Here is a 144,179-nt window from a genome sequence, read left to right as displayed (position 1 = left end):
TCACTTCACCAACCTTTTCCACCACCTCATACGGTCCTTGCCACTTGGCCAAGAACTTGCTTTCCACGGTAGGAATCAGAACGAGGACTCTGTCACCAGGATTGAATTGCCACACTCTGGCTGAGCGGTTGTAGACCCTGGCCTGCGCCTTTTGCGCCTGGAGGAGTTTTCTTACGATTGGGCATCACCTACGCAATCCTCTCCTGCATCAGAGCGACGTGCTCGATGATGCTCCTGTGGGGCATGACTTCGGCTTCCCAGGTTTCCTTTGCTACATCCAGGAGACCCCGCGTATGTCGGCCATACAGAGGTCGAATGGCGAGAACCCCGTAGAAGCATGTGAAACCTCTCGGTTGGAGAACAACAGATACGGTAGGAGACAGTCCCAGTTTCTACCGTCCTTTTCTATGGCCTTCCTGAGAATACTCTTCAGAGTTTTATTATACCTTTCCACAAGGCCATCTGTCTGAGGATTGTATACTGAAGTCCTCAGTTGGGAGATTTCCAGGACCTTGCACAATTCCATCACATTACTCACCTTACTCATAAAGGGTGTTCCCTGGTCGGTCAGGATCTCCCTTGGCAACTCTGTCCGGGAGAAAACATGGACTAACTCACGTGTTATACTGTTGGCGGAGGAGTTTCTCAGCGGCATCACTTCAGGATAGCATGTGGCATAGTCTAAGATGACCAATATATTTTGATGCCCAACAGCAGATTTAACCAGGGGACCGATAAAGTCCATAGCAATTCTCTCAAACGGCACTTCAATAATGGGCAGTGGCAAGAGGGGACTTTAAAGTGAGAGGTGGGGGCGGTTAACTGGCACGTAGGGCAGGACCTGCAATACTTTAATATTTCCCGGTGACACCCAGGCCAATAAAACCTCTGCACAATCCGTTCCTGCGTCTTTTCCATTCCGAGATGTCCCCCCAAGATATGTGAATGAGCCATGTCCAACACCTTCTGTCTATTGGGCCCTGGCACCAATAACTGTTCCACAAGCTCCTCCCTCACTTTCGTTGACACGGTACAACTACCCACTCATCATAAAGTAGGTAAAACCCCATTTATGACCGTGACATTATTAAAGGTTTCCTTCAGTATTAGGTCCCTATGTTGAGCAGACCCAAAATTCTCGCTGGTCACCCCTAACTCCGGAATGTCAGACTCAGGGGACACTACCTCCTCATCCCCCACCAGGACACAAAAGGGAAACCCATCTGACTCTGGGTGTGGTGATACGTCATCAGGTTTAACTGGTTTCTTATCCTAGCAAGCGAACCCGGAACCCTTCTCCCACAGATCCCAAAATAAACAAAAGTCCCAACCTATAATAATAGGGTGCAACAAATGGCCGACCTCGTGGGCCTCACTATCGTGGGCCATTTCAATGTCCACTCTGGCCATGGGGTAGTCCCCTAGCATCACCATGAATGCACCGTATGCCAAACTTTTTCCCCGTGATCAGCTGAAAAGGAAAGGTGGCCCTCACAAGGGTCACAAGACTCCCGGAGTCTAGAACTGCTGTTACCTGCCGCCCATTCACCTTCACGGGACATGCTTGTGGCCCCTCACTGAGTGGACAGTTCACACTGCATGCCGGATATGCATAATATGAGCAGCGGCGTCCTATGCTGCAGTCAATATGCTCGGGGGTCAGGGGACAATGGGTGGCTATATGGCCTGGGCCGTGGCACCACCAGGAAATAACCTCACCCGTAGGGACTTTGGGCATTACCTCCCCGCCCCTTTGGACCTTGGATGCTCCACCCCCTTTTGGGTCTCCACCCTGTGTTGAGACCCCCAGTATGGGGTGGGCTGCCTTCCCAACGGACCCCCAACACCCTAGAAAAATATTTAGATTTGAGAGTCCACAGTGGTGGATACCTTTTAATGGCTAACTGAAAATATGTGTCACGCAAGGTGTGGGAAAGACTTATTGCAACACAAAGGGAAGAGGGAAAGGGAGCCCAGACTCTAGGGAAAGGGGGGGGTGGAGACCTCCTAGGCTGATCTAATATCTCCCTGTCTCCACTAACGTCCCTGTATTGGCTCTTTACCTATCGCCGCACGCGAACCTCGCCCCCTCTCTTTCCCTGGTGTTAGGCCCTGGCTAAGGAAGGGAGGGGGATGAGTGCTAGTCGATCCCCACTGACCACTAAAGACAACGAGGGGGAACAAACAAGGGAGGTAGCTTAGCTTTTAATCGACTTCAGAGAGCTCCAGAGGGGATAAAGTAATGCACTTGCTCCGAGCCTTCACAAAGGGTAATGTGAGTATCGCCGGCACATCCCTCTGACAGGTATTTATACACCCAGGCCAGGATGTTAATTAGCCAGAGGAAGGTAGCCGCTGGGTCCGAGAGAGACAGCCTCTAAGAAGGTGTCTGCAATGCCAAACGTAGAGATCTCCTGCAACCAACTGCAGGGCGACTGTCTGTCACTTCTGACACACCAATGACAATATGGTAAGAAACTACAAGCTTTCGAAACTACTCAGGTTTCTTCATCAGGCATAGAACAACACAAAATCTGAAAAGTCACATATTTATACACAGCAAGACAGCGCATGCGCGCCCTGAACCCCGCACCTTAGTAACCCGCCGGCGGCGCGACTACCCCTGCGCGTGCGCGGGAGCCAGGACACATCACCAAGGCACCCGCGCACGCGCGCGGCAGACACAGATGCCCTAGGGAGCACTGGCCGCGCGGACAGGGCTGTGCACGCGCACTGCACCACTGATATATAATCAACATCAGAGAGCCAGAACAACATAAATACTGGAGACACCACATCTGTGCATATTCAAAAAAAGGTAATATTCAGATAAAAACGTATCCTCTTGTACAGATGAGTGTCTAAAATGAATCCATACTGGTGAGATGAATGCATAGATGCCAGAGTCTCCCAAAAGGAAGGTTTCTTTAATTATTTGTTGGCTCCAAAACATCAAGGTAGACACAAAGTCACTGTTAGACAAAATATATCATAGTATCATAAGTTATACACATAAAATAACAATATAGAACATAGAAAAGCACAAAAGTTTGGCAAAGAGGTCTATGTCCAGACGACCCCACATCTGCACTATTTGGTTGAAGATGGACTGATCTAGCTCCCACTCTCCTTGCCTTAGTTGATTGCGGCTTAGAAAGTCCGCTTTGATGGTTTCTTTTCTTCTTATGCGAAGAGCAGTCAAAGACAGGAGATGACTTTCTGCAAGTTGGAATAAGCGATATGTCACCTCCATTAAGGGTCTGGATCGGGTTCCCCCTGGTGGTTTATGTAGGCCACCTGATTGTTGGAGAGGATTCTGACATGACCAACTCAACTGCAAGTTATTCCTTCAAGTTTTAGGAAAAAACTCTCCGTCCCCTGTCCAAATTCACTGGATTACAACGTCTTCTAGATGAGCCCCCAGCCGCTGGGATTCGCATCCGTGGTGACCACCCATGTGACTTTATTCACCCAGGGAACCCCCCTGGACAGATTAGTGACATCCAGCCACCAAAGGAGGGACTGTATTGACGTCGGGGATAGTGTCATCCTTCCTTCCAGGTGTCTTTTAAAGGGAATCTGTCACCCCCCTGGGCGATATCAGACCTCTACTATTGCCATACAGGTGATAGAAAAGTAAATCTATACTTACCTGTATGGCCCATGGCAGAGGTCTTATTGCAGAGAAATCTGGTTTTATAAAGTCTGTTTTCCAGAGGCTTGATGTCCGGGGGACGCCAAGCAAACCCCTCCTATCTGCTTGCTATTCCCCTAAATCGCCGCCTCTGTGCTAAATTACCATATTCCCCCCCTTCCCTGTGACGAGCCCTGCTCTGCCTCCCCTCCTGCGCATGCGCAAAGCTCCACTCCCATGGAGCGCGCTTTGTTTCCCTCCGGCCCCGTTTGGCTGCGTACTGCGCCACAGCTTTATATTACGCGACGGTGAGTCACTGAGACTTCCGCTCCGCTGGCAGTATGTATGCGCGGGAGGGGAGGCAGAGCAGGGCACGTCACAGGGCCCTGTGATATGCAGGGGTGGGGGGGGGATATGGTAATTTAGCACAGAGGCGGCGATTTACGGGAATAGTAAGCAGATAGAAGGGGTTTGCTTGGCGACCCTCGGACGCTAAGCCTCTGGAAAACAGACTTTATAAAACCAGATTTCTCTGCAATCAAACCTCTACTATGGGCCATACAGGTAAGTATAGATTTACTTTTCTATACCCTGTATGGCCATAGTAGAGGTCTGATATCGCCCAGCGGGGTGACAGATCCCTTTTAAGGGAAATGTAATTTCTTAACAAATCCCACTGCAAGGATCTAGAATGGAATTGGGCCCACAGGACTGCCGGAATACACGAAGTTAGAGAGCCTAGAAGGGACATAGCGCTTCTATTTTCTACAGCAGTAATGCTATTCAAATTTCATATATTTTATGTTTGCATACTTAGCGTTACAGTGTGCTGCTTTGTTTGTTAGTTGTATATGGAGGTAGCTGCTCCTAGTAAGCACCTGTTCACACCTATTTCTTGTTTTGGAAGTGCCGGACAGTTTTTTCTGTTTCTATGTATAAGCTTTGACTGCGCACTCCGCCTCTATGCCACAGGCGAATTTAATTACAGCAGGATCTTATTCTCCCACACACAAGCAGACATAGTCACTTAGAGAGGAGTTCACATTGATAGGGTCCTGGTATTTTTGAGAAACGCCTTAACGTGGCTACCAGGTACACATGAATTGGCCAATTTATGCGTAAAGATTTCTCATTTATTTCTATTTTCTACAGCAGTAATGCTAGTCAAATTTCATATATTTCATATTAGCATACTTAGCGTCACAGTGTGCTGCTTTGTTTGTTAGTTGATTAACCCCTTTACAGCCCATGACTTAAGAGCCTGACCCGTATTAGTACATCATCGCAATCGCGTGCGCACACAGGCTGTGCGGGCGCCATCGCCGCCGGGTGTCAGCTGATTGTCACAGCTGACACCCGGTACTATGTGCAGGGAGCGGTCCCGCGCCGCTCCCGGCACATTAACCGAAGTCGATCGCAGCATTGCGGAGGCAAGTGGAGGTGAGCGGTATACTCACCTCCTCTTCCGGCCTCCAGCGCTGTCTGCCGCAGCTTCCCGGGTGTTGCCATGACGACCCGATGTCGTCATGACAATATCCGGGTCACCAGGCAGCAGGAACATTGTTTGGTCATGTGCAGTGCACGACCAAACAATCTTCTCACTGTGCAGCGCTGACTGCTTGCATGGCACAGGGATGGTGCTCTATCCCTATGCTATGCAGGCGATCAGAATAAAAAAGTGAAAGTCCCACAGTGGGACAAAGTAAAAAAGTGTAAAAACTCTCAGAAAGTGAAAAAAAAAATAAAAAAATAAAATTGTAAAAATATTTTCAAAAAAATAAAAAAAATAATCCACCAAAAATAAAAATATAATGTACCCATCAATAAATATTATTATGAAAAAAAAGCAAACAAACAATAAAAGTACACATATTTGGTATCGCCGCGTCCGGAACGACCTGACCTATAAAACTGTCCCACTAGTTAACCCCTTCAGTGAACACGGTAAAAAAAATAAATAAAAAAACGAAGCAAAAAACAATGCTTTATCATCATACTGCCAAACAAAAAATGGAATAACACGCAATCAAAAAGACGAATATAAATAAAAATAGTACCGCTGAAAACGTCATCTTGTCCCGCAAAAAACAAGCCGCCATACAGCTCCATCATCCGAAAAATCAAAAAGTTATAGCTCTCAGAATAAAGCGATGCAAAAAAATAATTTATTCTATAAAATATCTTTTATTGCGCCAAAACATAGAAAACGATATAAATGTGGTACCGCTGTAAACGTACTGACCCAAAGAATAAAGCTGCCTTATCAATTTTACCACACGCGGAACAGAATAAAAAAAAACAAAAAAAAAACTATTCCTGAATTGGTGGTTTTTGTTTATTCTGCCACCCAAAAATCGGAACAGAAAGCGATCAAAAAATGTCACGTGCCTGAAAATGGCACCAATAAAAACGTCAACTTGTCCCGCAAAAAACAAGCCGTCACATGACTCTGTAGGCCAAAATACGGAAAAATTATAGCTCTCAAAATATGGCGATGCAAAAACTAGATTTTACAAAAAATGCGTCTTTTAGTGTGTGACAGCTGTCAGTCATAAAAACCCCATATGATTCTGGTATCGCTGTAATCGCACCGACCCGAAGAATAAAGTCGTCTAATCACTTATACCGCACGAGGAACGGCGTGAAAAATAAACTCTCGGGTTAGAGTTGGGCTAGGGTTAGGGCTGGGGTTGGGGTTAAGGTTGTGATGGGGTTGGGATTTTTTTCAAAAGTAAGAAAAAAAGATGACGATATGGTGACTAGTGTTGAGTGCAAGTGCTCGCTACTTGAGTTTGCATCGGGTGCTCTGGTATGCATTGAGTACGTGGGTATTTGAGTGACATGCTCGAGTCTCCGCCCCATATGCTTCGCGGCCAAAAAAACTTTGCGGGGACTGCCTGCCATGCACGAGTGATTCCCGCATGCTTTTTTTTGGGTGTCTAATAACCTTGAAACATGCGGGGCAGGGACTCGAGCATGTCACTCGAGCACACGCAGTACATGGTGCATACCTGAGTACCCGATGCAAACTCAAGTAGCGAGCACTTGCGCTCAAGACTAATGACAACTTATTCAATATGATGACCTAATGTTATCAAATTCTGTGTCGTACCTCTGGGTTCAAAATGTTCACTATACCCCTTGATAAAATCCTTGAGGGGTCTAGTTTCCAAAATGGGGTCACTTGTGGGGGGTTTCCACTGTTTAGGCACACAGGGGCTCTCCAAACGCGACATGGTGTCCGCTAACAAATTGAATGGAAAATCGGCTCAAATTGTTAGCGGACACCATGTTGCGTTTGGAGAGCCCCTGTGTACCTAAACATTGGAGCTCCCCCACAACTGACCCCATTTTGGAAACTATAGCCCCAAGGAACCTATCTAGATGCATAGTGAGCACTTGGAACCCCCAGGTGCTCCACAAATTAATCCGTAAAAATAAAAGTGTTTTTTTTTCCACTTTTTCATTTTTACGAATCAATTTGTGAAGCACCTGGGGGTTCCAAGTGCTCACTATGCATCTAACTAGACCCCCAAAGGCACCTATCTAGATGCATAGTGAGCACTTGGAACCCCCAGGTGCTTCACAAATTGATTAGTAAAAATGAAAAAGTGGAAAAAAAATACTTTTTCATTTTTACGGATTATTTTGTGAAGCACCTGGGGGTTTAAAATGCTCACCACCCATCTAGATAAGCTCCCAGGGGGGTCTAGTTTCCAAAATTGGGTCACTTGTGGGGGGTTTCCACTGTTTAGGCACATCAGGGGCTCTCCAAACGCAACATGGCGTCCGCTAATTATTCAAGCAAATTTTACAATCAAAAATTCAAATGGCGCTCCTTCCCTTCCGAGCCCTGCCGTGCGCCCAAACAGTGGTTTTTCCCCACATATGGGGTATCTGCGTGCCCAGGGGAAATTGCACAACAAATTTTGGGGTCCATTTTTTCCTGCTACCCCTGCGAAAATAAAAAAAATTGGGTCTAAAGTAACATTTTTGTGAAAAAAGTTAAATGTTCATTTTTTTCTTCCACATTCCAAAAATTCCTGTGAAGCACCTGAAGGGTTAATAAAGTTCTTGAATGTGGTTTTGAGCACATTGAGGGGTGCAGTTTTTAGAATGGTGTCACTTTTGGGTATTTTCTGTTATAAAGACCTCTCAAAGTGACTTCAAATGTGATGTGGTCCCTAGAAAAATGGTTTTGTAAATTTTGTTGGAAAAATGAGAAATCGCTGGTCAACTTTTAACCCTTATAGCTCCATAACAAAAAAAAATTTTGGTTCCACAATTGTGCTGATGTAAATTAGACATGTGGGAAATGTTATTTATTAACTCTTTTGTGTGACATCTCTCTGATTTAAGGGCATAAAAATTCAAATTTTGAAAATTGCTAAATTTTTAAAATTTTCGCCAAATTTCTGTTTTTTTCACAAATAAACGCAAGTGATATCGAAGAAATTTTACCACAATAATGAAGTACAATATGTCACGAAAAAAAATCTCAGAATCAGGGGGATCCGTTGAAGCGTTCCAGAGTAATTAGCTCATAAAGTGACAGTGGTCAGAATTGTAAAAATTGGCCTGGTCATTAACGTGCAAACCACCTTGGGATGTAAATGGGTTAAAGAAAATCCCATGGGCATAATTAGTTAATCGAAGTGAGACCCTTATAGATCATTAGTGCATATAATATATAACTACATACTCCAACAGAGAAATATATGTCAAACAGGAGAAACAAAGGAGTATCTCTTTTTTTTATAAAAATATACACATTTTTATTAGAGAAAATAGATTAAAAATCACATAGAAATCACATTGAAATCACATAAAAATAGACATGATAGACAGAAATGGTAATAAACATTCCGGGTACAAGCCACAGTGACCAAAAGTTTGACTGTCACATTAATAGTAAATCTAGGATAAGGAGCAGAGGTAACATAAATAGAAATTTATATGAAGAGTTTTTTTATAGTATAGAAATTATGCCCAAAGTAATCCTAAGATCTTCATGAATAAGTAACCTTATCCATTATTAGGAAACAAATCTGTCCCAGCCCGGAGTGCAAAAGGCTGAAAAATGCTGCGCCCCAGCGCACGTTTCGCGTGACACCCACACGCTTTCTCAAGGGGAAGTGAGGAGAAAGATTACCTGCAGGACCTTCATACCATGTGACCATGTCACATGGTTTCCCACTCACCAATAGGAGCAGCCGTCTGGCGCATGCGTCAATCGCCGCACCCGCGGCACGCCCACCCTGGCCGTCAAGCCAATCACAGCAGGCCCGGAGTCCGAAGGACACCCGCGCCCGCCGGAACCGACATAAAGACGCCGGGGAGCAGCGCACACACGGGGGAGGAGAAAAGAGGCACGCGCACACTGCTTCCACAGTGAGTGCATAACAAAACAGATATAACAATTTGCTTTAAAGTGCGATTATCCAAAGGATCAGTACAAGACATTATCAAACCCTGAAGTATGGGTAATCATGAGAAAAAAGAGGGGGAAGGGAAAACAAGAAGGAGAGGAGAATTAAGGAGCTACATTAAACATCAAAAAGGTATATTGGCAATATAAATACATCTCTTTAAGTAAAAGGCACATATAATTGCTAGTTCAACATGCATAATGTATAGACAGCAGTATATATAAACTGATGCAAATGCTGCCGATGTCCATCCCGACTCATCATCCTCAAATCCTCCATGCAATATCCTCATGTATACATGTGTAGGTCCATAATTCACCAAAACATGCAACCAATACCGTATAAGGGTTGATCAAAAAATAGGGTGTGGAGCAAAAAAGGAACTGCAGGTAAATCAACAGAAAAGAATCATAAATGTCAAAAATGAAAAAAATCATGAACAAACATAAGGTGTTAAAATATACATTAAAAACAAACAAAATAATGACAAATAGCGCACAAAATGTACAACCCAGTGATAATGATGGCAAGTGTGTCAATTTACAAAAAGGACGAAAAACTGAGTGACTCATTAAGGCCAGATGGTGCCAACGTCCCCAAAGTGACAATCCATCTGGTCTCACATTGTGCCACGCGTTTGCCTATATCTCCTCCCCGTATACCAGTATGGATGAGATCAATTCCTCTCACCCGGAAGGATTTGGGGCTACAGTCATGGTGCATCTTGAAATGTCGGGGAATTGTTTTTAATTCTGACATGTCGGACACTGACCTGGCCGCAGCAATGTCCCTCACGTGTTCCCTCACCAGCATTCTTAATTCACGGGACGTAAGTCCAATATAAATTTTAGAACATCCACAAGTTGCGTAATAAATTACGTTCATGCTAGTGCATGTGATATGATGTTTTATTTCAAAATGGCGGAGTCCATCTGCGGAAGAGAATGAGGAACTACGGATGACATTGCTGCAGGCCAGGCAGCGGCCACATGGAAGGAATCCCCAAATAGGACCTCTGCTCCCGAACAAATTTGCCACAGGAGGTGTATAATGGCTTTTGACAAGTAAATCTTTTAGATTTCTACAACGTCTTGGTGTCATCAGGGGTGCGGTGGGAAGGCTCGACTGAAGAGCAGGCTCTGTTTTGAGAATGGGCCAATGTTTTTCTAATATAGCTCTCATATTATGCCATTCATGATTGTATGTCGAAATAAAACGAGTTTGTTAGTTGTATATGGAGGTAGCTGCTCCTAGTAAGCACCTGTTCACACCTATTTCTTGTTTTGGAAGTGCCGGCCAGTTTTTTCTATCACCTTGGTGAAGACACGAAGAGCAATAGCGATGGCAAATGGGAGGGCTCTAAACTGGAAGTGTCTGACTACCCCCCCCAATAGTGCTGGTGTTCTACATGTATGGGCACATGTTAGTAAGCATCCTTCAGATTTAAAACTGCCATGAAGCAATCTGGGAAGAGTAATTTTATTGACGATTTTACAGATTCCAGTTTGGATGGAAGGATTCTCAGGAATTTATTAAGGCGCTTGAAATTTATTATCGTCCTAAAGGAGCCATCTGTTTTTTTTTTCTAACGCAGGAACTTCTAACAGGACTTCTAACTGGTCTTCTGTACCAGCTCTGAGATTTCGGCCTTTAGGGCGCGTTGCTCTGCTGACGAAAACTGAGAGAGAGTTACCACGAACTTTCCTTGATTGATTGGAACTCCATTTTTAGACTGGATTTTATCAGGCCGATAATCCAACTGTTTCCTGATATTTTTTTTCCAAGCAGGAAAGAAAGATGAAAGTCCCCCCCCCCCCCACTGGGCTGGAATTCATTGGCCTGGCTTTTTGGAATCCTAGAAGGAGGTCCGAACATGAAGCCTCTACTTTTCCTTCTCTGGTCTTCCCATTTGTCTTGTTCTCCGGAAGGTTCCTTCAGGCGAACCTTCTTTTCAGATCAGACAAAAGAAACGACGAGTGGTAAATCAGTGGCGAGTGGTAATCAGCAGCTATTGCCAAAAGGGCACCACAGGTTGGCACACATACATGATTAATGATCTAGTACATAAGAATACATAAAATAGGGCTATCCATTAAATAGGGCAGTTGGTTCAATTGAGGAAATTTATACTAATAAATAAGTATAAGTATACTAACATACATGAATAAAGTGCTAAGTGCAATGGATAGCCCTATTTTATGTATTCTTATGTACTACATCATTAATCATGTATGTGTGCCAAGCTGTGGTGCCCTTTTGGCAATAGACACTGATTACCACTCGCCACTTTAGATTTTATTGTATATGTTATTTTTAATATTATCAATAAAATATATTTTTATAATTTATCATTAGTTCTTGGCACGTCTTTTCTTTTGTCTGATTTCTAATTCAATATGACATTGAACTTATATTGTAGTCCTAACTTTAGATGTCTATGTTATAGCCCCACGTTTTTTATGATGTTGGTTTAAATTTAGTGGCATCACTCCAGGGATCAATATCTCTTGCTAAACCTTTTCAGGAAGGATTGTTGATAGGCTGGAATGGACAAATTAGGAAATTCCTTTTTAGTGTTGCAAGCCTTTTCCAAAAGTTCATCCAAAGCTGGGCCAAACAGGTATTCCCCCCACACGGAATGGCACACAGCTTTGTTCTAGCCTGGATATCTCCTGGCCAACATTTTAACCATAAGGCCCCACGAGCCGTGTTTGAAGGAGCTGCTGATCTTGCCGCTAAACGAACTGAATCCGCCGAAGCGTCCTATAAAAAAGCTGCCGCCCCTCGCATAAGTGGGTCAGTGGCCAAAATATTGTCTCTTGATGTTTGGTCTTTCAACTAGGTTTCCAGACAATCCAACCAAATCATTAAATATCGGGCTGTACATGTAGCAGCCACTGACGGCTTTAGGGCTCTGGCCGACGTCTCCCATGTACCTCTAAGGAAGGTGTCCGCTTTTTTATCGAGGGGGTCCTTTAAATTTCCTATATCCTCAAAGGGGAGTGGGGTTCGTCTAGAAGCTTTTGCTATGGCAACATCAAGTTTTGGGGCTTTGTTCCAGGTTGATGAGGAAAGCTCATCAAAGGGATATCTCCACTTAAACGATGGGGGAAGGGAGCCTCTCTTTTTTGGTCTTCTCTATTCCCTCTGAATAGAGGGCGCGAGCTGTAGTAAGAAGGTTTGCTGTGTCTGTCAGCATAGTGTCCAGAGGCTGGAGGCACTACCAGGAGATAGGCCAGTACACTAGGAGATGTGGAGGGGGCCGTAGGAGGGCAACAACCCAGCAGCAGGACCGCTACCTCCGCCTTTGTGCAAGGAGGAACAGGAGGAGCACTGCCAGAGCCCTGCAAAATGACCTCTAGCAGGCCACAAATGTGCATGTGTACTGTATGCACAAACGGTTAGAAACCGACTCCATGAGGGTGATATGAGGGCCCGATGTCTACAGATGGGGGTTGTGCTCACAGCCCAACACCGTGCAGGACGCTTGGCATTTGCCACAGAACAACAGGATTGGGAAAAGTCGCCACTGGCGCCCTGTGCTCTTCACAGATGAAAGCAGGTTCACACTGAGCACATGTGACAGACGTGACAGAGTCTGGAGACGCCGTGGAGAGCGATCTGCTGCCTGCAACATCCTTCAGCATGACTGGTTTGGCAGTGGGTCAGTAATGGTGTGGGGTGGCACTTCTTTGGAGGGCCGCACAGCCCTCCATGTGCTCGCCAGAGGTAGCCTGACTGCCATTAGGTACCGAGGTGAGATCCTCAGACCCCTTGTGAGACCATATTCTGGTGCGGTTGGCCCTGGGTTCCTCTTAATGCAGGACAATGCCAGACCTCATGTGGCTGGAGTGTGTCAGCAGTTCCTGCAAGATGAAGGCATTGAAGCTATGGACTGGCCCGCCCGTTCCCCAGACCTGAATCCGATTGAGCACATCTGGGACATCATGTTTCGCTCCATCCACCACAGACTGTCCAGCAGTTGGTGGATGCTTCAGTCCAGGTCTGGGAGGAGATCCCACCCGCAACCTCATAGTGGAGCCTGCCCAGGCGTTGTAGGGAGGTCATACAGGCACATGGAGGCCATACACACTACTGAGCCTCATTTTGACTTGTTTTAAGGACATTACATCAAAGTTGGATCAGTGTGTTTTTCCACTTTAATTTTGGGGGTGACTCCAAATCCAGGCCTCCATTGGTTAATAAATTTGATTTCCATTGATGATTTTTGTGTGATTTTGTTGTCAGCACATTCAACTTTGTACAGAACAAAGTATTCAATGAGAATATTTCATTCACTCAGATCTAGGATGTGTTATTTGAATGTTCCCTTTATTTTTTTAAGCAGTGTATATACAGGTATATCTTGTGCATAGCATTGGTAAATTATGGTGCAACCTGGCTTCTTAATAATTATGGATACTGGATATTGATGCACTATGTATTCCTTCTATTTTAGTCGTTCTTATATTTGTGTGTGCACTTTTGTTTCAGTGCCACCTAGAACCATGGACTTTGAATAAAGGTTTTTTAGTCTAACACATTGTTGGTTAGTTCTTTATTTCAGTGTGTATGACCAGTGTGTTCGGTTTCTTTCTTTTGGTTTCTCCTGTAGCCTATCCAGCGTCGGACTGGATTACATTGGGCCCACCAGAGAAAATTATTCTTGGGGCCCACTATGTAGCTACATAGAAATAAATACAAGACCACCAATTGTGGAAAAGGTGCATCAGTAGTAAACACAGCAATATCGGCACAATATCTGTGTCGATATTACTGCTATTAATTTGCTGTGGGATTTCCATTGTAGAAATTAAGCAGCAAATACATTGTGAATGTGCCCTCTAATAGTGGTGGGGGCCCTAAATCACTGATGTATGACATTGTAGTGATATTAAAAGAGCTTTCCCTCACATCACCCATGCACTTTTTACGGAAATCTCTCTGCCGTATTTAAAGCCATAACTTTTTATGAAGGGCCTCATTTAGTTAGTAGTAGAGAAAAAAAACTTTTAATCAGACAAGGGTGATACAGGGAGAGGAGGCTCAGTCAGGGGTGATACAGGGAGAGGGGGATCAGTGATGGGTGATACAGGGAGAGGGGGTTCAGTCGGGGGTGATGGACGGAGAGGGGGTTCAGTCAGGGGTGATACAGGGAGAGGGGGCTCAGTCAGGGGTGATACAGGGTGAGGAGGATCAGTAAGGGGTGATACAGGGAGAGGGGGTTCACTTAGGAGTGATACAAGGAGAGGGGGCCCAGTCAGGGGAGATACAGGGAGAGTGGGCACAGTCAGGGGTGATAGAGGGAGAGGGGGCTCAGTCAGGGGTGATAGAGTCAGGGGTGATGAAGGGAGAAGGGGAGCAGTCATGGGTGATACAGGGAGAGGGAGCTCAGTCAGTGGTGATACAGGGAGAGGGGGATCAGTCAGGGGTGATAGAGGGAGAGGGAGATCAGTCAGGGGTGATAGAGAGAGAGGAGGATCAGTCAGGGGTGATACAGGGAGAGAGGGCTCAGTTAGCAGTGATAGAGGGAGAGGGGGCTCAGTCAGGGGTGATACAGGGAGAGGGGACTCAGTCAGGGGTGATACAGGGAGAGGGGGTTCAGTGAGGGGTGATACAGGGAGAGGGGGTTCAGTGAGGGGTGATACAGGGAGAGGGGGCTCAGTAAGGGGTGATACAGGGAGAGGGGGTTCAGTGAGGGGTGATACAGGGAGAGGGGGTTCAGTGAGGGGTGATACAGGGAGAGGGGGCTTAGTCAGGGGTGATACAGGGAGAGGGGGCTCAGTCAGGGGTGATACAGGGAGAGGGGGCTCAGTGATAGGTGATACAGGCAGTGGGGACTCAGTCAGGGGTGATACAGGGAGAGGGGGCTCAGTCAGGAGTGATATAGGGAGAGGGGGCTCAGTGATAAAGGGAGTGGGGGCACAGTCACGGGTGATATGGGGGGAAGAGGGTGCTATCAGGGGTGATGTAAGGGGATGGGGATAAGTCAGGGGTGATATAGGATGATGGGGTGCAGTTAGGGGTGACGCAGGGAGGGGGTGCAGTCAGGGGTGATATGTGGGGAAGAGGGTGCAGTCAGGGGTGATACAGGGAGAGAGGGCTCAGTCAGGGGTGATATAGGGGGGAAGAAGGAGCTATCAGTGGTGATGTAAGGGTATGGGGATCAGTCAGGGGTGATATAGGGTGAGGGGGTGCAGTTAGGGGTGATGCAGTGAGGGGGCTCAGTCAGGGGTGATAAGAGGGATGAGGGAATAGGGCCCTCATTCATTCCTAATTAACTTAGCCTCCTAACCCTCTATCACCCCGGACTAAAGGTCCCCCATTGCACTTACTATAAGGCTGGCAGGGGTGCCTCCTGCAATCACTGCAGCTGTAGCAGGGAGTCGTCTATCTCACTCTGCTGCTCACACTGTGGGGGAGGGGAGCAGGCACTGTGTGAATCACAGGCTGTGCTGTACAGCCAGGGAGGACACACACAAAGTTAACACTGATTAGCTGCGCTGTGGCCAATCAGTGTTAGCCTTATCAAGAGCTGCACTGCTCTCTGCTTGTTCAAGGCAGGGAAGAGTGGTGACATAAGAAGCTATCAGGGTGCATTAACAGTCTGTTACTTACAACTAGAAGTGTTGAGTGATGCGCATGGTGCTCTCCCGCCCGAGTTGTGTAACTCTGGAAGCAAGGAGCCGAGAGGAGTATGACATCCTGCTCGCAGCTCCTCCCAGAGTAACCCGGGAGTAACCCGGGAGAGCACAGCGCACATCACTGAACACTGAACCCAGGCTCCCGTGCTGCAGACTGCGGTGCACTAGTTGTGAGTAACAGAGTGCTGTTGTGCCCTGACAGCATCTTATGTCACCGCTCTTCCTAGTTACAACCGGCGAGAGCGGTCAGTACGCGCATCGGTGGCACATGTGACGTATGTTCACTGTGCCAGCAGATGTCAGTGCCTGGGCCCGCCGGAGGGCCAGTACGACACTGAGCCTATCCCAGCCTTGTGCAGGTGTACAATTTTGTCCCTGGTGTCCTTAGACAGCTCTCTGGTCATGGCCATGGTGGAGAGGTTGGAGTGTGATTGTGTGTCTTTTATACAGGTAACGAGTTCAAACAGGTGCAATTAATAGAGATAATGAGTGCAGAGTAGGAGTTGTTCTTTAAGAAGCCCTAACAGGTCTGTGAGAGCCAGAATTCTTGCTGGTTGGTAGGTGATCAAATACTTATTTCATGCAATAAAATGCAATTTAATTATGTAAAAATCACACAATGTAATTTTTTGGTGTTTATTTTTAGATTCTGTCTCTCACAGTTGAAGTGTACCTACGATAAACATTACAGACCTCTCCATTCTTTGTAGGAGGGAAAACTTGCAAAATCGGCCGTGTATCACATACTTATTTTCTCCACTGTAGTAGCCTGTATATAGCAGTAGCTCTATATATACAGTTATATGAAAAAGTTTGGGCACCCCTATTAATCTTAAGCTTAATGTTTTATAAAAATCGGTGTTTTTGCAACAGCTATTTCAGCTTGATATATGTAATAACTGTTGGACACAGTAATGTTTCTGCCTTGAAATGAGGTTTATTGTACTAACAGAAAATGTGCAATCTGCATTCAAACAAAATTTGACAGGTGCATAAGTATGGGCACCTCACCAGAAAAGTGACATTAATATTTAGTAGATCCTCCTTTTGCAAAAATAACAGCCTCTAGTCGCTTCCTCTAGCTTTTAATGATTTCCTGGATCCTGGATGAAGGTATTTTTGACCATTCCTCTTTACAAAACAATTCCAGTTCAGTTAAGTTTGATGGTCGCCGAGCATGGACAGCCCTCTTCAAATGATCCCACAGATGTTCAATGATATTCAGGTCTGGGGACTGGGATGGCCATTCCAGAACATTGTAATTGTTACTCTGCATGAATGCCTGAGTAGATTTGGAGAGGTGTTTTGGATCATTGTCTTGCTGAAAGATCCACCCCCTGCGTAACTTCAACTTTGTCACTGATCCTTGAACATTATTGTCAAGAATCTGCTGATACTGAGTGGAATCCATGCGTCCCTCAACTTTAACAAGATTCCCGGTGCCGGCATTGGCCACATAGCCCCAAAGCATGATGGAACCTCCACCAAATTTTACTGTGGGTAGCAAGTGTTTTTCTTGGAATGCTGTGTTTTTTTGCCGCCATGCATAACGCCTTTTTGTATGACCAAACAACTCAATCTTGGTTTCATCAGTCCACAGGACCTTCTTCCAAAAAGAAATTGGCTTCTCCAAATGTGCTTTTACATACCTCAGCCAACTCTGTTTGTGGCGAGCTTGCAGAAACGGCTTCTTTCGCATCACTCTCCCATACAGCTTCTCCTTGTGCAAAGTGCGTTGTATAGTTGAAAGATGCACAATGACACCATCTGCAGCAAGTTGATGCTGCAGCTCTCTGGAGGTGGTCTGAGGATTGTCCTTGACTGATCTCACCATTCATCTTCTCTGCCTTTCTGATATTTTTCTTGGCCTGCCACTTCTGGCCTTAACAAGAACTGTCCCCGTGTTCTTCCATTTCCTTACTATGTTCCTCACAGTGGAAACTAACAGGTTAAATCTCTGAGACAGCTTTTTGTATCCTTCCCCTGAACAACTATGTTGAATAATCTTTATTTTCAGATCATTTGACAGTTGTTTTGAGGAGCCCATGATGCCACTCTTCAGAGGAGATTCAAACAGGAGAACAACTTGCAAGTGGCCACTTTAAGTAGCTTTTCTCATGATTGCATACACCTGGCTATGAAATTCAAAGCTCAATGAGGTTACAAAACCCCAAAAAAGTGCTTTAGTAAGTCAGTAAAAAGTAGGTAGGAGTATTTAAAACAAGAAAATGATAAGGGTGCCCATACTTATGCACCTGTCAAATTTTGTTTGAATGCAGATTGCACATTTTATGTTAGAACAATAAACCTCATTTCAAGGCAGAAACATTACTGTGTCCAACAGTTATTACATATATCAAACTGAAATAGCTGTTGCAAAAACACCATTTTTTAGAAAACATTAAGCTTAAGATTAATAGGGATGCCCAAACGTTTTCATATAACTGTAAACATTTCTGACATGCAAAAACAAAAACCCAAAATATTAGTGATCAATATAGCCACCTTTCTTTATGATAACACTCAACAGCCTTCCATCCATAGATTCTGTCAGTTGCTTGATCTGTTTTCGATCAACATTGCGTGTAGCAGCCATCACAGCTTCCCAGACACTGTTCCGAGAGGTGTACTGTTTTCCTTCCCTGTAGACCTCACATTTTATGATGGACCACAAGTTCTCTATGGGGTTCAGATCAGGTGAACAAGGGGACCATGTCATTATTTTTTTATTCTTTTAGACCTTCACTGGGCAGCCACGCTGTGGAGTAGTTGGATGCATGTGATGGAGCATTGTCCTGCATGAAAATCATGTTTTTCTTGAACGATACCGACTTCTTCCTGTACCACTGCTTGAAGAAGTTGTCTTCCAGAAACTGGCAATAGGTCTGGGAGTTGAGCTTCACTCCATCCTCAACCCAAAAAGGTTCCACAAGTTCATCTTTGATGATACCAGCCCATACCAGTACCCCACCTCCACCTTGTTGGCGTCTGAGTCGGAGTGGAGCTCTCTGCCCTTTACTGATCCAGCCTCTGGCCCATCCATCTGGCCCATCAAGAGTCACTCTCATTTCATCAGTCCATAAAACCTTTGAAGAATCAGTCTTAAGATATTTCTTGGCACATTCTTGACGTTTTATCTTATGTTTCTTGTTCAAAGGTGGTCGTTTTTCAGCCTTCCTTACCTTGGCCATGTCCCTGAGTATCGCACACCTTGTGCTTTTTGATACTCCAGTAACGTTGCAGCTCTGAAACATGGCAAAACTGGTGGCGAATGGCATCTTGGCAGCTTCACGCTTGATTTTCCTCAATTCGTGGGCAGTTATTGTGCGCCTTTTTTGGCCAACACGCTTCTTGCGACCCTGTTGGCTATTTGCCATGAAATGCTTGATTGTTCGGTGATCACGCTTCAAAAGTTTGGAAATTTCAAGACTGCTGCATCCCTCTGCAAGACATCTCACAATTTTGGACTTTTCAGAGCCCGTCAAATCTCTCTTCTGACCCATTTTGCCAAAGGAAAGGAAGTTGCCTATTAATTAAGCACACCTTATATAGGGTGTTGATGTCATTAGTCAACACCCCTCCTCATTACAGAGAAGCACATCACCAGATTTACTTAATTGGTAGTTGGCTCTCAAGCCTATGCAGCTTGGAGTAGGACAACATGTATAAAAAGTATCATGTGATCAAAATACTCATTTGCCTAATAATTCTGCACACGGTGTATAGCAGCAGCCTATATATATCAGTAGTCTGTTTAAAGCAGTAGCTCTGTGTATAGACAGTATGTTAGTATAGAGCAGTAGTTTGTATATAGTAGTAGCTCAGTATAGAGCAGTATGTTAGTATATAGCTGTAGTCTGTGTATAGCAGTAGCTCTGTATATAGCAGTAGTCAGTATATAGCAGTAGCTTTGTATTTAGACAACACGTTAATATATAGCAGTAGCTCTGTATATAGCAGTAGCTCTGTATATAGACAGCATGTTAGTATATACAGTGGGTACGGAAAGTATTCAGACCCCTTTAAATTTTTCACTCTTTGTTTCAGTGCAGCCATTTGGTAAATTCTAAAAAGTTAATTTTTTTTTCTCACTAAAGTACACTCGGCAGCCCATTTTGACTGAAAAAAACAGAAATGTAGAAATTTTTGCCAATTTATTAAAAAAGAAAAACTGAAATATCACATGGTCATAAGTATTCAGACCTTTTGCTCACTCATATTTAAGTCACATGCTGTCCATTTCCTTGTGATCCTCCCTGAGATGGTTCTACTCCTTCATTGGAGTCCAGCTGTGTTTAATTAAACTGATAGGACTTGATTTGGAAAGACACACACCTGTCTATATAAGACCTCACAGCTCACAGTGCATGTCAAACCAAATGAGAATCATGAGCTCAAAGGAACTGCCCAAGGAGCTCAGAGACAGAATTGTGGCAAGGCACAGATCTGGCCAAGGTTACAAAAGAATTTCTGCATTACTCAAGGTTCCTAAGAGCACAGTGGCCTACATAATCCTTAAATGGAAGAAGTTTGGGACCACCAGAAGTCTTCCTAGACCTGGCCGTGCAACCAAACTGAGCAATCGTGGGAGAAGAGCCTTGGTGAGAGAGGTAAAGAAGAACACCAAGATCACTGTGGCTGAGCTCCAGAGATGCAGTAGGGAGATGAGAGAAATTTCCACAAAGTCAACTATCACTTAAGCCATCCACCAGTCGAGCCTTTATGGCAGAGTGGCCCGACGGAAGCCTCTCCTCAGTGCAAGACATATGAAAGCCCGCATAGAGTTTGCTCAAAAACACATAAAGGACTCCCAGACTATGAGAAATAAGATTCTCTGGTCTGATGAGACAAACATAGAACTTTTTGGTGATAATTCTAAGCGGTATGTGTGGACAAAACCAGGCACTGCTCATCATCTGCCCAATACAATCCCAACAATGAAACATGGTGGTGGCAGCATCATGCTATGGGGTGTTTTTCAGCTGCAGGGACAGGATGACTGGTTGCAATTGAAGGAAACATGAATGCGGTCAAGTACAGAGATATCCTGGATGAAAACCTCTTCCAGAGTGCTCTGGACCTCAGACTTGGCCGAAGGTTCACCTTCCAACAAGACAATGAACCTAAGCACACAGCTAAAATAACAAAGGAGTGACTTCAGAACAACTCTGTGACCATTCTTGACTGGCCCAGCCAGAGCCCTGACCTAAACCCAATTGGGCATCTCTGGAGACCTGAAAATGGCTCTCCACCAACGTTCACCATCCAACATGACGGAACTGGAGAGGATCTGCAAGGAAGAATGGCAGAGGATCCCCAAATCCAGGTGTGAAAAACTTGTTGCATCATTTCCAAGAAGACTCATGGCTGTGCTAGCTCGAAAGGGTGCTTCTACTCAATACTGAGCAAAGGGCCTGAATACTTATGACCATGTGATATTTCAGTTTTTCTTTTTTAATAAATTTGCAAAAATGTCTACATTTTTGTTTCTTTTCAGTCAAGATGGGGTGCAGAGTGTACTTTAATGAGAAAAAAAATGTACGTTTTAGAATTTACCAAATGGCTGCAATGAAACAAAGAGTGAAAAATTTAAAGAGGTCTGAATACTTTCCGTACTCACTGTAGCAGTAGCTCTGTATATAGCACTAGCTCTGTATACAGACAGCATGCTAGTATATAGCAGTAGCTCTGTATATAGACAGTATGTTAGTATATAGCAGTAGTCAGTATATACAGTGCCTACAAGTAGTATTCAACCCCCTGCAGATTTAGCTGGTTGACACATGCGGAATTAACTTGGCATTGTGACATTTGTACTGTAGATCAGCCTGGAAGTGGGAAATGCACTGCAGCAAATTTTGTTTTTGTTTTTTTTTTTGTTTTTTTTTAAAAACGTTAAAAGTTAATTCAGAGTGTCATTTATTATTCAACCCCTCAAACCTCAAGAATTCTGTTTGGTCCCCCTAAAGTATTAAGAAGTAGTTCAGGCACCAAGAATAATGAGCTTCACATGTGTGGATTAAAGATCTCTTTTGCCAGCCTTTTCTGACTATTTAAGACCCTCCCCAAACTTGTGAACAGCACTCAGACATGGTCAACATGGGAATGACAAAGGAGCATTCCAAGGCCATCAGAGACAAGATCGTGAAGGGTCACAAGGCTGGCAAGGGGTACAAAACCCTTTCCAAGGAGTTGGGCCTACCTGTCTCCACTGTTGGGAGCATCATCCGTAAGTAGAAGGCTTATGGAACTACTGTTAGCCTTCCACGGCCTGGACAGCCTTTGAAAGTGTCCTCCCGTGCCGAGGCCAGGCTTGTCCGAAGAGTCAAGGCTAACCCAAGGACAACAAGGAAGGAGCTCCGGGAAGATCTCATGGCAGTGGGGACATTGGTTTCAGTCAATACCATAAGTAACATACTCCACCGCAATGGTCTCCGTTCCAGACGAGCCCGTAAGGTACCTTTACTTTCAAAGCGTCATGTCACGGCTCGTCTACAGTTTGCTCATGATCACTTGGAGGACTCTGAGACAGACTGGTTCAAGGTTCTATGGTCTGATGAGACCAAGATCGAGATCTTGGGTGCCAACCACACACGTGACGTTTGGAGACTGGATGGCACTGCATACGACCCCAAGAATACCATCCCTACAGTCAAGCATGGTGGTGGCAGCATCATGCTGTGGGGCTGTTTCTCAGCCAAGGGGCCTGGCCATCTGCTCCGCATCCATGGGAAGATGGATAGCACGGCCTACCTGGAGATTTTGGCCAAGAACCTCCGCTCCTCCATCAAGGATCTTAAGATGGGTCGTAATTTCATCTTCCAACAAGACAACGACCCAAAGCACACAGCCAAGAAAACCAAGGCCTGGTTCAAGAGGGAAAAAGTCAAGGTGTTGGAGTGGCCTAGTCAGTCTCCTGACCTTAACCCAATTGAAAACTTGTGGAAGGAACTCAAGAATAAAGTCCACATGAGACACCCAAAGAACCTAGATAACTTGGAGAAGATCTGCATGGAGGAGTGGGCCAAGATAACTCCACAGACCTGTGCCGGCCTGATCAGGTCTTATAAAAGACGATTATTAGCTGTAATTGCAAACAAGGGTTATTCCACAAAATATTAAACATAGGGGTTGAATAATAATTGACCCACACTTTTATGTTTAAAATTTAATAAAATTCAACTGAGCAACATAACTTTTTGGTTTGTAAGATTGATGCTTCTGTTCATAAAACCTACTCTCGTTTGCAGTTTGAAGGCTCTAACTTATTTGCATCTTATCAAACCAGCTAAATCTGCAGGGGGTTGAATACTACTTGTAGGCACTGTACAGTAGACAGTATGTTAGTGTAGCGCCCCGAGGGTTCGGCCGCTACAGGGGTATTGCACCTCAGCCCAGAGGTGTGATATTCCACTCCCAGGTAAGGATGGAGTGTGAACCAGGGCTCAGTTAGCTGCATACAGCACACACACCCCATTTCCGAGGGACAGCTCAACGGTGCTCCCACTAGACAGAAGTGCAGGCACGACCGACTATGTCCCTGCCTGGAGTGGGGAGGGGGGTGGAACACCCAGTGCTGTAGGGGAAGATAGGGGTTGGTTCCTGAGCGTAGGTAGGAGCCCATTGGTTGCTGGTCACATGGGCTCATGGTCAGAGGGAGGTATAAAAGGTGGGCACGATCTTAGTTCTGGGAGTAGAAGAAGTGAAGTCCAGTCAGAGAAGACAGGGAGCAGAGGCTCTGTAGGATCTCTGCTCAGAGGCAGGCCTAGAGAAAAGGCCGGAGTCTGAGAGGAGAAAGAGAAGTGGGCCTGGAGAAGAGGCCAAAGGAAGGAGGAGAAGAAGGAACAGGAAAGAAGGAGAAGAGAGAGAGAAACAGAGGGGCTCAGGAACAAGAAGGTGGAAGGGACCCTAAGAACCCACGAGAATCCAGGGTGAAGGGTCAGGCAGATTAAGGGTACCGGATCCCAAGTTGGTGGAGGAGAAACTACCCTCAGCCAAAGACCGGTCGTCGTGATCATCTGTTGGTGCGACACCTCATCAAACCTGCTAGGAAGGCGCCATATAGGACAGCGGAGGACGGGGCCCACGTTTAACCGCACAAGTCCGCGGCAGCTGGACAAAAGTGGGTCACTGGTGAGGCAGGCCAGAGAAAGGATTAAAGGGGGTCCTGTGCCATGCTCCTGAACTGCCTGGGAGTTGACCGAGCCCCACACCTGGTGGACGCAGCACGGCTCGGGCGGTCACTGCTGACAGAAGTGACCTGGAACAAATGAACTGTGAGTAAAGACCCTGGACTGTAACTTGTTGTCTGTGTGCTCCTTCGTGCCTCCAGCACTACCGGTACTGGGACTCTCACCACCATCACTCCCACCATCCACTACACTGCCCTGGGGCCGCACTCTTCCCGTGGGGAGTCACACCATTCCAGCTGCATTCATCATCAGCCCCAGCGGACTGCCTTGCAGTGGCGGTTCCTAATAACCGCAATCAACGGGTGGCGTAGTCGGACATTATCTGAAGCACGTAGCAGACTACCATTGGTCTGACCACCCTGAGCCGCGGGACCGGGCCGCCACTACTACCCCCATCGTTCCCCTATCGCCCGGATCCGCGTGCCCCACGGCCCAGGGGGCGAGTCAGCTTTGGCGTAGTCGGCAGGATTTCGTGCCCGCTAACCACGGGTACTGCGTGCCTGAAAAGAGACTGTTTCGGTGTACTAAAGATGGCTCCCGCCCTAGAAGAACGAGCGCCATAATGTGTGCGCCAAAAGACCACAGGAGGCCGCCTCCCATGGTGGGCCGGGTCCCAGAATGGCGCCAAAGAGGAAGCCCGCCCCCAACAACCATGAGCACGGCTGTGGAAATGTCCGTCAACGTGGGGGGGCTGCCCCTGAGAGTGATTGTCAGCAGAATGCCCCAGGACCACCCCCCATGGGGGCGGAAAGAGAAGAAAACTGCGGGGCAGGGGGTGGTCTGGATCAGTCCAGACAGACCGCACCCGGGAATGGACGCCCTCAGCAGCACCAGCCTCCTGGCCCGAAGCCTGCTGCAGGCCGAACCGCTCTGCAGCCTAGCAGAAGTCCTAGTGCAGCTCCCCAGAGACCCGGAGCGTGCGCAAGCTGCACTGGAGGACCTGGAGCGGAGGATGGTCCCGGCGCAGAGGGTGCACTCACTGAGTGGAGAGAGGAACTGGCCCGGCAGGCCGAGACCCACCAGCGACAGGCCTCAACCGCACCCCGGAGTTTGCCTGCCTCTGAGGACGGCGCAGGAGGAGAGAGGACCGGAGGCGACGCCACGGAGGGAGCCACGAGGACTGAGGCAAGTGAAGGGGATGTCACCACCCCAAGCCCTGCACCCGCAAGCCTGCCCCAGCCTCCCATCGCAGCACCAGAAGCCCCACTCACCGCACCTGTTGCCGCGCCGCCACTGCTCCCAGCTAGGCCTCAAGCGGCGAGCGCCGCCGCCACGCCCTGCCCGGCGCCACGCCCCTTGACCCCGGGCGCCGTAAAGCAAGAAGCATCATCGGCCCGGTCGCAAGGCCTGGATGAACCGGGCGCCATTGCTAAGCCTGCGCCCCTGTCCCGGATGGGACTGCCACCTAGCGCAGCCAAAAGACCCCCGGCCTGGTCGCAAGGCCGAGTGCCCCCGGGCGCTGCTCCCAGATCAGGTCCCCCCACTATACCATCGCTGGGCGTGGACCTATTGGCACATCATACCGGTCCGGATGGACTGCCGCTGGAGTGGCCGGCGGAAGTGACCGGCAATCAGCCATGGAAGGCCCAGCCCCCGCGCGAGCCTCTGATACCGGCTCCGGAACCCGTAGAGGTCACCCTACCCCCACTGGAGGACGTCCAATTTGCGTGGGACCCCACCAGCGAGAACTTGATGGGGTTCTCTCAAGAGACCCGGGCAGACGCGGTCCGTCGTCTGGAGGCCTGTCATCAGCAACTGGCGACCTTTGAGCGGGAGCGACGAGAGAGACGCGTCAGAGAGGAACGGCTCCAGGCCCAGAGTGCTGAACAAAAACGCAAGGCCCGCCAAGACCCCCAAGCAGCCCGTGGTCCCCGAATCACCGGGACCATAGTCAAATTCCACATGGAGAACGGCTGAGGATTCATCAGGGGCCCAGAAACCGCAGGCGACGTCTTTGTGACCCGCAGGGACGTTGAGAGTCATCTACGTGAGGGACATCGTGGCCGTGACTTGTACCCTGGTGATGTGGTCGCCTTTACCCGCCACGTAGGTGCAAAAGGACCATACGCCCTACATGTTCATCGGCTCACTGAGGAGGAGCTACAATACCGCGGTTATGAGGAGAGCCAAGAGGACCCGGACGGGTCTGAAGAACCATATGAGGAGGAAGAAGGAGCATATGGAGGACACCGCTACTAGTAAGTAGCAAAGTACCTGTGTACATAGTTACCCGTCAGGGTACAGAGAACTGATTACTGTTAAGAGACTGTTACCTGTGTGTCCCTCATCCCCTATCAGGCTGAGGACTGTGAGCAGCCATTCCCTTCCCAAAACTGGCCGAGGACTGAGAGCGGCCAATCCCCTGTAAATAGTTGCGCTTCCTAAAGCGCCCCCTACTGGTTTTATAAAAAAAAAGACTACCACGTCTACCTCGGGATAGAGACTCCCTCACGTTTACAAGTTTGCTAAAGTTTTTGCACTTAAGAAGAATGAACACCTGGTCGCAAGTTGCACCGCGGCCATAATACAAGAATGTGTTTTGCTTAAAAAAAATATTTTATGTGAAGAGTTTAATATGCTGCTAGAAAATGTTTTACATAATCTTGAAACCGTTTTATATGACAAAGTGAGAAAAGAGTTCCAGTAGTGTTAAAAAAATGTTTTATAATGCCTAGTGAAGAAAAAGTATGTCCCATAAAGGGAATTGAACTGTGTCGTCCGTTTCTAAATGTAAAAAGTTATTGAAAAAAGTTTTTGCATGTCCTGTAATCAACTGTTTTGCTCTTTTCCAGCCCGAGGACGTGCTGTGGTTTACCAGTGGGGAATGTAGCGCCCCGAGGGTTCGGCCGCTACAGGGGTATTGCACCTCAGCCCAGAGGTGTGATATTCCACTCCCAGGTAAGGATGGAGTGTGGACCAGGGCTCAGTTAGCTGCATACAGCACACACACCCCATTTCCGAGGGACAGCTCAACGGTGCTCCCACTAGATAGAAGTGCAGGCACGACCGACTATGTCCATGCCTGGAGTGGGGAGGGGGGGGTGGAACACCCAGTGCTGTAGGGGCAGATAGGGGTTGGTTCCTGAGCGTAGGTAGGAGCCCATTGGTTGCTGGTCACATGGGCTCATGGTGAGAGGGAGGTATAAAAGGTGGGCACGATCTTAGTTCTGGGAGTAGAAGAAGTGAAGTCCAGTCAGAGAAGACAGGGAGCAGAGGCTCTGTAGGATATCTGCTCAGAGGCAGGCCTAGAGAAAAGGCCAGAGTCTGAGAGGAGAAAGAGAAGTGGGCCTGGAGAAGAGGCCAAAGGAAGGAGGAGAAGAAGGAACAGGAAAGAAGGAGAAGAGAGAGAGAAACAGAGGGGCTCAGGAACAAGAAGGTGGAAGGGACCCTAAGAACCCACGAGAATCCAGGGTGAAGGGTCAGGCAGATTAAGGGTACCGGATCCCAAGTTGGTGGAGGAGAAACTACCCTCAGCCAAAGACCGGTCGTCGTGATCATCTATTGGTGTGACACCTCATCAAACCTGCTAGGAAGGCGCCATATAGGACAGCGGAGGACGGGGCCCACGTTTAACCGCACAAGTCCGCGGCAGCTGGACAAAAGTGGGTCACTGGTGAGGCAGGCCAGAGAAAGGATTAAAGGGGGTCCTGTGCCATGCTCCTGAACTGCCTGGGAGTTGATCGAGCCCCACACCTGGTGGACGCAGCACGGCTCGGGCGGTCACTGCTGACAGAAGTGACCCGGAACAAATGAACTGTGAGTAAAGACCCTGGACTGTAACTTGTTGTCTGTGTGCTCCTTCGCGCCTCCAGCACTACCGGTACTGGGACTCTCACCACCATCACTCCCACCATCCACTACACTGCCCTGGGGCCGCACTCTTCCCGTGGGGAGTCACACCATTCCAGCTGCATTCATCATCAGCCCCAGCGGACTGCCTTGCAGTGGCGGTTCCTAATAACCGCAATCCATGGGTGGCGTAGTCGGACATTATCTGAAGCACGTAGCAGACTACCATTGGTCTGACCACCCTGAGCCGCGGGACCGGGCCGCCACTACTACCCCCATCGTTCCCCTATCGCCCGGATCCGCGTGCCCCACGGCCCAGGGGGCGAGTCATTAGTATATAGCTGCATTCGGTATATAGCAGTAGCTCTGTATATAGCAGTATGTTAGTATATACAGTACAGACCAAAAGTTTGGACACACCTTCTCATTTAAAGATTTTTCTGCATTTTCATGACTATGAAAATTGTACATTCACACTGAAGGCATCAAAACTATGAATTAACACATGTGGAATTATATACTTAACAAAAAAGTGTGAATCAACTGAAAATATGTCTTATATTCTAGGTTCTTCAAAGTAGCCACCTTTTGCTTCGATGACTGCTTTGCACACTCTTGGCATTCTCTTGATGAGCTTCAAGAGGTAGTCACCGGAAATGGTCTTCCAACAATCTTGAAGGAGTTCCCAGAGATGCTTAGCACTTGTTGGCCCTTTTGCCTTCACTCTGCGGTCCAGCTCACCCCAAACCATCTCGATTGGGTTCAGGTCTGGTGACTGTGGAGGCCAGATCATCTGGCGTAGCACCCCATCACTCTCCTTCTTGGTCAAATAGCCCTTACATAGCCTGGAGGTGTGTTTGGGGTCATTGTCCTGTTGAAAAATAAATGATGGTCCAACTAAACACAAACCGGATGGAATAGCATGCCCCTGGAAGATGCTGTAGTAGCCATGCTGGTTCAGTATGCCTTCAATTTTGAATAAATCCCCAACAGTGTCACCAGCAAAGCACCCCCACACCATCACACCTCCTTCTCCATGCTTCACGGTGGGAACCAGGCATGTAGAGTCCATCCGTTCACCTTTTCTGCGTCACACAAAGACACGGTGGTTGGAATCAAAGATCTCAAATTTGGACTCATCAGACCAAAGCACAGATTTCCACTGGTCTAATGTCCATTCCTTGTGTTCTTTAGCCCAAACAAGTCTCTTCTACTTGTTGCTTGTCATTAGCAGTGGTTTCCTAGCAGCTATTTTACCATGAAGGCCTGCTGCACAAAGTTTCCTCTTAACAGTTGTTGAAGAGATGTGTCTGCTGCTAAAACTCTGTGTGGCATTGACCTGGTCTCTAATCTGAGCTGCTGTTAACCTGCGATTTCTGAGGCTGGTGACTCGGATAAACTTATCCTCAGAAGCAGAGGTGATTCTTGGTCTTCCTTTCCTGGGGCGGTCCTCATGTGAGCCAGTTTCTTTGTAGCGTTTGATGGTTTTTGCAACTGCACTTGGGGACACTTTCAAAGTTTTCCCAATTTTTCAGACTGACTGACCTTCATTTCTTAAAGTAATGATGGCCACTCGTTTTTCTTTACTTAGCTGCTTTTTTCTTGCCATAATATAAATTCTAACAGTCTATTCAGTAGGACTATCAGCTGTGTATCCACCAGACTTCTGCACAACACAACTGATGGTCCCAACCCCATTTATAAGGCAAGAAATCCCACTTATTAAACCTGACAGGGCACACCTGTGAAGTGAAAACATTTCTGGTGACTACCTCTTGAAGTTCATCAAGAGAATGCCAAGAGTGTGCAAAGCAGTCATCAAAGCAAAAGATGGCTACTTTGAAGAACCTAGAATATAAGACATATTTTCAGTTGTTTCACACTTTTTTGTTAAGTATATAATTTCACATGTGTTAATTCATAGTTTTGATGCCTTCAGTGTGAATGTACAATTTTCATAGTCATGAAAATACAGAAAAATCTTTAAATGAGGTGTGTCCAAACTTTTGGACTGTACTGTAGCTGTAGTCTGTTTATAGCAGTAGTTCTGTATATAGCAGTAGTCAGTATATATATAACAGCAGTCAATATATAGTAGTAGTCTGTATATAGACAGTATGTTAGTATATACAGTTGAAACCAGACGTTTACATACACTATATAAGAAGACAGATATGCATGTTTTTCTCAATATCTGACATGAAATCACAATAAACCTTTCCTGTTTTAGATCAACTAGGATTACCATAATTTTTAAAATTTGACAAATGTCTACATAATCAGAGAGAGAGAATGTGTTAAGGCATTTTTATTACTTATTGCAAAGTCAAAAGTTTACATACACTAAGGTTACTATGCTTTTAAACAATTCTGGACTTCCCATATGATGATGTCATGTGTTTGGAAGCTTCTGAAAGTTTTTTTGGCAACATCTGAGTTCATTAGAGACAAACCTTTGGATGTATTTTAATGCATACCTGAAACACACTGCTTATTTGTGTCGCATCATGGGAAAGTCTAAAGAAATCAGCCAATATATCAGGAAGCGAATTGTGGACTTGCACAAGTCTGGCTCATCCTTGGGTACAAATTCAAGATACCTGAAGGTGCCTTGTTCATGTGTACAAACAATTATATGCAAGTACAAACAAGATGGGAATGTCCAGCCATCATACCGCTCAGGAAGGAGACGGGTTCTGTGTCCCAGAGATGAACGTGCTTTGGTCCGACATGTGCATATCAACCCAAGGACAAAGGCAAAAAACCTTGTGAAGATGATGGCGGAAGCTGGTAAGATTGTATCAATAACCACAGTGAAACGAGTACTGTATCAACATGGGCTGAAAGGCCACTCTGCCAGGAAGATTACATTACTTCAAAAGAAACATAAAAAAGCCAGATTAATGTTTGCAAATGCACACAGGAACAAAGACCTTAATTTTTGGAGACATGTCCTGTGGTCTGATGAAAACTAAAATTTTAATTTTTGTGCATAATGACCATTGTTACGTTTGGAGAAAAAAGGGAGAAGCTTGGAAGCCTAAAAACACCATCCCAACTGTGAAACACGGGGATGGCAGCATCATGTTGTGGGGTTGTTTTGCTGCAGGAGGGACTGGTGCACTTCACAAAATAGATGGCATCATGAGAAAAGAAGATAATAGGGCAATACTGAAGCAACATCTCAAGATATCAGCCAGGAAGTTAAAGCTTGGGCGGAAATGGGTCTTCCAAATGGACAATGACCCGAAGCATACTGCCAAAATGGTAAAGTGGCTTAAGGATAATAAAGTCAATGTTTTGGAGTGGCCAGTACAAAGCCCTGATCTCAATCCTATTGAAAATTTATTGACAAAGCTGAAAAGGCAGGTGTGAGAAAGGCGACCTACAAACCTGGATCAGTTACACCAGTTTTGTCAGGAGGAATGGACCCAAATTCCGACCAACTATTGTGAGACGCTTGTGGAAGGATATCCCCAATATTTGACCCAAGTCATTCAGTTTAAGGACAATGATACCAAATACTAATGAAATGTATGTAAAATTTTGACTTTGTAGAAAGTAATAAAAATGCCTTAAAACATTCTCTCTCTCTCATTATTCTGGCATTTGGCAAATGTGAAAAATTATGGTAATCCTAATTGACCTAAAACGGGAAAGGTTTATTCTGATTTCATGCCAGATATTGGGAAAAACATGCATATGTGTCTTTTTATATAGTGTATGTAAACTTCTGGTTTCAAATGTAGCAGTAGTCAGTATATATATAACAGTGGCTCTGTATATAGCAGTAGCTCTGCATATAGACAGTATATAGCAGTATGTTAGTATATAGCAGTAGTTCTGTATATAGCAGTAGTTCTGTATATAGCAGTAGTCAGTATATAGCAGTATGTTAGTATATAGCAGTAGTTCTGTATATAGCAGTAGTCTGTATATAGCAGTAGCTCTGTATATAGCAGTAGTCAGTATATAGCAGTATGTTAGTATATGGCACTAGCTCTGTATATAGACAGTATAGAGCAGTAGTTCTGTATACAGCAGTAGTTCTGTATATAGATAGTATATAGCAGTAGCTCTGTATATAGACAGTATATTGCAGTAGTCAGTATATATAACAGTAGCTCTGTATAGACAGTATATAGCAGTAGCTCTGTATATAGACAGTATATAGTAGTAGCTCTGTATATAGACAGTATATAGCAGTAGCTCTGTATAGACAGTATATAGCAGTAGCTCTGTATATAGACAGTATATAGCAGTAGCTCTGTATATAGACAGTATATAACAGTAGTTCTGTATATAGACAGTATATAGCAGTAGCTCTGTATATAGACAGTATATAGCAGTAGTTCTGTATATAGACAGTATATAGCAGTATGTTAGTATATACCAGTAGTTCTGTATATAGACAGTATACAGCAGTATGTTAGTATATAGCAGTAGTTCTATATATAGACACCATCAGACTAAGCTTTTGCCTAAAGTCCCCCCAGCCCCTCCTCACACCTACTCAATCCTCCACCTCCAAAACCAGCTTATCCACCATTACAGAAGATCAACATTCCTCTTTACTCTCCAAATCACAGGTCACCACCTGTGAACTTGACCCAATCCCGTCCCACCTCATCCCCAGCCTTATCACTATCTGCATCTGACGCGCCCCCTGGGCCACGCGTGTGTGGGGATACCCGGAACCGGACCCGTTGCGGATGCTGGGGGTTGTAGTCCTCGTGTGGCGGGGACCCGGTCCCGTGGCTCAGGGTGGTCAAACTAAATGGCAGTCTATATACTGAATGTCCGACTACGCCACCCGTGGATTGCGGTCAGAGTGAACCGCCGCTGCAGGGTAGACCGCTGAGGGTGGTGTTGTGTGTGCAGCCAGAAATAGTATAACTCCCCATGGGAGGAGTATAGCCTCAGGGCAGCAAGTGTGGATGTTGGGGGTGATGGTGCATGGGATCAGCAGTAATGACAGAGTCCTGTAGTGCAGTCCAGAGTATTTACTCACAGTTCTTTATCCACGTTACTACAGCTGGTCATAACGTCCCTCGTCGCACTGTGTTCACCAGGTGAGGGGCTCGGCTTACTCCCAGACAACTTTGGAACGTTTCACAGGACCCCCTTTGTGCGTCCTTTCTCTGGCCTGTCATACCCCGCCAGTGACCTCGCTTCTGTCCAGCTGCCTCGGGCCTTCTCTTGGTAAACTTGGCGCCAGTTTCCCTGACCCTATATGGTGCCTCCCTAGCGGGTGTAGCGAGGGGCTGCGCCACGTGAAATGTCACAGCCTCCGGTTTCTAGCTGAGGGTAGTTACCCGCCTCCACTAGTTTCGGGGACCGGTCTCCCCCTTTGGCCTGACCCTTCTACGCAGGTAGATTCGGGCGTGCGGTGGCGACTCGCCGGTCCACACCCTTGGGGTCCCTTCGTTCCTTGTTCCTGGAGCCTCCTCCGCTCCTCTTCCTTCCTTCTGCTTCCTCCAGGCCCCAGCCTCTCTCTTAGGCCTGCCTGCGGAGCAGAGCCCATGCAGAGCCTCTGCTCCCATCTCCAGCTCCCTCTTCTTCTCTCACTGAACTGACTCCTGATCTAAGATGGTGCCCACTTTTTATACCTCCCCCTAGGTGCACCCCCTCCTATGCACTACAGGGTCCCCCCTTCCTCGGTGTTCCCTCCCCCCACTCCAGCCAGGGACAGGGACTGTCGTGCTCTACTTGGAGCATATCGGTCGCCTTGCCCCCCCGGAAATGTGGTGTAATGCATACAGGTATCAGGGTCCTGATCCACACTCCATCCTTACCAGGAAGTGAGATACCGCACATCTGGATGAGATGCAATACCTCTGTAGCAACCGAGCCCTCGGGGTGCTACACATCCCCACCCTAACCCACCTCTTCAACCTGTCACTAACAACTGGTGTCTTCCCCTCATGCTTCAAACATGCCTTGATTACATCCATCCTCAAAAAGCCCTCCCTTGACCCATCCTCTCTGACAAGCTACCGCCCCATATGCCTCAAAACTACTGGAACATCATGTCCACTTTGAACTGTACTCCCGCCTCTCCTCCTGCTCTCTCTTTGACTGCCTCCAATCTGGCTTCCAGCTGCACCATTCTACTGAAACTGCCCTGACTAAAGTCACCAACGACCTACTAGCCGCCAAATCCAAGCGACACTACTATGTCCTCCTCTTCCCAGACCTGTCATCTGCCTTTGACACAGTGGACCATTCCCTCTTACTACAGACTCTCTCATCTCTCGGCATCACAGACTTTTCCCTATCTTGGATCTCTTCATACCAAACAGACAGGACATTCAGTGTCTCCCACTCACACACCACCTCCTCATCTCGCCCCCTATCTGTCGGTGTCCCCCAAGGTTCAGTTCTCGGACCCCTGCTCTTCTCCATCTACATCTTTGGCCTGGGACAGCTCATAGAGTCTCACAACTTTCAGTATCACCTCTATGCTGATGACACACCGATCTACCTCTCTGGACCTGATCTCACCCCTCCTTACTAACCAAAATCCCACAATGTCTGTCCGCTATCTCATCCTTCTTCTCTAACAGATTTCTTAACTTAACATGGATAAAACAGAATTAATCATCTCTCCACCTTCCAATTCATCCCCCCCATCTGACCTATCTATCAACGTCAATGGCTGTTCACTCTACCCAGTCCCGCAAGCTTGCTGCCTTGGGGTAACCTGGACTCTGATCTCTCCTTCAAACCACATATCCAAGCCCTTTCCACCTCCCGCCGACTCCAGCTCAAAAATATTTCCCGGATCCGCACATTCCTCAACCATGAATCTGCAAAAACACTAATGCACACCCTCATCATCTCCCGCCTCGACTACTGCAACCTCCTGCTCTGTGGCCTCCCTTCCAACATTCTTGCACCCCTCCAATCTATCATAAACTCTGCTGCCCGACTAATTCACCTGTCCCCCCCGCTATTCCCCGGCCTCTCCTCTCTGTCAATCCCTTCACTGGCTCCCCATTACCCAGAGACTCCAGTTCAAAACCCTAACCACGGCATACAAAGCCATCCACAACCTGTCTCCTCCATATATCTGTGACCTAGTCACCTGGTACATACCTACACGAATCTTCCGATCCTCACAAGATATCCTTCTCTACTCCCCTCTTATCTCCTCTTCCCACAATCACATACAAGATTTCTCCCGTGCATCCCCCCTACTCTGGAACTCTGTACCCCAACATATCAGACTCGCCTACCTTAGAAACCTTCAAAAGGAACCTGGAGACCCCACCTCTTCCGACAAGACTACAACCTGCAGTAACCATCGCTTCACCATACTGCTGCACAACCAGCTCTACCCTCACCTACTGTATTCTCACCCATCCCTTGTAGATTGTGAGCCCTCACGGGCAGGGTCGTCTCTCCTCCTGCACCAGACGGTGACTTGTATTGTTCAAGATTATTGTAATTGTTTTTGTATGTATACTCCTTTTCACATGTAAGGCGCCATGGAATAAATGGAGCTATAATAATAAATAATACTAATAGACAGTATATAGCAGTAGTTCTGTATATAGACAGTATATAGCAGTAGTTCTGTATATAGACAGTATATAGCAGTAGTTCTGTATACAGACAGTATATAGCAGTAGCTCTGTATATAGACAGTATATAGCAGTAGTTCTGTATATAGACAGTATATATCAGCAGTTCTTTATATAGACAGTATATAGCAGTAGCTCTGTATATAGACAGTATGTAGCAGTAGTACTGTATATAGACAGTATATAACAGTAGTTCCTGTATATAGACAGTATAACAGTAATCAGTATATATAGCAGTAGCTCTGTATATAGACAGCATATAGCAGTAGTACTGTATATAGACAGTATATAGCAGTAGTTCTGTATATAGACAGTATATAACAGTAGTTCTGTATATAGACAGTATATATCAGTAGTTCTGTATATAGACAGTATACAGCAGTAGTTCTGTATATAGACAGTATATAGCAGTAGTTCTGTATATAGACAGTATATATCAGTAGTTCTGTATATAGACAGTATATAGCAGTAGTTCTTTATATAGATAGTATATAGCAGTAGCTCTGTATATAGACAGTATATAGCAGTAGTTCTGTATACAGACAGTATATAGCAGTAGTTCTGTATATAGACAGTATATAGCAGTAATCAGTATATATAGCAGTAGTTCTGTATATAGACAGTATATAGCAGTAGTTCAGTATATAGACAGTATATAGCAGTAGTCAGTATATATAGCAGTTTGCTCTGTATATAGACAGTATATAGCAGTAGTTCTGTACATAGACAGTATATAACAGTAGCTCTGAATAGACAGTATATAGCAGTAGTCAGTATATATAGCAGTAGCTCTGTATATAGATAGTATATAGCAGTAGTTCTGTATATAGGCAGTATATAGCAGTAGTTCTGTACATAGACAGTATATAGCAGTAGTTCTTTATATAGACAGTATGTAGCAGTAGTTCTGTATATAGACAGTATATAGCAGTAGTTCTTTATATAGACAGTATATAGCAGTAGTTCTTTATATAGACAGCATATAGCAGTAGTTCTGTATATAGACAGTATATAACAGTAGTTCTTTATATAGACAGTATATAGCAGTAGTTCTTTATATAGACACTATATACCAGTAGTTCTGTATATATAGCAGTAGCTCTGTATATAGACAGTATATAGCAGTAGTTCTTTATATAGACAGTATATAGCAGTAGTTCTTTATATAGACAGTATATACCAGTAGTTCTGTATATAGACAGTATATAGCAGTAGTTCTTTATATAGACAGTATATAATAGTAGTTCTGTATATAGCAGTAGTACTGTATATAGACAGTATATAGCAGTAGTTCTGTATATATAGCAGTAGCTCTGTATATAGATAGTATATAGCAGTAGCTCTGTATATAGACAGTATATAGCAGTAGTTCTTTATATAGACAGTATATAGCAGTAGTTCTTTATATAGACAGTATATACCAGTAGTTCTGTATATAGACAGTATATAGCAGTAGCTCTGTATATAGACAGTATATAGCAGTAGTTCTTTATATAGACAGTATATAATAGTAGTTCTGTATATAGCAGTAGTACTGTATATAGACAGTATTTAACAGTAGTTCTGTATATATAGCAGTAGCTCTGTATATAGACAGTATATAGCAGTAGCTCTGTGTATAGACAGTATATAGCAGTAGCTCTGTGTATAGACAGTATATAATAGTAGTTCTGTATATAGCAGTAGTTCTTTATATAGACAGTATATAATAGTAGTTCTGTATATAGCAGTAGTTCTGTACATAGACAGTATATAGCAGTAGTTCTTTATATAGACAGTATATAGCAGTAGTTCTTTATATAGATAGTATATAGCAGTAGTTCTGTATATAGACAGTATATAGCAGTAGCTCTGTATATAGACAGTATATAGCAGTAGCTCTGTATATAGACAGTATATAGCAGTAGTTCTTTATATAGACAGTATATAATAGTAGTTCTGTATATAGCAGTAGTTCTGTATATAGACAGTATATAGCAGTAGTTCTGTATATAGACAGTATATAGCAGTAGATCTGTATACAGACAGTATATAATAGTAGTTCTGTATATATAGCAGTAGCTCTGTATATAGATAGTATATAGCAGTAGCTCTGTATATAGACAGTATATAGCAGTAGTTCTGTATATAGACAGTATATAGTAGTAGTTCTGTATATAGACAGTATATAACAGTAGTTCTGTATATATAGCAGTAGCTCTGTATATAGATAGTATATAGCAGTAGCTCTGTATATAGACAGTATATAGCAGTAGTTCTGTATATAGACAGTATATAGCAGTAGTTCTTTATATAGACAGTATATAATAGTAGTTCTGTATATAGCAGTAGTTCTGTATATAGACAGTATATAGCAGTAGTTCTGTATATAGACAGTATATAGCAGTAGATCTGTATACAGACAGTATATAATAGTAGTTCTGTATATAGCAGTAGTTCTGTATATAGACAGTATATAGCAGTAGTTCTGTATATAGATAGTATATAGCAGTAGCTCTGTATATAGACAGTATATAGCAGTAGTTCTTTATATAGACAGTATATAGCAGTAGTTCTATATATATATATACAGTATTTAACAGTAGTTCTGTATATATAGCAGTAGCTCTGTATATAGACAGTATATAGCAGTAGCTCTGTGTATAGACAGTATATAGCAGTAGCTCTGTGTATAGACAGTATATAATAGTAGTTCTGTATATAGCAGTAGTTCTTTATATAGACAGTATATAATAGTAGTTCTGTATATAGCAGTAGTTCTGTACATAGACAGTATATAGCAGTAGTTCTTTATATAGACAGTATATAGCAGTAGTTCTTTATATAGATAGTATATAGCAGTAGTTCTGTATATAGACAGTATATAACAGTAGTTCTGTATATATAGCAGTAGCTCTGTATATAGATAGTATATAGCAGTAGCTCTGTATATAGACAGTATATAGCAGTAGTTCTGTATATAGACAGTATATAGCAGTAGTTCTTTATATAGACAGTATATAATAGTAGTTCTGTATATAGCAGCAGTTCTGTATATAGACAGTATATAGCAGTAGCTCTGTATATATACAGTATATAGCAGTAGTTCTGTATATAGACAGTATATAACAGTAGCTCTGTATATAGACAGTATATAGGAGTAGTCAGTAGCTATAGCAGTAGCTCTGTATATAGACAGTATATAGCAGTAGTTCTTTATATAGACCAGGGGTCTCAAACACGCGGCCCCTCCCGCTGCTTCTTGCAGCCCGCAGGCACATAGACCCCGTAACGATTGCGGCTCTCTCCAGCAGCCGCCGACATCAGCGCTGTAGTGCAATGTATTGCCGCGCAGACAGACACCGGCTCTCTGCACAGCAATACCAGTGCCAGCCGCCGGCCTATCAGAGGCCAGCAGCTGACATCTGCGTCCCAGCGCAGCGGCGTATGACGTCACTGCCATGCGCAGATGTCAGCTGCTGGCCTCTGATAGGCCGGCGGCTGGCACTGGTATTGCTGTGCAGAGAGCCGGTGTCTGTCTGCGCGGCAATACATTGCACTACAGCGCTGATGTCGGCGGCTGCTGGAGAGAGCCGCAATCGTTACGGGGTCTATGTGCCTGCGGGCCACAGGTGCAGAAAGGACGCCGAGGGAACGGAGGACAGGTGAGAATCTTTTTTTTTTCTCTGTCATGTGAAATACAGCGCTCAGTATGGGGGTGAGGGGCACTGTGCGCAGAATGGGGGAACGGGGATCCTGAGCGCAGTATGGGGGGGACGGGGACCCTGAGCACAGTATGGGGGGAAGGGGACCCTGAGCGCAGTATAGGGGGACGGGGACCCTGAGCGCAGTATGGGGGGAACGGGGACCCTGTGCGCAGTATGGGGGGGACGGGGACCCTGAGCACAGTATGGGGGGAAGGGGACCCTGAGCGCAGTATAGGGGGACGGGGACCCTGAGCGCAGTATGGGGGGAACGGGGATCCTGAGCGCAGTATGGGGGGGACGGGGACCCTGAGCACAGTATGGGGGGAAGGGGACCCTGAGCGCAGTATAGGGGGATGGGGACCCTGAGCGCAGTATGGGGGGAACGGGGACCCTGTGCGCAGTATGGGGACAAGGGGACCCTGTGCGCAGTATGGGGGGACGGGGACCCTGTGCGCAGTATGGGGGGGACCCTGTGCGCAGTATGGCGGGGGGGTGGACCCTGTATGGGGGACAAGTCTGCAACATGGGGACCATGTCTTCAATATGGGTGACTATGTCTGCAATATGGGGGAACTGGATGGGGGACCATGTCTGCAATATGGGGGATCTGGATGGGGGGACCATGTCTGCAATATGGGGGACCTGGATGGGGGATCATGTCTGCAATATGGGGGAGCTGGATGGGGGACCATGTCAGCAATATGGGGGACCTGGATGGGGGACCATGTCTGCAATATGGGGGACCTGGATGGGAGACCATGTCTGCAATATGGGGGACCTGGATGGGGGACCATGTCTGCAATATGGGGGACCTGGATGAGGGATCATGTCTGCAATATGGGGGACCAGGATGGGAGACCATGTCTGCAATATGGGGGACCAGGATGGGAGACCATGTCTGCAATATGGGGACCATGTCTGCAATATGGAGGAACTGGATGGGAGACCATGTCTGCAATATGGGGACCATGTCTGCAATATGGGGGACCTGGATGGGAGACCATGTCTGCAACATGGGGACTATGTCTGCAATATGGGGACCGTGTCTGCAATATGGGGGACCTGGATGGGAGGCCATGTCTGCAATATGAGGGACCTGGATGGGAGACCATCTCTGCAATATGGGGGACCTGGATTGGAGACCATGTCTGCAATATGGGGGACCTGGATGGGAGACCATGTCTGCAATATGGGGGACTTGGATGGGAGACCATGTCTGCAATATGGGGAGCCTGGATGGGAGACCATGACTGCAATATGGAGAGCCTGGATGGGAGACCATGTCTGCAATATGGGGGACCTGGATGGGAGACCATGTCTACAATATGGGGGACCTGGATGGGAGACCATGTCTGAAATATGGGGGACCTGGATGGGAGACCATGTCTGCAATATGGGGACCTGGATGGGAGACCATGTCTGCAATATGCAAATCTGGATGGGAGACCATGTCTGCAAGATGAGGACCAGTTCAAAAGGTGTATAGAAAATAAAATGGTATCACTAAAAATGTCACTGTGTCATGCAAATAATGCGGCCCCCCAAATTAAATGTTTTTCTGTGTGCGGCCCATATGCCCAGCTGAGCTTGAGTCCCCTGATATAGACAGTATACAGCGGGAGTTCTGTATATAAACGGTATATAGCAATAGCTCTGTATATAGACAGTATATAGCAGTAGTCAGTATATATAGCAGTAGCTCTGTATATAGATAGTATATAGCAGTAGTTCTGTATATAGACAGTATATAGCAGTAGTTCTTTATATAGACAGTATATAGCAGCAGTTCTTTATATAGACAGTATATAGCAGTAGTTCTGTATATAGACAGTATATAGCAGTAGTTCTGTATACAGACAGTATATAGCAGTAGTTCTGTGTATAGACAGTATATAGCAGTAGTTCTTTATATAGACAGTATATAGCAGTAGTTCTGTATATAGACAGTATATAGCAGTAGTTCTTTATATAGACAGTATATAGCAGTAGTTCTTTATATAGACAGTATATAGCAGTAGTTCTGTATATAGACAGTATATAGCAGTAGTTCTGTATAAAGACAGTATATAACAGTACTTCTGTATATATAGCAGTAGCTCTGTATATATACAGTATATAGCAGTAGTTCTGTACATAGACAGTATATAACAGTAGCTCTGTATATAGACAGTATATAGGAGTAGTCAGTAGCTATAGCAGTAGCTCTGTATATAGACAGTATATAGCAGCAGTTCTTTATATAGACCAGGGGTCTCAAACACGCGGCCCCTCCCGCTGCTTCTTGCAGCCCGCAGGCACATAGACCCCGTAACGATCGCGGCTCTCTCCAGCAGCCGCCGACATCAGCGCTGTAGTTCAGTGTATTGCCGCGCAGACAGACACCGGCTCTCTGCACAGCAATACCAGTGCCAGCCGCCGGCCTATCAGAGGCCAGCAGCTGACATCTGCATCCCAGCGCAGCGGCGTATGACGTCACTGCCATGCGCAGATGTCAGCTGCTGGCCTCTGATAGGCCGGCGGCTGGCACTGGTATTGCTGTGCAGAGAGCCGGTGTCTGTCTGCGCGGCAATACATTGCACTACAGCGCTGATGTCGGCGGCTGCTGGAGAGAGCCGCAATCATTACGGGGTCTATGTGCCTGCGGGCCACAGGTGCAGAAAGGACGCCGAGGGAACGGAGGACAGGTGAGAATCTTTTTTTTTTTCTCTGTCATGTGAAATACAGCGCTCAGTATGGGGGTGAGGGGCACTGTGCGCAGAATGGGGGAACGGGGATCCTGAGCGCAGTATGGGGGGGACGGGGACCCTGAGCACAGTATGGGGGGAAGGGGACCCTGAGCGCAGTATAGGGGGACGGGGACCCTGAGCGCAGTATGGGGGGAACGGGGACCCTGTGCGCAGTATGGGGACACGGGGACCCTGTGCGCAGTATGGGGGGACGGGGACCCTGTGCGCAGTATGGGGGGACGGGGACCCTGTGCGCAGTATGGGGGGGACCCTGTGCGCAGTATGGGTGGGGGTGGACCCGGTGCGCAGTATGGGGGAGGGACCCGGTGTGCAGTATGGGGGGGGGCCTGTATGGGGGACATGACTGCAACATGGGGACCATGTCTTCAATATGGGTGACTATGTCTGCAATATGGGGGACCTGGATGGGGGACCATGTCTGCAATATGGGGGATCTGGATGGGGGGACCATGTCTGCAATATGGGGGACCTGGATGGGGGATCATGTCTGCAATATGGGGGAGCTGGATGGGGGACCATGTCAGCAATATGGGGGACCTGGATGGGGGACCATGTCTGCAATATGGGGCACCTGGATGGGGGACCATGTCTGCAATATGGGGGACCTGGATGAGGGATCATGTCTGCAATATGGGGGACCAGGATGGGAGACCATGTCTGCAATATGGGGGACCAGGATGGGAGACAATGTCTGCAATATGGGGACCATGTCTGCAATATGGGGGACCTGGATGGGAGACCATGTCTGCAACATGGGGACTATGTCTGCAATATGGGGACCGTGTCTGCAATATGGGGGACCTGGATGGGAGGCCATGTCTGCAATATGAGGGACCTGGATGGGAGACCATGTCTGCAATATGGGGGACCTGGATGGGGGACCATGTCTGTAATATGAGGACCAGTTCAAAAGGTGTATAGAAAATAAAATGGTATCACTAAAAATGTCACTGTGTCATGCAAATAATGCGGCCCCCCAAATTAAATGTTTTTCTGTGTGCGGCCCATATGCCCAGCTGAGCTTGAGACCCCTGATATAGACAGTATACAGCGGGAGTTCTGTATATAAACGGTATATAGCAATAGCTCTGTATATAGACAGTATATAGCAATAGTCAGTATATATAGCAGTAGTTCTTTATATAGACAGTATATATCAGTAGTTCTTTATATAGACAGTATATAGCAGTAGTTCTGTGTATAGACAGTATATAGCAGTAGTTCTTTATACAGACAGTATATAGCAGTAGTTCTGTGTATAGACAGTATATAGCAGTAGTTCTTTATATAGACAGTATATAGCAGTAGTTCTGTATATAGACAGTATATAGCAGTAGTTCGGTATACAGACAGTATACAGCAGTAATTCTGTATACAGACAGTATATAGCAGTAGTTCTGTATACAGACAGTATATAGCAGTAGTTCTTTATATAGACAGTATATAGCAGTAGTTTTGTATACAGACAGTACATAGCAGTAGTTCTGTATATAGACAGTATATAGCAGTAGTTCTGTATATAGACAGTAAATAGCAGTAGATCTGTATACATACAGTATATAATCGTAGTTCTGTATATAGACCGTATATAGCAGTAGCTCTGTATATAGACAGTATATAGCAGTAGTTCTGTATATAGACAGTATATAGCAGTAGTTCTGTATATAGACAGTATATAGCAGTAGTTCTGTATATAGACAGTATATAGCAGTACTTCTGTATATAGACAGTACATAGCAGTAGTTCTGTATACAGACAGTATATAGCAGTAGTCAGTATATATAGCAGTAGTTCTGTGTATAGACAGTATATAGCAGTAGTTCTGTGTATAGACAGTATATATAGCAGCAGTTCTTTATATAGACAGTATATAGCAGTAGTTCTGTATATAGACAGTATATAGCAGTAGTTCTGTATACAGACAGTATATAGCAGTAGTTCTGTGTATAGACAGTATATAGCAGTAGTTCTTTATACAGACAGTATATAGCAGTAGTTCTGTGTATAGACAGTATACAGCAGTAGTTCTTTATATAGACAGTATATAGCAGTAGTTCTGTATATAGACAGTATATAGCAGTTGTTCGGTATACAGACAGTATACAGCAGTAATTCTGTATACAGACAGTATATAGCAGTAGTTCTGTATACAGACAGTATATAGCAGTAGTTCTGTATACAAACAGTATATAGCAGTAGTTCTTTATATAGACAGTATATAGCAGTAGTTTTGTATACAGACAGTACATAGCAGTAGTTCTGTATATAGACAGTATATAGCAGTAGTTCTGTATATAGACAGTATATAGCAGTAGATCTGTATACATACAGTATATAATCGTAGTTCTGTATATAGACCGTATATAGCAGTAGCTCTGCATATAGACAGTATATAGCAGTAGTTCTGTATATAGACAGTATATAGCAGTAGTTCTGTATATAGACAGTATATAGCAGTAGTTCTGTACATAGACAGTATATAGCAGCAGTTCTGTGTATAGACAGTATATAGCAGTACTTCTGTATATAGACAGTACATAGCAGTAGTTCTGTATACAGACAGTATATAGCAGTAGTCAGTATATATAGCAGTAGTTCTGTGTATAGACAGTATATAGCAGTAGTTCTATGTATAGACAGTATATATAGCAGTAGTTCTGTATATAGACCGTATATAGCAGTAGCTCTGTATATAGACAGTATATAGCAGTAGTTCTGTATATAGACAGTACATAGCAGTAGTTCTGTATATAGACAGTATATAACAGTAGTTCTGTATATAGACAGTATATACCAGTAGACAGTATATATAGCAGTAGTTCTGTATATAGATAGTATATAGCAGTAGTTCTGTATATAGACAGTATATAGCAGTAGCTGTGTATATAGAGTATATAGCAGTAGTTCTGTATATAGACAGTATATAACAGTAGTTCTGTATATAGACAGTATATAGCAGTAGCTCTGTATATAGACAGTATATATCAGTAATCAGTATATATAGCAGTAGTTCTGTATATAGACAGTATATAACAGTAGTTCTGTATATAGACAGTATATAGCAGTAGCTCTGTATATAGAGTATATAGCAGTAGTTCTATATATAGATAGTATATAGCAGTAGCTCTGTATATACAGTATATAGCAGTAATCAGTATATATAGCAGTAGTTCTGTATATAGACAGTATATAACAGTAGTTCTGTATATAGACCGTATATAGCAGTAGCTCTGTATATAGAGTATATAGCAGTAGTTCTGTATATAGACAGTATATAGCAGTAGCTTAGTATATAGACAGCACACTGTGTTCCAAATTATTATGCAAATAATATTTTCTCAGATTTTCCCAAATTACCTATATGAATTGCAGTCATTGTCATTTTCCAGTCAAATAACTATTAGAGTACAATTGAAAGGTTTTTGTACAAACTGCCTATGATAACAGTATATTTTTTAAAAAATAAAAAACTCAAAATGCATGTTCCAAATTAGTATGCACAGCAGCGTTTTCAACCTTTTCATTTTAATAAAGAACAAAAAAATGGTCATTTTTGAAATTATAAGCATTAGCAGGTTATTACAAACTGAAATCAAACAGTTTTCAACTCAAAACTTTATTCTAGGTGATGTTACATTTGCACATAGGACTCCTTGTTTGAAAGGCGCTTCTGAACTCTCTCGTCCATTGAATTTGTCAGGTTTTGGATGGTTTCTGCTTTGTTTTGCATGAGGACAGAATACCCTCCCAGAGCTGTTGCTTAGATGTGAACTGCCTCCCGCCATCATAGACACTCCTTTTGATGATGCTCCAGAGGTTCTCAATGGGGTTGAGGTCAGGGGAGCATGGGGGCCACACCATAAGTTTGTCCCCTTTTATGCCCATAGCAGCCAGAGATGCAGATGTGTTATGTGCAGCATGAGACGGGGCATTATCATGCATGACAATGATCTTGCTGCGGAATGCACGGTTCTTCTTCTTGAACCATGGCAGGAAGTGCTGTTTGAGAAACTCAACATACATTATGGAGTTCATCTTTACCCCTTCAGGGATCCTAAAAGGGCCGACAATCTCTCTCCCCATGATTCCAGCCCAAAACATTACTCCACCTCCTCCTTGTTAGCGCCGTAGCCGTGTTTGCATGGGGTGTCCATCAACCAGCCATCCTCCACTCCATCCATCTGGACCATCGAGATCATTTCATGCATGATAATGCCCCGTCTCATGCTGCACATAACACATCTGCATCTCTGGCTGCTATGGGCATAAAAGGGGACAAACTTATGGTGTGGCACCCATGCTCCCCTGACCTCAACCCCATTGAGAACCTATGGAACATCATCAAAAGGAGTGTCTATGATGGCGGGAGGCAGTTCACATCTAAGCAACAGCTCTGGGAGGGTATTCTGTCCTCATGCAAAACAATTAAAGCAGAAACCATCCAAAACCTGACAAATTCAATGGACGAGAGAGTTCAGAAGCTTCTTTTGAACAAGGGGTCCTATGTGAAAATGTAACATCACCTAGAAGAAAGTTTTGAGTTGAAAACTGTTTGATTTCAGTTTGTAATAACCTGCTAATGCTTATAATTTCAAAAATGACCATTTTTTTGTTCTTTATTAAAATGAAAAGGTTGAAAACTCTGCTGTGCATAATAATTTGGAACACGCAGTTTGAGTTTTTTATTTTTTTAAAAATATACTGTTATCATAGGCAGTTTGTACAAAAACCTTTCAATTGTACTCTAATAGTTATTTGACTGGAAAATTACAATGACTGCAATTCATATAGGTAATTTGGGAAAATCTGAGAAAATATTATTTGCATAATAATTTGGAACACAGTGTATATAGCGGTAATCAGTATATATAGCAGTAGTTCTGTACATAGACAGTATATACCAGTAGTCAGTATATATAGCAGTAACTCTGTATATAGACAGTATATAGCAGTAGTTCTGTATATAGACAGTATATAGCAGTAGTTCTGTATATAGACAGTATATAGCAGTTCTTTATATAGCTAGAATATAGCAGGTCAGTATATATAGCAGTAGCTCTGTATATAGACAGTACACAGCAGGGGTCCTCAAACTACGGCCCGCGGGCCGCATGTGGCCCGCGGAGGACTTTTATCCGGCCCGCCGGGCTGTGGGCAGAGGAGAGCGGTGTCAGCGCCCGCCCTTCCCCCCGCTTTCTCAGAGCCCCGGCAGCCCGATACTTACCTCTCCCCGAGCCTCCGCAGATCCGCTGTCTTCCTGGTCTGCGCTCCCTGTGACGTCTCAGGTCAGAGGGCGCGGTGACGTCTTTACACCGCGCCCTCCCGAGTGCCGTCACAGGGAGCGCAGAGAGGGACAACGCCTGAGACGCTGGAGTCCGGACCTGAGCAGCGGCAGCAGGCAAGGAGGGAGGTGAGTATTGGATTTTTTTTTTTTAATGTATGGAGGCATGGGACATAATATTAGGGGTGACATCCTGCATGTGGCATTATATGGGGGGGGGTGACATCCTGAATGGGGCATTATATGGGGGGGGTGACATCCTGAATGGGGCATTATATGGGGGGGGTGACATCCTGAATGGGGCATTATATGGGGGGGTGACATCATGAATGGGGCATTATATGGGGGGGGGTGACATCCTGAATGGGGCATTATATGGGGGGGGTGACATCCTGAATGGGGCATTATATGAGGGGGTGACATGCTGCATGGGGCATTATATGGGGGGTGACATCCAGCATGGGGCATTATATGGGGAGGGGGTGACATCCAGCATGGGGCATTATATGGGGGGTGTGACATCCTGAATGGGGCATTATATAGGGGGTTGACATGCTGCATGGGGCATTATATGGGGGGTGACATCCAGCATGGGGCATTATATGGGAGGGGTGACGTGCTGCATGGGGCATTATAAAGACAGGGGAGTGATATCCTGCATGTGTCATTATATGGGGGGGGTGTGACATCCTGAATGGGGCATTATATGGGGGGGGTGACATCCTGAATGGGGCATTATAAAGACAGGGGAGTGATATCTTGCACGGGGCATTATATGGTGGGAGAAAGGGAAATCCTGCATGGGGCATAATAAGGGGGGAACAGCCTGCATAGGGCATTATAAGGGGGAAACAGCCTGCCTATTGAGGACCTATGCTGCCTATTGGGGACATTTACTTGCCTATTGGGGACATTTACCTGCCTATTGGGGACCTATGCTGCCTATTTGGGACATTTACCTGCCTATTGGGGACCTATGCTGCCTATTGGGAACATTTACCTGCCTATTGGGGACCTATGCTGCCTATTTGGGACATTTACCTGCCTATTGGGGACATTTACCTGCCTATTGGGGACCTATGCTGCCTATTGGGTACATTTACCTGCCTATTGGAGACCTATGCTGCCTATTGGGGATATTTACCTGCCTATTGGGGACATTTACCTGCCTATTGGGGATATTTACCAGCCTATTGAGGACCTATGCTGCCTATTGGGGATATTTACCTGCCTATTGGGGACATTTACCTGCCTATTGGGGACATTTACCTGCCTATTGAGGACCTATGCTGGCTATTGGGTACAGTTACCTACCTATTGAAATACCGGTTGATTTAACTTTACTAGTTCTTCATTTTAAATATTGTATTTGTTCCTGTATTGTTTTTTGTACTACAAAATAAGATATGTGCAGTGTGCATAGTAATTTGTTCATAGTTTTTTAAAAAACTATATTCCGGCCCTCCAATGGTCTGAGGGACCGTGAACTGGCCCCCTGTTTAAAAAGTTTGAGGACCCCTGGTATACAGCAGTAGCTCTGTATATAGATAGTATATAACAGTAGTTCTGTATATAGACAGTATATAGCTGTAGCTCTGTATAAACAGTATATAGCAGTAGTTCTTTATATAGATAGTATATAGCAGTAGCTCTGTATATAGACAGTACATAGCAGTAGCTTTGTATATAGACAGTATATAACAGTAGTTCTGTATATAGACAGTATATAGCAGTAGCTCTGTATATAGACAGTACATACCAGTAGTTCTGTGTATAGACAGTATATAGCAGTAGTTCTGTATATGGACAGTATATAGCAGTAGCTCTGTATATAGACAGTATATAGCAGTAGCTCTGTGTATAGACAGTATATAGCAGTAGCTCTGTATATAGACAGTATATAGCAGTAGCTCTGTATATAGACAGTACATAGCAGTAGTTCTGTGTATAGACAGTATATAGCAGTAGCTCTGTATTAAGACAGTATATAGCAGTAGTTCTGTGTATAGACAGTATATAGCAGTAGTTCTGTATATAGACAGTATATAGCAGCAGTTCTGTATATAGACAGTATATAGCAGTAGTTCTGTATATAGACAGTATATAGCAGTAGCTCTGTGTATAGACAGTATATAGCAGTAGTTCTTTCTATAGACAGTATATAGCAGTAGTTCTGTATATAGACAGTATATAACAGTAGCTCTGTATATAGACAGTATATAGGAGTAGTCAGTAGCTATAGCAGTAGCTCTGTATATAGACAGTATATAGCAGCAGTTCTTTATATAGACCAGGGGTCTCAAACACGCGGCCCCTCCCGCTGCTTCTTGCAGCCCGCAGGCACATAGACCCCGTAACGATCGCGGCTCTCTCCAGCAGCCGCCGACATCAGCGCTGTAGTGCAGTGTATTGCCGCGCAGACAGACACCGGCTCTCTGCACAGCAATACCAGTGCCAGCCGCCGGCCTATCAGAGGCCAGCAGCTGACATCTGCGTCCCAGCGCAGCGGCGTATGACGTCACTGCCATGCGCAGATGTCAGCTGCTGGCCTCTGATAGGCCGGCGGCTGGCACTGGTATTGCTGTGCAGAGAGCCGGTGTCTGTCTGCGCGGCAATACATTGCACTACAGCGCTGATGTCGGCGGCTGCTGGAGAGAGCCGCAATCGTTACGGGGTCTATATGCCTGCGGGCCACAGGTGCAGAAAGGACGCCGAGGGAACGGAGGACAGGTGAGAATCTTTTTTTTTTTCTCTGTCATGTGAAATACAGCGCTCAGTATGGGGGTGAGGGGCACTGTGCGCAGAATGGGGGAATGGGGATCCTGAGCGCAGTATGGGGGGGGATGGGGACCCTGAGCACAGTATGGGGGGAAGGGGACCCTGAGCGCAGTATAGGGGGACGGGGACCCTGAGCGCAGTATGGGGGGGAACGGGGACCCTGTGCGCAGTATGGGGACACGGGGACCCTGTGCGCAGTATGGGGGGACGGGGACCCTGAGCACAGTATGGGGGGAAGGGGACCCTGAGCGCAGTATAGGGGGACGGGGACCCTGAGCGCAGTATGGGGGGAACGGGGACCCTGTGCACAGTATGGGGACAAGGGGACCCTGTGCGCAGTATGGGGGGACGGGGACCCTGTGCGCAGTATGGGGGGGACCCTGTGCGCAGTATGGAGGGGGGGTGGACCCTGTGCGCAGTATGGAGGGGGGGTGGACCCTGTGCGCAGTATGGGGGAGGGACCCGGTGTGCAGTATGGGGGGGGGGCCTGTATGGGGGACATGTCTGCAACATGGGGACTATGTCTTCAATATGGGTGACTATGTCTGCAATATGGGGGACCTGGATGGGGGACCATGTCTGCAATATGGGGGATCTGGATGGGGGGACCATGTCTGCAATATGGGGGACCTGGATGGGGGATCATGTCTGCAATATGGGGGAGCTGGATGGGGGACCATGTCAGCAATATGGGGGACCTGGATGGGGGACCATGTCTGCAATATGGGGGACCTGGATGGGGGACCATGTCTGCAATATGGGGGACCTGGATGGGAGACCATGTCTGCAATATGGGGGACCTGGATGGGGGACCATGTCTGCAATATGGGGGACCTGGATGAGGGATCATGTCTGCAATATGGGGGACCAGGATGGGAGACCATGTCTTCAATATGAGGGACCAGGATGGGAGACCATGTCTGCAATATGGGGACCATGTCTGCAATATGGAGGAACTGGATGGGAGACCATGTCTGCAATATGGGGACCATGTCTGCAATATGGGGGACCTGGATGGGAGACCATGTCTGCAACATGGGGACTATGTCTGCAATATGGGGACCGTGTCTGCAATATGGGGGACCTGGATGGGAGGCCATGTCTGCAATATGAGGGACCTGGATGGGAGACCATCTCTGCAATATGGGGGACCTGGATGGGAGACCATGTCTGCAATATGGGGGACCTGGATGGGAGACCATGTCTGCAATATGGGGGACCTGGATGGGAGACCATGTCTGCAATATGGGGGACTTGGATGGGAGACCATGTCTGCAATATGGGGAGCCTGGATGGGAGACCATGTCTGCAATATGGAGAGCCTGGATGGGAGACCATGTCTGCAATATGGGGGACCTGGATGGGAGACCATGTCTACAATATGGGGGACCTGGATGGGAGACCATGTCTGCAATATGGGGGACCTGGATGGGAGACCATGTCTGCAATATGGGGGACCTGGATGGGAGACCATGTCTGCAATATGGGGGACCTGGAAGGGAGACCATGTCTGCAATATGGGGACCTGGATGGGAGACCATGTCTGCAATATGCAAATCTGGATGGGAGACCATGTCTGCAAGATGAGGACCAGTTCAAAAGGTGTATAGAAAATAAAATGGTATCACTAAAAATGTCACTGTGTCATGCAAATAATGCGGCCCCCCAAATTAAATGTTTTTCTGTGTGCGGCCCATATGCCCAGCTGAGCTTGAGACCCCTGATATAGACAGTATACAGCGGGAGTTCTGTATATAAACGGTATATAGCAATAGCTCTGTATATAGACAGTATATAGCAGTAGTCAGTATATATAGTAGTAGCTCTGTATATAGATAGTATATAGCAGTAGTTCTGTATATAGACAGTATATAGCAGTAGTTCTTTATATAGACAGCATATAGCAGCAGTTCTTTATATAGACAGTATATAGCAGTAGTTCTGTATATAGACAGTATATAGCAGTAGTTCTGTATACAGACAGTATATAGCAGTAGTTCTGTGTATAGACAGTATATAGCAGTAGTTCTTTATATAGACAGTATATAGCAGTAGTTCTGTATATAGACAGTATATAGCAGTAGTTCTTTATATAGACAGTATATAGCAGTAGTTCTGTATATAGACAGTATATAGCAGTAGTTCTGTATAAAGACAGTATATAACAGTACTTCTGTATATATAGCAGTAGCTCTGTATACATACAGTATATAGCAGTAGTTCTGTACATAGACAGTATATAACAGTAGCTCTGTATATAGACAGTATATAGGAGTAGTCAGTAGCTATAGCAGTAGCTCTGTATATAGACAGTATATAGCAGCAGTTCTGTATATAGACCAGGGGTCTCAAACACGCGGCCCCTCCCGCTGCTTCTTGCAGCCCGCAGGCACATAGACCCCGTAACGATCGCGGCTCTCTCCAGCAGCCGCCGACATCAGCGCTGTAGTGCAGTGTATTGCCGAGCAGAGACCGGCTCTCTGCACAGCAATACCAGTGCCAGCCGCCGGCCTATCAGAGGCCAGCAGCTGACATCTGCGTCCCAGCGCAGCGGCGTATGACGTCACTGCCATGCGCAGATGTCAGCTGCTGGCCTCTGATAGGCCGGCGGCTAGCACTGGTATTGCTGTGCAGAGAGCCGGTGTCTGTCTACGCGGCAATACATTGCACTACAGCGCTGATGTCGGCGGCTGCTGGAGAGAGCCGCAATCGTTACGGGGTCTATGTGCCTGCGGGCCACAGGTGCAGAAAGGACGCCGAGGGAACGGAGGACAGGTGAGAATCTTTTTTTTTTTCTCTGTCATGTGAAATACAGCGCTCAGTGTGGGGGTGAGGGGCACTGTGCGCAGAATGGGGGAACGGGGATCCTGAGCGCAGTATGGGGGGGACGGGGACCCTGAGCACAGTATGGGGGGAAGGGGACCCTGAGCGCAGTATAGGGGGACGGGGACCCTGAGCGCAGTATGGGGGGAACGGGGACCCTGTGCGCAGTATGGGGAGACGGGGACCCTGTGCGCAGTATGGGGGGACGGGGACCCTGTGCGCAGTATGGGGGGGACCCTGTGCGCAGTATGGGGGGGGGGTGGACCCGGTGCGCAGTATGGGGGAGCGACACGGTGTGCAGTATGGGGGGGGGGGGCCTGTATGGGGGACATGTCTGCAACATGGGGACCATGTCTTCAATATGGGTGACTATGTCTGCAATATGGGGGACCTGGATGGGGGACCATGTCTGCAATATGGAGGATCTGGATGGGGGGACCATGTTTGCAATATGGGGGACCTGGATGGGGGATCATGTCTGCAATATGGGGGAGCTGGATGGGGGACCATGTCTGCAATATGGGGGACCTGGATGGGAGACCATGTCTGCAATATGGGGCACCTGGATGAGGGATCATGTCTGCAATATGGGGGACCAGGATGGGAGTCCATGTCTGCAATATGGGGGACCAGGATGGGACACCATGTCTGCAATATGGGGGACCAGGATGGGAGACCATGTCTGCAATATGGGGACCATGTCTGCAATATGGAGGAACTGGATGGGAGACCATGTCTGCAATATGGGGACCATGTCTGCAACATGGGGGACCTGGATGGGAGACCATGTCTGCAACATGGGGACTATGTCTGCAATATGGGGACCGTGTCTGCAATATGGGGGACCTGGATGGGAGGCCATGTCTGCAATATGAGGGACCTGGATGGGAGACCATGTCTGCAATATGGGGGACCTGGATGGGGGACCATGTCTGCAATATGGGGGACCTGGATGGGGGACCATGTCTGCAATATGGGGGACCTGGATGAGGGATCATGTCTGCAATATGGGGGACCAGGATGGGAGACCATGTCTGCAATATGGGGGACCAGGATGGGAGACCATGTCTGCAATATGGGGACCATGTCTGCAATATGGAGGAACTGGATGGGAGACCATGTCTGCAATATGGGGACCATGTCTGTAATATGGGGGACCTGGATGGGAGACCATGTCTGCAATATGGGGACTATGTCTGCAATATGGGGACCGTGTCTGCAATATGGGGGACCTGGATGGGAGGCCATGTCTGCAATATGAGGGACCTGGATGGGAGACCATCTCTGCAATATGGGGGACCTGGATGGGAGACCATGTCTGCAATATGGGGGACCTGGATGGGAGACCTGGATGGGAGACCATGTCTGCAATATGGGGGACTTGGATGGGAGACCATGTCTGCAATATGGGGAGCCTGGATGGGAGACCATGTCTGCAATATGGGGGACCTGGATGGGAGACCATGTCTGAAATATGGGGGACCTGGATGGGAGACCATGTCTGCAATATGAAGGACCTGGATTGGAGACCATGTCTGCAATATGCAAATCTGGATGGGAGACCATGTCTGCAATATGCAAATCTGGATGGGAGACCATGTCTGCAAGATGAGGACCAGTTCAAAAGGTGTATAGAAAATAAAATGGTATCACTAAAAATGTCACTGTGTCATGCAAATAATGCGGCCCCCCAAATTAAATGTTTTTCTGTGTGCGGCCCATATGCCCAGCTGAGCTTGAGACCCCTGATATAGACAGTATACAGCGGGAGTTCTGTATATAAACGGTATATAGCAATAGCTCTGTATATAGACAGTATATAGCAGTAGTCAGTATATATAGCAGTAGCTCTGTATATAGATAGTATATAGCAGTAGTTCTGTATATAGACAGTATATAGCAGTAGTTCTTTATATAGACAGTATATAGCAGCCGTTCTTTATATAGACAGTATATAGCAGTAGTTCTGTATATAGACAGTATATAGCAGTAGTTCTGTATACAGACAGTATATAGCAGTAGTTCTGTGTATAGACAGTATATAGCAGTAATTCTTTATATAGACAGTATATAGCAGTAGTTCTGTATATAGACAGTATATAGCAGTAGTTCGGTATACAGACAGTATACAGCAGTAATTCTGTATACAGACAGTATATAGCAGTAGTTCTGTATACAGACAGTATATAGCAGTAGTTCTTTATATAGACAGTATATAGCAGTAGTTCTGTATACAGACAGTACATAGCAGTAGTTCTGTATATAGACAGTATATAGCAGTAGTTCTGTATATAGACAGTATATAGCAGTAGATCTGTATACATACAGTATATAATCGTAGTTCTGTATATAGACCGTATATAGTAGTAGCTCTGTATATAGACAGTATATAGCAGTAGTTCTGTATATAGACAGTATATAGCAGTACTTCTGTATATAGACAGTACATAGCAGTAGTTCTGTATACAGACAGTATATAGCAGTAGTCAGTATATATAGCAGTAGTCTGTGTATAGACAGTATATAGCAGTAGTTCTGTGTATAGACAGTATATATAGCAGTAGTTCTGTATATAGACCGTATATAGCAGTAGCTCTGTATATAGACAGTATATAGCAGTAGTTCTGTATATAGACAGTACATAGCAGTAGTTCTGTATATAGACAGTATATAACAGTAGTTCTGTATATAGACAGTATATAACAGTAGACAGTATATATAGCAGTAGTTCTGTATATAGATAGTATATAGCAGTAGTTCTGTATATAGACAGTATATAGCAGTAGCTGTGTATATAGAGTATATAGCAGTAGTTCTGTATATAGACAGTATATAACAGTAGTTCTGTATATAGACAGTATATAGCAGTAGCTCTGTATATAGACAGTATATAGCAGTAATCAGTATATATAGCAGTAGTTCTGTATATAGACAGTATATAACAGTAGTTCTGTATATAGACAGTATATAGCAGTAGCTCTGTATATAGAGTATATAGCAGTAGTTCTGTATATAGACAGTATATAGCAGTAGCTCTGTATATACAGTATATAGCAGTAATCAGTATATATAGCAGTAGTTCTGTATATAGACAGTATATAACAGTGGTTCTGTATATAGACCGTATATAGCAGTAGCTCTGTATATAGAGTATATAGCAGTAGTTCTGTATATAGACAGTATATAGCAGTAGCTTAGTATATAGACAGTATATAGCAGTAGTTCTTTATATAGACAGTATATAGCAGTAGTTCTGTATATAGACAGTATATAGCAGTAGTTCTGTATAAAGACAGTATATAACAGTACTTCTGTATATATAGCAGTAGCTCTGTATATATACAGTATATAGCAGTAGTTCTGTACATAGACAGTATATAACAGTAGCTCTGTATATAGACAGTATATAGGAGTAGTCAGTAGCTATAGCAGTAGCTCTGTATATAGACAGTATATAGCAGCAGTTCTGTATATAGACCAGGGGTCTCAAACACGCGGCCCCTCCCGCTGCTTCTTGCAGCCCGCAGGCACATAGACCCCGTAACGATCGCGGCTCTCTCCAGCAGCCGCCGACATCAGCGCTGTAGTGCAGTGTATTGCCGCGCAGAGACCGGCTCTCTGCACAGCAATACCAGTGCCAGCCGCCGGCCTATCAGAGGCCAGCAGCTGACATCTGCGTCCCAGCGCAGCGGCGTATGACGTCACTGCCATGCGCAGATGTCAGCTGCTGGCCTCTGATAGGCCGGCGGCTAGCACTGGTATTGCTGTGCAGAGAGCCGGTGTCTGTCTACGCGGCAATACATTGCACTACAGCGCTGATGTCGGCGGCTGCTGGAGAGAGCCGCAATCGTTACGGCGTCTATGTGCCTGCGGGCCACAGGTGCAGAAAGGACGCCGAGGGAACGGAGGACAGGTGAGAATCTTTTTTTTTTTCTCTGTCATGTGAAATACAGCGCTCAGTGTGGGGGTGAGGGGCACTGTGCGCAGAATGGGGGAACGGGGATCCTGAGCGCAGTATGGGGGGGACGGGGACCCTGAGCACAGTATGGGGGGAAGGGGACCCTGAGCGCAGTATAGGGGGACGGGGACCCTGAGCGCAGTATGGGGGGAACGGGGACCCTGTGCGCAGTATGGGGAGACGGGGACCCTGTGCGCAGTATGGGGGGACGGGGACCCTGTGCGCAGTATGGGGGGGACCCTGTGCGCAGTATGGGGGGGGGTGGACCCGGTGCGCAGTATGGGGGAGCGACACGGTGTGCAGTATGGGGGGGGGGGGCCTGTATGGGGGACATGTCTGCAACATGGGGACCATGTCTTCAATATGGGTGACTATGTCTGCAATATGGGGGACCTGGATGGGGGACCATGTCTGCAATATGGAGGATCTGGATGGGGGGACCATGTCTGCAATATGGGGGACCTGGATGGGGGATCATGTCTGCAATATGGGGGAGCTGGATGGGGGACCATGTCTGCAATATGGGGGACCTGGATGGGAGACCATGTCTGCAATATGGGGCACCTGGATGAGGGATCATGTCTGCAATATGGGGGACCAGGATGGGAGTCCATGTCTGCAATATGGGGGACCAGGATGGGACACCATGTCTGCAATATGGGGGACCAGGATGGGAGACCATGTCTGCAATATGGGGACCATGTCTGCAATATGGAGGAACTGGATGGGAGACCATGTCTGCAATATGGGGACCATGTCTGCAACATGGGGGACCTGGATGGGAGACCATGTCTGCAACATGGGGACTATGTCTGCAATATGGGGACCGTGTCTGCAATATGGGGGACCTGGATGGGAGGCCATGTCTGCAATATGAGGGACCTGGATGGGAGACCATGTCTGCAATATGGGGGACCTGGATGGGGGACCATGTCTGCAATATGGGGGACCTGGATGGGGGACCATGTCTGCAATATGGGGGACCTGGATGAGGGATCATGTCTGCAATATGGGGGACCAGGATGGGAGACCATGTCTGCAATATGGGGGACCAGGATGGGAGACCATGTCTGCAATATGGGGACCATGTCTGCAATATGGAGGAACTGGATGGGAGACCATGTCTGCAATATGGGGACCATGTCTGTAATATGGGGGACCTGGATGGGAGACCATGTCTGCAATATGGGGACTATGTCTGCAATATGGGGACCGTGTCTGCAATATGGGGGACCTGGATGGGAGGCCATGTCTGCAATATGAGGGACCTGGATGGGAGACCATCTCTGCAATATGGGGGACCTGGATGGGAGACCATGTCTGCAATATGGGGGACCTGGATGGGAGACCATGTCTGCAATATGGGGGACCTGGATGGGAGACCATGTCTGCAATATGGGGGACTTGGATGGGAGACCATGTCTGCAATATGGGGAGCCTGGATGGGAGACCATGTCTGCAATATGGGGGACCTGGATGGGAGACCATGTCTGAAATATGGGGGACCTGGATGGGAGACCATGTCTGCAATATGAAGGACCTGGATTGGAGACCATGTCTGCAATATGCAAATCTGGATGGGAGACCATGTCTGCAATATGCAAATCTGGATGGGAGACCATGTCTGCAAGATGAGGACCAGTTCAAAAGGTGTATAGAAAATAAAATGGTATCACTAAAAATGTCACTGTGTCATGCAAATAATGCGGCCCCCCAAATTAAATGTTTTTCTGTGTGCGGCCCATATGCCCAGCTGAGCTTGAGACCCCTGATATAGACAGTATACAGCGGGAGTTCTGTATATAAACGGTATATAGCAATAGCTCTGTATATAGACAGTATATAGCAGTAGTCAGTATATATAGCAGTAGCTCTGTATATAGATAGTATATAGCAGTAGTTCTGTATATAGACAGTATATAGCAGTAGTTCTTTATATAGACAGTATATAGCAGCCGTTCTTTATATAGACAGTATATAGCAGTAGTTCTGTATATAGACAGTATATAGCAGTAGTTCTGTATACAGACAGTATATAGCAGTAGTTCTGTGTATAGACAGTATATAGCAGTAATTCTTTATATAGACAGTATATAGCAGTAGTTCTGTATATAGACAGTATATAGCAGTAGTTCGGTATACAGACAGTATACAGCAGTAATTCTGTATACAGACAGTATATAGCAGTAGTTCTGTATACAGACAGTATATAGCAGTAGTTCTTTATATAGACAGTATATAGCAGTAGTTCTGTATACAGACAGTACATAGCAGTAGTTCTGTATATAGACAGTATATAGCAGTAGTTCTGTATATAGACAGTATATAGCAGTAGATCTGTATACATACAGTATATAATCGTAGTTCTGTATATAGACCGTATATAGCAGTAGCTCTGTATATAGACAGTATATAGCAGTAGTTCTGTATATAGACAGTATATAGCAGTACTTCTGTTTATAGACAGTACATAGCAGTAGTTCTGTATACAGACAGTATATAGCAGTAGTCAGTATATATAGCAGTAGTCTGTGTATAGACAGTATATAGCAGTAGTTCTGTGTATAGACAGTATATATAGCAGTAGTTCTGTATATAGACCGTATATAGCAGTAGCTCTGTATATAGACAGTATATAGCAGTAGTTCTGTATATAGACAGTACATAGCAGTAGTTCTGTATATAGACAGTATATAACAGTAGTTCTGTATATAGACAGTATATAACAGTAGACAGTATATATAGCAGTAGTTCTGTATATAGATAGTATATAGCAGTAGTTCTGTATATAGACAGTATATAGCAGTAGCTGTGTATATAGAGTATATAGCAGTAGTTCTGTATATAGACAGTATATAACAGTAGTTCTGTATATAGACAGTATATAGCAGTAGCTCTGTATATAGACAGTATATAGCAGTAATCAGTATATATAGCAGTAGTTCTGTATATAGACAGTATATAACAGTAGTTCTGTATATAGACAGTATATAGCAGTAGCTCTGTATATAGAGTATATAGCAGTAGTTCTGTATATAGACAGTATATAGCAGTAGCTCTGTATATACAGTATATAGCAGTAATCAGTATATATAGCAGTAGTTCTGTATATAGACAGTATATAACAGTGGTTCTGTATATAGACCGTATATAGCAGTAGCTCTGTATATAGAGTATATAGCAGTAGTTCTGTATATAGACAGTATATAGCAGTAGCTTAGTATATAGACAGTACACTGTGTTCCAAATTATTATGCAAATAATATTTTCTCAGATTCTCCCAAATTACCTATATGAATTGCAGTCATTGTAATTTTCCAGTCAAATAACTATTAGAGTACAATTGAAAGGTTTTTGTACAAACTGCCTATGATAACAGTATATTTTTAAAAAAATAAAAAACTCAAACTGCACTCAAAATGCATGTTCCAAATTATTATGCACAGCAGAGTTTTCAACCTTTTCATTTTAATAAAGAACAAAAAAATGGTCATTTTTTAAATTATAAGCATTAGCAGGTTATTACAAACTGAAATCAAACAGTTTTCAACTCAAAACTTTATTCTATGTGATGTTACATTTGCACATAGGACCGCTTGTTCGAAAGGAGCTTCTGAACTCTCTCGTCCATTGAATTTGTCAGGTTTTGGATGGTTTCTGCTTTGTTTTGCATGAGGACAGAATACCCTCCCAGAGCTGTTGCTTAGATGTGAACTGCCTCCCGCCATCATAGACACTCCTTTTGATGATGCTCCAGAGGTTCTCAATGAGGTTGAGGTCAGGGGAGCATGGGTGCCACACCATAAGTTTGTCCCCTTTTATGCCCATAGCAGCCAGAGATGCAGATGTGTTATGTGCAGCATGAGACGGGGCATTATCATGCATGACAATGATCTTGCTGCGGAATGCACGGTTCTTCTTCTTGAACCATGGAAGGAAGTGCTGTTTGAGAAACTCAACATACATTATGGAGTTCATCTTTACCCCTTCAGGGATCCTAAAAGGGCCGACAATCTCTCTCCCCATGATTCCAGCCCAAAACATTACTCCACCTCCTCCTTGTTAGCGCCGTAGCCGTGTTTGCATGGGGTGTCCATCAACCAGCCATCCTCCACTCCATCCATCTGGACCATCGAGATCATTTCATGCATGATAATGCCCCGTCTCATGCTGCACATAACACATCTGCATCTCTGGCTGCTATGGGCATAAAAGGGGACAAACTTATGGTGTGGCACCCATGCTCCCCTGACCTCAACCCCATTGAGAACCTCTGGAGCATCATCAAAAGGAGTGTCTATGATGGCGGGAGGCAGTTCACATCTAAGCAACAGCTCTGGGAGGGTATTCTGTCCTCATGCAAAACAATTAAAGCAGAAACCATCCAAAACCTGACAAATTCAATGGACGAGAGAGTTCAGAAGCTTCTTTTGAACAAGGGGTCCTATGTGAAAATGTAACATCACCTAGAATAAAGTTTTGAGTTGAAAACTGTTTGATTTTAGTTTGTAATAACCTGCTAATGCTTATAATTTCAAAAATGACCATTTTTTTGTTCTTTATTAAAATGAAAAGGTTGAAAACTCTGCTGTGCATAATAATTTGGAACACGCAGTTTGAGTTTTTTATTTTTTAAAAAATATACTGTTATCATAGGCAGTTTGTACAAAAACCTTTCAATTGTACTCTAATAGTTATTTGACTGGAAAATTACAATGACTGCAATTCATATAGGTAATTTGGGAAAATCTGAGAAAATATTATTTGCATAATAATTTGGAACACAGTGTATATAGCAGTAATCAGTATATATAGCAGTAGTTCTGTACATAGACAGTATATAGCAGTAGCTCTGTACATAGACAGTATATACCAGTAGTCAGTATATATAGCAGTAACTCTGTATATAGACAGTATATAGCAGTAGTTCTGTATATAGACAGTATATAGCAGTAGTTCTGTATATAGACAGTATATAGCAGTTCTTTATATAGCTAGTATATAGCAGGTCAGTATATATAGCAGTAGCTCTGTATATAGACAGTACACAGCAGGGGTCCTCAAACTACGGCCCGCGGGCCGCATGTGGCCCGCGGAGGACTTTTATCCGGCCCGCCGGGCTGTGGGCAGAGGAGAGCGGTGTCAGCGCCCGCCCTTCCCCCCGCTTTCTCAGAGCCCCGGCAGCCCGATACTTACCTCTCCCCGAGCCTCCGCAGATCCGCCGTCTTCCTGGTCTGCGCTCCCTGTGACGTCTCAGGTCAGAGGGCGCGGTGACGTCTTTACACCGCGCCCTCCCGAGTGCCGTCACAGGGAGCGCAGAGAGGGACAACGCCGGAGACGCTGGAGTCCGGACCTGAGCAGCGGCAGCAGGCAAGGAGGGAGGTGAGTATTGGATTTTTTTTTTTTTAATGTATGGAGGCATGGGACATAATATTAGGGGTGACATCCTGCATGTGGCATTATATGGGGGGGGGGTGACATCCTGAATGGGGCATTATATGGGGGGGGGTGACATCCTGAATGGGGCATTATATGGGGGGGGTGACATCCTGAATGGGGCATTATATGGGGGGGTGACATCCTGAATGGGGCATTATATGGGGGGGTGACATGCTGCATGGGGCATTATATGGGGGGTGACATCCTGAATGGGGCATTATATGGGGGGGTGACATGCTGCATGGGGCATTATATGGGGGGTGACATCCAGCATGGGGCATTATATGGGGGGGTTAGTGACATCCAGCATGGGGCATTATATGGGGGGGTGACATCCTGAATGGGGCATTATATAGGGGGTTGACATGCTGCATGGGGCATTATATGGGGGGTGACATCCAGCATGGGGCATTATATGGGAGGGGTGACGTGCTGCATGGGGCATTATAAAGACAGGGGAGTGATATCCTGCATGTGTCATTATATGGGGGGGGGTGACATCCTGAATGGGGCATTATATGGGGGGGGTGACATCCTGAATGGGGCATTATAAAGACAGGGGAGTGATATCTTGCACGGGGCATTATATGGTGGGAGAAAGGGAAATCCTGCATGGGGCATAATAAGGGGGGAACAGCCTGCATAGGGCATTATAAGGGGGAAACAGCCTGCCTATTGAGGACCTATGCTGCCTATTGGGGACATTTACTTGCCTATTGGGGACATTTACCTGCCTATTGGGGATATTTACCTGCCTACTGGGGACCTATGCTGCCTATTTGAGACATTTACCTGCCTATTTAGGACATTTACCTGCCTATTGGGGACCTATGCTGCCTATTGGGAACATTTACTTGCCTATTGGGGACATTTACCTGCCTATTGGGGACCTATGCTGCCTATTTGGGACATTTACCTGCCTATTGGGGACATTTACCTGCCTATTGGGGACCTATGCTGCCTATTGGGTACATTTACCTGCCTATTGGAGACCTATGCTGCCTATTGGGGATATTTACCTGCCTATTGGGGACATTTACCTGCCTATTGGGGACATTTACCTGCCTATTGGGGACCTATGCTGCCTATTGGGTACAGTTACCTACCTATTGAAATACCGGTTGATTTAACTTTACTTGTTCTTCATTTTAAATATTGTATTTGTTCCTGTATTGTTTTTTGTACTACAAAATAAGATATGTGCAGTGTGCATAGTAATTTGTTCATAGTTTTTTAAAAAACTATATTCCGGCCCTCCAATGGTCTGAGGGACCGTGAACTGGCCCCCTGTTTAAAAAGTTTGAGGACCCCTGGTATACAGCAGTAGCTCTGTATATAGACAGTATATAACAGTAGTTCTGTATATAGACAGTATATAGCTGTAGCTCTGTATAAACAGTATATAGCAGTAGTTCTTTATATAGATAGTATATAGCAGTAGCTCTGTATATAGACAGTACATAGCAGTAGCTTTGTATATAGACAGTATATAACAGTAGTTCTGTATATAGACAGTATATAGCAGCAGTTCTGTATATGGACAGTATATAGCAGTAGCTCTGTATATAGACAGTATATAGCAGTAGCTCTGTGTATAGACAGTATATAGCAGTAGCTCTGTATATAGACAGTACATAGCAGTAGTTCTGTGTATAGACAGTATATAGCAGTAGCTCTGTATTAAGACAGTATATAGCAGTAGTTCTGTGTATAGACAGTATATAGCAGCAGTTCTGTATATAGACAGTATATATAGCAGTAGTTCTGTGTATAGACAGTATATATCAGTAGTTCTGTATATAGACAGTATATAGCAGTAGCTCTGTATATAGACAGTACATACCAGTAGTTCTGTGTATAGACAGTATATAGCAGTAGTTCTGTGTATAGACAGTATATAGCAGTAGTTCTGTGTATAGACAGTATATAGCAGTAGCTCTGTATATAGACAGTACATACCAGTAGTTCTGTGTATAGACAGTATATAGCAGTAGCTCTGTATATAGACAGTATATAGCAGTAGCTCTGTGTATAGACAGTATATAGCAGTAGTTCTTTCTATAGACAGTATATAGCAGTAGTTCTTTCTATAGACAGTATATAGCAGTAGTTCTGTATATAGACAGTATATAGCAGTAGTTCTTTCTATAGACAGTATATAGCAGTAGTTCTGTATATAGACAGTATATAGCAGTAGTTCTTTCTATAGACAGTATATAGCAGTAGTTCTGTATATAGACAGTATATAGCAGTAGCTCTGTATATATAGCAGTAGTTCTGTATATAGATAGTATATAACAGTAGTTCTGTATATAGACAGTATATATAGCAGTAGTTTTGTATATAGACAGTATATAGCAGTAGTTCTGTATGTAGACAGCATATAGCAGTAGTTCTGTATATAGACAGTATATAGCAGTAGTTCTGTATATAGACAGTATATATAGCAGTAGTTTTGTATATAGACAGTATATAGCAGTAGTTCTGTATGTAGACAGCATATAGCAGTAGTTCTGTATATAGACAGTATATAGCAGTAGTTCTTTCTATAGACAGTATATAGCAGTAGTTCTGTATATAGACAGTATATAGCAGTAGCTCTGTATATATAGCAGTAGTTCTGTATATAGACAGTATATAACAGTAGTTCTGTATATAGACAGTATATACAGTTATATGAAAAAGTTTGGGCACCCCTATTAATCTTAAGCTTATTGTTTTATAAAAATTGGTGTTTTTGCAACAGCTATTTCAGTTTGATATATGTAATAACTGTTGGACACAGTAATGTTTCTGCCTTGAAATGAGGTTTATTGTACTAACAGAAAATGTGCAATCTGCATTCAAACAAAATTTGACAGGTGCATAAGTATCGGCACCTCACCAGAAAAGTGACATTAATATTTAGTAGATCCTCCTTTTGCAAAAATAACAGCCTCTAGTCGCTTCCTGTAGCTTTTAATGATTTCCTGGATCCTGGATGAAGGTATTTTTGACCATTCCTCTTTACAAAACAATTCCAGTTCAGTTAAGTTTGATGGTCGCCGAGCATGGACAGCCCTCTTCAAATGATCCCACAGATGTTCAATGATATTCAGGTCTGGGGACAGGGATGGCCATTCCAGAACATTGCAATTGTCCCTCTGCATGAATGCCTGAGTAGATTTGGAGCGGTGTTTTGGATCATTGTCTTGCTGAAAGATCCATCCCCTGCGTAACTTCAACTTTATCCCAGATTCTTGAACATTATTGTCAAGAATCTGCTGATAATGAGTGGAATCCATGCATCCCTCAACTTTAACAAGATTCCCGGTGCCTGCATTGGCCACCCAGCCCCAAAGCATGATGGAACCTCCACCAAATTTTACTGTGGGTAGCAAGTGTTTTTCTTGGAATGCTGTGTTTTTTTGCCGCTATGCAGAACGCCTTTTTGTATGACCAAACAACTCAATCTTGGTTTCATCAGTCCACAGGACCTTCTTCCAAAAAGAAATTGGCTTCTCCAAATGTGCTTTTGCATACCTCAGCCGACTCTGTTTGTGGCGTGCTTGCAGAAACGGCTTCTTTCGCATCACTCTCCCATACAGCTTCTCCTTGTGCAAAGTGCATTGTATAGTTGACCGATGCACAGTGACACCATCTGCAGCAAGTTGATGCTGCAGCTCTCTGGAGGTGGTCTGAGGATTGTCCTTGACTGATCTCACCATTCTTCTTCTCTGCCTTTCTGATGTTTTTCTTGGCCTGCCACTTCTGGCCTTAACAAGAACTGTCCCTGTGTTCTTCCATTTCCTTACTATGTTCCTCACAGTGGAAACTGACAGGTTAAATCTCTGAGACAGCTTTTTGTATCCTTCCCCTGAACAACTATGTTGAATAATCTTTGTTTTCAGATCATTTGACAGTTGTTTTGAGGAGCCCATGATGCCACTCTTCAGAGGAGATTCAAACAGGAGAACAACTTGCAAGTGGCCACTTTAAGTAGCTTTTCTCATGATTGCATACACCTGGCTATGAAGTTCAAAGCTCAATGAGGTTACAAAACCAAAAAAAGTGCTTTAGTAAGTCAGTAAAATGTAGGTAGGAGTATTTAAAACAAGAAAATGATAAGGGTGCCCATACTTATGCACCTGTCAAATTTTGTTTGAATGCAGATTGCACATTTTCTGTTAGTACAATAAACCTCATTTCAAGGCAGAAACATTACTGTGTCCAACAGTTATTACAAATATCAAACTGAAATAGCTGTTGCAAAAACACCAATTTTAATAAAACATTAAGCTTAAGATTAATAGGGGTGCCCAAACTTTTTCATATAACTGTAACAGTAGCTCTGTGTATAGACAGTATACAGCAGTAGTTCTGTATATAGACAGTATATAGCAGTTCTTTCTATAGACAGTATATAGCAGTAGTTCTGTATATAGACAGTATATAGCAGTAGCTCTGTATATATAGCAGTAGTTCTGTATATACAGTATATAACAGTAGTTCTATATATAGACAGTATATAGCAGTAGTTCTGTATATAGACAGTATATAACAGTAGCTCTGTATATAGACAGTATATAGCAGTAGTTCTGTATATAGACAGTATATAACAGTAGTTCTGTATATAGACAGTATATAGCAGTAGTTCTGTATATAGACAGTATATAACAGTAGCTCTGTATATAGACAGTATATATAGCAGTAGTTTTGTATATAGACAGTATATAGCAGTAGTTCTGTATGTAGACAGCATATAGCAGTAGTTCTGTATATAGACAGTATATAGCAGTAGTTCTGTATATAGACAGTATATAACAGTAGCTCTGTATATAGACAGTATATAGCAGTAGTTCTGTATATAGACAGTATATAACAGTAGCTCTGTATATAGAAGTAGTTTTGTATGTAGACAGCATATAGCAGTAGCTCTGTATATAGACAGTATATAGCAGTAGTTCTGTGTATAGACAGTATATAGCAGTAGTTCTGTATATAGACAGTATATAACAGTAGCTCTGTATATAGAGAGTATATAGCAGTAGTTCTGTATATAGACAGTATATAACAGTAGCTCTGTATATAGACAGTATATTACAGTAGAATAAATCCTATAGAGAGAAGGAAATACCACAAATTTCAAAAAAATAAATAAATCCAAATACCTCAAAACTCAAAATGCAAAGTCCAGAAAAGAGGTATAAAGAGACTACAATATTATCAAGTACAATTAATATATTTTATTTCATTCAAGTACAATCAAATAAAAAACAGACAACAAGACAAAAAATTAAAAATGAATAAAACATAATTAAAATACAGCTCAGGAGGGGGATGCTCACAATAAATATTCCACATTGATCTCCTATATAAAGACGTGTATATATTTGAATGACAACCAAATTTGATTCACAGTAATTAAATGTATAATAATAGATTAAATACACATAATCATCTCTAATAGCAGCATAATATTCAAAAAAACAATAAACAATATATCAAAAAACCAATATATATAGGTACATGTAAAGTGCTTGTGCATTAAACATATGTATATATGCAATTGATTAACAATGAAAGTTTTGGCTGCAAAGAATCAAATCGTGTCACACACAAACCCTTGATCAACGGGTTACATAAACAGTATATAACACAAAGGAGACCATGATTATAAAAGGTAAGATTGGAGACATACCCCGGTCCCCTCACACCACTCCAACGCCGTTTCGCTCCTTGCTTCGTCAGGGAGTGTGGTGTGAGGGGGAGTGGTGGAATAAATACAAGGCATGCAGCTGCTGGCCATAATTAATAAATGCAAGCGCCTTACTATTGGGCGCCGCCAGCCGCGTATGCGCCCCTGCAGACACTTCCGGGGCAGAAGGTCCGGAGCGCGTCACTGAAGGGCGGATTGCCATTCATGACGCGCTCACGTGCCCAACCACTCCGGAGGTCCGCAAGGCGCACGCACGCTGCGGCGCACGACGCTCACAGCAGCCATGTTGAGGTATGGCAAAAAGCCATGGCGATACCCAAGCCTAAGGTTTACAGGAGCAGATTATAAAGAAAAACAAAGAATACATGGAAGTATTATTATAAAACAGAAAAAATAAAGAACAGTGGACAACCAAGAAAGAGAGCAAATCAAAAAAGAACAAAACCAAAGAGATAAGGTAAAAGTTGAAGGTATATGTGAATATATATATATATATATATATATATATATATATATATATATATATATATATATATATATATATATATATATAATAATTTAAAATCAACATAATTGATAAGGAAAAGAAAAAGGGAGAGAAAAAAATAAATAAATAAATAAAGGGAGAAAGGAGAAAGAATAAAATAATAAAGAATGAGAAAAATGAAAAATATAAATAATTATAAATATCAATCAGTGAATAATAATACACAAAATGTGAAATCCAAATATGTGTAAGGACTAAACATGTGTATGGTGCAAATTTGATGTAAGTACTTGAATGTCATACAATCTTAAATAAAGTGCAAATCAGTGAAATTATAAACATATGTATGAATATGAATGTGTATGAGAATGAGAATATATAAATATATAAAGTGAAATTTATACAAGATAAAGTGCTAAATGCATAATGTCCAAAAAAAAAAAAGGGATAAGACTTGTGCATGAATGTACCGTCTAGCATCCATATACAACCAATACACATGAAGTTAAACATATCCCAGATACAAAACCCATGCATCCATGCACACAAAGACCAAACATAGCACATACTTCCAAAACTATGAATCATTACACCCATAACCCCACATGTCCATGTACCCAAAGGAAAAGTCATGACCTCAAAGATTGAAAATACAAAATGCCTGCTCATACCTCAACAGAAAGATGCATACATAAATATATCCAAATATAGATATCTAATATCATGCACCTGTAACACCTCTCCACCCATCAAAAAAAGGGGGGGGAAAGAGCCTACGTTCACAAAGAAAAGATAAAAACATAAAAAAGTATAAATAAAAGACAGTGGCCGCAGCAGAGTCACCTATATCTCATGGTAAGAACAATTAGCTTATAGAAAACTCACAAAGCCCCATTGATCATTTAGTCCATCTGGTCTCATACTCCTCAATACAGTAATCCATTTACATTCCATCTGTGACAATTTTTTGGCAAGATTTCCCTTTCTAATATTTGGATAAAGTCAATCAATTTCTCGACATTTTAGTAGATATTCCTGGTGTGGATGATGTTCTCTGAAATGTCTAGCCATAGGTTTCAATTTGGCACTGGCTTCCAAGTCCTCTGGTTGTAATTTCATAGCTGATTTAATGTCTTTAATGTGTTCCAAAATGCGGACTCGCAATTCTCGTGTTGTCATTCCAACATAGTACAAACCACAGGGGCAGATAGCCAGGTAGATGATAGATGATGTCCGACAATTTATATAATGCAGGATCTTGTTCTCCCGAGTGCCTGTTGAATCACAGAAGTTATTAGTCTTCCCCAAATATCTACATGCCTTACAGCTCCCACATTGCCAACATCCCCATTTCGGGCCCTTAGAATTAAAAATAAATTTAGAAGGAGGTGTTCTGTGGTGACTGTGAACCAACATATCCTTCATCGTTTTTTCCATGTCTAGCCGTGAGACTTGGTCTATCTGATATAAAGGAGGATATAGTCGCATCTTGTCTTAGAATGGGCCAATATTTGGCTACTACTTCAGACATCTCTTTCCATCTTGAATTGTAGTCAGTAATAAGTCTCGTGCAACCCCTCACATCTCCCTTCTTATCTTTGGCTGAGACAAGAAGGGACTGTCTATTCAAATGTTTAGCATGCACATAAGCCTTATCAACATTCTGTTTTCTATATCCGCGTTGGATGAATCTACGTTCAAGGTCCCTAGCCTGGTGTTCAAAATCATTTTCCTGGCTACAAATCCGTTTTGCCCTAATAAACTGACCTGTGGGTATGGCTCTTATCACATGTGTCGGATGTGCTGATCTGGCATGCAGAAAGGAATTTACACTCGTATCCTTCCGGTAAATATCAGTATTTATTCTTCCATTTGTATTGATCCTGATGCAGAGATCCAGAACGTTGATTGTAGTTTGACTTATAACTGAAGACAATTTAATGTTGAATATATTGTTGTTCAGATGTACCAAGAAGAGATCCAGAAGTTCACGGGAGCCCTGCCAAATAAATAGTATATCATCTATAAATCGTATCCATCATACAACTGAACTAGAAAAAATATCATCATCCTTTTGTAACTGTTCTCTCTCCCACCATCCCAGAAAGAGGTTTGCGTACGATGGGGAACAGGCCGCCCCCATCTCCACTCCCCTCTTCTGTAGAAAGTGATGATCTTTGTACAAAAAATTATTGTGGGTGAGAACATACTCCATCAAGATTAGAACCAATTCAGATAGGCATTTGTTCAAATTTTGACTTTCCAGGAAAAACCTCACTGCTCTTAGACCATGTTAATGCTCAATGTTTGCATACAAAGACTCGACGTCACATGCAACCAAAAACGTATCTGGCTCCATGTGAACGCTATCCAATCTTTGTAAAACTTCAGTGGAATCTTTCACATAGAAAGGCAACTCACTAACAATAGGTTTTAAATAAAAGTCCAAAAACTTTGATATAGGTTCAGTCAGGCTCCCATTGCCTGATAAGATCGGACGACCTGGTGGATTTTTCAAATCCTTATGCACTTTCGGCAATAAATATAAATGTTGGAATTAATGGGTAATGTACCTTAAGGGTATGTGCACACGATGCAGAAATGAAGCAGAAAATTTCTGCATCTCCCTAGCATAAAAAACGCATGCAAATTGTGCATGCGTTTTTCCTGCGGAATACATGCGGATTCACATGCATTTCCGCATGTGGATTGACAAGAGCTTTCCAGGCGATTTTAGCATCACCTGGAAAGTGCTTGACAACCTGGTCACACTGTATAAATCCATGCAACCGGCATGGATTTATATAGAGTGACCCGAGAGAGTGGTAAAAATAAAAAATAAATGTATACTTTACCCTCTGATGGCCCGCGCTGTCCTGCTCAATCCGTTCTCCCTCGCCGGCAACTTTGAATTGAAAGACCTGCCGACGTCAGCGTCACGTGACCCGTCACATGACTCTGACATCAGCGCAGGTCCTTCAACTCACTGCAAAGTGCCGGGAACCAAGCAGGAGCGCTGCGCGGGCCGACAGAATGTAAGTATATATTTATTTTTTTCTTTTTTTTACAGCTTTTTTAATGGTACCTGGGTGTGGATGAGACTCTCCTTTCCTCTACACCCGGGTACCATCCGCACATTAGAACGCGCCAATAGCGCAAGTACAAATGCAGTCTTGCGGAATTGGCGCGTTCTAATGCAAGTCAATGGCGGCAAAAACGCCGCGTTTACGCAAAATTAATTGACATGCTGCGGATTTTTGAGCGCAGCGTTTACGCTGCGGAAAAATCCGCATCATGGGCACAGCACATGCGGATTTCAATTGGGGAACATTGCTGCCCTTCTACCATGTGTTTTTAATGCGTTTCTGCAGCTGCAAAACCAACGCGGAAACGCATTAAATACGCATCGTGTAAACTCAGACTAAGGCCTTCCATCAAGCCCTTTGAGTATATAGCAGTAGCTCTGTATATAGACAGTATATAGCAGTAGTTCTCTGTATAGACAGTATATAGCAGCAGTTCTGTATATAGACAGTATATAGCAGTAGTTCTGTATATAGACAGTATATAGCAGTAGTTCTGTATATAGACAGTATACAGCAATAGTTCTGTATACAGACAGTATATAGCAGTAGTTCAGTATATAGATAGTATATAACAGTAGTTCTGTATATAGACAGTATATAGCAGTAGTTCTGTATACAGACAGTATATAGCAGTAGCTCTGTATATAGACAGTATATAGCAGTAGATCTGTATATAGACAGTATATAGCAGTAGTTCTGTATATAGACAGTATATAGCAGTAGTTCTGTATATAGACAGTATATAGCAGTAGCTCTGTATATAGACAGTATATAGCAGTAGTTCTGTATATAGACAGTATATAGCAGTAGCTCTGTATATAGACAGTATACAGCAGTAGTTCTGTATATAGACAGTATATAGCAGTAGTTCTGTGTATAGACAGTATATAGCAGTAGCTCTGTATATAGACAGTATATAGCAGTAGATCTGTATATAGACAGTATATAGCAGTAGTTCTGTATATAGACAGTATATAGCAGTAGCTCTGTATATAGACAGTATATACCAGTAGACAGTATATAGCAGTAGTTCTGTATAGAGACAGTATATAGCAGTAGCTCTGTATATAGACAGTATACAGCAGTAGTTCTGTATATAGACAGTATATAGCAGTAGTTCTGTGTATAGACAGTATATAGCAGTAGTTCTGTATATAGACAGTATATAGCAGTAGTTATGTGTATAGACAGTATATAGCAGTAGTTCTGTGTATAGACAGTATATAGCAGTAGCTCTGTATATAGACAGTATATAACAGTAGTTCTGTATATAGACAGTATATAGCAGTAGCTCTGTATACAGACAGTATATAGCAGTAGCTCTGTATATAGACAGTATATAGCAGTAGTTCTGTGTATAGACAGTATATAGCAGTAGTTCTGTATATAGACAGTATATAGCAGTAGTTATGTGTATAGACAGTATATAACAGTAGTTCTGTATATAGACAGTATATAGCAGTAGCTCTGTATATAGACAGTATATAACAGTAGTTCTGTATATAGACAGTATATAGCAGTAGCTCTGTATACAGACAGTATATAGCAGTAGTTCTGTATATAGACAGTATATAGCAGTAGTCGGTATATATGGCAGAAGCTCTGTATATAGACAGTATATAACAGTAGCTCTGTATATAGACAGTATATAACAGTAGTTCTGTATATAGACAGTATATAGCAGTAGCTCTGTATATAGACAGTATATAACAGTAGTTCTGTATATAGACAGTATATAGCAGTAGCTCTGTATATAGACAGTATATAGCAGTAGTCAGTATATAATAGTAGTTCTGTATATAGCAGTAGTTCTGTATATAGACAGTATATAGCAGTAGCTCTGTATATAGACAGTATATAACAGTAGCTCTGTATATAGACAGTATATAACAGTAGTTCTGTATATAGACAGTATATAGCAGTAGCTCTGTATATAGACAGTATATAACAGTAGTTCTGTATATAGACAGTATATAGCAGAAGCTCTGTATATAGACAGTATATAACAGTAGTTCTGTATATAGACAGTATATAGCAGTAGCTCTGTATACAGACAGTATATAGCAGTAGTTCTGTATATAGACAGTATATAGCAGTAGTCGGTATATATGGCAGAAGCTCTGTATATAGACAGTATATAACAGTAGCTCTGTATATAGACAGTATATAACAGTAGTTCTGTATATAGACAGTATATAGCAGTAGCTCTGTATATAGACAGTATATAACAGTAGTTCTGTATATAGACAGTATATAGCAGTAGCTCTGTATATAGACAGTATATAGCAGTAGTCAGTATATATAGCAGTAGCTTTGTATATAGACAGTATATAGCAGTAGTTCTGTATATAGACAGTATATAGCAGTAGTCAGTATATATAGCAGTAACTCTGTATATAGACAGTATATAGCAGTAGTTCTGTATATAGACAGTATATAGCAGTAGTCAGTATATATAGCAGTAGCTCTGTATATAGACAGTATATAGCATTAGTTATGTGTATAGACAGTATATAGCAGTAGTTCTGTGTATAGACAGTATATAGCAGTAGCTCTGTATATAGACAGTATATAACAGTAGTTCTGTATATAGACAGTATATAGCAGTAGCTCTGTATACAGACAGTATATAGCAGTAGCTCTGTATATAGACAGTATATAGCAGTAGTTCTGTGTATAGACAGTATATAGCAGTAGTTCTGTATATAGACAGTATATAGCAGTAGTTATGTGTATAGACAGTATATAACAGTAGTTCTGTATATAGACAGTATATAGCAGTAGCTCTGTATATAGACAGTATATAACAGTAGTTCTGTATATAGACAGTATATAGCAGTAGCTCTGTATACAGACAGTATATAGCAGTAGTTCTGTATATAGACAGTATACAGCAGTAGTCGGTATATATGGCAGAAGCTCTGTATATAGACAGTATATAACAGTAGCTCTGTATATAGACAGTATATAACAGTAGTTCTGTATATAGACAGTATATAGCAGTAGCTCTGTATATAGACAGTATATAACAGTAGTTCTGTATATAGACAGTATATAGCAGTAGCTCTGTATATAGACAGTATATAGCAGTAGTCAGTATATATAGCAGTAGCTTTGTATATAGACAGTATATAGCAGTAGTTCTGTATATAGACAGTATATAGCAGTAGTCAGTATATATAGCAGTAACTCTGTATATAGACAGTATATAGCAGTAGTTCTGTATATAGACAGTATATAGCAGTAGTCAGTATATATAGCAGTAGCTCTGTATATAGACAGTATATAGCAGTAGTTCTGTATATAGACAGTATATAGCAGTAGTTCTGTATATAGACAGTATATAGCAGTAGATCTGTATACAGACAGTATATAGCAGTAGCTCTGTATATAGACAGTATATAGCAGTAGTTCTGTATATAGACAGTATATAGCAGTAGCTCTGTATATAGACAGTATATAGCAGTAGCTCTGTATATAGACAGTATATAGCAGTAGCTCTGTATATAGACAGTATATAGCAGTAGCTCTGTATATAGACAGTATATAGCAGTAGCTCTGTATACAGACAGTATATAGCAGTAGCTCTGTATATAGACAGTATATAGCAGTAGCTCTGTATACAGACAGTATATAGCAGTAGCTCTGTATATAGACAGTATATAGCAGTAGTTCTGTATATAGACAGTATATAGCAGTAGCTCTGTATATAGACATAACAGTAGTTCCATATATAGACAGTATATAGCAGTCGTTCTGTATATAGACAGTACATAGCAGTAGTTCCGTATATAGACAGTATATAGCAGTAGTTCTGTATATAGACAGTATATAGCAGTAGTTCTGTATATAGACAGTATATAGCAGTAGTTCTGTATATAGACAGTATATAGCAGTAGTTCTGTATATATACAGTATATAGCAGTAGTTCTGTATATAGACAGTATACAGCAGTAGTTCTGTATATAGACAGTATACAGCAGTAGTTCTGTATATAGACAGTATACAGCAGTAGCTCTGTATATAGACAGTATATAGCAGTAGTTCTGTATATAGACAGTATATAGCAGTAGTTCTGTATATAGACAGTATATAGCAGTAGTTCTGTATATAGACAGTATATAGCAGTAGTTCTGTATATAGACAGTATATAGCAGTAGTTCTGTATATAGACAGTATATAGCAGTAGTTCTGTATATAGACAGTATATAGCAGTAGTTCTGTATATAGACAGTATATAGCAGTAGTTCTGTATATAGACAGTATATAGCAGTAGATCTGTATACAGACAGTATATAGCAGTAGCTCTGTATATAGACAGTATACAGCAGTAGTTCTGTATATAGACAGTATATAGCAGTAGCTCTTTATATACAGTACATAGAAGTAGTTCTGTATATAGACAGTATATAGCAGTAGTTTTGTATATAGACAGTATATAGCAGTAGATCTGTATATAGACAGTATATAGCAGTAGATCTGTATACAGACAGTATATAGCAGTAGTTCTGTATATAGACAGTATATAGCAGTAGTCGGTATATATGGCAGAAGCTCTGTATATAGACAGTATATAACAGTAGTTCTGTATATAGACAGTATATAGCAGTAGCTCTGTATATAGACAGTATATAACAGTAGTTCTGTATATAGACAGTATATAGCAGTAGCTCTGTATACAGACAGTATATAGCAGTAGTTCTGTATATAGACAGTATATAGCAGTAGTCGGTATATATGGCAGAAGCTCTGTATATAGACAGTATATAACAGTAGCTCTGTATATAGACAGTATATAACAGTAGTTCTGTATATAGACAGTATATAGCAGTAGCTCTGTATATAGACAGTATATAACAGTAGTTCTGTATATAGACAGTATATAGCAGTAGCTCTGTATATAGACAGTATATAGCAGTAGTCAGTATATATAGCAGTAGCTTTGTATATAGACAGTATATAGCAGTAGTTCTGTATATAGACAGTATATAGCAGTAGTCAGTATATATAGCAGTAACTCTGTATATAGACAGTATATAGCAGTAGTTCTGTATATAGACAGTATATAGCAGTAGTCAGTATATATAGCAGTAGCTCTGTATATAGACAGTATATAGCAGTAGTTCTGTATATAGACAGTATATAGCAGTAGTTCTGTATATAGACAGTATATAGCAGTAGATCTGTATACAGACAGTATATAGCAGTAGCTCTGTATATAGACAGTATATAGCAGTAGTTCTGTATATAGACAGTATATAGCAGTAGCTCTGTATATAGACAGTATATAGCAGTAGCTCTGTATATAGACAGTATATAGCAGTAGCTCTGTATATAGACAGTATATAGCAGTAGCTCTGTATACAGACAGTATATAGCAGTAGCTCTGTATATAGACAGTATAAAGCAGTAGCTCTGTATACAGACAGTATATAGCAGTAGCTCTGTATATAGACAGTATATAGCAGTAGTTCTGTATATAGACAGTATATAGCAGTAGCTCTGTATATAGACATAACAGTAGTTCCATATATAGACAGTATATAGCAGTCGTTCTGTATATAGACAGTACATAGCAGTAGTTCCGTATATAGACAGTATATAGCAGTAGTTCTGTATATAGACAGTATATAGCAGTAGTTCTGTATATAGACAGTATATAGCAGTAGTTCTGTATATAGACAGTATATAGCAGTAGCTCTGTATATAGACAGTATATAGCAGTAGCTCTGTATATAGACAGTATATAGCAGTAGTTCTGTATATAGACAGTATATAGCAGTAGTTTTGTATATAGACAGTATATAGCAGTAGATCTGTATATAGACAGTATATAGCAGTAGATCTGTATACAGACAGTATATAGCAGTAGCTCTGTATATAGACAGTATATAGCAGTAGTTCTGTATATAGACAGTATATAGCAGTAGCTCTTTATATAGACAGTATATAGAAGTAGTTCTGTATATAGACAGTATATAGCAGTAGTTTTGTATATAGACAGTATATAGCAGTAGATCTGTATATAGACAGTATATAGCAGTAGATCTGTATACAGACAGTATATAGCAGTAGCTCTGTATATAGACAGTATATAGCAGTAGTTCTGTATATAGACAGTATATAGCAGTAGCTCTGTATATAGACAGTATATAACAGTAGTTCCGTATATAGACAGTATATAGCAGTCGTTCCGTATACAGACAGTATATAGCAGTCGTTCTGTATATAGACAGTATATAGCAGTAGCTCTGTATACATACAGTATATAATCGTAGTTCTTTATATAGACAGTATATAGCAGTAGTTCTGTATATAGATAGTACATAGCAGTAGTTCTGTATATAGACAGTATATAGCAGTAGTTCTGTATATAGACAGTATATAGCAGTAGTTCTGTATATAGACAGTATATAGCAGTAGTTCTGTATATAGACAGTATATAGCAGTAGATCTGTATATAGACAGTATATAGCAGTAGATCTGTATACAGACAGTATATAGCAGTAGCTCTGTATATAGACAGTATATAACAGTAGTTCTGTATATAGACAGTATATAGCAGTAGCTCTGTATATAGACAGTATATAGCAGTAGTCAGTATATATAGCAGTAGCTTTGTATATAGACAGTATATAGCAGTAGTTCTGTATATAGACAGTATATAGCAGTAGTCAGTATATATAGCAGTAACTCTGTATATAGACAGTATATAGCAGTAGTTCTGTATATAGACAGTATATAGCAGTAGTCAGTATATATAGCAGTAGCTCTGTATATAGACAGTATATAGCAGTAGTTCTGTATATAGACAGTATATAGCAGTAGTTCTGTATATAGACAGTATATAGCAGTAGATCTGTATACAGACAGTATATAGCAGTAGCTCTGTATATAGACAGTATATAGCAGTAGTTCTGTATATAGTCAGTATATAGCAGTAGCTCTGTATATAGACAGTATATAGCAGTAGTTCTGTATATAGACAGTATATAGCAGTAGCTCTGTATATAGACAGTATATAGCAGTAGCTCTGTATACAGACAGTATATAGCAGTAGCTCTGTATATAGACAGTATATAGCAGTAGTTCTGTATATAGACAGTATATAGCAGTAGCTCTGTATATAGACATAACAGTAGTTCCATATATAGACAGTATATAGCAGTCGTTCTGTATATAGACAGTACATAGCAGTAGTTCCGTATATAGACAGTATATAGCAGTAGTTCTGTATATAGACAGTATATAGCAGTAGCTCTGTATATAGACAGTATATAGCAGTAGCTCTGTATATAGACAGTATATAGCAGTAGTTCTGTATATAGACAGTATATAGCAGTAGTTCTGTATATAGACAGTATATAGCAGTAGCTCTGTATATAGACAGTATATAGCAGTAGTTCTGTGTATAGACAGTATATAGCAGTAGTTTTGTATATAGACAGTATATAGCAGTAGATCTGTATATAGACAGTATATAGCAGTAGATCTGTATACAGACAGTATATAGCAGTAGCTCTGTATATAGACAGTATATAGCAGTAGTTCTGTATATAGACAGTATATAGCAGTAGTTCTGTATATAGACAGTATATAGCAGTAGTTCTGTATATAGACAGTATATAACAGTAGTTCCGTATATAGACAGTATATAGCAGTAGTTCTGTATATAGACAGTATATAGCAGTAGTTCTGTATATAGACAGTATATAGCAGTAGTTCTGTATATAGACAGTATATAGCAGTAGCTCTGTATATAGACAGTATATAGCAGTAGTTCTGTATATAGACAGTATATAGCAGTAGTTCTGTATATAGACAGTATATAGCAGTAGTTCTGTATATAGACAGTATATATAGCAGTAGTTCTGTGTATAGACAGTATATATCAGCAGTTCTGTGTATAGACAGTATATAGCAGTAGTTCTGTATATAGACAGTATATAGCAGTAGTTCTGTATATAGACAGTATATAGCAGTAGCTCTGTATATAGACAGTATATAGCAGTAGCTCTGTATATAGACAGTATATAACAGTAGCTCTGTATATAGACAGTATATAGCAGTAGTTCTGTGTATAGACAGTATATATCAGTAGTTCTGTATATAGACAGTATATAGCAGTAGCTCTGTATATAGACAGTATATAGCAGTAGTTCTGTGTATAGACAGCATATAGCAGTAGTTCTGTATACAGACAGTATATAGCAGTAGTTCTGTATATAGACAGTATATAGCAGTAGTTCTGTATATAGACAGTATATAGCAGTAGTTCTGTATATAGACAGTATATAGCAGTAGTTCTGTGTATAGACAGTATATAGCAGTAGTTCTGTGTATAGACAGTATACAGCAGTAGCTCTGTATATAGATAGTACATAGCAGTAGTTCTGTATATAGACAGTACATAGCAGTAGTTCTGTATATAGACAGTATATAGCAGTAGTTCTGTATATAGACAGTATATAGCAGTAGTTCTGTATATAGACAGTATATAGCAGTAGATCTGTATATAGACAGTATATAGCAGTAGATCTGTATACAGACAGTATATAGCAGTAGCTCTGTATATAGACAGTATACAGCAGTAGTTCTGTATATAGATAGTACATAGCAGTAGTTCTGTATATAGACAGTATATAGCAGTAGTTCTGTATATAGACAGTATATAGCAGTAGTTCTGTATATAGACAGTATATAGCAGTAGTTCTGTATATAGACAGTATATAGCAGTAGTTCTGTATATAGACAGTATATAGCAGTAGTTCTCTATATAGACAGTATATAGCAGTAGCTCTGTATATAGACAGTATATAACAGTAGCTCTGTATATAGACAGTATATAACAGTAGCTCTGTATATAGACAGTATATAGCAGTAGTTCTGTGTATAGACAGTATATAGCAGTAGTTCTGTATATAGACAGTATATAGCAGTAGTTCTGTATATAGACAGTATATAGCAGTAGTTCTGTATATAGACAGTATATAGCAGTAGTTCTGTATATAGACAGTATATAGCAGTAGTTCTGTGTATAGACAGTATATAGCAGTAGTTCTGTGTATAGACAGTATACAGCAGTAGCTCTGTATATAGATAGTACATAGCAGTAGTTCTGTATATAGACAGTATATAGCAGTAGTTCTGTATATAGACAGTATATAGCAGTAGTTCTGTATATAGATAGTACATAGCAGTAGTTCTGTATATAGACAGTATATAGCAGTAGTTCTGTATATAGACAGTATATAGCAGTAGTTCTGTATATAGACAGTATATAGCAGTAGTTCTGTATATAGACAGTATATAGCAGTAGTTCTGTATATAGACAGTATATAGCAGTAGTTCTGTATATAGACAGTATATAGCAGTAGTTCTGTGTATAGACAGTATATAGCAGTAGTTCTGTGTATAGACAGTATACAGCAGTAGCTCTGTATATAGATAGTACATAGCAGTAGTTCTGTATATAGACAGTATATAGCAGTAGTTCTGTATATAGACAGTATATAGCAGTAGTTCTGTATATAGACAGTATATAGCAGTAGTTCTGTATATAGACAGTATATAGCAGTAGATCTGTATATAGACAGTATATAGCAGTAGATCTGTATACAGACAGTATATAGCAGTAGCTCTGTATATAGACAGTATACAGCAGTAGTTCTGTATATAGATAGTACATAGCAGTAGTTCTGTATATAGACAGTATATAGCAGTAGTTCTGTATATAGACAGTATATAGCAGTAATTCTGTATATAGACAGTATATAGCAGTAGTTCTGTATATAGACAGTATATAGCAGTAGATCTGTATATAGACAGTATATAGCAGTAGATCTGTATACAGACAGTATATAGCAGTAGCTCTGTATATAGACAGTATATAACAGTAGTTCTGTATATAGACAGTATATAGCAGTAGCTCTGTATATAGACAGTATATAGCAGTAGTCAGTATATATAGCAGTAGCTTTGTATATAGACAGTATATAGCAGTAGTTCTGTATATAGACAGTATATAGCAGTAGTCAGTATATATAGCAGTAACTCTGTATATAGACAGTATATAGCAGTAGTTCTGTATATAGACAGTATATAGCAGTAGTCAGTATATATAGCAGTAGCTCTGTATATAGACAGTATATAGCAGTAGTTCTGTATATAGACAGTATATAGCAGTAGTTCTGTATATAGACAGTATATAGCAGTAGATCTGTATACAGACAGTATATAGCAGTAGCTCTGTATATAGACAGTATATAGCAGTAGTTCTGTATATAGACAGTATATAGCAGTAGCTCTGTATATAGACAGTATATAGCAGTAGTTCTGTATATAGACAGTATATAGCAGTAGCTCTGTATATAGACAGTATATAGCAGTAGCTCTGTATACAGACAGTATATAGCAGTAGCTCTGTATATAGACAGTATATAGCAGTAGTTCTGTATATAGACAGTATATAGCAGTAGCTCTGTATATAGACATAACAGTAGTTCCATATATAGACAGTATATAGCAGTCGTTCTGTATATAGACAGTACATAGCAGTAGTTCCGTATATAGACAGTACATAGCAGTAGTTCTGTATATAGACAGTATATAGCAGTAGCTCTGTATATAGACAGTATATAGCAGTAGCTCTGTATATAGACAGTATATAGCAGTAGTTCTGTATATAGACAGTATATAGCAGTAGTTCTGTATATAGACAGTATATAGCAGTAGCTCTGTATATAGACAGTATATAGCAGTAGTTCTGTGTATAGACAGTATATAGCAGTAGTTTTGTATATAGACAGTATATAGCAGTAGATCTGTATATAGACAGTATATAGCAGTAGATCTGTATACAGACAGTATATAGCAGTAGCTCTGTATATAGACAGTATATAGCAGTAGTTCTGTATATAGACAGTATATAGCAGTAGTTCTGTATATAGACAGTATATAGCAGTAGTTCTGTATATAGACAGTATATAACAGTAGTTCCGTATATAGACAGTATATAGCAGTAGTTCTGTATATAGACAGTATATAGCAGTAGTTCTGTATATAGACAGTATATAGCAGTAGTTCTGTATATAGACAGTATATAGCAGTAGCTCTGTATATAGACAGTATATAGCAGTAGTTCTGTATATAGACAGTATATAGCAGTAGTTCTGTATATAGACAGTATATAGCAGTAGTTCTGTATATAGACAGTATATATAGCAGTAGTTCTGTGTATAGACAGTATATATCAGCAGTTCTGTGTATAGACAGTATATAGCAGTAGTTCTGTATATAGACAGTATATAGCAGTAGTTCTGTATATAGACAGTATATAGCAGTGGCTCTGTATATAGACAGTATATAGCAGTAGCTCTGTATATAGACAGTATATAACAGTAGCTCTGTATATAGACAGTATATAGCAGTAGTTCTGTGTATAGACAGTATATATCAGTAGTTCTGTATATAGACAGTATATAGCAGTAGCTCTGTATATAGACAGTATATAGCAGTAGTTCTGTATATAGACAGTATATAGCAGTAGTTCTGTATACAGACAGTATATAGCAGTAGTTCTGTATATAGACAGTATATAGCAGTAGTTCTGTATATAGACAGTATATAGCAGTAGTTCTGTATATAGACAGTATATAGCAGTAGTTCTGTGTATAGACAGTATATAGCAGTAGTTCTGTGTATAGACAGTATACAGCAGTAGCTCTGTATATAGACAGTATACAGCAGTAGTTCTGTATATAGACAGTATATAGCAGTAGTTCTGTATATAGACAGTATATAGCAGTAGTTCTGTATATAGACAGTATATAGCAGTAGTTCTGTATATAGACAGTATATAGCAGTAGCTCTGTATATAGACAGTATACAGCAGTAGTTCTGTATATAGACAGAATATAGCAGTAGCTCTGTATATAGACAGTATATAGCAGCAGTTCTGTATATAGACAGTATATATAGCAGTAGTTCTGTGTATAGACAGTATATATCAGTAGTTCTGTATATAGACAGTATATAGCAGTAGCTCTGTATATAGACAGTATATAGCAGCAGTTCTGTATATAGACAGTATATATAGCAGTAGTTCTGTGTATAGACAGTATATATCAGTAGTTCTGTATATAGACAGTATATAGCAGTAGCTCTGTATATAGACAGTATATAGCAGTAGTTCTGTATATAGACAGTATATAGCAGCAGTTGTGTATATAGACAGTATATAGCAGTAGCTCTGTATATAGACAGTATACAGCAGTAGTTCTGTATATAGACAGTATATAGCAGTAGTTCTGTATATAGACAGTATATAGCAGTAGTTCTGTATATAGACAGTATATAGCAGTAGTTCTGTATATAGACAGTATATAGCAGTAGTTCTGTATATAGACAGTATATAGCAGTAGTTCTGTATATAGACAGTATACAGCAGTAGCTCTGTATATAGACAGTATATAGCAGTAGTTCTGTATATAGACAGTATATAGCAGTAGTTCTGTATATAGACAGTATATAGCAGTAGTTCTGTATATAGACAGTATATAGCAGCAGTTCTGTATATAGACAGTATATAGCAGTAGTCAGTATATATAGCAGTTCTGTGTATAGACAGTATATATCAGTAGTTCTGTATATAGACAGTATATAGCAGTAGTTCTGTATATAGACAGTATATAGCAGTAGTTCTGTATATAGACAGTATATAGCAGTAGTTCTGTATATAGACAGTATATAGCAGTAGTTCTGTGTATAGATAGTATATAGCAGCAGTTCTGTATATAGACAGTATATAGCAGTAGTTCTGTATATAGACAGTATATAGCAGCAGTTCTGTATATAGACAGTATATATAGCAGTAGTTCTGTGTATAGACAGTATATATCAGTAGTTCTGTATATAGACAGTATATAGCAGTAGCTCTGTATATAGACAGTATATAGCAGTAGTTCTGTATATAGACAGTATATAGCAGCAGTTCTGTATATAGACAGTATACAGCAGTAGTTCTGTATATAGACAGTATATAGCAGTAGTTCTGTATATAGACAGTATATAGCAGTAGTTCTGTATATAGACAGTATATAGCAGCAGTTCTGTATATAGACAGTATATATAGCAGTAGTTCTGTGTATAGACAGTATATAGCAGTAGTTCTGTGTATATATAGTATATAGCAGTAGTTCTGAATATAGACAGTATATAGCAGTAGCTCTGTATAGACAGTATATAGCAGTAGTTCTGTATATAGACAGTATATAGCAGTAGTTCTGTGTATAGACAGTATATAGCAGTAGCTCTGTATATAGACAGTATATAGCAGTAGCTCTGTATATAGACAGTATATAGCAGTAGTTCTGTATATAGACAGTATATAGCAGTAGTTCTGTATATAGACAGTATATAGCAGTAGTTCTGTATATAGACAGTATATAGCAGTAGCTTTGTATATAGACAGTATATAGCAGTAGTTCTGTGTATAGACAGTACATAGCAGCAGTTCTGTGTATAGACAGTATATAGCAGTAGTTCTGTGTATAGACAGTATATAGCAGCAGTTCTGTATATAGACAGTATATAGCAGTAGTTCTGTGAATAGACAGTATATAGCAGTAGTTCTGTATATAGACAGTATATAGCAGTAATCAGTATATATAGCAGTAGTTCTGTATATAGACAGTATATAGCAGTAGCTCTGTATATAGACAGTATATAGCAGCAGTTCTGTATATAGACAGTATATAGCAGCAGTTCTGTATATAGACAGTATATAGCAGTATCTCTGTATATAGACAGTATATAGCAGTAGTTCTGGGTATAGACAGTATATAGCAGTAGTTCTGTATATAGACAGTATATAGCAGTAGTTCTGTATATAGACAGTATATAGCAGTAGTTCTGTATATAGACAGTATATAGCAGTAGCTCTGTGTATAGACAGTATATAGCAGTAGCTCTGTATATAGACAGTATATAGCAGCAGTTCTGTATATAGACAGTATATATAGCAGTAGTTCTGTGTATAGACAGTATATATCAGTAGTTCTGTATATAGACAGTATATAGCAGTAGCTCTGTATATAGACAGTATATAGCAGTAGTTCTGTATATAGACAGTATATAGCAGCAGTTCTGTATATAGACAGTATACAGCAGTAGTTCTGTATATAGACAGTATATAGCAGTAGTTCTGTATATAGACAGTATATAGCAGTAGTTCTGTATATAGACAGTATATAGCAGCAGTTCTGTATATAGACAGTATATATAGCAGTAGTTCTGTGTATAGACAGTATATAGCAGTAGTTCTGTGTATAGACAGTATATAGCAGTAGTTCTGTATATAGATAGTACATAGCAGTAGTTCTGTATATAGACAGTATATAGCAGTAGTTCTGTATATAGACAGTATATAGCAGTAGTTCTGTATATAGACAGTATATAGCAGTAGTTCTGTATATAGACAGTATATAGCAGCAGTTCTGTATATAGACAGTATATAGCAGTAGTTCTGTATATAGATAGTACATAGCAGTAGTTCTGTATATAGACAGTATATAGCAGTAGTTCTGTATATAGACAGTATATAGCAGTAGTTCTGTGTATAGACAGTATATAGCAGTAGCTCTGTATATAGACAGTATATAGCAGTAGTTCTGTATATAGACAGTATATAGCAGCAGTTCTGTATATAGACAGTATATAGCAGTAGCTCTGTATATAGACAGTATACAGCAGTAGCTCTGTATATAGACAGTATACAGCAGTAGTTCTGTATATAGACAGTATATAGCAGTAGTTCTGTATATAGACAGTATATAGCAGTAGCTCTTTATATAGACAGTATATAGCAGTAGTTCTGTATATAGACAGTATATAGCAGTAGTTCTGTATATAGACAGTATATAGCAGTAGCTCTGTATATAGACAGTATATAACAGTAGCTCTGTATATAGACAGTATATAGCAGTAGGTCTGTATATAGACAGTATATAGCAGTAGCTCTGTATATAGACAGTATATAGCAGCAGTCTGTATATAGACAGTATATATAGCAGTAGTTCTGTGTATAGACAGTATATATCAGTAGTTCTGTATATAGACAGTATATAGCAGTAGCTCTGTATATAGACAGTATATAGCAGTAGTTCTGTATATAGACAGTATATAGCAGCAGTTCTGTATATAGACAGTATACAGCAGTAGTTCTGTATATAGACAATATATAGCAGTAGTTCTGTATATAGACAGTATATAGTAGTAGTTCTGTATATAGACAGTATATAGCAGTAGTTCTGTATATAGACAGTATATATAGCAGCAGTTCTGTATATAGACAGTATATATAGCAGTAGTTCTGTATATAGACAGTATATATAGCAGTAGTTCTGTGTATAGACAGTATATAGCAGTAGTTCTGTGTATAGACAGTATATATCAGTAGTTCTGTATATAGACAGTATATAGCAGTAGCTCTGTATATAGACAGTATATAGCAGTAGTTCTGTATATAGACAGTATATAGCAGCAGTTCTGTATATAGAAAGTATATAGCAGTAGCTCTGTATATAGACAGTATACAGCAGTAGTTCTGTATATAGACAGTATATATCAGTAGTTCTGTATATAGACAGTATATAGCAGTAGCTTTGTATATAGACAGAATATAGCAGTAGTTCTGTATATAGACAGTATATAGCAGTAGCTCTGTATATAGACAGTATACAGCAGTAGTTCTGTATATAGACAGTATATAGCAGTAGTTCTGTATATAGACAGTATATAGCAGTAGTTCTGTATATAGACAGTATATAGCAGTAGTTCTGTATATAGACAGTATATAGCAGTAGTTCTGTATATAGACAGTATACAGCAGTAGTTCTGTATATAGACAGTATACAGCAGTAGCTCTGTATATAGATAGTATATAGCAGTAGTCGGTATATATAACAGTAGCTGTGTATATAGACAGTATATAGCAGTAGTTCTGTATACAGACAGTATATAGCAGTAGTTCTGTATATAGACAGTATATAGCAGTAGTTCTGTATATAGACAGTATATAGCAGTAGCTCTGTATATAGACAGTATATAGCAGTAGTTCTGTATATAGACAGTATATAGCAGTAGTTCTGTATATAGACAGTATATAGCAGTAGTTCTGTATATAGACAGTATATAGCAGTAGCTCTGTATATAGACAGTATACAGCAGTAGTTCTGTATATAGACAGTATATAGCAGTAGGTCTGTATATAGACAGTATATAGCAGTAGTTCTGTATATAGACAGTATATAGCAGTAATCAGTATATATAGCAGTAGTTCTGTATATAGACAGTATATAGCAGTAGCTCTGTATATAGACAGTATATAGCAGCAGTTCTGTATATAGACAGTATATAGCAGCAGTTCTGTATATAGACAGTATATAGCAGTATCTCTGTATATAGACAGTATATAGCAGTAGTTCTGGGTATAGACAGTATATAGCAGTAGTTCTGTATATAGACAGTATATAGCAGTAGTTCTGTATATAGACAGTATATAGCAGTAGTTCTGTATATAGACAGTATATAGCAGTAGCTCTGTGTATAGACAGTATATAGCAGTAGCTCTGTATATAGACAGTATATAGCAGCAGTTCTGTATATAGACAGTATATATAGCAGTAGTTCTGTGTATAGACAGTATATATCAGTAGTTCTGTATATAGACAGTATATAGCAGTAGCTCTGTATATAGACAGTATATAGCAGTAGTTCTGTATATAGACAGTATATAGCAGCAGTTCTGTATATAGACAGTATACAGCAGTAGTTCTGTATATAGACAGTATATAGCAGTAGTTCTGTATATAGACAGTATATAGCAGTAGTTCTGTATATAGACAGTATATAGCAGCAGTTCTGTATATAGACAGTATATATAGCAGTAGTTCTGTGTATAGACAGTATATAGCAGTAGTTCTGTGTATAGACAGTATATAGCAGTAGCTCTGTATATAGACAGTATATAGCAGTAGTTCTGTATATAGACAGTATATAGCAGCAGTTCTGTATATAGACAGTATATAGCAGTAGCTCTGTATATAGACAGTATACAGCAGTAGTTCTGTATATAGACAGTATATAGCAGTAGTTCTGTATATAGGCAGTATATAGCAGTAGCTCTTTATATAGACAGTATACAGCAGTAGTTCTGTATATAGACAGTATATATCAGTAGTTCTGTATATAGACAGTATATAGCAGTAGCTTTGTATATAGACAGTATATAGCAGTAGTTCTGTATATAGACAGTATACAGCAGTAGCTCTGTATATAGACAGTATACAGCAGTAGTTCTGTATATAGACAGTATATAGCAGTAGTTCTGTATATAGACAGTAGATAGCAGTAGTTCTGTATATAGACAGTATATAGCAGTAGTTCTGTATATAGACAGTATATAGCAGTAGTTCTGTATATAGACAGTATATAGCAGTAGTTCTGTATATAGACAGTATATAGCAGTAGTTCTGTATATAGACAGTATATAGCAGTAGTTCTGTATATAGACAGTATATAGCAGTAGTTCTGTGTATAGACAGTATACAGCAGTAGCTCTGTATATAGACAGTATACAGCAGTAGTTCTGTATATAGACAGTATATAGCAGTAGTTCTGTATATAGACAGTATATAGCAGTAGTTCTGTATATAGACAGTATATAGCATTAGTTCTGTATATAGACAGTATATAGCAGTAGCTCTGTATATAGACAGTATACAGCAGTAGTTCTGTATATAGACAGTATATAGCAGTAGGTCTGTATATAGACAGTATATTGCAGTAGCTCTGTATATAGACAGTATATAGCAGCAGTTCTGTATATAGACAGTATATATAGCAGTAGTTCTGTGTATAGACAGTATATATCAGTAGTTCTGTATATAGACAGTATATAGCAGTAGCTCTGTATATAGACAGTATATAGCAGTAGTTCTGTATATAGACAGTATATAGCAGCAGTTCTGTATATAGACAGTATATAGCAGTAGTTCTGTATATAGACAATATATAGCAGTAGTTCTGTATATAGACAGTATATAGCAGTAGTTCTGTATATAGACAGTATATAGCAGTAGTTCTGTATATAGGCAGTATATATAGCAGCAGTTCTGTATATAGACAGTATATATAGCAGCAGCTCTGTATATAGACAGTATATAGCAGTAGTTCTGTATATAGACAGTATATAGCAGTAGCTCTGTATATAGACAGTATATAGCAGCAGTTCTGTATATAGACAGTATATAGCAGCAGTTCTGTATATAGACAGTATATAGCAGTATCTCTGTATATAGACAGTATATAGCAGTAGTTCTGGGTATAGACAGTATATAGCAGTAGTTCTGTATATAGACAGTATATAGCAGTAGTTCTGTATATAGACAGTATATAGCAGTAGTTCTGTATATAGACAGTATATAGCAGTAGCTCTGTGTATAGACAGTATATAGCAGTAGCTCTGTATATAGACAGTATATAGCAGCAGTTCTGTATATAGACAGTATATATAGCAGTAGTTCTGTGTATAGACAGTATATATCAGTAGTTCTGTATATAGACAGTATATAGCAGTAGCTCTGTATATAGACAGTATATAGCAGTAGTTCTGTATATAGACAGTATATAGCAGCAGTTCTGTATATAGACAGTATACAGCAGTAGTTCTGTATATAGACAGTATATAGCAGTAGTTCTGTATATAGACAGTATATAGCAGTAGTTCTGTATATAGACAGTATATAGCAGCAGTTCTGTATATAGACAGTATATATAGCAGTAGTTCTGTGTATAGACAGTATATAGCAGTAGTTCTGTGTATAGACAGTATATAGCAGTAGCTCTGTATATAGACAGTATATAGCAGTAGTTCTGTATATAGACAGTATATAGCAGCAGTTCTGTATATAGACAGTATATAGCAGTAGCTCTGTATATAGACAGTATACAGCAGTAGTTCTGTATATAGACAGTATATAGCAGTAGTTCTGTATATAGGCAGTATATAGCAGTAGCTCTTTATATAGACAGTATACAGCAGTAGTTCTGTATATAGACAGTATATATCAGTAGTTCTGTATATAGACAGTATATAGCAGTAGCTTTGTATATAGACAGTATATAGCAGTAGTTCTGTATATAGACAGTATACAGCAGTAGCTCTGTATATAGACAGTATACAGCAGTAGTTCTGTATATAGACAGTATATAGCAGTAGTTCTGTATATAGACAGTAGATAGCAGTAGTTCTGTATATAGACAGTATATAGCAGTAGTTCTGTATATAGACAGTATATAGCAGTAGTTCTGTATATAGACAGTATATAGCAGTAGTTCTGTATATAGACAGTATATAGCAGTAGTTCTGTATATAGACAGTATATAGCAGTAGTTCTGTATATAGACAGTATATAGCAGTAGTTCTGTGTATAGACAGTATACAGCAGTAGCTCTGTATATAGACAGTATACAGCAGTAGTTCTGTATATAGACAGTATATAGCAGTAGTTCTGTATATAGACAGTATATAGCAGTAGTTCTGTATATAGACAGTATATAGCAGTAGTTCTGTATATAGACAGTATATAGCAGTAGCTCTGTATATAGACAGTATACAGCAGTAGTTCTGTATATAGACAGTATATAGCAGTAGGTCTGTATATAGACAGTATATAGCAGTAGCTCTGTATATAGACAGTATATAGCAGCAGTTCTGTATATAGACAGTATATATCAGTAGTTCTGTATATAGACAGTATATAGCAGTAGCTCTGTATATAGACAGTATATAGCAGTAGTTCTGTATATAGACAGTATATAGCAGCAGTTCTGTATATAGACAGTATATAGCAGTAGTTCTGTATATAGACAATATATAGCAGTAGTTCTGTATATAGACAGTATATAGCAGTAGTTCTGTATATAGACAGTATATAGCAGTAGTTCTGTATATAGACAGTATATAGCAGCAGTTCTGTATATAGACAGTATATAGCAGTAGTTCTGTATATAGACAATATATAGCAGTAGTTCTGTATATAGACAGTATATAGCAGTAGTTCTGTATATAGACAGTATATAGCAGTAGTTCTGTATATAGACAGTATATATAGCAGCAGTTCTGTATATAGACAGTATATATAGCAGCAGCTCTGTATATAGACAGTATATAGCAGTAGTTCTGTATATAGACAGTATATAGCAGCAGTTCTGTATATAGACAGTATATAGCAGTAGCTCTGTATATAGACAGTATACAGCAGTAGTTCTGTATATAGACAGTATATATCAGTAGGTCTGTATATAGACAGTATATAGCAGTAGCTTTGTATATAGACAGTATATAGCAGTAGTTCTGTATATAGACAGTATATAGCAGTAGCTCTGTATATAGACAGTATACAGCAGTAGTTCTGTATATAGACAGTATATAGCAGTAGTTCTGTATATAGACAGTATATAGCAGTAGTTCTGTATATAGACAGTATATAGCAGTAGTTCTGTATATAGACAGTATATAGCAGTAGTTCTGTATATAGACAGTATATAGCAGTAGTTCTGTATATAGACAGTATACAGCAGTAGTTCTGTATATAGACAGTATACAGCAGTAGCTCTGTATATAGACAGTATATAGCAGTAGTTCTGTATATAGACAGTATATAGCAGTAGTTCTGTATATAGACAGTATATAGCAGTAGTTCTGTATATAGACAGTATATAGCAGTAGTTCTGTATATAGACAGTATATAGCAGTAGTTCTGTATATAGACAGTATATAGCAGTAGTTCTGTATATAGACAGTATATAGCAGTAGTTCTGTATATAGACAGTATATAACAGTAGCTCTGTATATAGACAGTATATAGCAGTAGCTCTGTATATAGACAGTATATAGCAGTAGCTCTGTATATAGACAGTATATAACAGTAGCTCTGTATATAGACAGTATATAGCAGTAGTTCTGTGTATAGACAGTATATATCAGTAGTTCTGTATATAGACAGTATACAGCAGTAGCTCTGTATATAGACAGTATACAGCAGTAGTTCTGTATATAGACAGTATATAGCAGTAGTTCTGTATATAGACAGTATATAGCAGTAGTTCTGTATATAGACAGTATATAGCAGTAGTTCTGTATATAGACAGTATATAGCAGTAGTTCTGTATATAGACAGTATATAGCAGTAGTTCTGTATATAGACAGTATACAGCAGTAGTTCTGTGTATAGACAGTATACAGCAGTAGCTCTGTATATAGACAGTATACAGCAGTAGTTCTGTATATAGACAGTATATAGCAGCAGTTCTGTATATAGACAGTATATAGCAGTAGTTCTGTATATAGACAATATATAGCAGTAGTTCTGTATATAGACAGTATATAGCAGTAGTTCTGTATATAGACAGTATATAGCAGTAGTTCTGTATATAGACAGTATATATAGCAGCAGTTCTGTATATAGACAGTATATATAGCAGTAGCTCTGTATAGACAGTATATAGCAGTAGTTCTGTATATAGACAGTATATAGCAGCAGTTCTGTATATAGACAGTATATAGCAGTAGCTCTGTATATAGACAGTATACAGCAGTAGTTCTGTATATAGACAGTATATATCAGTAGTTCTGTATATAGACAGTATATAGCAGTAGCTTTGTATATAGACAGTATATAGCAGTAGTTCTGTATATAGACAGTATATAGCAGTAGCTCTGTGTATAGACAGTATACAGCAGTAGTTCTGTATATAGACAGTATACAGCAGTAGTTCTGTATATAGACAGTATATAGCAGTAGTTCTGTATATAGACAGTATATAGCAGTAGTTCTGTATATAGACAGTATATAGCAGTAGTTCTGTATATAGACAGTATATAGCAGTAGTTCTGTATATAGACAGTATACAGCAGTAGTTCTGTATATAGACAGTATACAGCAGTAGTTCTGTATATAGACAGTATACAGCAGTAGCTCTGTATATAGACAGTATATAGCAGTAGTTCTGTATATAGACAGTATATAGCAGTAGTTCTGTATATAGACAGTATATAGCAGTAGTTCTGTATATAGACAGTATATAGCAGTAGTTCTGTATATAGACAGTATATAGCAGTAGTTCTGTATATAGACAGTATATAGCAGTAGTTCTGTATATAGACAGTATATAACAGTAGCTCTGTATATAGACAGTATATAGCAGTAGCTCTGTATATAGACAGTATATAGCAGTAGCTCTGTATATAGACAGTATATAACAGTAGCTCTGTATATAGACAGTATATAGCAGTAGTTCTGTGTATAGACAGTATATATCAGTAGTTCTGTATATAGACAGTATACAGCAGTAGCTCTGTATATAGACAGTATACAGCAGTAGTTCTGTATATAGACAGTATATAGCAGTAGTTCTGTATATAGACAGTATATAGCAGTAGTTCTGTATATAGACAGTATATAGCAGTAGTTCTGTATATAGACAGTATATAGCAGTAGTTCTGTATATAGACAGTATATAGCAGTAGTTCTGTATATAGACAGTATACAGCAGTAGTTCTGTGTATAGACAGTATACAGCAGTAGCTCTGTATATAGACAGTATACAGCAGTAGTTCTGTATATAGACAGTATATAGCAGTAGTTCTGTATATAGACAGTATATAGCAGTAGTTCTGTATATAGACAGTATATAGCAGTAGCTCTGTATATAGACAGTATACAGCAGTAGTTCTGTATATAGACAGTATATAGCAGTAGGTCTGTATATAGACAGTATATAGCAGCAGCTCTGTATATAGACAGTATATAGCAGCAGTTCTGTATATAGACAGTATATATAGCAGTAGTTCTGTGTATAGACAGTATATATCAGTAGTTCTGTATATAGACAGTATATAGCAGTAGCTCTGTATATAGACAGTATATAGCAGCAGTTCTGTATATAGACAGTATATAGCAGTATCTCTGTATATAGACAGTATATAGCAGTAGTTCTGGGTATAGACAGTATATAGCAGTAGTTCTGTATATAGACAGTATATAGCAGTAGTTCTGTATATAGACAGTATATAGCAGTAGTTCTGTATATAGACAGTATATAGCAGTAGCTCTGTGTATAGACAGTATATAGCAGTAGCTCTGTATATAGACAGTATATAGCAGCAGTTCTGTATATAGACAGTATATATAGCAGTAGTTCTGTGTATAGACAGTATATATCAGTAGTTCTGTATATAGACAGTATATAGCAGTAGTTCTGTATATAGACAGTATATAGCAGCAGTTCTGTATATAGACAGTATACAGCAGTAGTTCTGTATATAGACAGTATATAGCAGTAGTTCTGTATATAGACAGTATATAGCAGTAGTTCTGTATATAGACAGTATATAGCAGCAGTTCTGTATATAGACAGTATATATAGCAGTAGTTCTGTGTATAGACAGTATATAGCAGTAGTTCTGTGTATAGACAGTATATAGCAGTAGCTCTGTATATAGACAGTATATAGCAGTAGTTCTGTATATAGACAGTATATAGCAGCAGTTCTGTATATAGACAGTATATAGCAGTAGCTCTGTATATAGACAGTATACAGCAGTAGTTCTGTATATAGACAGTATATAGCAGTAGTTCTGTATATAGGCAGTATATAGCAGTAGCTCTTTATATAGACAGTATACAGCAGTAGTTCTGTATATAGACAGTATATATCAGTAGTTCTGTATATAGACAGTATATAGCAGTAGCTTTGTATATAGACAGTATATAGCAGTAGTTCTGTATATAGACAGTATATAGCAGTAGCTCTGTATATAGACAGTATACAGCAGTAGTTCTGTATATAGACAGTATATAGCAGTAGTTCTGTATATAGACAGTATATAGCAGTAGTTCTGTATATAGACAGTATATAGCAGTAGTTCTGTATATAGACAGTATATAGCAGTAGTTCTGTATATAGACAGTATATAGCAGTAGTTCTGTATATAGACAGTATATAGCAGTAGTTCTGTATATAGACAGTATATAGCAGTAGTTCTGTATATAGACAGTATATAGCAGTAGTTCTGTGTATAGACAGTATACAGCAGTAGCTCTGTATATAGACAGTATACAGCAGTAGTTCTGTATATAGACAGTATATAGCAGTAGTTCTGTATATAGACAGTATATAGCAGTAGTTCTGTATATAGACAGTATATAGCAGTAGTTCTGTATATAGACAGTATATAGCAGTAGCTCTGTATATAGACAGTATACAGCAGTAGTTCTGTATATAGACAGTATATAGCAGTAGGTCTGTATATAGACAGTATATAGCAGTAGCTCTGTATATAGACAGTATATAGCAGCAGTTCTGTATATAGACAGTATATATAGCAGTAGTTCTGTGTATAGACAGTATATATCAGTAGTTCTGTATATAGACAGTATATAGCAGTAGCTCTGTATATAGACAGTATATAGCAGTAGTTCTGTATATAGACAGTATATAGCAGCAGTTCTGTATATAGACAGTATATAGCAGTAGTTCTGTATATAGACAATATATAGCAGTAGTTCTGTATATAGACAGTATATAGCAGTAGTTCTGTATATAGACAGTATATAGCAGTAGTTCTGTATATAGACAGTATATATAGCAGCAGTTCTGTATATAGACAGTATATATAGCAGCAGCTCTGTATATAGACAGTATATAGCAGTAGTTCTGTATATAGACAGTATATAGCAGCAGTTCTGTATATAGACAGTATATAGCAGTAGCTCTGTATATAGACAGTATACAGCAGTAGTTCTGTATATAGACAGTATATATCAGTAGTTCTGTATATAGACAGTATATAGCAGTAGCTTTGTATATAGACAGTATATAGCAGTAGTTCTGTATATAGACAGTATATAGCAGTAGCTCTGTATATAGACAGTATACAGCAGTAGTTCTGTATATAGACAGTATATAGCAGTAGTTCTGTATATAGACAGTATATAGCATTAGTTCTGTATATAGACAGTATATAGCAGTAGTTCTGTATATAGACAGTATATAGCAGTAGTTCTGTATATAGCAGTAGTTCTGTATATAGACAGTATACAGCAGTAGTTCTGTATATAGATAGTATACAGCAGTAGCTCTGTATATAGACAGTATATAGCAGTAGTTCTGTATATAGACAGTATATAGCAGTAGTTCTGTATATAGACAGTATATAGCAGTAGTTCTGTATATAGACAGTATATAGCAGTAGTTCTGTATATAGACAGTATATAGCAGTAGTTCTGTATATAGACAGTATATAGCAGTAGTTCTGTATATAGACAGTATATAGCAGTAGTTCTGTATATAGACAGTATATAACAGTAGCTCTGTATATAGACAGTATATAGCAGTAGCTCTGTATATAGACAGTATATAGCAGTAGCTCTGTATATAGACAGTATATAACAGTAGCTCTGTATATAGACAGTATATAGCAGTAGTTCTGTGTATAGACAGTATATATCAGTAGTTCTGTATATAGACAGTATACAGCAGTAGCTCTGTATATAGACAGTATACAGCAGTAGTTCTGTATATAGACAGTATATAGCAGTAGTTCTGTATATAGACAGTATATAGCAGTAGTTCTGTATATAGACAGTATATAGCAGTAGTTCTGTATATAGCAGTAGTTCTGTATATAGACAGTATACAGCAGTAGTTCTGTGTATAGACAGTATACAGCAGTAGCTCTGTATATAGACAGTATACAGCAGTAGTTCTGTATATAGACAGTATATAGCAGCAGTTCTGTATATAGACAGTATATAGCAGTAGTTCTGTATATAGACAATATATAGCAGTAGTTCTGTATATAGACAGTATATAGCAGTAGTTCTGTATATAGACAGTATATAGCAGTAGTTCTGTATATAGACAGTATATATAGCAGCAGTTCTGTATATAGACAGTATATATAGCAGTAGCTCTGTATATAGACAGTATATAGCAGTAGTTCTGTATATAGACAGTATATAGCAGCAGTTCTGTATATAGACAGTATATAGCAGTAGCTCTGTATATAGACAGTATACAGCAGTAGTTCTGTATATAGACAGTATATATCAGTAGTTCTGTATATAGACAGTATATAGCAGTAGCTTTGTATATAGACAGTATATAGCAGTAGTTCTGTATATAGACAGTATATAGCAGTAGCTCTGTATATAGACAGTATACAGCAGTAGTTCTGTATATAGACAGTATATAGCAGTAGTTCTGTATATAGACAGTATATAGCAGTAGTTCTGTATATAGACAGTATATAGCAGTAGTTCTGTATATAGACAGTATATAGCAGTAGTTCTGTATATAGACAGTATATAGCAGTAGTTCTGTATATAGACAGTATACAGCAGTAGTTCTGTATATAGACAGTATACAGCAGTAGCTCTGTATATAGACAGTATATAGCAGTAGTTCTGTATATAGACAGTATATAGCAGTAGTTCTGTATATAGACAGTATATAGCAGTAGTTCTGTATATAGACAGTATATAGCAGTAGTTCTGTATATAGACAGTATATAGCAGTAGTTCTGTATATAGACAGTATATAGCAGTAGTTCTGTATATAGACAGTATATAACAGTAGCTCTGTATATAGACAGTATATAGCAGTAGCTCTGTATATAGACAGTATATAGCAGTAGCTCTGTATATAGACAGTATATAACAGTAGCTCTGTATATAGACAGTATATAGCAGTAGTTCTGTGTATAGACAGTATATATCAGTAGTTCTGTATATAGACAGTATACAGCAGTAGCTCTGTATATAGACAGTATACAGCAGTAGTTCTGTATATAGACAGTATATAGCAGTAGTTCTGTATATAGACAGTATATAGCAGTAGTTCTGTATATAGACAGTATATAGCAGTAGTTCTGTATATAGACAGTATATAGCAGTAGTTCTGTATATAGACAGTATACAGCAGTAGTTCTGTGTATAGACAGTATACAGCAGTAGCTCTGTATATAGACAGTATACAGCAGTAGTTCTGTATATAGACAGTATATAGCAGTAGTTCTGTATATAGACAGTATATAGCAGTAGTTCTGTATATAGACAGTATATAGCAGTAGCTCTGTATATAGACAGTATACAGCAGTAGTTCTGTATATAGACAGTATATAGCAGTAGGTCTGTATATAGACAGTATATAGCAGCAGCTCTGTATATAGACAGTATATAGCAGCAGTTCTGTATATAGACAGTATATATAGCAGTAGTTCTGTGTATAGACAGTATATATCAGTAGTTCTGTATATAGACAGTATATAGCAGTAGCTCTGTATATAGACAGTATATAGCAGTAGTTCTGTATATAGACAGTATATAGCAGCAGTTCTGTATATAGACAGTATACAGTAGTTCTGTATATAGACAATATATAGCAGTAGTTCTGTATATAGACAGTATATAGTAGTAGTTCTGTATATAGACAGTATATAGCAGTAGTTCTGTATATAGACAGTATATATAGCAGCAGTTCTGTATATAGACAGTATATATAGCAGTAGTTCTGTATATAGACAGTATATATAGCAGTAGTTCTGTGTATAGACAGTATATAGCAGTAGTTCTGTATATAGACAGTATATAGCAGTAGCTCTGTATATAGACAGTATATAGCAGTAGTTCTGTATATAGACAGTATATAGCAGCAGTTCTGTATATAGAAAGTATATAGCAGTAGCTCTGTATATAGACAGTATACAGCAGTAGTTCTGTATATAGACAGTATATATCAGTAGTTCTGTATATAGACAGTATATAGCAGTAGCTTTGTATATAGACAGTATATAGCAGTAGTTCTGTATATAGACAGTATATAGCAGTAGCTCTGTATATAGACAGTATACAGCAGTAGTTCTGTATATAGACAGTATATAGCAGTAGTTCTGTATATAGACAGTATATAGCAGTAGTTCTGTATATAGACAGTATATAGCAGTAGTTCTGTATATAGACAGTATATAGCAGTAGTTCTGTATATAGACAGTATATAGCAGTAGTTCTGTATATAGACAGTATATAGCAGTAGTTCTGTATATAGACAGTATACAGCAGTAGCTCTGTATATAGACAGTATATAGCAGTAGTTCTGTATATAGACAGTATATAGCAGTAGTTCTGTATATAGACAGTATATAGCAGAAGTTCTGTATATAGACAGTATATAGCAGTAGTTCTGTATATAGACAGTATATAGCAGTAGTTCTGTATATAGACAGTATATAGCAGTAGTTCTGTATATAGACAGTATATAGCAGTAGCTCTGTATATAGACAGTATATAGCAGTAGCTCTGTATATAGACAGTATATAACAGTAGCTCTGTATATAGACAGTATATAGCAGTAGTTCTGTGTATAGACAGTATATATCAGTAGTTCTGTATATAGACAGTATATAGCAGTAGCTCTGTATATAGACAGTATATAGCAGTAGTTCTGTGTATAGACAGTATATAGCAGTAGTTCTGTACATAGACAGTATATAGCAGTAGTTCTGTACATAGACAGTATATAGCAGTAGTTCTGTATATAGACAGTATATAGCAGTAGTTCTGTATATAGATAGTATATAGCAGTAGTCGGTATATATAACAGTAGCTGTGTATATAGACAGTATATAGCAGTAGTTCTGTATACAGACAGTATATAGCAGTAGTTCTGTATATAGACAGTATATAGCAGTAGTTCTGTATATAGACAGTATATAGCAGTAGTTCTGTATATAGACAGTATATAGCAGTAGCTCTGTATATAGACAGTATATAGCAGTAGTTCTGTATATAGACAGTATATAGCAGTAGTTCTGTATATAGACAGTATATAGCAGTAGCTCTGTATATAGACAGTATACAGCAGTAGTTCTGTATATAGACAGTATATAGCAGTAGGTCTGTATATAGACAGTATATAGCAGTAGCTCTGTATATAGACAGTATATAGCAGCAGTTCTGTATATAGACAGTATATATAGCAGTAGTTCTGTGTATAGACAGTATATATCAGTAGTTCTGTATATAGACAGTATATAGCAGTAGCTCTGTATATAGACAGTATATAGCAGTAGTTCTGTATATAGACAGTATATAGCAGAAGTTCTGTATATAGACAGTATACAGCAGTAGTTCTGTATATAGACAATATATAGCAGTAGTTCTGTATATAGACAGTATACAGCAGTAGTTCTGTATATAGACAGTATATAGCAGTAGTTCTGTATATAGACAGTATATATAGCAGCAGTTCTGTATATAGACAGTATATATAGCAGTAGTTCTGTGTATAGACAGTATATAGCAGTAGTTCTGTGTATAGACAGTATATAGCAGTAGTTCTGTGTATAGACAGTATATATCAGTAGTTCTGTATATAGACAGTATATAGCAGTAGCTCTGTATATAGACAGTATATAGCAGTAGTTCTGTATATAGACAGTATATAGCAGCAGTTCTGTATATAGAAAGTATATAGCAGTAGCTCTGTATATAGACAGTATACAGCAGTAGTTCTGTATATAGACAGTATATATCAGTAGTTCTGTATATAGACAGTATATAGCAGTAGCTTTGTATATAGACAGTATATAGCAGTAGTTCTGTATATAGACAGTATACAGCAGTAGCTCTGTATATAGACAGTATACAGCAGTAGTTCTGTATATAGACAGTATATAGCAGTAGTTCTGTATATAGACAGTATATAGCAGTAGTTCTGTATATAGACAGTATATAGCAGTAGTTCTGTATATAGAAAGTATATAGCAGTAGTTCTGTATATAGACAGTATATAGCAGTAGTTCTTTATATAGACAGTATATAGTAGTAGTTCTGTATATAGACAGTATATAGCAGTAGTTCTGTATATAGACAGTATATAGCAGTAGTTCTGTATATAGACAGTATATAGCAGTAGTTTTGTATATAGACAGTATATAGCAGTAGTTCTGTATATAGACAGTATATAGCAGTAGTTCTGTATATAGACAGTATATAGCAGTAGCTCTGTATATAGACAGTATATAGCAGTAGCTCTGTATATAGACAGTATATAACAGTAGCTCTGTATATAGACAGTATATAGCAGTAGTTCTGTGTATAGACAGTATATATCAGTAGTTCTGTATATAGACAGTATATAGCAGTAGCTCTGTATATAGACAGTATATAGCAGTAGTTCTGTGTATAGACAGTATATAGCAGTAGTTCTGTATATAGACAGTATATAGCAGTAGTTCTGTATATAGACAGTATATAGCAGTAGCTCTGTATATAGACAGTATATAGCAGTAGCTCTGTATATAGACAGTATATAACAGTAGCTCTGTATATAGACAGTATATAGCAGTAGTTCTGTGTATAGACAGTATATATCAGTAGTTCTGTATATAGACAGTATATAGCAGTAGCTCTGTATATAGACAGTATATAGCAGTAGTTCTGTGTATAGACAGTATATAGCAGTAGTTCTGTATATAGACAGTATATAGCAGTAGTTCTGTATATAGACAGTATATAGCAGTAGTTCTGTATATAGACAGTATATAGCAGTAGTCGGTATATATAACAGTAGCTGTGTATATAGACAGTATATAGCAGTAGTTCTGTATACAGACAGTATATAGCAGTAGTTCTGTATATAGACAGTATATAGCAGTAGTTCTGTATATAGACAGTATATAGCAGTAGTTCTGTATATAGACAGTGTATAGCAGTAGCTCTGTATATAGACAGTATATAGCAGTAGTTCTGTATATAGACAGTATATAGCAGTAGTTCTGTATATACAGTCATATGAAAAAGTTTGGGCACCCCAATTAATCTTAAGCTTAATGTTTTATAAAAATTGGTGTTTTTGCAACAGCTATTTCAGTTTGATATATGTAATAACTGTTGGACACAGTAATGTTTCTGCCTTGAAATGAGGTTTATTGTACTAACAGAAAATGTGCAATCTGCATTCAAACAAAATTTGACAGGTGCATAAGTATCGGCACCTCACCAGAAAAGTGACATTAATATTTAGTAGATCCTCCTTTTGCAAAAATAACAGCCTCTAGTCGCTTCCTGTAGCTTTTAATGATTTCCTGGATCCTGGATGAACGTATTTTTGACCATTCCTCTTTACAAAACAATTCCTGTTCAGTTAAATTTGATGGTCGCCGAGCATGGACAGCCCTCTTCAAATGATCCCACAGATGTTCAATGATATTCAGGTCTGGGGACTGGGATGGCCATTCCAGAACATTGTAATTGTTCCTCTGCATGAATGCCTGAGTAGATTTGGAGCGGTGTTTTGGATCATTGTCTTGCTGAAAGATCCATCCCCTGCGTAACTTCAACTTTATCACTGATTCTTGAACATTATTGTCAAGAATCTGCTGATACTGAGTGGAATCCATGCGTCCCTCAACTTTAACAAGATTCCCAGTGCCGGCATTGGCCACACAGCCCCAAAGCAAGATGGAACCTCCAAATTTTACTGTGGGTAGCAAGTGTTTTTCTTGGAATGCTGTGTTTTTTGCCGCCATGCATAACGCCTTTTTGTATGACCAAACAACTCAGTCTTGGTTTCATCAGTCCACAGGACCTTCTTCCAAAAAGAAATTGGCTTCTCCAAATGTGCTTTTGCATACCTCAGCCGACTCTGTTTGTGGCGTGCTTGCAGAAACGGCTTCTTTCGCATCACTCTCCCATACAGCTTCTCCTTGTGCAAAGTGCGTTGTATAGTTGACCGATGCACAGTGACACCATCTGCAGCAAGTTGATGCTGCAGCTCTCTGGAGGTGGTCTGAGGATTGTCCTTGACTGATCTCACCATTCTTCTTCTCTGCCTTTCTGATGTTTTTCTTGGCCTGCCACTTCTGGCCTTAACAAGAACTGTCCCTGTGTTCTTCCATTTCCTTACTATGTTCCTCACAGTGGAAACTGATAGGTTAAATCTCTGAGACAGCTTTTTGTATCCTTTCCCTGAACAACTATGTTGAATAATCTTTGTTTTCAGATCATTTGACAGTTGTTTTGAGGAGCCCATGATGCCACTCTTCAGAGGAGATTCAAACAGGAGAACAACTTGCAAGTGGCCACTTTAAGTAGCTTTTCTCATGATTGCATACACCTGGCTATGAAGTTCAAATCTCAATGAGGTTACAAAACCAAAAAAAGTGCTTTAGTAAGTCAGTAAAATGTAGGTAGGAGTATTTAAAACAAGAAAATGATAAGGGTGCCCATACTTATGCACCTGTCAAATTTTGTTTGAATGCAGATTGCACATTTTCTGTTAGTACAATAAACCTCATTTCAAGGCAGAAACATGACTGTGTCCAACAGTTATTACATATATCAAACTGAAATAGCTGTTGCAAAAACACCAATTTTTATAAAACATTAAGCTTAAGATTAATAGGGGTGCCCAAACTTTTTCATATGACTGTAGACAGTATATAGCAGCAGTTCTGTATATAGACAGTATATAGCAGTAGTTCTGTGTATAGACAGTATATAGCAGTAGCTCTGTATATAGACAGTATATATCAGTAGTTCTGTGTATAGACAGTATATAGCAGTAGCTCTGTATATAGACAGTAAATAGCAGTATTTCTGTATATAGACAGTATATAGCAGTAGTTCTGTATATAGCCAGTATATTGCAGTAGTTCTGTATATAGACAGTATATAGCAGTAGTTCTGTATATAGCCAGTATATTGCAGTAGTTCTGTGTATAGACAGTATATAGCAGTAGTTCTGTATATAAACAGTATATAGCAGTAGTTCTGTGTATAGACAGTATATAGCAGTAGCTCTGTATATAGACAGTATATAGCAGTAGTTCTGTGTATAGACAGTATATAGCAGTAGTTCTGTGTATAGACAGTATATAGCAGCAGTTCTGTATATAGACAGTATATAGCAGTAGTTCTGTGTATAGACAGTATATAGCAGTAGTTCTGTATATAGACAGTATATAGCAGTAATCAGTATATATAGCAGTAGTTCTGTATATAGACAGTATATAGCAGTAGCTCTGTATATAGACAGAATATAGCAGCAGTTCTGTATATAGACAGTATATAGCAGCAGTTCTGTATATAGACAGTATATAGCAGTAGTTCTGTGTATAGACAGTATATAGCAGTAGTTCTGTATATAGACAGTATATAGCAGCAGTTCTGTATATAGACAGTATATAGCAGTATCTCTGTATATAGACAGTATATAGCAGTAGTTCTGTATATAGACAGTATATAGCAGCAGTTCTGTGTATAGACAGTATATAGCAGTAGTTCTGTGTATAGACAGTATATAGCAGTAGTTCTGTATATAGGCAGTATATAGCAGTAGTTCTGTGTATAGACAGTATATAGCAGCAGTTCTGTGTATAGACAGTATATAGCAGTAGTTCTGTATATAGACAGTATATAGCAGTAGTTCTGTGTATAGACAGTATATAGCAGTAGTTCTGTATATAGGCAGTATATAGCAGTAGTTCTGTATATAGCAGTAGTTCTGTATATAGACAGTATATAGCAGTAGTTCTGTGTATAGACAGTATATAGCAGTAGCTCTGTGTATAGACAGTATATAGCAGTAGTTCTGTATATAGACAGTATATAGCAGTAGCTCTGTATATAGACAGTATATAGCAGCAGTTCTGTATATAGACAGTATACAGCAGTAGTTCTGTATATAGACAGTATATAGCAGTAGTTCTGTATATAGACAGTATATAGCAGTAGTTCTGTATATAGACAGTATATAGCAGTAGTTCTGTGTATAGACAGTATATAGCAGCAGTTCTGTATATAGACAGTATATAGCAGTAGTCAGTATATATAGCAGTTCTGTGTATAGACAGTATATATCAGTAGTTCTGTATATAGACAGTATATAGCAGTAGTTCTGTATATAGACAGTATATAGCAGTAGTTCTGTATATAGACAGTATATAGCAGTAGTTCTGTATATAGACAGTATATAGCAGTAGTTCTGTATATAGACAGTATATAGCAGTAGTTCTGTGTATAGATAGTATATAGCAGCAGTTTTGTATATAGACAGTATATAGCAGTAGTTCTGTATATAGACAGTATATAGCAGCAGTTCTGTATATAGACAGTATATATAGCAGTAGTTCTGTGTATAGACAGTATATATCAGTAGTTCTGTATATAGACAGTATATAGCAGTAGTTCTGTATATAGACAGTATATAGCAGTAGTTCTGTATATAGACAGTATATAGCAGTAGTTCTGTATATAGACAGTATATAGCAGTAGTTCTGTGTATAGATAGTATATAGCAGCAGTTTTGTATATAGACAGTATATAGCAGTAGTTCTGTATATAGACAGTATATAGCAGCAGTTCTGTATATAGACAGTATATATAGCAGTAGTTCTGTGTATAGACAGTATATATCAGTAGTTCTGTATATAGACAGTATATAGCAGTAGCTCTGTATATAGACAGTATATAGCAGTAGTTCTGTATATAGACAGTATATAGCAGCAGTTCTGTATATAGACAGTATACAGCAGTAGTTCTGTATATAGACAGTATACAGCAGTAGTTCTGTATATAGACAGTATATAGCAGTAGTTCTGTATATAGACAGTATATAGCAGCAGTTCTGTATATAGACAGTATATATAGCAGTAGTTCTGTGTATAGACAGTATATAGCAGTAGTTCTGTGTATATACAGTATATAGCAGTAGTTCTGAATATAGACAGTATATAGCAGTAGCTCTGTATAGACAGTATATAGCAGTAGTTCTGTGTATAGATAGTATATAGCAGCAGTTCTGTATATAGACAGTATATAGCAGTAGTTCTGTATATAGACAGTATATAGCAGTAGTTCTGTATATAGACAGTATATATAGCAGTAGTTCTGTGTATAGACAGTATATATCAGTAGTTCTGTATATAGACAGTATATAGCAGTAGCTCTGTATATAGACAGTATATAGCAGTAGTTCTGTATATAGACAGTATATAGCAGCAGTTCTGTATATAGACAGTATACAGCAGTAGTTCTGTATATAGACAGTATATAGCAGTAGTTCTGTATATAGACAGTATATAGCAGTAGTTCTGTATATAGACAGTATATAGCAGCAGTTCTGTATATAGACAGTATATATAGCAGTAGTTCTGTGTATAGACAGTATAGAGCAGTAGTTCTGTGTATATACAGTATATAGCAGTAGTTCTGAATATAGACAGTATATAGCAGTAGCTCTGTATAGACAGTATATAGCAGTAGTTCTGTATATAGACAGTATATAGCAGTAGTTCTGTGTATAGACAGTATATAGCAGTAGCTCTGTATATAGCAGTAGTTCTGTATATAGACAGTATATATCAGTAGTTCTGTATATAGACAGTATATAGCAGTAGCTTTGTATATAGACAGTATATAGCAGTAGTTCTGTGTATAGACAGTATATAGCAGTAGCTCTGTATATAGACAGTATATAGCAGTAGCTCTGTATATAGACAGTATATAGCAGTAGTTCTGTATATAGACAGTATATAGCAGTAGTTCTGTATATAGACAGTATATAGCAGTAGTTCTGTATATAGACAGTATATAGCAGTAGCTTTGTATATAGACAGTATATAGCAGTAGTTCTGTGTATAGACAGTATATAGCAGTAGTTCTGTATATAGACAGTACATAGCAGCAGTTCTGTGTATAGACAGTATATAGCAGTTCTGTGTATAGACAGTATATAGCAGCAGTTCTGTATATAGACAGTATATAGCAGTAGTTCTGTGAATAGACAGTATATAGCAGTAGTTCTGTATATAGACAGTATATAGCAGTAATCAGTATATATAGCAGTAGTTCTGTATATAGACAGTATATAGCAGTAGCTCTGTATATAGACAGTATATAGCAGCAGTTCTGTATATAGACAGTATATAGCAGCAGTTCTGTATATAGACAGTATATAGCAGTATCTCTGTATATAGACAGTATATAGCAGTAGTTCTGTGTATAGACAGTATATAGCAGTAGTTCTGTATATAGGCAGTATATAGCAGTAGTTCTGTATATAGACAGTATATAGCAGTAGTTCTGTATATAGACAGTATATAGCAGTAGTTCTGTGTATAGACAGTATATAGCAGTAGCTCTGTGTATAGACAGTATATAGCAGTAGTTCTGTATATAGACAGTATATAGCAGTAGCTCTGTATATAGACAGTATATAGCAGCAGTTCTGTATATAGACAGTATATAGCAGTAGTTCTGTATATAGACAGTATATAGCAGTAGTTCTGTATATAGACAGTATATAGCAGTAGTTCTGTATATAGACAGTATATAGCAGTAGTTCTGTGTATAGACAGTATATAGCAGCAGTTCTGTATATAGACAGTATATAGCAGCAGTTCTGTATATAGACAGTATATAGCAGTAGTCAGTATATATAGCAGTAGTTCTGTGTATAGACAGTATATATCAGTAGTTCTGTATATAGACAGTATATAGCAGTAGTTCTGTATATAGACAGTATATAGCAGTAGTTCTGTATATAGACAGTATATAGCAGTAGTTCTGTATATAGACAGTATATAGCAGTAGTTCTGTGTATAGACAGTATATAGCAGCAGTTCTGTATATAGACAGTATATAGCAGTAGTTCTGTATATAGACAGTATATAGCAGCAGTTCTGTATATAGACAGTATATAGCAGTAGTTCTGTATATAGACAGTATATAGCAGCAGTTCTGTATATAGACAGTATATAGCAGTAGTTCTGTGTATAGACAGTATATAGCAGCAGTTCTGTATATAGACAGTATATAGCAGCAGTTCTGTATATAGACAGTATATAGCAGTAGTCAGTATATATAGCAGTAGTTCTGTGTATAGACAGTATATATCAGTAGTTCTGTATATAGACAGTATATAGCAGTAGTTCTGTATATAGACAGTATATAGCAGTAGTTCTGTATATAGACAGTATATAGCAGTAGTTCTGTATATAGACAGTATATAGCAGTAGTTCTGTGTATAGACAGTATATAGCAGCAGTTCTGTATATAGACAGTATATAGCAGTAGTTCTGTATATAGACAGTATATAGCAGCAGTTCTGTATATAGACAGTATATATAGCAGTAGTTCTGTGTATAGACAGTATATATCAGTAGTTCTGTATATAGACAGTATATAGCAGTAGCTCTGTATATAGACAGTATATAGCAGTAGTTCTGTATATATACAGTATATAGCAGCAGTTCTGTATATAGACAGTATACAGCAGTAGTTCTGTATATAGACAGTATATAGCAGTAGTTCTGTATATAGACAGTATATAGCAGTAGTTCTGTATATAGACAGTATATAGCAGCAGTTCTGTGTATAGACAGTATATATAGCAGTAGTTCTGTGTATAGACAGTATATAGCAGTAGTTCTGTGTATAGACAGTATATAGCAGTAGCTCTGTATATAGACAGTATATAGCAGTAGTTCTGTATATAGACAGTATATAGCAGTAGTTCTGTATATAGACAGTATATAGCAGTAGTTCTGTATATAGACAGTATATAGCAGTAGCTCTGTATATAGACAGTATACAGCAGTAGCTCTGTATATAGACAGTATACAGCAGTAGTTCTGTATATAGACAGTATATAGCAGTAGTTCTGTATATAGGCAGTATATAGCAGTAGCTCTTTATATAGACAGTATACAGCAGTAGTTCTGTATATAGACAGTATATAGCAGTAGTTCTGTATATAGACAGTATATAGCAGTAGCTTTGTATATAGACAGTATATAGCAGTAGTTCTGTATATAGACAGTATATAGCAGTAGCTCTGTATATAGACAGTATACAGCAGTAGTTCTGTATATAGACAGTATATAGCAGTAGTTCTGTATATAGACAGTATATAGCAGTAGTTCTGTATATAGACAGTATATAGCAGTAGTTCTGTATATAGACAGTATATAGCAGCAGATCTGTATATAGACAGTATATAGCAGCAGTTCTGTATATAGAAAGTATATAGCAGTAGCTCTGTATATAGACAGTATATAGCAGCAGTTCTGTATATAGAAAGTATATAGCAGTAGCTCTGTATATAGACAGTATACAGCAGTAGTTCTGTATATAGACAGTATATATCAGTAGTTCTGTATATAGACAGTATATAGCAGTAGCTTTGTATATAGACAGTATATAGCAGTAGTTCTGTATATAGACAGTATATAGCAGTAGCTCTGTATATAGACAGTATACAGCAGTAGTTCTGTATATAGACAGTATATAGCAGTAGTTCTGTATATAGACAGTATATAGCAGTAGTTCTGTATATAGACAGTATATAGCAGTAGTTCTGTATATAGACAGTATATAGCAGTAGTTCTGTATATAGACAGTATATAGCAGTAGTTCTGTATATAGACAGTATATAGCAGTAGTTCTGTATATAGACAGTATACAGCAGTAGCTCTGTATATAGACAGTATATAGCAGTAGTTCTGTATATAGACAGTATATAGCAGTAGTTCTGTATATAGACAGTATATAGCAGTAGTTCTGTATATAGACAGTATATAGCAGTAGTTCTGTATATAGACAGTATATAGCAGTAGCTCTGTATATAGACAGTATATAGCAGTAGCTCTGTATATAGACAGTATATAACAGTAGCTCTGTATATAGACAGTATATAGCAGTAGTTCTGTGTATAGACAGTATATAGCAGTAGCTCTGTATATAGACAGTATATAGCAGTAGTTCTGTGTATAGACAGTATATAGCAGTAGTTCTGTACATAGACAGTATATAGCAGTAGTTCTGTATATAGACAGTATATAGCAGTAGTTCTGTATATAGACAGTATATAGCAGTAGTCGGTATATATAACAGTAGCTGTGTATATAGACAGTATATAGCAGTAGTTCTGTATACAGACAGTATATAGCAGTAGTTCTGTATATAGACAGTATATAGCAGTAGTTCTGTATATAGACAGTATATAGCAGTAGTTCTGTATATAGACAGTATATAGCAGTAGCTCTGTATATAGACAGTATATAGCAGTAGTTCTGTATATAGACAGTATATAGCAGTAGTTCTGTATATACAGTCATATGAAAAAGTTTGGGCACCCCAATTAATCTTAAGCTTAATGTTTTATAAAAATTGGTGTTTTTGCAACAGCTATTTCAGTTTGATATATGTAATAACTGTTGGACACAGTAATGTTTCTGCCTGGAAATGAGGTTTATTGTACTAACAGAAAATGTGCAATGTGCATTCAAACAAAATTTGACAGGTGCATAAGTATGGGCAACTCACAAGAAAAGTGACATTAATATTTAGTAGATCCTCCTTTTGCAAAAATAACAGCCTCTAGTCGCTTCCTGTAGCTTTTAATGATTTCCTGGATCCTGGATGAACGTATTTTTGACCATTCCTCTTTACAAAACAATTCCAGTTCAGTTAAATTTGATGGTCGCCGAGCATGGACAGCCCTCTTCAAATGATCCCACAGATGTTCAATGATATTCAGGTCTGGGGACTGGGATGGCCATTCCAGAACATTGTAATTGTTCCTCTGCATGAATGCCTGAGTAGATTTGGAGCGGTGTTTTGGATCATTGTCTTGCTGAAAGATCCATCCCCTGCGTAACTTCAACTTTATCACTGATTCTTGAACATTATTGTCAAGAATCTGCTGATACTGAGTGGAATCCATGCGTCCCTCAACTTTAACAAGATTCCCAGTGCCGGCATTGGCCACACAGCCCCAAAGCAAGATGGAACCTCCACCAAATTTTACTGTGGGTAGCAAGTGTTTTTCTTGGAATGCTGTGTTTTTTGCCGCCATGCATAACGCCTTTTTGTATGACCAAACAACTCAGTCTTGGTTTCATCAGTCCACAGGACCTTCTTCCAAAAAGAAATTGGCTTCTCCAAATGTGCTTTTGCATACCTCAGCCGACTCTGTTTGTGGTGTGCTTGCAGAAACGGCTTCTTTCGCATCACTCTCCCATACAGCTTCTCCTTGTGCAAAGTGCGTTGTATAGTTGACCGATGCACAGTGACACCATCTGCAGCAAGTTGATGCTGCACCTCTCTGGAGGTGGTCTGAGGATTGTCCTTGACTGATCTCACCATTCTTCTTCTCTGCCTTTCTGATGTTTTTCTTGGCCTGCCACTTCTGGCCTTAACAAGAACTGTCCCTGTGTTCTTCCATTTCCTTACTATGTTCCTCACAGTGGAAACTGATAGGTTAAATCTCTGAGACAGCTTTTTGTATCCTTTCCCTGAACAACTATGTTGAATAATCTTTGTTTTCAGATCATTTGACAGTTGTTTTGAGGAGCCCATGATGCCACTCTTCAGAGGAGATTCAAACAGGAGAACAACTTGCAAGTGGCCACTTTAAGTAGCTTTTCTCATGATTGCATACACCTGGCTATGAAGTTCAAATCTCAATGAGGTTACAAAACCAAAAAAAGTGCTTTAGTAAGTCAGTAAAATGTAGGTAGGAGTATTTAAAACAAGAAAATGATAAGGGTGCCCATACTTATGCACCTGTCAAATTTTGTTTGAATGCAGATTGCACATTTTCTGTTAGTACAATAAACCTCATTTCAAGGCAGAAACATTACTGTGTCCAACAGTTATTACATATATCAAACTGAAATAGCTGTTGCAAAAACACCAATTTTTATAAAACATTAAGCTTAAGATTAATAGGGGTGCCCAAACTTTTTCATATGACTGTAGACAGTATATAGCAGCAGTTCTGTATATAGACAGTATATAGCAGTAGTTCTGTGTATAGACAGTATATAGCAGTAGCTCTGTATATAGACAGTATATATCAGTAGTTCTGTGTATAGACAGTATATAGCAGTATTTCTGTATATAGACAGTATATAGCAGTAGTTCTGTATATAGCCAGTATATTGCAGTAGTTCTGTATATAGACAGTATATAGCAGTTCTGTATATAGCCAGTATATTGCAGTAGTTCTGTGTATAGACAGTATATAGCAGTAGTTCTGTATATAAACAGTATATAGCAGTAGTTCTGTGTATAGACAGTATATAGCAGTAGTTCTGTGTATAGACAGTATATAGCAGTAGCTCTGTATATAGACAGTATATAGCAGTAGCTCTGTATATAGACAGTATATAGCAGTAGTTCTGTGTATATACAGTATATAGCAGTATTTCTGTATATAGACAGTATATAGCAGTAGTTCTTTATATAGCCAGTATAGTGCAGTAGTTCTGTATATAGACAGTATATAGCAGCAGTTCTGTGTATAGACAGTATATAGTGTAGTGCCGGCGTCCCTGCCCTCTGCTAGGCAGGGACGCTGTTCCCCTCACCGCTCTGCTCCGTGCCCGGCGTCCCTCTCCCGCTCTGCTGGCAGCGCGCGCTCCTTCCCGGCCACTGTGCTTAGGGCGTGCGCGCTCTCCCTCCCTCTTAAAGGGGCCGCGCGCGCCGTCCTAAGGAGTCCCCGGCCAATGGCCGGAGGACTTTACCATATATAAGGCACCTCCTCCAAAATGGAGGTGCCCGAGCAATGTTGTTTGCACCTGTGTCTCACCTGTGCTTCAGCCCTCAGGTCCCGTTGCCAGTTACCTGCCAGATTCCTGCCTGATTACTTGCTACCTGCCTGCTAGTCTGAGGTCCGACGATCTGCCTTACTAATCCTGTCAGTCTGTCTAAGGACCAGCCTGCCCGCTCACCTGGGAGCGCACATCAGCTACCTGCCTGCTTGCCTGTGGTCCGACGGTCTGCCTTCCAACTCCTGTCAGTCTGTCTATGGACCAGCTTGCCCGCTCACTTGGGAGCGCACATCTGCTACCTGCCTGCTAGCCTACCTGGAGGCTCCGCCGTCACGTGCTGTGACCACCTGCCTGTCCAGTGACTCCTGCCCGCTCACCTGGGAGCGCTCATCTGCTACCAGTCTGCTTGCCTACCCGAAGGCTCTGCCGTCACGTGCTGTGACCACCCGCCTGTCCAGAGACTTCTGCCCGCTCACCTGGGAGCGCTCATCTGTCGCCTGTCCGCTGGTCTTCCTGGAGGCTCCGCCGTCACATGCTGTGACCACCCGTTCATCCAGAGACTCTCGCCTGCTCACCTGGGAGCTCACGTCTATCTTCAGCCGCCACAGGTCGTACCAACCCTATACCTAGAGACTGCCCTGGTCACTTGCCGTGACCTCCAGCCCGTTCACTCAGAGACTGTCCCGTTCACCTGCTGAGACTTCCAGCCCGTCTTCCCTGGTCGCCACCCGCTCCCTTACAAGGACCGCCCCCTTGTATAGTAGCTCAGAGGTTCCGCCTCCCAGACCCGCTACATATAGCAGCAGTTCTGTATATAGACAGTATATAGCAGTAGTTCTGTGTATAGACAGTATATAGCAGTAGTTCTGTGTATAGACAGTATATAGCAGCAGTTCTGTGTATAGACAGTATATAGCAGTAGTTCTGTGTATAGACAGTATATAGCAGCAGTTCTGTATATAGACAGTATATAGCAGTAGTTCTGTGTATAGACAGTATATAGCAGTAGTTCTGTATATAGACAGTATATAGCAGTAGTTCTGTATATAGACAGTATATAGCAGTAATCAGTATATATAGCAGTAGTTCTGTATATAGACAGTATATAGCAGTAGCTCTGTATATAGACAGAATATAGCAGCAGTTCTGTATATAGACAGTATATAGCAGCAGTTCTGTATATAGACAGTATATAGCAGTAGTTCTGTGTATAGACAGTATATAGCAGTAGTTCTGTATATAGACAGTATATAGCAGCAGTTCTGTATATAGACAGTATATAGCAGTATCTCTGTATATAGACAGTATATAGCAGTAGTTCTGTATATAGACAGTATATAGCAGCAGTTCTGTATATAGACAGTATATAGCAGCAGTTCTGTATATAGACAGTATATAGCAGTAGTTCTGTGTATAGACAGTATATAGCAGTAGTTCTGTATATAGACAGTATATAGCAGCAGTTCTGTATATAGACAGTATATAGCAGTATCTCTGTATATAGACAGTATATAGCAGTAGTTCTGTGTATAGGCAGTATATAGCAGTAGTTCTGTGTATAGGCAGTATATAGCAGTAGTTCTGTATATAGGCAGTATATAGCAGTAGTTCTGTGTATAGACAGTATATAGCAGCAGTTCTGTGTATAGACAGTATATAGCAGTAGTTCTGTATATAGACAGTATATAGCAGTAGTTCTGTGTATAGACAGTATATAGCAGTAGTTCTGTATATAGACAGTATATAGCAGTAGTTCTGTGTATAGACAGTATATAGCAGTAGCTCTGTGTATAGACAGTATATAGCAGTAGTTCTGTATATAGACAGTATATAGCAGTAGCTCTGTATATAGACAGTATATAGCAGCAGTTCTGTATATAGACAGTATACAGCAGTAGTTCTGTATATAGACAGTATATAGCAGTAGTTCTGTATATAGACAGTATATAGCAGTAGTTCTGTGTATAGACAGTATATAGCAGTAGTTCTGTATATAGACAGTATATAGCAGTAGTTCTGTATATAGACAGTATATAGCAGTAGCTCTGTATATAGACAGTATATAGGAGTAGTTATGTATATAGACAGTATATAGCAGTAATCAGTATATATAGCAGTAGTTCTGTATATAGACAGTATATAGCAGTAGCTCTGTATATAGACAGTATATAGCAGTAGTTCTGTATATAGGCAGTATATAGCAGTAGTTCTGTATATAGACAGTATATAGCAGTAGTTCTGTATATAGACAGTATATAGCAGTAGCTCTGTGTATAGACAGTATATAGCAGTAGTTCTGTATATAGACAGTATATAGCAGTAGCTCTGTATATAGACAGTATATAGCAGTAGCTCTGTATATAGACAGTATATAGCAGTAGTTCTGTATATAGGCAGTATATAGCAGTAGTTCTGTATATAGACAGTATATAGCAGTAGTTCTGTATATAGACAGTATATAGCAGTAGTTCTGTGTATAGACAGTATATAGCAGTAGCTCTGTGTATAGACAGTATATAGCAGTAGCTCTGTGTATAGACAGTATATAGCAGTAGTTCTGTATATAGACAGTATATAGCAGTAGCTCTGTATATAGACAGTGTATAGCAGCAGTTCTGTATATAGACAGTATACAGCAGTAGTTCTGTATATAGACAGTATATAGCAGTAGTTCTGTATATAGCAGTAGTTCTGTGTATAGACAGTATATAGCAGCAGTTCTGTATATAGACAGTATATAGCAGCAGTTCTGTATATAGACAGTATATAGCAGTAGTCAGTATATATAGCAGTAGTTCTGTGTATAGACAGTATATATCAGTAGTTCTGTATATAGACAGTATATAGCAGTAGTTCTGTATATAGACAGTATATAGCAGTAGTTCTGTATATAGACAGTATATAGCAGTAGTTCTGTATATAGACAGTATATAGCAGTAGTTCTGTATATAGACAGTATATAGCAGTAGTTCTGTGTATAGACAGTATATAGCAGCAGTTCTGTATATAGACAGTATATAGCAGTAGTTCTGTATATAGACAGTATATAGCAGCAGTTCTGTATATAGACAGTATATATAGCAGTAGTTCTGTGTATAGACAGTATATATCAGTAGTTCTGTATATAGACAGTATATAGCAGTAGCTCTGTATATAGACAGTATAAAGCAGTAGTTCTGTATATAGACAGTATATAGCAGTAGTTCTGTATATAGACAGTATACAGCAGTAGCTCTGTATATAGACAGTATACAGCAGTAGCTCTGTATATAGACAGTATACAGCAGTAGTTCTGTATATAGGCAGTATATAGCAGTAGTTCTGTATATAGGCAGTATATAGCAGTAGCTCTTTATATAGACAGTATACAGCAGTAGTTCTGTATATAGACAGTATATATCAGTAGTTCTGTATATAGACAGTATATAGCAGTAGCTTTGTATATAGACAGTATATAGCAGTAGCTCTGTATATAGACAGTATATAGCAGCAGTTCTGTATATAGACAGTATATAGCAGTAGTTCTGTATATAGACAGTATATAGCAGTAGCTCTGTATATAGACAGTATACAGCAGTAGTTCTGTATATAGACAGTATATAGCAGTAGGTCTGTATATAGACAGTATATAGCAGTAGCTCTGTATATAGACAGTATATAGCAGCAGTTCTGTATATAGACAGTATATATAGCAGTAGTTCTGTGTATAGACAGTATATATCAGTAGTTCTGTATATAGACAGTATATAGCAGTAGCTCTGTATATAGACAGTATATAGCAGTAGTTCTGTATATAGACAGTATATAGCAGCAGTTCTGTATATAGACAGTATACAGCAGTAGTTCTGTATATAGACAATATATAGCAGTAGTTCTGTATATAGACAGTATATAGCAGTAGTTCTGTATATAGACAGTATATAGCAGTAGTTCTGTATATAGACAGTATATAGCAGTAGTTCTGTATATAGACAGTATATATAGCAGCAGTTCTGTATATAGACAGTATATATAGCAGTAGTTCTGTGTATAGACAGTATATAGCAGTAGTTCTGTGTATAGACAGTATATAGCAGTAGTTCTGTGTATAGACAGTATATAGCAGTAGTTCTGTGTATAGACAGTATATAGCAGTAGTTCTGTATATAGACAGTATATAGCAGTAGCTCTGTATATAGACAGTATATAGCAGCAGTTCTGTATATAGACAGTATATAGCAGTAGTTCTGTATATAGACAGTATACAGCAGTAGTTCTGTATATAGACAGTATATAGCAGTAGTTCTGTATATAGACAGTATATAGCAGTAGCTCTTTATATAGACAGTATACAGCAGTAGTTCTGTATATAGACAGTATATATCAGTAGTTCTGTATATAGACAGTATATAGCAGTAGCTTTGTATATAGACAGTATATAGCAGTAGTTCTGTATATAGACAGTATATAGCAGTAGCTCTGTATATAGACAGTATATAGCAGTAGTTCTGTATATAGACAGTATATAGCAGTAGTTCTGTATATAGACAGTATATAGCAGTAGTTCTGTATATAGCAGTAGTTCTGTATATAGACAGTATATAGCAGTAGTTCTGTATATAGACAGTATATAGCAGTTCTGTATATAGACAGTATATAGCAGTAGCTCTGTATATAGACAGTATATAGCAGTAGCTCTGTATATAGACAGTATATAGCAGTAGTTCTGTATATAGACAGTATATAGCAGTAGTTCTGTATATAGACAGTATATAGCAGTAGCTCTGTATATAGACAGTATATAGCAGTAGTTCTGTATATAGACAGTATATAGCAGTAGTTCTGTATATAGACAGTATATAGCAGTAGTTCTGTATATAGACAGTATATAGCAGTAGTTCTGTATATAGACAGTATATAGCAGTAGTCGGTATATATAACAGTAGCTGTGTATATAGACAGTATATAGCAGTAGTTCTGTATACAGACAGAATATAGCAGTAGTTCTGTATATAGACAGTATATAGCAGTAGTTCTGTATATAGACAGTATATAGCAGTAGTTCTGTATATAGACAGTATATAGCAGTAGTTCTGTGTATAGACAGTATATAGCAGTAGTTCTGTATATAGACAGTATATAGCAGTAGTTCTGTATATAGCAGTAGTTCTGTATATAGACAGTATATAGCAGTAGTTCTGTATATAGACAGTATATAGCAGTAGTCGGTATATATAACAGTAGCTGTGTATATAGACAGTATATAGCAGTAGTTCTGTATATAGACAGTATATAGCAGTAGTTCTGTATATAGACAGTATATAGCAGTAGTTCTGTATATAGACAGTATATAGCAGTAGTTCTGTGTATAGACAGTATATAGCAGTAGTTCTGTACATAGACAGTATATAGCAGTAGTTCTGTACATAGACAGTATATAGCAGTAGTTCTGTACATAGACAGTATATAGCAGTAGTTCTGTATATAGACAGTATATAGCAGTAGTCGGTATATATAACACTAGCTGTGTATATAGACAGTATATAGCAGTAGTTCTGTATACAGACAGTATATAGCAGTAGTTCTGTATATAGACAGTATATAGCAGTAGTTCTGTATATAGACAGTATATAGCAGTAGTTCTGTGTATAGACAGTATATAGCAGTAGTCGGTATATATAACAGTAGCTGTGTATATAGACAGTATATAGCAGTAGTTCTGTATACAGACAGTATATAGCAGTAGTTCTGTATACAGACAGTATATAGCAGTAGTTCTGTACATAGACAGTATATAGCAGTAGTTCTGTATATAGACAGTATATAGCAGTAGTTCTGTATATAGACAGTATATAGCAGTAGTTCTGTATAGTCAGTATATAGCAGTAGTTCTGTATATAGCAGTAGTTCTGTGTATAGACAGTATATAGCAGCAGTTCTGTGTATAGACAGTATATAGCAGTAGTTCTGTGTATAGACAGTATATAGCAGCAGTTCTGTATATAGACAGTATATAGCAGTAGTTCTGTGTATAGACAGTATATAGCAGTAGTTCTGTATATAGACAGTATATAGCAGTAGTTCTGTATATAGACAGTATATAGCAGTAGTTCTGTATATAGACAGTATATAGCAGTAATCAGTATATATAGCAGTAGTTCTGTATATAGACAGTATATAGCAGTAGCTCTGTATATAGACAGAATATAGCAGCAGTTCTGTATATAGACAGTATATAGCAGCAGTTCTGTATATAGACAGTATATAGCAGTAGTTCTGTGTATAGACAGTATATAGCAGTAGTTCTGTATATAGACAGTATATAGCAGCAGTTCTGTATATAGACAGTATATAGCAGTAGTTCTGTATATAGACAGTATATAGCAGTAGTTCTGTATATAGACAGTATATAGCAGCAGTTCTGTATATAGACAGTATATAGCAGCAGTTCTGTATATAGACAGTATATAGCAGTAGTTCTGTGTATAGACAGTATATAGCAGTAGTTCTGTATATAGACAGTATATAGCAGCAGTTCTGTATATAGACAGTATATAGCAGTATCTCTGTATATAGACAGTATATAGCAGTAGTTCTGTGTATAGGCAGTATATAGCAGTAGTTCTGTGTATAGGCAGTATATAGCAGTAGTTCTGTATATAGGCAGTATATAGCAGTAGTTCTGTGTATAGACAGTATATAGCAGCAGTTCTGTGTATAGACAGTATATAGCAGCAGTTCTGTGTATAGACAGTATATAGCAGTAGTTCTGTATATAGACAGTATATAGCAGTAGTTCTGTGTATAGACAGTATATAGCAGTAGTTCTGTATATAGACAGTATATAGCAGTAGTTCTGTGTATAGACAGTATATAGCAGTAGCTCTGTGTATAGACAGTATATAGCAGTAGTTCTGTATATAGACAGTATATAGCAGTAGCTCTGTATATAGACAGTATATAGCAGCAGTTCTGTATATAGACAGTATACAGCAGTAGTTCTGTATATAGACAGTATATAGCAGTAGTTCTGTATATAGACAGTATATAGCAGTAGTTCTGTGTATAGACAGTATATAGCAGCAGTTCTGTATATAGACAGTATATAGCAGTAGTCAGTATATATAGCAGTTCTGTGTATAGACAGTATATATCAGTAGTTCTGTATATAGACAGTATATAGCAGTAGTTCTGTATATAGACAGTATATAGCAGTAGTTCTGTATATAGACAGTATATAGCAGTAGTTCTGTATATAGACAGTATATAGCAGTAGTTCTGTATATAGACAGTATATAGCAGTAGTTCTGTATATAGACAGTATATAGCAGTAGTTCTGTATATAGACAGTATATAGCAGTAGCTCTGTATATAGACAGTATATAGGAGTAGTTATGTATATAGACAGTATATAGCAGTAATCAGTATATATAGCAGTAGTTCTGTATATAGACAGTATATAGCAGTAGCTCTGTATATAGACAGTATATAGCAGTAGTTCTGTATATAGCAGTAGTTCTGTATATAGACAGTATATAGCAGTAGTTCTGTATATAGACAGTATATAGCAGTAGCTCTGTGTATAGACAGTATATAGCAGTAGTTCTGTATATAGACAGTATATAGCAGTAGCTCTGTATATAGACAGTATATAGCAGTATCTCTGTATATAGACAGTATATAGCAGTAGTTCTGTATATAGGCAGTATATAGCAGTAGTTCTGTATATAGACAGTATATAGCAGTAGTTCTGTGTATAGACAGTATATAGCAGTAGTTCTGTGTATAGACAGTATATAGCAGTAGCTCTGTGTATAGACAGTATATAGCAGTAGTTCTGTATATAGACAGTATATAGCAGTAGCTCTGTATATAGACAGTGTATAGCAGCAGTTCTGTATATAGACAGTATACAGCAGTAGTTCTGTATATAGACAGTATATAGCAGTAGTTCTGTATATAGCAGTAGTTCTGTGTATAGACAGTATATATCAGTAGTTCTGTATATAGACAGTATATAGCAGTAGTTCTGTATATAGACAGTATATAGCAGCAGTTCTGTATATAGACAGTATATAGCAGCAGTTCTGTATATAGACAGTATATAGCAGTAGTCAGTATATATAGCAGTAGTTCTGTGTATAGACAGTATATATCAGTAGTTCTGTATATAGACAGTATATAGCAGTAGTTCTGTATATAGACAGTATATAGCAGTAGTTCTGTATATAGACAGTATATAGCAGTAGTTCTGTATATAGACAGTATATAGCAGTAGTTCTGTATATAGACAGTATATAGCAGTAGTTCTGTGTATAGACAGTATATAGCAGCAGTTCTGTATATAGACAGTATATAGCAGTAGTTCTGTATATAGACAGTATATAGCAGCAGTTCTGTATATAGACAGTATATATAGCAGTAGTTCTGTGTATAGACAGTATATATCAGTAGTTCTGTATATAGACAGTATATAGCAGTAGTTCTGTATATAGACAGTATAAAGCAGTAGTTCTGTATATAGACAGTATATAGCAGTAGTTCTGTATATAGACAGTATATAGCAGTAGCTCTGTATATAGACAGTATACAGCAGTAGCTCTGTATATAGACAGTATACAGCAGTAGTTCTGTATATAGGCAGTATATAGCAGTAGTTCTGTATATAGGCAGTATATAGCAGTAGCTCTTTATATAGACAGTATACAGCAGTAGTTCTGTATATAGACAGTATATATCAGTAGTTCTGTATATAGACAGTATATAGCAGTAGCTCTGTATATAGACAGTATATAGCAGTAGTTCTGTATATAGACAGTATATAGCAGTAGTTCTGTATATAGACAGTATATATCAGTAGTTCTGTATATAGACAGTATATAGCAGTAGCTTTGTATATAGACAGTATATAGCAGTAGTTCTGTATATAGACAGTATATAGCAGTAGTTCTGTATATAGACAGTATATAGCAGTAGTTCTGTATATAGACAGTATATAGCAGTAGTTCTGTATATAGACAGTATATAGCAGTAGTTCTGTATATAGACAGTATATAGCAGTAGCTCTGTATATAGACAGTATATAGCAGTAGCTCTGTATATAGACAGTATATAGCAGTAGTTCTGTATATAGACAGTATATAGCAGTAGCTCTGTATATAGACAGTATATAGCAGTAGTTCTGTATATAGACAGTATATAGCAGTAGTTCTGTATATAGACAGTATATAGCAGTAGTTCTGTATATAGACAGTATATAGCAGTAGTTCTGTATATAGACAGTATATAGCAGTAGTCGGTATATATAACAGTAGCTGTGTATATAGACAGTATATAGCAGTAGTTCTGTATACAGACAGTATATAGCAGTAGTTCTGTATATAGACAGTATATAGCAGTAGTTCTGTATATAGACAGTATATAGCAGTAGTTCTGTATATAGACAGTATATAGCAGTAGTTCTGTATATAGACAGTATATAGCAGTAGTTCTGTGTATAGACAGTATATAGCAGTAGTTCTGTATATAGGCAGTATATAGCAGTAGCTCTTTATATAGACAGTATACAGCAGTAGTTCTGTATATAGACAGTATATAGCAGTAGTTCTGTATATAGACAGTATATAGCAGTAGTTCTGTACATAGACAGTATATAGCAGTAGTTCTGTATATAGACAGTATATAGCAGTAGTTCTGTATATAGACAGTATATAGCAGTAGTTCTGTATATAGACAGTATATAGCAGTAGTTCTGTATATAGACAGTATATAGCAGTAGTTCTGTGTATAGACAGTATATAGCAGTAGTCGGTATATATAACAGTAGCTGTGTATATAGACAGTATATAGCAGTAGTTCTGTATACAGACAGTATATAGCAGTAGTTCTGTATATAGACAGTATATAGCAGTAGTTCTGTATATAGACAGTATATAGCAGTAGTTCTGTATATAGACAGTATATAGCAGTAGTCGGTGTATATATAACAGTAGCTGTGTATATAGACAGTATATAGCAGTAGTTCTGTATACAGTCAGTATATAGCAGTAGTTCTGTATATAGCAGTAGCTCTGTATATAGACAGTATATAGCAGTAGTTCTGTATATAGACAGTATATAGCAGTAACTCTGTATATAGACAGTATATAGCAGTAGTTCTGTATATAGACAGTATATAGCAGTAGTCGGTATATATAACAGTAGCTGTGTATGTGGCGGTAGTGTCAGACATGCGGCTTCCCGGATCAGTACGGAGCGTTGGTCACACTGCAGCGCGTCACCGGCAGGACGTAGTACACACGGCGGCCGCGGCTCCCAGCAAGTCCCCTCACACACTACGGCGCTGCGCTGTACCCGCTGTATTCCCATTCATGTCTCTAACCCTAGTAAACAAAGCCCTGGCTCGTCATTCACCTGGACGGAGCGGGTTAATGTGCCGCCGCCACAGTCGGCAGTTACGTAAATGCCCCCTCCGCTCCCCCGGCGCTGTTATGCAATACTCTGGACAAGGGCTTCCACGTTCTACAGTATTACACGGTGTTCGCAAGCAGAGTTCTGAATGCTTCTCCGCGCTCCGCCCCTGTCTCCAGCAGCGCTCTCCTATTGGCCGTCTCTCTAGAACGCCGGGGCGCTGATTGGCTGCAGGGAGCTCCTGTTTGAGTCACTGTAAGCCTGGAAGTGCACACAGAGTAACACTGAGGAGTATTGACCTACTAACACAGATCTGTGGAGCAGCGGCAGGAGCGGGACTCTGCATAGGAGGCGCTGCGTCCATCACACGGAGCCGGCTGCCGGCAGCACAAGGGGGATAGTGCCCTGTCCCGCACCATGGTGTGAGCAGCACTAAGGTAACACTGCGGGCGGGGGGCACCACCGATCTCTATTGGGGGCTGGCGGCTGCACGTACACTCTTCCATTCTGGCTGAATGGGGATGAACGTGACAGTGAGTGACGCGGCTGTACAACCTGCCAGTGTTCTCCATCCATGGCTGGTACACAGCTGACAATGGAGCTGACACTCTACAGGGCTGACGTGTATGTGACCTGTGCTGGAGCGCTGCCACCGATCAGCGGGACGTGCAGCTTGTGGGGCAGTGGGTGAAGTGCTGAGATGATGACTTTCCTGGAATGATGTGTCCTTTTGTTGTCTGGGAGCGGGGAGGAGGGCGGCTATATGGATTATTACATAACCCGGGCTGGGAGGCTGGAGCTCATTGTGCCAGGGATGGATGGCAGCAGGCAGCGAGACCCTGGACTGCTCAGTCTATAGCCAGTGCCATGCCAGAGCTGTGCTCATGGGTATCTATAGACTGGGCAGTATAGAACAGTCCCTAGTACATACACTGCAGTATAATGCCTCCACTATATACTGACCAGTCTACATATAGGGAGAACTATTCTACACTGCCCAGTGTATATATATATATAATAGCTCTATTATATACTGCCCAGACATTAGTGTGATAAACCAACTGGAACTATTATATACTGCCCAGTCTATATATAATAGGTAAAAGTATTATATACTGCCCAATCTATATATAATATAATAGGTATACGTAATATATACTGCCCAGTCTATATATAATATAATAGGTAAAAGTATTATATACTGCCCAATCTATATATAATAGGTAAAAGTATTATATAATGCCCAATCTATATATAATATAATATGTATACATAATATATACTGCCCAGTCTATATATACTACCATATAACAGTTCTAAGTGTTATATACTGTCCAGTCTATAGTGTGATATTATATACTGCATAACCTAATAGTGCTCAGTCTACAATATTATATCACATGAAGCTTAGTGTATATGTAATACTATAGCAGGAGTCAGTTCTAGCATCTACTGCCCAGTCTGTACAGCACAGGATCCCAGCCAGTTATATAATGCTCAGTCTATACACAGCACAGTAAGTAGCTCTATGGTATGCAGCGTAATAGCTGTAGGCAATTATATCATGTACCGCTCAGTGTATAAACAGTGTAATAGCCCAGGCTGGTGTTATATAATGCTCAGTCTATATACAGATTATTATGGTGATATACTCTGTGTAGAGAGGGATACTGTATAATTATCATTTTTCTGTCATACTTATGATCTATGTCTCTATATATAACTAAATACTTCTGTATTCATTTCAAATATAATTGATATATTTATCCCATACATAATCTATCATTTCTATATAGTGTAAATATAATCTAGCCATAATCTGTCAGACAGATAATCTCTCCATCATTTGGACCAGTCCTCTCTTTCTAGCTCTCTGTACAATTTACATAATCCATTGTCTATAATAGAGATTGTGTCTATATCACTACACATCATACATATCCTCCATCCCATGGACTAGTCCTCAGTGTGTATTTATCTCTGTACATCACACATATCCTCCATCCCATGGACTAGTCCTCAGTGTGTATTTATCTCTGTACATCACACATATCCTCCATCCCATGGACTAGTCCTCAGTGTGTATTTATCTCTGTACATCATACATATCCTCCATCCTATGGACTAGTCCTCAGTGTGTATTTATCTCTGTACATCACACATATCCTCCATCCCATGGACTAGTCCTTAGTGTGTATTTATCTCTGTACATCATACATATCCTCCATCCTATGGACTAGTCCTCAGTCTGTATTTATCTCTGTACATCATGCATATCCTCCATCCCATGGACTAGTCCTCAGTCTGTATTTATCTCTGTACATCATACATATCCTCCATCCTATGGACTAGTCCTCAGTCTGTATTTATCTCTGTACACATCATACATATCCTCCATCCTATGGACTAGTCCTCAGTCTGAGGCACTCGTGTGGATCCCCAGCCCTCTCCCCACAACGCGGATATGTCCCCAGGTACAGCATGTATTTAATATATTATACTATGTTGTGTTATATTCGCTAGATGTTCATTGCCAAGCATATCTCGATCTTTACCCATATTTAGGCTTTGCTGTCCTGGAGGCTGCTATGCATGTCTATTAGTGTGTGGGGGTGAATCTTTGTCTATTTTGACTGAGGGCCGGGAACCCTCTGTGTTTCTATGAGTTTTATTACTCATTATTGTCGTATATATTTTTAGTAACGTGTCTTCTTTCACCATATGTGGATTTTTCTATATGTACTAATATTTTGTTCTAATAAAATTATTCTGATATTTAAACCGATCCCGCGGTTTTTTCTTTTGACTAAAAGTCCTTTGGTTTTTTCTTTCTCTGAGACTCACTTGAACCCCTAGTTTAAACTTTAATATTATTATGATATTCTATTTCTTCTGGGCTCAATTGTTGTAATTATATACTGCAGATCAGAGGTCTTTGTCTCTCCCCCTTTTTTGGTTATAGTCCTCAGTCTGTATTTATCTCTGTACACATCATACATATCCTCCATCCTATGGACTAGTCCTCAGTCTGTATTTATCTCTGTACACATCATACATATCCTCCATCCTATGGACTAGTCCTCAGCAGCTTTTTACACATCATACATAATGTTTACATCTCTATACATTATACACAATGGATAGATTATCTGTAATACATGTGCCTATATCTCTATACATCACACAGCCTCATCCCAAAGTCCTGTGTCTATGTACACATCACACATATCCTCCATCCCATAGTCCCCTGTCCATATACCCATCACACATCCCATAGTCCCCTGTCCATATACCCATCACACATCCCATAGTCCCCTGTCCATATACCCATCACACATCCCATAGTCCCCTGTCCATATACCCATCACACATCCCATAGTCTCGTGCCGGTGGCACTGACAGGGAGTTCCTGGAGATGTACGGTTATGTAACCTGGCAGTGCTGCGCTGTGTGTGCGGCTTGTGTGCGGCAGCTGATGATGCGATTCTGTAAGCTGGTAACAATAGAGCCCGGCCAGTAATAGAGGAGGGGGGATTCATTTCTGTCATGTGCCCTCTGCTCCTTTCTGGGGGGCAGACAATGGCAGGGAGCTCATGTTCCTGGGGATGCTAGATTTCTCCCATCCGGGCAGTGTGACTGACGTGCGTGGCACATTAGCCCAGACAATGGCCGCGTTCGGGGTCCACGGAGTACACGACAGTGAGAGCAGCGCCGTGGATGTGGCGGCCGCTTGTTGTGATTGAGGGCAGAGCACGTGAATGGGAGGCGGCAGGGAGGAGCGGCGCGGCCGGGCTCCGCATTCCTTTGTTCTCCTGCAGGGAAGCGTACGGCCGTGCTCCTCCGTGTGTGCCCCGACATGTGTCCGCTGTGTGAGGGGATATGGAGCAGCGCTCTGCCCGCGGACTACAGCTCCCAGCATGGCTTCTGCTGCATTAGCACATGCTCCGTCATTCCATTATAGATAGCACTTGGTGCCTTTGTTTTGCTGGGCACACACACATATAAATATATATATATATATGTGTGTATTAGGAATATAATATATAAATTAGATCTAGTTATTACATTAGGGATGTAGAAACATATCTATTAAATCGAATATAGTAACATTGTATCTAGTATAGGATAGGTATACTCTATAGACATAGATTTATTAGGTATAATCTAAGTACTTTATTTACTCTCTAGACACATATAGTTACTAAGCCCCCAGCACTAGTGATTAAGCCCTTCCATGAGCACAGGGCAAATACTGTTTTCCTTTTCACCACAGTGTAAAGCGTCATGGTTTACACTGACTCAATGGAGTCTCCTCAGCCATAGCAGTGTTGTGTAACATCCATTACATAACTGCTCTCTGCCACAAGATGGCCTGGCAACCCGCCCTCATGAGATGGGAAACAATATGGAAAGGTTGGCACTAACGTCATGTCACTCTCCTATTACTACACCTGCTGCTTACGTACACTTCCTCGGATCCCACCACCATTAATGTGTGCGTGCCTCTATATATGTGTATATATATATATATGTGTGTGTATGTATCTATATGTGTGTGTGTATATATATATATATATATATATATATATAATATATATATATATATATATGTGTGTGTGTCTGTATATGTGTGTATGTATATATTTGTATGTATATATGTGTATATATATGTGTGTCTATATATATATATGTGTGTATGTATATATGTGTGTGTGTATATATACGCATGTGTGTATATACTGCATATGTGTTTAATATGTATGTGTATTTATATATGTATATATATATGTGTGTGTGTAATGTGTACATATGTGTGTAATATATATGTGTATATGTATATATATTTGATGTTATTCATATTTATTCTGCTACATTAGGAACAATTCTTCCATTGGATAGGATGTGAATACTTAGCTCCCACTGATGACTTCAGACATGCCATATAAATTAGAAGGTGGGGCGGCCTCATTGAAATCAGCAGAAATGAAATAAACCTTTGGTTGTCAGTACATGCTGCGAGTTGTAGTTTTGCAGCAGCTGAAGGGTGATAGTCTGGAGGCCATTGTCCTCCATGGTGTGGAGTCACTGTAGTAGGTTGGGGAGCTCTTGTGCACTTCAGCCTCCACTTCTAGGTTCACATATGGAATGTATACATGATCCTACAAATATGAATGGACTTTCCTCAGAAAGAATGTGAAAATGCATCCCGTGTCCTTAAATTAAAGTGAGAGACAGAATATGTCAGCGTGGGAGGGAGAGGCTGCATATTTGACATCACTCTTGTAACCTGAAGCATCAATGAGAAGTTTTTCATACAAAGCAATGTGGCCTGGTGGATTCTCTGGCCAAATAACTAGTGGTGAGCTAGCTGCAGTGAGCTACACTGCTGGGGCGCTAGCCATGGTCATCTAGCTGGCTGGGGCGCTAGCCATGGTGAGCTAGCCTGCTGGGGCGCTAGCCATGGTCAGCTAGCTGGCTGGGGCGCTAGCCATGGTGAGCTAGCCTGCTGGGGCGCTAGCCATGGTCAGCTAGCCGTGGTGACCTAGCCGGCTGGGGTGCTAGCAGTGGTCAGCTAGCTTGCTGGGGCACTAGCTGTGGTGAGCTAGCCGGCTGGAGCACTAGCCGTGGTGAGCTAGCCTGCAGGGGTGCTAGACGTAGTGAGCTAGCCGGCTCGGGCGCTAGCCATGGTCAGCTAGACGTGGTGAGCTAGCCGGCTGGAGCACTAGACGTAGTGAGCTAGCCGGCTCGGGCGCTAGCCATGGTCAGCTAGACGTGGTGAGCTAGCCGGCTGGAGCACTAGACGTGGTGAGCGAGCCTACTGGGGTGATAGCCATGGTCAGCTAGACGTGTTGAGCTAGCCGGCTGGAGCACTAGACGTGGTGAGCGAGCCTGCTGGGGTGATAGCCATGGTCAGCTAGACGTGTTGAGCTAGCCGGCTGGAGCACTAGACGTGGTGAGCTAGCCTACTGGAGTGATAGCCATGGTCAGCTAGACGTGTTGAGCTAGCCGGCTGGAGCACTAGACGTGAGCGAGCCTACTGGGGTGATAGCCATGGTCAGCTAGACGTGTTGAGCTAGCCGGCTGGAGCACTAGACGTGGTGAGCGAGCCTGCTGGGGTGATAGCCATGGTCAGCTAGACGTGTTGAGCTAGCCGGCTGGAGCACTAGACGTGGTGAGCGAGCCTGCTGGGGTGATAGCCATGGTCAGCTAGACGTGTTGAGCTAGCCGGCTGGAGCACTAGACGTGGTGAGCGAGCCTGCTGGGGTGATAGCCATGGTCAGCTAGACGTGTTGAGCTAGCCGGCTGGAGCACTAGACGTGGTGAGCGAGCCTGCTGGGGCGCTCGCTCCTGTTTTCCAGTCTGCTGCTGACTGCTCAGGATCACCCAGTGCTAATCAGTTGTGAAATATGATCTTGGAGACAGGATAACACTGTTTGTTTGTGCAGAGCGGGCAAGGCAGCTCTGGAGAAGGGAGGGATGCTTTGCCAGTCACGTATTCCCAATGTTTGTGTGTAGTCGTTCATTAACATTGCAATCCACAGACCAGGGAGAGATGGGAACTCTCATCCTCCCCCACTGTTACCGAGGAAAACAACTTCATAAAACTTTCAGCACAAGAGTAAAGATCCCGAGCGTTACTATTGCATTGACTTACACAAGTAAACAGTTTATAATCTATGGAAAAAACTAAATAATTTACAAGGGCGAATAACTGCTGATCGAGCATCTTAAGATCATTCCTGATCATTGTTCCATAACTGCCACAATCCGCAGACGAGCGAGCAGGACACCTGTCATCGGCTGGTAGGATGGTTTGTATGGGCATATCAATCATCGATCGTTGTAGGCATCACCCCTCGCAGACAGGGAATATGCTGCTGACAATATGCTTGCTGTATGGGGACTGAACAATTGTGCTTTCCCCATACAGTTTGTATCGGCCCATGTGAACGGCCCATAATCAGGTCCTGATCGACTTGTATATAACATTTAAGGGCAGAAATAAATTGGACCTTAAGACACCACTCCAGCATTTTTATTGCAGCACTGGAGTGGTGCAGCTAATCAAAGTTCCCTGAGCCTAGTCTTATACTTACCAGCTGCCGTCTTCATCTTTTATCAGCACCACTCCAGTCGTCTTCTGCAGGTTGTGACCTGCTGGAAATCACTACTCAGTGTAAGTCTATGAGGCCAGAATGAGACTTCCATAGACTCATGTACATTGAGAGTTTGTGACCGTTACCTCTGACTTCTGGTCAATCAGGAGTTGCAGTCAAAAAGATGGCGCCACAGAACCGGAGTGCCGGGAAATGCAGAAGAAGAGCAACGCTTAAATTAAAAAAACAACTTTGGAGTGGTGCTTTAAAAGATGGTTTGTTCTTATTAGTGCTTATTTTAGCAAAGCTGGATAGGGCAATTATTTACATAGCACCTGCTCAGCCCTTATTCACATTGAGGTCATTTTTGACAAACGGTAAGATTTTAATGCTAGAGGTTAGGACCGTCCCGACTGGGTACACCTTGGTGCTGGTGGGATGTCTTTTACACTTTTTTTGATCAAAAGCAAGTGTTAAGTCCCCTATGTTATTTATTTGCACTATTGCTTTTTGCTTACTCACAGCAGGGTATATGTTCATTTTGTTTCTGTTAGGTTTTAGCACCAACATATTCAGCAGAGCAGTACAGAGAACATGCTATAATCATGACAAACATGGTAACACACTGGGCAGTCGTATAAGCTGATCATGCACATTAGATTCATGTAGATCGGACCCACCAACTTCACCAGGACCAGCTGGCCATCTGATGTGTATGGGGATGTTTCAACTTTCCCGAAAGGTCAGACATCAGGGAAAATGGATCGGGATGTTGGATGTCAACTTGGTCATTTCTTTTAGTCTCAGTGGGACAAGCTGCCATCAGATGTGTCTGGCAGCAACTTACTCCCAGCTCCACATATACATATATGGGAAGGTTGTTAGCTGGACAAGTGTTTAGCCGACCGGTGGCTATTAGCCAGTTTACTCAAGCCAATTCCATTTAGGTCACCAGGTTCTGCCAATATCATTAGATCGGGCAGCACGGTGGCTCAGTGGTTAGCAGTGCAGCCTTGCAGCGCTGGGGTCCTGGTGTCAAATCCCACCAAGGACAACATCTGCAAGGAGTTTATATGTTCTCCCCGTGTTTGCGTGGGTTTCCTCCAGGTTCTCCGATTTCATCCCACATTCCAAAGACATACTGATAGGGAATCTAGATTGTGAGCCCCAATGGGGACAGTGCTGGTAATATCTGTAAAGCGCTGTGGAATTAATGGCGCTATATAAGTGAGTAAAAAAAATCTATTATGTAAGAGGGCAGACCCTTTATTGTTATTGCTTCCCCTGGAGATAGGTGGCGCCAGAGTGATCGGTCAGTAGCTTATATGTCTATACGGTTGTCAGTACAAAGTGCTGTACACATTGCCTGTATGGACATTACAGGGGGCTGTATCTGAGGGAGATTGTTCTGCTCCTTGTACAAGTTATTACAGGTTAAGCTTTATTCGGGCAAGTAAAGCTCTGTAAATGTTAGCTTGTAGTAGCTGATGAAAGTGAAAAGTACAGTGAAAGCGGGATTTCCTACTTCACTTGTAGAACTGGTTTGGATTCAACAGTTGTGAGGGAATTCTGCTATGAAGTCATCTTTGTGCTCCTCGCGTTGCCAAAGCCAAGGAACTGCCAGGCATTACGTGTGCTGTCCACGGTTGTGAGGTTTCTGTGTACGTAGGAACATTTCATTTTCAATCACTAAAATGTTACAAGACGTAACAATAGAGGGATCTTATTGTTCTCCCAGCCAGTATCTCATGGGTTAATCAGGAGATACTCCGACTTTTCCAGACAGGAACCTATTATTAGCAGTGTAAATGTCATTACTTGCCCTGATGAGAGGGTCTGCACTCTCAGACCTGTCCAATAAACCCGGTGAGTGAGGGGCTCTCTTATGAGACCGATCTTATCCTTCATACTGCAGTGGTTCGTCGGTGGGAAAGTTTTAGTTCCCAGCAGTAGGATATCAGTTCCAAAACATGATCTGGAGTTTAACATGCCTGACTTCTATTTCCTGACATTTGCTCTCAGAGGAAGGTAGGACACCTCCATACACAGTCAACCAGGGATCGGAAGCATTCAGCGCTTTAGCTGCAACTCCTGACATGCCTTGAAAGCTGTCTGGTATCCTGTCTGTCGGGAGATGCTTGGAGTTGTGCTCGGTCACGTTTCAGTGAAGAGGACATAGATGCAGGGACTATACGGTGACTCTGACCATGGCACCGATTGCTGTGTGTCGCTGCTACATCACTGCGCAATACGAGTGAATGGGGTCACATCGCAAGCTCGTCGGAATCTAGTTGGGTTTGATTTTTTGTGAATTGCCCTAGGGGTCACAGTACGACCCCATTCACTTCAATTGCACTACAACAAAGCATAGCAATTTTTGGGCAAGTGATCCGTGTAGCTGCTAAAGTCATCATGAAGCCCTAGCCTAACACTGCAGCTGATTATCTAGAGAACTGTGCATGTCCAGCTAACATGGAAGAGTTTAGGGAAGGACCTTTCCTGTTAAAGGTCTGTTAAGTGGTTTGTGGTGTGGAAGAACTTGACCTTAAAGCGTTTCTGTCCTTTCAAGTAACTTTTTAAAATAAACTGTTGTATGTGTATATGAGGAATAAAAACAATGTCTGGCCATTGAATGACTTGTATCCTGCATTTTTTTTCACTAGTTTTCTCCTCTGCAGACTCTATCTCTTAATTTTCAGTTCTCTCTGAGCTAGTGGGTAGAGCTAGCTACTATGTCTCCCATCTACAGCAGAGAGAGAGATGGATTCCGGCTCTTCTTTGTAGCACAGAAACAGCAGCAGCATATAAGACATTAGCATGCAGTTCTGAGCTGTGTGGCTGTGAATCCAACATTGAAGTTGATAGAAGCTGCCCGGTCTCTGACAGTGCTGCGTGCTTCTCACTTATTTCCCTCTCCATAGACTTTCATTCTCTCTGTAAACTGACACCTCACTGTGCTGGCAGTCAATCTTGCTTTGATGATTAGGTCAAGGAAGAATGAGCTCATAAGTGAAGAATGAAGCCTATTTCTCTCATAAGATGTATTACAATGTTTCTTATATTCACTTGTACTATTAATTTATGCAAAATAGGTTGAAACAGCAGAGACCATTTAAAGGGGATCTCTCCCAAGCTGCTAAGGTGGGAGCCACTCAATGCCCACATGATCAATAAATACATGGGTGTGATGTTCATGGGGTCAGGTACTATATTATAGTTGATAAACATTTTGTATCACTGTTCAAACATCCTGATGAAACGTTATGTCTTCAATAGTGTGGCATTTATCAGAGCACGCAGGAAGCACAGTCTGTGTTTGGAACCTCAATTTGGAGCCGTTCCATATAGATCACACCTTTGCATGAAATAACTATATTTAGTTTGTGGCTTCCTTTGGTTCTTCACTGTAAAAAATGGGTACACACTGTCACTGTAGAAGAGGCATAGGCTTTTTCTGGTACTATAGATGTGGCTTGATTAGCCCGAGCATTGAGATGTGCTAATGACTATAAATGAAGACATCCTTCACAATGTGATTTTGTACGAGTTTAGTGAATGGACCTTAAAGGGGTTGTTCAGTCAAAAGTGATAAGTCTGCAGTCATTCTGTGTGACTGCAGACTTATGAATCCCCCCAGTGCAGGCACTGTGCTCTGCGGGGATTCACCGGTTTCTGACCTGGGAACGGAGGGTATGTATGAGTTATACATACCCCTGGGCAAGTGGGTGCATCCGACTAGAAGACGCGGCCTCGCTCAATACAAGTATATGGGGAGCGAGGCCATGCCCACTGGCCGGGGGTATGTATAACTCATACATACCCTCCGGTCATGGGTCTGAAACCGGTCTATCCTCGCAGCACAGAGTGCCTGCGCTGGGGGGGTTCATAAGTCTGCAGTCACACAGAGTGACTGCAGACTTATCACTTCTGACCGGACAACCCCTTTAAAACAACAGGAAGACCATCTGAGCTGGTAAACAAGCCTTTTATGTGTACCTTAACAATATTAATGCATTATTTTCTATACCTATTAACTTTTATGACCTCATTAGATAGTTAAATAAGGAGCTGAAAAATCGTCAACTCCCAACATGTAATATGCAGCAAAGTACATTCTGTAACAGGTTAGGTAAATTTACTAATCCTGCAGGTAACACTGAAGTGCAACTCCCGATACACCACAGAATAGCTGGCTTTAGTGGCATTAATTACTGGTTACATGGACTATTATGGAACAGGTTATCTCAGACCAGTGTGTTATGTGCAGGTACAGTAATGAGAAAGTCGAGTTTTCTCTCTGTAACTGTATATCATATAGATTAAAGATAAAAGCAGTTACTATGCACCAGTTACATATCATAAAACCATCTGAGAGGTTTGAGGTTTTTCTGTAACTTGCTGTACATGAAAGTTTACTGCTTATAGAAATGACTGTTCAAATGTCATCAGTTCCATCTACGTTACATTATGCAGTAAGTGCACCCATTATCACAGCGGGGTGTGAGGATATCTCATATAGCGTGTAAATCTGGCCATACACTTTAGATAGCTGTTAGCTATTCCTATCAATACCTCACATACACATGCACACTTTCCTTGTCTGAGTCTCAAACCAATGGCAGACACTTCTGTCGGTGGATTATCTAGCAAGATAAAGAGCGCAAATGTTGAATTTCATCAATTCAATCCTTTTTTCCTTACACCGCTATACACTTCAGATAGTCAGCCAATCCTACCAAAATCGGCACGTGTGGGCTACGTTAATCTGATATGTTTGACCTGATTTGGAGTAATGATCTAAAGGCCCCGTCACACTAAGCGAGATCGCTGCTGAGTCACAAGTTTTGTGACGCAACAGCGACCTCAGCAGCGATCTCGCTACGTTTGACACTTAGCAGCGACCAGGCCCCTGCTGTGAGATCGCTGGTCATGTCGGAATGGTCTGGACATTTCTTTGATCGTTGAGGCCCCGCTGGGTAGCATGCATCGGTGTGTTTCACACCTTACCAACGACCTTGTTGACGACTCAGACACAGAAACACATAGGCGTGCATCGTTATACAGATCGTTACGGGTCGCCGCATCTCTGCTGCATCGTTGGGAAGATCTGACTGTTTGACATCTCACCAGCGACCACACAGCGCCGCAGCAACGATCCCTGACAGGTCGTATCGTTGTCGGGATCTCTGTAGCGTCGCTTAGTGTGACGGGGCCTTAAGACTTGATTCACTTACATACTGTGCTCCACACTGAGCATGGTGTTGGGGTTTCCATCTAAATACTCGCAAAAAAAATGGTAGCACCATATGAATGTAAATTTAGCCCTAGATAGTTTCCACATGCATTTTTGCCTTTTCAATGCATGTAGTTTTTGCTGCCAAGAGGTGCAGAAACGCTGCAGAAATTTCTGAAAGCAATCCCTGAACGTGCGCACATAGCCTTACAGACATTATCATCGCTGTCCCCATTGGGGCTCACAATCTACATTCCCTATCAGTATGTCTTTGGAGTATGGGAGGAAACCGGAGAACCCGGAGGAAACCCACGCAAACACGCGGAGCACATACAAACTCCTTGCAGATGTTGTCCTTGGTGGGATTTCAACCCAGGACCCCAGCGCTGCAAGGCTTCAGAGCTGCCCTTTTATATTCTGCCTCACTTATGTATATGTCTTTGCTTTTATTTCAGCTATTGGGGGACATGTTTTATACAGGCTTGTCTTGAGGGTATCACATTCCATTATTAAAGTGGTTGTTCACTACATTTTATTACCCCCCCAATGTATTCTCCCGGGGCCCCTAAGTGTTTTTGTAAATACCTTCTGTTGCAGTTACTGCCTGTGAGCGGCGCTATCGCTGGCCACTCACCAGGCATCACATGACCCCCGGCTGCAGTCGGCTCTGACATCCGCAGATGTTACATCATGATTCCGGATGCAGCCAGGGGTCTCTCTTCTGCGGGGTTACCCTGCACGTCACACCCGGCATCCACCGCGCGCTTTCCCTCCATTTATTGGCAAAGTGCGCGGTGGATGCTGGGTGTGACGCGGGGGGTAACCCCACCCACAACCCAGCATCCACCGCGGGGACCCCATCGCTGAGTCACGCCTCACTTGACGTGACATTAGTGGGGGGTCACGTGATGCCGTGAGCGGCCCGCGGTAGCGCCGCTCACAGGCAGTATCTGCAACACAAGGTAATTAGTCCCTCAGGGGCCCCGGGGGAATACATTGGGGGGATAATAAAAAGTTGTGAACAACTTCTTTAATATTTTTTGCGGCAGTTTAAACTAATGGCACAAATTGCTAAAATTTCTATAAAGTAAAAGTTGCGGAGTTGGCCACTAAATCATAGGAAAGAATCACCATCAGAAGCAGGACAGAAGGAAACAAGATTGTTCCTTTGTATGACTAGCCCGTTCTACACCTAATTCAGTTCTGTGTGTCCTTTGTTACAGTCTCCGAGATGAGAGAAGATTGTCTACTTTGTCTTTATCCCACATAATCTGTTGTAGTAGTTAGCAGTAAAACACCACCTCTCCGGTCCTTGAAATTAGGACCCTTCCTTACTGCTGAACTTGGTCCAATGGAGAATTTCACAACTGTGGCATTTGCCGGCAGCAATAGTTCCTGTGTGTTTGCATATTACTTTGTGCCTGCTAATTCAGAGCCTCTGTGATGAATGAAACGCCAGTAGAGTGTTTGAACTGCTCTTACTGTCATTACCACAAACGAAATAAAAGAACAAGTGGCACTGACTCACATTAAGATGGGAATCACTGCACTCAATGATCGACATTGATTTACATGGTGAACGCTGGTAGCCCATAAGTGACATGCTTTTATACTATATAATACAACCATTTCACTACTTCATCTGGTCTGTATAGTGGTTGATGGTTAGAAGGTATCTTAATAACTACATCAGTTTTGATAGTTGTCATTGCTTTTTCCAGAAACTTTTCTTTTACGTAAGTGCCGATATATATTACCAAATGCACATTACCATGCACTTCAATATATGTCTATTAGTCACTGACAAAGCCTCCTCACTAACGTCTCTAGAGATAGTGACATATACAGTATGTAATTGTTTCCAAGCTGGGAAGCACAAAAGTGTGAAATGTCACCGCAAAGCATAAAAAAAGCACCAAAGTTCAGTGATTTGAACAGTTTTACCTTAATGCAGAAGAGATGCCTGCATGTGTCTAATGCCATAGAATTGTGTCATAATCACCTCCATGACTGTACATCCACATGACACAGTCTGCCAGTTGTCTGGTTGTAAACCTCGGCTCAAAGTACGAATGGGGCAGCGTGCCACATACTAGTCTTATTACTCAGTGGGCATGTTGTGAATAGCTTTCAGAATTAGAACCTGATGTGCAGTCAGTGACTATTTACAGCAAAACGTTCCAACAAGATAAGCTAAGAATGTCATAATTGAATAATTATACAATAATCAACACAATAGAGCATCAATGGTATATGTATAAATGATCAGATCATTTCCTATGTATACCTAGTGCACACTGGACAAAACCTTTCAATGCTCCGATCAGGGCCAATTTAATAAATTTGGCTATCTATTCATCTGACTGATTTAAAACTCAAACTGCTGTGATGTCAAGGATATTTTTCTATGGAATAAGGTTCCCATCACACTTATATTGCTGGAGTTCGACAGTGTCCATAATGTGGCTATAATACTCAAACCTCGGGTGCTTCTTGTACTAACTTAAAGTTTAGCCTTGGGTTCTGTAGTGGTGTAAATGTGGTTCGGTAGAACTATGGTTCAGGTGTTGCTTCAATATTAACAAATTAAAGCTGCACTCTGAAACGGTATAATATGTAAACATTGCATATATGACATTGGGACTGCATTAATGCTGTAGAAAACATGTTAAAAAATGAAGGTACTTAGTGCACAAATTGGCCAATTCGTGTGAGCCCAACAGCCAGTGACAAGACGTACCCCTTTCTTGGGACCCTAAACCTAACATGATGTCTCTCCCGGGCTAAAAGCCTACAATTATATGGGCAGGTAAGATCAAGCTTCATTTAAAAACGCTTTAGACGTAGGCACTGGTCTTTCTTTTGGTCTGTGAGTGCCGGTCAGTTTTTTGATATTTGCAGAACATGCCTTCTGACTGACTGAGCACTCCTCCCATCAGCCTAAGGAGCTTTTAAATAGAGCTATGCCTCAATGAAGCTCTATGGGTCTGTGCTGAGAAAAAGCCAGCTCATGGACTTGTCATACGCATGTGTGCATGCAGCCTAATGTTGCTGAAAATGAATCATTTCAATCATAGCGAACGTTTGTTGGATCCAATTTTACAAAGAATAATTGTAACTGACCGATGACACATTTTCAGTGTCTTCAAGTCAAATGTTTCCATATTTCATCTGATACATCAAAGACATTTTGTTGAATAAGAGTTCTTTCATCCACCATCTTTCTTTAAAAGAATGTTCCTGAAAGATTGTTTGTCCTTTGCCTGACGCTACTGAACATTGGTCAGTATGGAGTAATGTGTGTACAACATTCACCAAATGGTCGTTCATTAAATGGTGTTAAATCAATATACTAATGTGGGTGACCACCTTTAGGTTGAGGTAGAAGATGCCTACATGTATATTGTATTAAGGCCTTTCACCGTTTCAGCCATCTATTCTTTGATTGAATTGCGATTTGGCAGTGGGTGAGTCTACACCCCCACATTTTGTGTTTTTGCCATCTTAGTTTTTAGAAAACACTTTTATAAAATACATTTGTTTCATTGTACATAACCATTCCATTAGTGATTTTTATGCCCGCCTTCGAGTCCTTTTATTCCAAGGATAGAGAGATAAAATTAGATTAATGAGCCGTTGTAAATGAGTGAAAAGCTAACCTCGTTGGTCGTCTTTGTGTACCTTGGCAGCATTCTCGCTGAACATTAGCTGGCTGGATATATTTATGTGAACAGTTGTTCTTTTACTATTTTTGATTCACTGAAAATCCAGCAAACCATGGTGAGTAAGTCACAAAAACAGGAGCCTTATTTTTTTTCTGCCAAGCATAGTCACAGTCAGCAAGTCATCCATTTCACGTACTGGCTAATCACTTCTTGTATGATTCGCTTGTACACGGAAATCACGTGGTTGCTGTTTGGTGCTTTTTAATTAGCAGTGATAGAATTAGGCATGGATGTGAATCACATTCGGCTGCCGTCTATAATGATCATCATCTATGCAAAAATGTGCCTTTTATACCATTTCCCTTTCAGAAGGCTTAATGTTAGAATGCCTAGCATAATTGTAATGAACACTGGGAGTTGATGCTCCGAGGTTCCCAAAGCATTAGAAGTTATTTCTTATATACTACATTATACCAGTGCCAAATCTCTTCTATATGTAGGAAAGCTAATAGTACGTTTCCCAGACTTTTCATGTTTTTCCACCAGGAATGTTGTTTCATTTTATCCTTTGCATTACTGGTTTTGCAGAAAATCCACATGACATTGTGAGAACACATTCTAGATATATATGCCAAATGTATCCCTAAGTTATAAGGGGTACATTATACAATATCAAGGGTGTCAAGTACACTTTACAGTACCATGCGGTGTCGATTATTTTCAGAAATGAAGTTAATTGGCAACAAATGCACTTGTTTGGCACCCAGTTACATGTCTGGGACGTACATTCGAGGTGGTGACGTGAACATAATCAAAGTTAAAAAGCATATACTGTATATCAAAAGAATCTGAAAACACAGTACAGTATATATCTTGGAGTAATCACCCATGATTCAATATTTTATTGTAGTCTTTGATTATATTAGCTTGTATTTTGGGATTATTTAAAGCAGAAACCTTTTCCGATTGCCGTATCAGACAGTTATGTTGAATTAGTGTTACCCCAGAACCCGCTTTCCTAAGTTTAGTTCCAACCCTGTACATGTGAACACATGATGTTTATGTTTAGTATTTTTTGGTATATATTTGAGTTTTTAGGGGCTTTTTCTTTCTTATTCAAGTTCACTTTTTCCACTTCTCTTTGAAGATCAAGTACCAATTAATCATTCCACGCTTTCTTTGTTCCTTCTGCTCTTTAAATTCTCAGACATGCAATGTGTCAAGCTCGTTCTAACTAATGTAAGCCAAGTAAATCTCTGCTTATCTGACGATATTGGTGCACCTGATCATATGAACCACAAAACCTGCCCTGTATAATTCAGCCTACCAAATTGCGGAAGTGTTTGTGATTGTGGTCGCAAGCCAACACTTCTCTAACTTAAGTGAAACCTGAATTTCTTTCATAGAAGAGGGACTTTTAGCATAAGTCATAGACTAATATTGCAAAGTACCAACATGATGTTTTAAGTTTAAATGCAGAATTTAATTTTCTTCCATCTCCATGTTTTAAAATCAGTGTGTTCTCATTTTTTACAGGTGACAAGTTATATTCTGGTTACACTGCAAAGATGGTCACAGACTCAATGCTTCGACTTCTGGGAAGAAATATTTCTAGCAGATGGAATATCCTATAATTAAGATATTAATGTTCACACGGTTTGAGGAACAGTGTCACAAAGTTCTCTTCATCAACTGTGGTCCTCTTCTAATACCATTTGGAGCGGATACAACTAAGAAAAATGCCTACTGTTAAAAAAGAGCAGGAATGTGTTGATGCAAGGAATAGTATGGAGAACGTCCTTGTGCTAAATTCTAATATGCCAGACATGTCAGAATCAATGGACTCCAGTAATGACATGTTGTATAATGAAGGAGGGGGAGGTTCAAAAAACAAGTCCTCCTCCTGCCGCAGAAAAAGGGAATTTATTCCTGATGAAAAGAAAGATGCCATGTACTGGGAAAAAAGAAGGAAAAACAACGAGGCTGCAAAGCGATCACGGGAGAAACGGAGACTAAATGATATGGTTCTAGAAAATAAACTGATGGCATTAGGGGAGGAAAATGCAAACCTGAAAACAGAGCTGCTGTCTTTAAAACTTAAATTTGGATTGATAAGTTCTGCTTCTTATGCTCAAGAAATACAAAAGGTTACTACTGCCACCGCTGTGTATTTCCAGGAATATGCAACAGCTAAAGCAAATGTCAGGTCTTTCCCTGGAGAACATGAACATCCTTTAATGAGTAGTAGCTGTATCTCCGTAATCAAGCACTCCCCTCAAAGTTCAATTTCTGATGTATCTGAGGTATCATCCGGAGAACACGCCCAATCAAACCCTACCCAAAATATCTGCCGAACCTCTGACATGAATTACCAAAGGATAAAGCAGGAACCTATGGAAATTGGGAACTTTGCTCGGGAGCCTAGGGAAGAAAATCACTCCTATGCCGCATCTATCTATCGGAACTATATTGGAAGCACATTTTCTGGGTACTCACATTCTCCCCCGCTACTGCAAATTAACAGTTCCTCCAGCAACTCTCCAAGAACATCGGAGGCTGATGAGGGAGTGGTGGGAAAGACGTCTGATGGGGAGGATGAACAGCAGGTTCCTAAAGGCCCTATCCATTCTCCCGTTGAACTGAAAAATAGTCATACAACGGTCATAAAAGTTCCAGAAGTGAACTCCTCTGCACTGCCTCATAAACTGCGAATTAAATCAAAAGCAATGCAGGTAAAACCAGAAACACTGGAGAACGACTTTAATGCCACACAAAAACTGCCACTGCCAATTGACATGTCCTCCAAACGGCACTTTCCCCTGGAAAAACATAGCAGCGAACCCCTGGTACATTCTTCTTTGTCCCCGTTGTCCGTGCAAGTGACTAATATTCCAGACTGGCCTATAAAATCAGGACAGTGGCATCACAAGGAACTTGAGAAAATCCCAAACATTTGCAAATCTGCTGGAATTGCCGGAATGTCAGACAATGTCTACAATACTTCTGAGCCAGAAAACTTGTATTTAAAGCGAGGTATCGCAGATTTATCTGCTGAAGTGGCCACGCTTAAAAGACTTATAGTAGCTCAAGAAATCTGCACTTCAGATTCCAGCTAAATTACTACTGAAATGAATTCAGATTCTTAATGTAAAGGGTGTCGTTTGCAGTAAATTGGTATGTTTTGTAAGATGCTGAATTTCACTGGACTTGTGACGTCATTTCACTGTTTTGTTCATGTAATGATGTCTACTAAATATTGTCTTTTTGTGCACAATATTCTGAAGACTAGATTGTGTTATTATGATCACTATGCCTTGTGTACAGTTACGTAGATATTGCAAGGTTGTAAATATTTTAAATATTATTTTTGCTGGTCTGTTATAAACTGTGCAAGTTACCAGGTAAAATAAAGTTTGGGTGACAAAGAAGGAACGTTGGTCTAAATCAAATGGCAATTAGAAAGTAATGTGTTTTTTTTTTACCATGTACTAGTGTAAAAAATGGAAAATGTGTAAAATGTATTTATGTAGTCATCGGTAAAATGTGTATGTGGCCTAAAATTGATAATTGCAATGGTGAAACAATAGGAGTTAAATTTTGCCAGCCGAGCACCTGATTGTAAAAGGTGTTATTGTATGTTTATTTTATCTTTTTATACATTTGCCCTAATAGGGCTCCTCAATAAAGTGAAGGGAATACAACTTGATATGATTGTATTTGAAATTAGAATAAAAGAAGGCTTTCTTCATACTGGAATATCATTGCTTGCATGCACCCCACAGGTCTCCATTCCCTGTTTATCCACTCCCTCACCTCCACCCTCCCAAAAAACAAATTGAAATGGTAGTTGTCAGTACGGGTCCTTCTTTTTTATATTTTGCCAGATTTTCACAGCTTACTGCCCAAGTTCTCTGGAGTTATCAGTTTATTTTCTTCCTTTGAGCTGAAAACTGAGACATGGTGTTTTATGCGAGCAATAATGATTAAAAGAAAACTGTTACCAAGTTTTACCTAAATCAACGAAATCGACCAACTTTAAGTCGTCTTGAATAGCACTTCTGCAACCTGTTCATAAGTGCCCAGCTTCCCCACATATCTAAGAAAATTCCTTCTATAGTCGTGCCATGCCGTATGCAAATCGGTCCTGTTGAATGGGTATGGTCGGTGCATGGCTGCCACCAGGAATTTCAAGACCCCATACTGGCAAAATTTTCAGGCCCCCTTGAGATTTTGCCCAGGCTCCACACCAGCTCCGCCTCCACCCCTCAAACCTCCCACAGTCCCACCGCCCACTCTTGGAGAAACTCCACTTCTGCGCCATGTCTTCACCAATCATATATTAACAGTTCCCATTGCACACCATATCACATACATAGCCATCAGATTTTGTTTTGTCCAAAATATTTTTTCAGCCTGCCACCACGACAAGGTAGACTCTTTTGCCTGGGCCCTACTCTACTCTAACCTAGTATACATTTCTTAAAATATCCAATACTCTTTTTAGGTATATTTTTCTTTATTTTTCCTTAAGGTAATGCGTCACATAAATTTTTTTAAAATGATCAATAATACCACATACAAGGAACAAATTGTAACATCCCTGGAGGCGTGCTGGCATGGCTTACCATCTCCCATCATGCAAGACCGCCAACTTACCTATCAGTCCAGGATGCAGACTTTGCACAAGTACTTGCTGTGTGCATGTCTCTTGTCTGATTGCTTAGGGCGGCGGCGCGGTTACTGCCTGATTCTTAAAGTTACAGTGTGCACACTCCTAATGCGTCCCCAGCCTATTGCTGTAAGTCACTGGATACTTAAAACCCCTCCACCTAGTAGGAGGTGCCTGAGCAACACT

At 40.5% G+C, this 144,179-nt stretch overlaps 1 protein-coding gene and 1 long non-coding RNA gene across 2 annotated transcripts; one reads left to right on the top strand and one right to left on the bottom strand.

The window, feature by feature from the left end:
- Positions 1-68,305: 68,305 nt before the first annotated feature.
- Positions 68,306-123,492, bottom strand: LOC141254513 (uncharacterized). Its single transcript, XR_012315565.1, has 3 exons — positions 123,333-123,492; positions 69,939-70,170; positions 68,306-69,445 (listed from the first exon to the last, which is right to left on the bottom strand). It is a non-coding gene; the product is annotated as an uncharacterized lncRNA (long non-coding RNA).
- A 72-nt stretch (positions 123,493-123,564) lies between these two features.
- Positions 123,565-143,057, top strand: NFIL3 (nuclear factor, interleukin 3 regulated). Its single transcript, XM_073671020.1, has 2 exons — positions 123,565-123,766; positions 140,861-143,057. The coding sequence occupies exon 2, from the start codon at positions 141,064-141,066 to the stop codon at positions 142,438-142,440; it is 1,377 nt and encodes a 458-aa protein (XP_073527121.1). The 5' UTR covers positions 123,565-123,766; positions 140,861-141,063; the 3' UTR covers positions 142,441-143,057.
- Positions 143,058-144,179: the final 1,122 nt, after the last annotated feature.

This window comes from Phyllobates terribilis, unplaced genomic scaffold (genome assembly GCF_046119375.1).
Source record: "Phyllobates terribilis strain yellow unplaced genomic scaffold, ASM4611937v1 Scaffold_1__5_contigs__length_1240528914, whole genome shotgun sequence".
NCBI classification, from domain to species: Eukaryota; Metazoa; Chordata; class Amphibia; order Anura; family Dendrobatidae; genus Phyllobates; species Phyllobates terribilis.
This window is presented reverse-complemented; position numbering and strand designations above follow the sequence as displayed.

Coding starts and splice junctions, on each gene's coding strand:
- NFIL3 (XM_073671020.1), top strand. CDS start 141,064: ATGCCTACTGTTAAAAAAGAGCAGGAATGTGTTGATGCAAGGAATAGT.